At 52.9% G+C, this 110,882-nt stretch overlaps 4 protein-coding genes across 5 annotated transcripts; 3 read left to right on the top strand and 1 right to left on the bottom strand.

The window, feature by feature from the left end:
- The first annotated feature begins 20,182 nt into the window (after window positions 1–20,182).
- TMEM139 (transmembrane protein 139) lies at window positions 20,183–21,013 on the top strand. The gene is made up of 2 exons (XM_056123890.1): window positions 20,183–20,419; window positions 20,617–21,013. The coding sequence occupies exons 1-2, from the start codon at window positions 20,187–20,189 to the stop codon at window positions 21,011–21,013; spliced, it is 630 nt and encodes a 209-aa protein (XP_055979865.1). The 5' UTR covers window positions 20,183–20,186.
- Window positions 21,014–22,549: 1,536 nt separating this feature from the next.
- CASP2 (caspase 2) lies at window positions 22,550–38,692 on the top strand. Of its 2 annotated transcripts, XM_056123884.1 has the most exons (11): window positions 22,550–22,696; window positions 25,719–25,869; window positions 26,327–26,512; window positions 26,615–26,696; window positions 27,904–27,998; window positions 28,259–28,435; window positions 34,315–34,443; window positions 34,532–34,622; window positions 38,113–38,271; window positions 38,351–38,460; window positions 38,557–38,692. In XM_056123884.1, the coding sequence occupies exons 1-11, from the start codon at window positions 22,623–22,625 to the stop codon at window positions 38,686–38,688; spliced, it is 1,386 nt and encodes a 461-aa protein (XP_055979859.1). In that variant the 5' UTR covers window positions 22,550–22,622; the 3' UTR covers window positions 38,689–38,692. The 2 variants fall into 2 exon arrangements, with proteins under 2 accessions (XP_055979859.1, XP_055979860.1); XM_056123885.1 differs by lacking the exons at window positions 38,113–38,271; window positions 38,351–38,460; window positions 38,557–38,692 and adding an exon at window positions 34,737–34,801.
- Window positions 38,693–45,688: 6,996 nt separating this feature from the next.
- Window positions 45,689–84,568, top strand: CLCN1 (chloride voltage-gated channel 1). Its single transcript, XM_056123881.1, is given in 24 exon segments — window positions 45,689–45,868; window positions 47,841–47,964; window positions 50,129–50,260; window positions 50,649–50,777; window positions 52,178–52,311; window positions 53,617–53,694; window positions 54,722–54,800; window positions 63,333–63,458; window positions 63,765–63,849; window positions 64,069–64,170; window positions 64,436–64,520; window positions 64,744–64,893; window positions 72,373–72,442; window positions 72,654–72,764; window positions 75,309–75,522; window positions 75,769–75,902; window positions 78,667–78,893; window positions 79,387–79,498; window positions 79,780–79,859; window positions 80,223–80,261; window positions 83,787–83,891; window positions 83,986–84,072; window positions 84,214–84,437; window positions 84,439–84,568. Coding segments are annotated over 24 exon segments (2,937 nt in total).
- A 3,650-nt stretch (window positions 84,569–88,218) lies between these two features.
- On the bottom strand, window positions 88,219–95,792 carry FAM131B (family with sequence similarity 131 member B). The gene is made up of 7 exons (XM_056123887.1): window positions 95,612–95,792; window positions 92,824–92,933; window positions 91,965–92,000; window positions 91,579–91,672; window positions 91,071–91,268; window positions 89,080–89,223; window positions 88,219–88,733 (listed from the first exon to the last, which is right to left on the bottom strand). Exons 1-7 carry the CDS (start codon window positions 95,778–95,780, stop codon window positions 88,261–88,263), a joined length of 1,224 nt encoding a protein of 407 aa, XP_055979862.1. The 5' UTR covers window positions 95,781–95,792; the 3' UTR covers window positions 88,219–88,260.
- Window positions 95,793–110,882: the final 15,090 nt, after the last annotated feature.

Raw genomic sequence — 110,882 nt, 5'->3', positions numbered from 1 at the left:
TGCTGTCCATCAAGGAAAAGCAGCTCCCAAGACGGCCGCCCCCTCCGGATGCAGGTGGCCAGCCCACCGCCCCTGACCTGAGACTGAAAATCAGTCACAGCCCAGGTTTATTATCTGTGTCTCTCACCAACGGGCTAAAAATCCGAGATGCTCATAAGTCCCTCCTCAGGTTCAACCAAGCAAACCACAGAACTCAAAGTCTGTTTATATGCTAGATTAAAAAAAAAATTTATTGAATCACCACGAGATACAGTTACAAAGCTTTCATGATTGACTTTCAGTCATACAATGATCAAACACCCATCCTTCCACCAGTGCACACTTTCCACCACCAATGCCCCCAGTATCCCCCCTTCCCCCATCCCAACCATCCCCCTGCCTCTGTGGCGGTCGCCTTCCCTCTCTCTCTCTCCTTTTGGACACGCCATATTATTGACCTACGACAAAAGGATGGAACTTGGGAGCAGTCCAGTGAGAGAGATGGACGGGGCAGGGATGAAAAGGGCACAGAGCCTCCGTGCCTGTCCAGACAAGCCCTTCTCCCCAAATCACATGTTCACCAGCCCACAAGCTCTCCAAACCCCAGCCACTTGGATATTTATGGAGGCTTCGTTACTTAGGCATCATCAGTCATTGAGAGGCAAGTGACCTCTCAGAAGTCTGGGGATGGACCAGACAGTCGAACCTTTAATCACCTGGATGGTTTCCAGGCAACCAGCCATGATCATCCTTAGGAGTTTCCAGACGTCACCTCATTCACCTAAAGACACCTCTGTCATTCTTGACCTTAGGAAAGTATATGCCCCTGTGACCCAGGATCTCTGGATGAAAAAGAAAGGCGTTTGAGAAATATATATCTTGGTCATCTAAATGACAAAGGCCCTCCCGTTGATCGTCGATTTGCTCGAGCGGGCCCAGTAACGTCTCCATTGGAGACTTTGTTGTTACCGTGTCTGGCATATCGAATACTCTCGGTAGCTTGCAGGGCTCTCCGAGAGGGGCGGAGGAATCGAACTCGGGTCGGCCATGTTGGCCGCTTGTAAGGCGAACGCCCTACCCGCTGTGCTATCGCTCCATTTTTTCCTTATAAATCACAGCAATCACAGCATTGCATTAGCATTTGGACTTCTTTGAGCAAACCTTTTATTCAGAAGCGGAAAGCACACGTGGACACTGGTTGGAACACACACACACACACACACACACACACACACACACACACACACAGAGCAAAATGTCCAGTCTGAAGAACAATACGAGCAAATTAAAATACACTGTACCTTGTAAGGCGCCGTGTAATTCCATCAACGGCCAAGACCCAGAAACTATAAAACCCTCCTCCCGGAAGAGAACAGCACAGAGTCTCCTGCCTCCGCGCCTGGCTGTCCTCACTGGGGCTCCTTGGAGAAGGGTGGGTTGAGTTTCCCTCCCCACCCCAAGCAGAGCCCCAGCAGCTGAAGACCTTTGGTTCCAGTCACAGCCATGCTTAAGACCACTCTTCACATGTTCAGACAAGCCTCACGCATGAAGGAACTGGCAGAGGAACCCAGGTGTGTGGGACCCGGGGCATAGATCTCCAAGCCTGCTCAGATTGGGACTGGGGCCTCTTCCACCCAGATTCCTCATCTCCCTGTAGCTAGGCGTTACACCCAGCAACTGCTCCTGGCCCCGTGTAATCCCATCAACGGCCAAGACCCAGAGACTATAAAACCCTGCTCCCAGAAGCATCTTATCATCTAGTTCTTACTCTGGAGAACCTGGCAGGCTACCAAAAGTATCCTGCCCACACGGCAGAGTCTGGCAAACTCCCCATGGTGTACTCAGTATGCCAAAAACCAGTACCAATGATGGGTCTCATTCTCCTAACCCTGAAAGAGCCTCGAATGTGGCACTTTCTAAAATCTCAGGGCTAGGACGAAGGAGATGTTACTGGGGCCTGCTCAAGGCAATTGATGAACAACAGGATGACAGTGATACGGTGATACCCTGAATATTACTGTATCACTATCATCGCATTGTTCATCGATTTCCTCGAGCGGGTGCCAATAATGTCTCCATTTGTCCCAGCCCTGAGATTTTAGCAGCCACCCCTTTTTGTCCTTCACAATGCTGCCATATTGGAGTCTCTTTCAGGGTCAAGGAAATGAGACCCGTTGTTGTTACAGTTTTTGGCATATCGAATGTGCCACAGGTAGCTTGCCATATAATGCAGATAATATATGCAGTTAAATATATTCGGGTTCTACATATGAATACATTCAAGATCTCAGATCTTGAGAGCATGGTGAGTGGAACAACTTTTATGAGAAAAGCATCTTTATCTAAAGATGTGATTTGTGTGTGTGTGTGTGTGATATCACACAATTCAAATAACAGTTGGATCATGCTTGAGTAGATTATGCTATATCCTGGATGTCATGTTTCAGAATTTCAAAAACTGTATGGAAGAATTTTTTTAAAACTTAAAAAATGTTGGCTTTTCCACTCTGTATAAGCCCACATACTCGCTTGAATATGTATCATTCTCTCCCCTCACACTTCTCCAAGTGAATTTCTTTCAGTGAAATTCTTCTGCTTCACTGGAAGAAATAAAAACTGAAAAGTTTGAGCACATAATACTGACTGGAAACAAAGATGAAATTGTGCCATATTACCTTCATTAGTCTTCCTTGGGGGAGATGCTATGGTCCTTTGGAGCTACCCTTGGCTTGGTGTATGGTGCTCAAGGAATCATGCAATCCTGAAGCTCAAACCCAGACTCCCTATATGCAAAGCTTGTGATCTCACCCTCTGGGTCGTCTCCCCAGCTCCTCCATTACATCTTGATATATAAAACCATGTTGCAGAGAACATCTTTATATTAAGTCTGGGATACAGTATACCAAAACTGTTTCTATTTTTTTTTTTGTATAATTTATTTGTTTTTGTGCCACATTCAGCAGTTCTCAGGGATTACTCCTGACTCTTTGCTCAGGAATCATTACTGGCTGGGTTCAGGCGATCATATGGGATGCCAGAGAGCAAATCCAGGTTGACCATAGGCAAGGTAAGTGTCCCACCTGTTGTACTATTGCTTCAGCCATTGTTTCTATCATTTTTAAATGATCATCGATGCTGGCAAATAAGTAGACATATTAAAATACAATAAATTCCAGAATGTGTAGATTCCCATGGAGGTACCATTGCATAGTCTTCCCAGTGTTTACTAAGTATATCATCTGTTGAAATTAATCCCAAGCCTCACCCAGGCAAATGTGGAATAATCTCTTAGTGTAGAGACACATTGCCCAGTCTGCCAAGACTTCTTCAGAGACTCTGAAATCCTATTATCCTAATCCACCGGCATGATTTAATCTTCTCTAGAGGAATAAGGCAATGCCTAGACTAATCCTTGTAGACATGATCTAGGGCATCATTTCTGAACTTCTTCTGACAAAACAGAATCCAGCTCCAGTGTATTAGTCAGGGTTTAAACAGCAGAAGAACCCACAGGACATTTCTAGGGACCCCGAAGGAACTCTGTTGTCAGGAATTGGCTCACATGATTGTGGACGGAGGCTGAGAATCCCACCATCTGCTATCTGGAAATGGGAGTGGAAGAAAGCCAGAATTGTCCCTTCAATTAAAAGCGCGTCTGTGTGTGAGATCAGGAGAACATGGATTCCAGTTTGAGCAGAGAGAGCAAATTCCCCCTTCCCTGCCTTTTTGTTCTACTGAAACCCTCGGTAGATTCAGGGATGCCCACCTTCCGGGCCAAGGGCCATCGTCTTTACTCAGTCTACCAAACCAAATGCTAAGCTCTCCTGGAAACACACACATTCCCAGAAACAATATTTTATCAGCTACCTGATAAATAGTGGAGCGATAGCACAGAGGGTAGGGCATTTGCCTTGCACATGGCCAACCCAGGTTTGATTCCTCCATCCCTCTCAGAGAGCCCAGCAAGCTACCGGGAGTATTCTGCCACACGGCAGAGCCTGGCAAGCTCCCCGTGGCATATTCGTTATGCCAAAAACAGTAACAATGTCTCACAATGGAGACGTGACTGGTGCCCGCTCGAGCAAATCGATGAACAATGGGAGGACAGTCTTACTATGACAGTGCTAACTGATAAATACCTTAACTCAGTGTTTCTCAATCATTTCCCGACTCTGACCCCCTTCCAACCTTTGTTTCTTCCTGCCGATCCGCCACCTAATCTCAGAGCAGAGCCCTCCTTTTCAGCGATTTTCACCCCTGACAACTTTGGAATATCCTAGGGGCCCACAGGGGACCAGATGGCCCCCAGATGAGTATTGTGAAGCCTGGGATTCTGGGTTCCCAAGCAGCAAGACAGACAGAGACACAAACACGATAATGCAAAAGCAATGGGAGTTTTATTCCAGTATACTGGGGTCAACTATCTCACCCACAGGGTAGTCTCTTGATAGCGACCCCAACGTCAGACAGCAAGCAGTTTATATAGGGTTTGATGACATAAGCAGTACATGCCTGATTGTTTCAAAAAGAATCTTACTAGACTAAGGTGTTCTGGCAAATGTCTTGAGTAACAATGGTTAAGCAATAATTAAACAATAATTTCCAGTATCAGTACCAATTTTATGATTACATAGACTTCTCAGCAGAATCTCCTGCCCCCGTGCCAGGCTGTCTTTATCGGGGTCCCCTCAGAGGGGGTGGGTTGAGTTTCCCTCCCCACCCCAAGCAGAGGCCTGGCAGCCAAAACCCCCCAGAACTCAGCCACAGCCATGCTCAAGGCCACTCTCCACACACTCAGACAAGCCTCACCCATGAGGGAACCAACAGAGGAACCCAGGTATGCGGGACCTATGGCTTGATGTCTTCAAGCCTGCTTGGATCAGGACTGGGCCTCCTCCACCCAACTCCCCAGTTTTCCAGTAACTTGGCAGTCACACTCACAAACTTCCCCCAGCGCCATGTAATCTCATCAACGGCCAAGACCCAGAGACTATAAAACAAAGCTCCTGGAAGAGAGCGATGCAGTTTTTATCTCTCAGAGAGCTTGGCAAGCTACTGAGAGAGTATCCCGCCCACATGGCAGAGCCTGGCAAGCTCCCTGTAGCATATTCGATATGCCAAAAATAGTAACTATAATGGGCTTCATTCCCCTGACCCTGAAAGAGTCTTCAATATGGCAGCGCTGGGAAGGATGAATAAGGAGAGGCTGCTAAAATCTCAGAACTGGGACGAATGGAGACGTCACTGGCGCCCACTCGAGCAAATCTATGAACAATGGCATGACAGTGATCCAGTGATATATAGACTTCTTGTTCTTTTAGGGTTAACAAAAGCAAATTCTAGGGCATTGTGAGAATTGATTGATTGAGCCCACTTGCTCAGCCCAGGAACTTTCCCAGGTGGGTTCAGGTTGGCTAGTTATGCATTGTTTTATTGCTGGGAAAACTGAATCTGTTTCGGTTCCAGGAACTGAACCTGAGGCCTACCTGATTTTTCTCATTTCTGCCGCCTGTCATGACGTCAGTTTCACCCTTACATTCCCCTCTTTTCTTTTGCCTCCAAGAGGAATCATATTTTTGCATGCTTAACTCTTATATGGACTGTGGATTTCTGGCCAGTCCAGTGTATTGCTGCCTTAAACTACAAGCCATACTGTATTTTTTCTGCTCTTAACAAAAACCACTAGCTTGTTCAAGATGCAGGGGCCCATGTTAGCAAAAAAATTGCAGCTGTATTTTTTCTAAATAAAGGAACACTCTCTTCTTCAGATCTAAAGAAAGTTTCGTGGCTATTCTTCATGTCTCCTCTCCATTTCTGATCAATAGTTGTAACATCGTTCCAATTTTAGTATATGTGCTGGAGCGATAGCACAGTGGGTAGGGCGTTCGCCTTACAAGCGGCCAACATGGCCGACCCGAGTTCGATTCCTCCGCCCCTCTCGGAGAGCCCGGCAAGCTACCCAGAGTATTCGATATGCCAGACACAGTAACAACAAAGTCTCCAATGGAGACGTTACTGGGCCCGCTCGAGCAAATCGACGATCAACGGGAGGGCCTTTACCTTTACCTTTTAGTTGTAACATAATATAAAACTTGAAATTATAGCAATACTCAAAAGACAGGACTAAATCACTTTTTATGTACTAATTCAAATTCCAAGATTATCAAATAACACTGTGCTTCCAAAATACAACCTTCTTAGGTAAAATTCTTTGGAGGGGCTATTTTACCCCGTATAGCCCAAAACATATGAGATAATTAACAACAACCACTGTGTCTCTGTTATCCTGTTGTTCATCAATTTCCTCAAGCAGGCACCAGTAACGTCTCCTTCGTCCTAGCCCTGAGATTTTAGAAAGTGCCACATTCGAGGCTCTTTCAGGGTCAGGAGAATGAGACCCATCATTGGTACTGGTTTTTGGCATATTGAATACGCCACGGGGAGTTTGCCGGACTCTGCCGCGTGGGCAGGATACTTTTGGTAGCCTGCCAGGTTCTCCAGAGTAAGAACTAGATAATAAGATGTCAGGCGGCCGCATTTGCTTCTGGGAGCTGGGTTTTATAGTCTCTGGGTCTTGGTCGTTGATGGGATTACATGGCGCCGGAGGCAGTTGGTGGGTATAACACCTACATACTGGAAGGTGGGGGATCTGGGTGGAGGAGGCCCAGTCCCAATGTGAGCTTGGAGATCTATACCCTGAGTCCCACAACAAACAACAAAAAAGTGTCTTTTTCCCTCCCTTTTGGGGTCACACCCAGTGATACTCAGGAATTAACTCTGGTTGTGCATGGGGGACCATATGGGATGCCGGGGACCAAACTCAGGTGCATGCAAGGCAAATGCCCTACCCACTGTGCTATCACTCCAGCCTAATAACAAAGTTATTTTAGGCATGTGGTAAAAGAAAATGAAACAATAACCAAAAGCCAGCAAGGTATCAAGTGAAAAGAAAAACAAAACACCCAAACATGTGGCAAAAAGGAGATCCTTGTGTGCAGAGGGGTTTAGGGGACTGCCCATCCAACTATCTTTTTTGTGTCTGCTTCCAGAAACGTGCATGATCTTAAACACACAGATGTCAGGCATAATATAAAAGATCCGTCTATCACCAGTCTCCTCAATGGTAACATCCCCTATAACTGCAGTACAGTAGCACAACTGAAAAATTCAACCAGGATTTTCTCATTGATAGGATCTATGATCATCTACTAGAAATGATCTTTTCTAGTAGATCCGATCAATGATCAAAAATAGGTTTTCACCAATTTTACATGCATTCATGTATATGTGCATCTTTAACTCCATATGTTTGTCACATTCGGACTCATGTGACCACCCACCAGAGCCAAGATCTAGAAGCTTTCTAGCTAAGGGTCCCTTGGGCTACCCTTTGGTGGCTTCATCCTTCTCCCCATGCCCACGTTCCTAACCCCAGCCAGCCACCAGTCTGTCCTTAAGGTTTGTTGTTTCAAGAGGTGCTTCGAAAATGGGATCAGCAGCTGAGCAACCCACCAGGTAAGAATGGATCGTCAGATCTTCCTATTGCTGTCTTACGGCATGTGCCGGTCTCCTTGGTCTGGTAGGGAATATCTAAGTTGTTTCCAGTTATAAATCAGAGCCAGAAATGCTACAAATACTCATGAACCAGCTTTTGTAAGTGATGCTCAGGAATTAATCCTGGTTGTGCTTGCTAGGGGGACCATATGGGATGCCGGAGATCAAACCCAGGTCGGCTGCTAACTTTTCACTTCTCTGCAGTGGTGTCATGGCCAGTCACGTGGAAGGCACAAGGACAGTTTTAGAAGATCCATTTGACCCTTTCCCGGAGGGACCTGCCCCTCGAAGCAGGAGCAACCCTATTCCTCCACTTCTTTACCAGTATTTGGGGTTAGGACTGCTTTTTATTATACTTTTCCCAGCAGACGCGTAGTGATCTCAAAGTGATTGGCAACCGCATTCTCCTAAAAGCCAGGGATGCTGATCATGGTTTTTGTGCATTTATTTGCCATTTGCTTTGTGGAGTTTTCTTTATGGTGCCAGGGATAGACCTCAGGGAATCGTATTTGCAAGGCAAGTGCTCTTTCCAAGTGCTCCATCCCTGGCTCTTTAGTTGGCCATCTGCACATCTCCATCAGGGGAATATCCATAGGTGCTTTGCCCATTTTCTAGTTGGACTGATTATTTTAGAAGTTTCCATGTCATTTTAAATAATAGATTTTAAAAGAAAGTACAAACTATAAGAACATACCAATTCAATATGTTAAAATAACAGGGACGGGATTGGAGCGATAGCACAGCGGGTGGGGCATTTGCCTTGCACGCGGCCGACCCGGGTTCGATTCCCAGCATCCCATATGGTCCCCTGAGCACCACCAGGAGTTATTCCTGAGTGTTGAGCCAGGAGTGACCCCTGTGCATTGCCGGGTGTGACCCCAAAAGAAAAATATTAAAAAATAAAGTAATAAAATAAAATAACAGGGATTTGGGATTAGGTGATAATAAGGAATAAATGCTGATATAAAAGTGATGAAGGCAGGGTGGAGATGTGCCAAAAAAAAATACCTCATCAACTGAAACTACATTCTGAAATTTTTTTATGTTTGATTTGGGAAGGCGGGGGGCATACCCAGCAGTACTCAGGGCTGAGTCCTGGCTCTGTGCTCAGGGCTCACTCTTGAAGGGCTCAAGGATTACTTGGGGTGTCAGGGATTGAACTCTGGTTTGCCCTGTGAGAGGCAAATACCCTTCTCACTGTACTATCATTCCAGACCTACATTCTGCAATATTTAGGGTTGAAGTCACCTTTAAAAAGGGAGGTAGGAGGAGCTGGAGAGATAGCACAGCTGGTAGGGCGTTTGCCTTGTATGCGGCCGACCCGGGTTCGATTCCCAGCATCCCAGCTAGTACAAGCAGTTAGGCACCTGGATTCCAATGTGATTTCTGAATGCAGAGCTGAATGAGCCCTGGGCATCACTGGGTGTGACCCAAAAAGAAAAAAATAAAATAAAAAGGCAGGTGAGGTGGAAGACACATGAAATAAGAGCAGTAAAATGTTGATAACTAAGAATGGGATATAGTTCTGTGGCAGAGACCCACTCCCCACATATGAGGCGCTGGGCTTAATCCCCTGCTTTAAATAAATAAACACAAATGACGTGCTGTGCAGCTGGAGAGAGAGTACCGGGGTTATGCTACATGTCCTACATACGGTCCACCCCAATTTGATCCCTGGCATCCCATGGTACTCCTGAGAATAATGGGTGCAACCTTGGAGGCCCCCAAGAACTCCAAGGTGACCCAGTTAATTGAGACACTGCACAGTGGAAACTTCACTGTGACCTTGGACTTTGGCCAGGAGCCACCGGTCAGGAAGGGCTGAACATTGTCAGTGAGTCACACGAGCCTCTTCAGAACCAGTTGGGAGACCCCAAAATAAAACTTAAAAAAAAAACTTAAAAAAGGCCAGACTCATAGCAGCAGTGGAGATGGGCCCTCCCTGCCTGTCTCCCTGCCTGCTTGGGGTCCCTGCTGTCATGCCCAGGACCCGCGTCCAGGCGCCATCTCAGCGCAGCAACAGCCTTGATCCAGAGACTCCCAAATGAGTCTCAAAATGGATTAGCTCCCTACAGAAACATCTCTGGGCCCCAACCATTCACAATTTCGCCGCCGTGCGACCTTTCATGATATTCATAATAGGCCATAGAAAGTAAACTATCTAGTGTCTGCCCCTGGCAGGCAGGCTTGAATGGTGGTGGGAAAATTCCAGCAAACCACTATGCCCAAAAGTAGAGAGAGATTCTGGGGGAAATTGTCTGCCATAGAGGCAGGGGGAGGGTTGAGATGGGGGAGGGGAGATATTGGGGGTATTGGTGGTGAAAAATGTACACTTGATGGAGGGATGGGTGTTCGATCATTGTATGACTAAACTCAAACATCAAAGTTTTGTAACTGTATCTCATGATGATTCAATAAATAAATAAATAAATAAATAAAATAGGGCCAGATTGCTAGTACAAGCAGTTAGGCACCTGGATTCCGATGTCCGGCACCAGCTATGGCCCCCAAGCCCCACTAGGGGTCACTCTTGAGCACCAAATCCAGAACAGTCCCTTGAGCACCACCAAGTGTGGAGCAAAAATTCCCCAAGCCAAGCCAAGCCAAGCCAATGCATAGAGATGTTGATGATTATTGGAGCTGAACACGGGGCCCGGGGAGAGTTCACTGTTATTGCCCTTTTTTCCTCTTTCAGATGAACGAGGGCGTTTCCATAGCAGCAGAGAACTTTCCACACTGAAAAGAAAACGTAGTGAGCTTAAGTCTGTGATCTGAGGTTCTGCCCTGCGCCCACAGGCCAGACCTTTCACCTGCAGGGCACATCCGGGCTCCTGTAAACTGCATGCTCGTGGGGACACACAGCAGGCTTAACTTTCTGCCAGTGCTGTCTTGAAATTCTTCATTTTGAACCCCCCGCCCCCCGCATTTTTATTTTGCTCTGTTCCTGGGGCTGACCCCGTAAGCACATGATAGCGTGCAGAGTGAATGCTTATCAAGTGACCAGGACAGAGGAAAGAAAGTGAGTGAGAGAAGAAGAAAGAGTGATGGTCGCAGAGAGGGGACGGAGATAAGAGGGTCAAAGGCAAGGGGGTAAAATTACAAAACAACTCAGCCAAGTGCAGACGCTGGAGACAGAGATGGGGGCCAGCTGGTCGACCAGCACACAGCTGCTCGCTCCTCCCACATCTTTCATCCCGGCTGTAGAAGCCTTTCACCATCCCTTCAGGGGGCTGGAACCAGACCACCTCTCCTGCCAGACTCAAAGACAAGGGAGAGCGTGGGGGTGTGGGCGATGAGAGTAGGCTTCGAGGGACTCACAGAGAGGCAAAGACAACATCATTAAGTCAGTCTGCCTTCACTGTTTGCCGGTAAGCAATCAAAACGAGAACTTACAGTCCACTCCACATCTCACTGTGAGATGGATGGAGCCAGAGCCAAAACAAAGCCACTCGCGTCCATGATGCAATGCCAAGACCCACCCTTCTCGGCACAGGCTCAGCCCGGAACTCTACCTGTGGCTCAGAGTTGACTCATGGCCTTTGTCTCTGTGCTCTGATTCACGGTGAGTTGTTTATGTGCCTCTTTTCTCTTCTGGACGGCCACCTCTGAGAAAGTGAAATTCTGGTCAGTTCTGCGGTGCGTCCCTCCAAGTGTCCTGCATAGCTTAGAAACGTTTTGACACTAAGGCTGACAGCTCACTGCCACTCAAGGGTAAAGAAGCAGGTATACCTGCATAGGGAATGGGGTGTGTTTGGGGGGTGGAGGGGCGGATAACACACCTGATGGCGCTCAGAGCTACTTCCTGTTTGGAGCACCAGGTGTTTGGGCTCAAACCCAGGCTCCCTCATGTGAAGCAAACACTCAGGCTCTCTGAGCTATCTCTCAGTCCCCTGGGATGGGGAATTTTTACAACTTCTTTGAAAAACAATTGGGCAATATGGGTCACAAACTTCTCTTGTGGGAGTTTTTCTATGTATACGTGCAAGCCAAGTCATACACAGACACGAATTCCTTGCAAAGCCTTGGAAATCATTTAAATAATGTTCCACTAGAAGCCATTAAACAATTGATGCTCCCTCAAAAAAGCCCTTTTGTTTCTGTGTTTTAGAAAGAATGTCACAAATGCAAAGGAATCTAGCTAATAGTTGCCTGTGGGGTTGATTGGGAAGGATGTAATGCAACCTTCTAGGTGGCCCAGTTGATTGGGATTTGGGTCACACAGATAAACATCTTTATCAAAGCTTCTGAAATGACTTGCTTGAAAACTCCGTTTCATAATAAGTAAATTTCAGTTTTAAAAAGAGTTGAGGCAGGCGCCAGAGAAACAGTAGAGCAGGTAGGGCATTTGCCTTCCATCCAGCTGACCTGGATTCGATCCCCATCTCCCCAAGCCCTGCCAAGAGTGATCCCTGGGCACAGCGCAAAAAATAAGTCCTAAGCACTGCCAGGTGTGGCCCAAAAACAAAACCAGATTTTAAAAAGCGGAGCTGGAGAGATGCAGTGGCAGGTAAGATGCTTGCCTTGCATGTAGCTGGGTTTGAGCCTAGGATCACATATGATCCCTTTAGCACTGCCAGGAGTGATCCTGGAGCACAGAGTCAGCAGTAAACCCTGGACACTGCTGGCTGTGGCCCCAAAACCAGCCAAGAGTAAAGTCAACACAAACATATAAGCATTTCTTGCGCGCTCGCTCTCTCTCTCCTCTCTCTTCCTCTTCTCTCTCTTTCCTTCCCCTCCTCCTCCCAGTTTTTTCTTTTTTTTAATTTTTATTAGTGAGACACCATGAGGTACATTTGTAGACTTACAAATTTTTCTGCTTGGGTTTCAGTTATACAATGATCAAGTACTCATCCCTCCACCAGTGCCCAATTTCCACCACCACCAGTCCGAGAATCCCTCCCACTTCCTATCCCCCCCATCTCACCCTGCCTCTGTGGCAGGGCATTCCCTTTTGTTCTCTCTTATTGGGTGTTGTGATTTGCAAAAGAGGCATTGAGTGGCAATCATGTTTGGCCTATAGTCTACTTTCAGCATGCTTCTCCCATCCTGGGAGGATCCTCCCAACACCTTTTATTTGCTGTTCCCTTCTCTTTCTGAGCTCCCTTTTCCCCTAACAAGTGTGGTTGGCCTCCAGGTCATTGAGTAAAATTCCTGGTACTAATCTCTGTCATTCTTGGGTGTTAATTTCCTATTTTGTTACTTTATGCTCCCCAGATGAATGCAATCTTTCTGTGTCTATCTCGCTCTTTCTGACTCATTTCACTTAACATGATACTTTCCATGTAGCACCACTTGTAAGTAAATTTCATGATTTTAACCAGTTTCTTTAACCAGTCATCTGTTCTCGGGCACTCAGGTTTTTTCCAGATTCTGGCTATACAATACTCTCTTGACACTGTCTTTAATCATTGTCACTTGTCACTTGTCATCACGTTGATCATCGATTTGCTCAAACAGGTGCCAGTAACAACTCCATTCATCCCTGTCGCATGCTAGCGTAACCCAATGGCATATTGGGGGTTCTTTCAGGGTCAGGGGAATGAGGCCCATTTTTTATTGTTACTGTTTTTGGCATATTGAATACGCCACGGGTAGCTTGCCAGGCTCTGCAGTGCAGGTGGAATACTCTTGGTAGCTTTCTGGGCTCTCCAAGAGGGAGGGAGGCTTTTGGGGTGGCAAAAACCTTTAATCATTGCTTAATTCATATCTCAGAAGATTGATAAAATTTTGTTTGGGGCCAGAGAGATAGCACAGCAGGCAATGCACTTGTCTTGCATGCAGCTGCCTTGGGTTCAATTCCCAACACCACACGTGGTCTCTGCCAAGAGTGATCCCTGAGCACAGAGTAAGCCCTGATCACAGCCAATGTGGTCCAAACATCCCCCCCTCCCCAAGTGAAAGGTAATTTCATCTCATTATTTAACCTTTCCTAGGTAAAAAAAAAAAAAATCCTGTAGACTGAAATCCAGTGTTACCTTGCTGGGTGGATGGCCTTAGCAGGAAGTTATCTGCACTGGGCTACGCATCATCTAAATCTCAACCCTCCACAAGTGAAATCAAACCCCGTGAGAAGACAGTCCCCATCACATTCGGACCTGAAGTCTGGCTTTGCTCGAAGCTCGTGGGAAAGGGGCGGGGGCGGGAAGCTTGGACTTCTTTCGCCAATTTCCAAATTCTGACACACAGGAAGGTTAAATAATTTGCCCAAGGTTACACCGCCGGTAAGCGGCAGAGCCGACATGTGAAACCTGGTTTGGCCATTTCCGAAAGTATGTTTACCCGCAGCCTGTGCGCCTCCCTGTTTTCTCCTATTCAGGGACCTGTCTCCACTATCTGGGGACATTTCTAAATAAACACAATGCTGTTTTGTCACTAGGCAACACCATGCTCAATTTCTCAAATTCCATGAATAGCTTTGTTGTGGCTCCGAGCCAAAGATCTGATCCTGAGTGTCAGCCCGAATCTCTGTTCCCTCCGACGGTTCCCGGTGAACTTTGTACTATATTAAAACTAGTGGATGCGGGCGATAGCATGTATTTATCTTTATGTACTTAAGGATTTATGATTCTTCGGAGGCATTTTCATCACATAAAATCGATGTTAATGACCCACTTAGTGTTAAATCATTCATCCGCCTCCCTACACATTTGGAGCTGTGACACAGAGAAAAACATTCTCAACTGAGTTAAAAGGTCGAGCTGCAGTTGGAAATCTAACTAAGCAAATCGTGTGCTTGCCCTGAGCTGGCCTTGTCCTCTAAGACAATGAAAATCAGACTCATGCTACGTGACTGCTATACGTGGGAGAATAAAAATGTACCAGATTCTGGGCTTTAGCGATGGTTTAACTGGTAGGGTGCCTGGCCCGGGTTTGAGCCCTGACATCCCATATGGCCCCCTGAGAACCACCAGGAATGATCCTTGAGTGCAGAGCCAGGGGTAGCCTCTGAACATTGCCAAGTGTGGCCCAAAAACCAAACCAAAACAAAAGGACCCTAGTGTATACACACACACACACACACACACACACACACACACACACACACACTTCCTAGAGCCTTTAAAAAACAGCTGTTGTAATTAGTCTTAATTAGCTCATTAAAACAAAAAGTATCCTGGTATAGAACCTGAAATCATGATTTCCCCGTCAATATTACCTAATAGGTTGATTACCTTATTTTATCTTCTGATATTCTCTTGTGTTGCCTTTATTATCTGAAGATGACAAAGGCAACAAACCTTTTTTTCTTAGGTACCAAACAGCATGGAAAATAGCTTCTAACCACTGGAGAGGACCAACATAAGGGCCTCAGAGTGTCACAGGCACTTTCTTAAATTAGTACCAGGGCATCCAGAATGAGTGTTTTGAGTTGAAAGACCTTGTGGGTAGAAACCAGGATTCGGAAATGGAAGGGTGGATTCAACTCTTGGCCCCAAACTGAATTAGCTATATTATATATTTCCCGTGAACGTCTGACCTATCTTCGAAATGAACATAATAATGGTTAACTACTACTTATATTTTATTTTAAATTACTTAATTCGTGTAAAGCATTTAGCACAGTGAGCAGCATCTACAAAACACCCACTCAACTTGGCTCCGAGTGTGAAAATGACTCGATATCAGAAACACAAAATCACAGAAATACAGAGGCTCAGAGAAGCACCCAATGGTGAGAAGCAAGACCCTTCACCTCTCCTCCCCACTCTGCCCTCCCACTTCTGCTCACTGTCCACTGTCTGTCCCCCAGACGAGGTAGGAAAAGTGGGCACAAAGGGGTGATCCCACCTCCAGCAAGGAGTTTGAGAAAGGCAGGCAAACAGAAAGTGGAGTGACATCTGAGTTACGCTGTCATTCATATTTTGCTAAAACAGAAAAGTCTGAGAATCAGTGTGGCCACCTGTACTCAGGGTAATAAAAACTTCCACATTGCTGTCTTGGTAATAATGCCATCTACACCTTGATGGTGTTGGATGTGTCATAATCTTTGTCCACGAAGAACAAAAACACTAACATCTGTAATACTACTACAGTATGCCAGTAACAATGATATTACAGTAGTGTTACCTCGATAACAATATAAATATTTTTAAACAATCAACTTTGTGTTTTATTGAAAAAATAATATTGTTTCTTAGAATCCAGTTGGAGGAAATGACCAAAAAAAAAAAAAAAGAAAGAAAACTGTATCTAATATGTTCATTGTCACATTATTTTGCAATTTTCATGGAGGTATAATCCACTCTTTTAATGTTCAGCTCAGTGGGGTGGTTCTTAAGTATATTTTTCCAAAGTTGCATAACTATCACCACTACCTAGTTTTTGAAGGCTCAGTACTTCAAAAAGGGAAATTGACTCGCAGATACTACTTACTCCTCCATTCCCTTAGAAACCAGCAACCTACTTTCTCTTTCTTAAAGCATTATTTTTCATGGCAAAGTTTTTAAATACTCAATGATATTAAATAACTAATATAAAAGAATGCTAATCAGATGATAATATAGCATTCAATGAATTATTACGTGTCTCATCAAAATTACAGTAGAACTATGTCAAGAGGTAAACTAGGTTAGAGAAAATGGTTTTGGTTTTTTGGGTTTTTTTTTTTTTTTTTTTTTTTGCTTTTTGGGTCACACCGGCGATGCACAAGAGTTACTCCTGGTTCATGCACTCAGGAATTACTCCTGGTGGTGCTCGGGGGACCATATGGGATGCTGGGAATTGAACCTAGGTCAGCTGCATGCAAGGCAAACGCCCTACCCGCTGTGCTATTGCTCCAGCCCCTAGAGAAAATGTTTTAAATTTTTTAAAGATATAAAATGCTGGGCTGGAGTGATAAGACGGTGGCCAGGGAGTTTGCCTTGCACATAACCACCCCTGGTTCAAACCCCGGCACCCCATATAGTCCCCTGAGCACTGCCAAAAGTGTGATTTTTGAGCCAGGAATAAGCCCTGAGCATAGCCAGGTGTGGCCCCAAGCCCAAAGAACAACAACAAAAATATATACAAAATTTGTGAACCCAGCTGAAAGTCTCTTCTGGCTTCTGTGGGAACAAACTAAAGAAACATGTAGAAACTCAAAATGGTCATGTTAAGATGCTGAGACCCTAGGGTTTTTTGTTTTCGCTTTTTTTTCCCCCTTCAGCTTCTAAATATTTTGTGATCTTTTGCTTTAAGAAATGGAATTTTTTGTTTGTTTGCTTGTTTTTGTTTTTTGGGTCACACTGGCGATGCACAGGGGTTACTCCTGGCTCTGCATGAATGACCTGGCATTTACGGGGCCGGGGGGGTGGGGGGGACCATATGGGATGCTTGGAATTAAACCCGAGTTAGCCACATGCAAGGCAAATGCCCTACTCACTGTGTCTATCTGCCTTGCACAAGGTCAACTTGGTTTCAATTCCCAGCATCCCATATGGTCCCCCGAGCACTGCCAGGAGTCATCCCTGAGTGCAGAGCCAGGAGTAATCCCTGTGCATCTCCAGGTGTGACACCCCCCCCCCCCCCGCCAAAAAAAGGAAAAAAGTTTAAGAGAATCAGAGTAGAGAATGTATGGGAGGGTACAGCCGGTTAGCAGTCTGGCCTCTTGGAACTGGATCTAGTTCTGATAACAAATCTCACTTCTGCTCAGTCACCTAAGCTACAAGGCCTAAAACTCCAGGGGTCTTGCCTCTTCCAGAAGTTGGACCTTTTTTTCATGGTGCACAGGAAGGACCCCTTCCTCAGCCTAACCCCAACCTCAGTCAGGCCCACCACCTACTATCCACTTCTTTGAAATATAAACCAGTGGTTCCTGCCTCATACACCAACTCTAGGCCAATTTCCTTCTTCAGACCACTAGCTGTGGAGAAAAACCCTTAGGATCCCAGCCAGCCTTTCCCTGTGACAGAAGCCAGTGATTTTCAACTGCCAGGTGTGTCTGTCCACAGAGATTTCCTGTCAGCTTGCCAAAAAAGATACAGCGACAGAACACCTGGTCGGCCTGGGTCACCTAGTTAGACTATTGAACAATTCCTGTCAGAGTGGGGTTTTTAATTTCTGTCGTCGTGGTCTGCAAATCGTGTCTCCTAAATAGGAGTTTTCTGTTTTCCCATGTGTGAAAAGGGCAGAAAACTACTGAGCTAAAAACTAGGCCTCCTACTCTCTACCCCATTTCCTTCTTCTTATGGAGACACGCTCCTTTCTACCGTCACAGCCTTGAGTACTTCCCTGCCTATTTTCTGTCAGAGAGACAGACTAATTCCTCACACAGCACACCACCACACAGCAGACCACACTCCTCTTCCTCCCTCCCTCCCTCTGTCTCCCTCTCCCTCCTTCTCTTCCTCCCTCTTTCTCTCTCCCTCTTTTCTCTTCATCCCCTCTCCCTCCCTCCCTCCCTTTCTCTCTCTCTCTCTTTCTCTCTCTCTCTCTCTCTCTCTCTCTCTCTCACACACACACACACACAAACATACACACAGGAGCTGCAGCAAACCCAGGCATCCTCCCCCCCCCCACGCTGTCCCTGGGTGCGATCCCAGTCTTTGCTCTTCCTCTTCGTCTAATCACTGAGCCTCTGAAGGAACAAGCCCTCTCAGCCCTCTCTCGGTGCGGCTGCAGAGTCCTGTAACGCCCAGCTCTGCTCCATCCACACTGGTTGCCTGACGCAGACCTGAGGGCCAGGTCCTGCCTCTGTGGTGTGTAGTGAGACATGGCGAAGGGGCACCCTTCGAGGAAAAGCATGTCGCTCTGCTTAGCAAGCACTGTGTGAGTCCCAGGAATCCAGAGATGACAGAAAAGAGTCGCTGAAGTCGCTCACGGTGGGAGAAAGGTCTATACACGGAAGAGCATGATGGGCCGGGAAGGCAGCCGAGACTCCCCTATGGAGACAGACCCCAAAGTGGCATCGCCTCCAAGGGGCCTTTAGAAGAATTGAGAGAGATAACGGGTCTCGGAGCAGCCTCATTGCACCATCTGCCCAGTAAGCCAGAAACCCCAAGTTCCCAGAAGCCAGAAGCAGACCCTCCCGTGGTGACCAGGGAGAAGCCCAGCATGTGTGCAAAGCACTCGTGTGACCTGTAGAAGTGAAATAAACCCCGGGCATCTGCCGCCAGGCACCACACACAGACTCTGGAAATCTAGGGAAGCCGCTCAGGAGACTGAGACCTTGGGCGGAAGGAGGAAGGGAAGGAGATTGAACTCTGGGCCGAAGAACAGAGATCATGGGGCTGGACGCTCTCATTCAGGCTGGAGATAGGGGAGAGTGCAGTGAGCCAAATCCAGAAAAATCAAGGTGGGACAGGAAGTGGACAGCCTGGAGGGGTGAGGGGAGGAGGAAGTCTGGGCAAGAGAGGAGGGATTGGGGCAGGAGGGAGGAGGGGCCGGTGGACTCCTCCTCTTCCCCCTCCCGGTCCCCCCAGCCTTCTCTCAGGAGTCTGCCTGGACACCGGTGAGGGAGAGACGGCTGAGACAAGGCAGGGAGGATCACGGGATCAGAGGTGGGGTGCCAGGCTGCGTCTGACCCCGTGCTGAAGCCTGCGCCTCCTTGCGGAGCAGAACTCCAGCAAGGAACACCTGCCAGGCCACTTTGGGCAGGGGTGGGGGGGTGGCCCATGCTTGCTTGAGTGATGTCACAGAGTTACAGAGGAAAGAAAAGGCTTCTACCGCCAGCCTACCAGCCAGCCCCTTCGTGCGGGAAACATGAAATGTGAGTTCTAGTTAGGGCCAACGGAGGGCGGGGGACCGTTGGCCACATGGGGCGGAGGGAAGCCAGGAGTTATCTCCTCTCTGTGTCCTGCCCAGGTGTTTGTGTGACCTTCCCTTACAGGTGTGTTCCTGGGACTTGGGTGAGCACGGTCCTTTGTTGTATTTTGTTTGGGGGCCACACCCGGCTGTGCTCAGGGCTTTATTGCTGGCTCTGCATTCAGGGCTCATTCCTGGCAAGGCTCAGGGGGGATCATACGGGGTGTCGGGGATTGAACCCTGGTCGGTGACAGGCAATGCAAGTGCCCTCCAGTGTACTCTGCAGCCCCAATGGGCACGGTCTTCCTCCAACTCCACCCTGGACTCCTTGGAGAAAACGGGAGTATGGGGGTGGGAGAGGGGATGGAAGGTTCTATCTCCCTGCTTTTCTCTCCCAACAGGGTCAGACTGAGGCTCTGTCTCTGGCTGGAGAGGTAGGGATGGAAATCCAGTGGAAGCCATACTAGAGAGAGAGAGAGAGAGAAAGAGAGGAGAGCAGGGGATGCCCCCGCACCTGGATTCCAGAGAGGCAGGTGAGCCGAGGAGACAAGGCCGGCCAGAACTGGGTCCTGGAAGATGCAGAAACAGGGCTGGAGGGGAAAGAAATTCCAGGGAAGAGGGAACAGGGCTGGCAGGCGGCGCCACACCCCTGAGCCAGCCTGAGGGCTGGGACTCAGCAGCTTTCTCAGCGACTCTATCTATCTTGACCCCAGCGAGGAGGCCGCTGGGGACCCTGCCAGCAATGTGTCCCTTTATTTGAGACACTGGGGACCCTGCCAGCATTGTGTCCCTTCATTTGAGACCGAAGAACCTGAAACCCCAACAAAGGAGCCTGGCGAGGTTCCTCTGCAATCTGACCCAGTTGGGATGCCGAATGCTAACTTAGGCACGAGAGCTGTAGGTCTTTTTTTGCAGGCGCCCCGGGCGGGGCCATGGTGCCAAGCCAGTGGTGGGGGCGACTGCGGAAGCCGCTTCTCTACCTGTGCTGCGCCTCCGTCTCCCTGGGACTGGCCCTGCTGGGCATCCGGCCGGACATGGCCCACACTGCCCACTTCTTCCTCGCCCTGGGCGGCTGCTTCATGTTGGCCGGCCTCCTGGCTTGCTTCCTGGAATGGGGGCTCCGATCAACGCAGACCGAGAGTCCAGGGGACTCGAGCACTGCACGGTGAGTAAAGGGATGGCCAGGACTCAAGGGTGAGATGGGGACCCTCTCATCCCGGGAAGACAGTCTCAACTTTCTTGTCCCTGGGTGTCCCTGGCAGAGGAAGGGAAGAGCCAGGGAACCCTGGAGGGGGCTTTTGTAGTAGAGAGGAAAGAGGTTCTTCCGAGACACCCACCATGACCTGATTTCTCCTTCCACAGGGACAACGAAGTCTTTGAGGTGCCAACCTACGCCGAGGCCTCAGTGCTGGAATCCCAAACCCAGCCCCAACGATCAGATCCTCCACCCCCCTACTGCAGCGTTATTATCCCCCCAGGACCTGAGGAGGGAGGGTCCCGCCCTCCAGAGGGCCCTAGGAGAGCCCGGCTGCCAAGGCAAGTGGTGTCTGAGGGGTCTCTCACCCTGAGAGGCAGCGCCCGACAAGCGCCGGCCAGCATCAGGCTCCGAGTACCGCGTGCTCTGTCCACGGCTTCAGATATGCAGAACTTGGGAGTGATTCCCACAGTGGAGCCTCTTACCCCGCCTCCTGCTTACGATGTCAGCTTCGGGCAGTCCGATGATGATGTTTTCTATGAAAACAACTGGGCACCCCCTTAAATGACTTCCCGGGATGCCATCTCTCTGCACCAGACCACTTGTTCGTTTGGCCAACATTTCTCAGGACCACCTATGTGTCAGGACACGCTTCTACTGGGATATAGCGAGTGAATTCCAGAACTGTCATCTAAAAAAGGACTCCCTCCGCAATAAACACGTCCCAGTTGGGCTGTGAATGGCAAAATTTTGGATCGACAGTGACATTCAGTGACCTCCCCCCTATCTGATATTTCCAGGATTAAACTGAAGATGATGAGGTGGTACAAAGAAGCTGAACAAGAATAAAAAGAAATGACGTCTGAGGAACAGCTATGTTGCTTCTGTTCCAGGTACTTTGCCCCTTTGTACACCCAGCCTTGTGGGTACGATTAACCTCTTTTGAAACATGAGAACTTGGTGACTCAGTTTGATAGTCTGCTGAGGGCTACACTGCTAATTAGCATGAGAAGGACTTGAACACAACTGTTTCCATTCTAAAAACCCTTTAGTTTACAATGCCTTAAGGAGCCAGGCTATCCACACATCTCTCAATACCTGTCTTGGTACACATGATATGCAGGTGGAAGACTTAGTGTAGACGGTGGTCTTCAACCACAAGCCCACCCACCTGTCAGCAGGTTGTTGGGGGATTGGAAACCATAGGATTACTGCCTTGGTTATTATTGCCGGCCCCTGAACGGGCGTGCAGGACAGGTGCTGGTCTGTAAGGTGTGAAATGGCTGAAGATCGCTGGTGTAGACCAAATGGGAGACCAGTAGGCCTGCAAATAGGGTGGTCTGAGGGCAGCTGAGGGGGGTTGGGGGGACAGCCACCGACAGGGCCGATGGAGGGTCGACCCCTGCTATATATCAGGCAGTGCCCATGAGAGCAGTCCTCAGCCCCAGACCCTCCGTTTAGTGGGACGCAGGAGGAAGGACTTCCAACCTTGTGAATAAAACGTGAGCTTCTTGGCGTGGGGCGGTGGAGTATCCAGGGGACCGTCTACAATTCGTCTAGTACAAAGAACTGGAGCCACTTGCACGCTCTCTATTCGCTCCAGGCCCACCCTGGGGTTCCACTCCTGGTCCCACTTCCCAAGATGCTGCTGGGTTTCAGAACTGGGTGCTGGGGGGGGGGGTGCGTCCCACTGCCGAGCCGCTCTCTTTCCAGCACTGCACGCCCCCTTCCCCTCCCCTCCCGGGTGCCCCAGTTCCACGTCAATAACACCCGAACACGCGGCCACGCCCTCCCGGGTCAAGCTCTTCCTATTGGCGGAGGTGGGGACGAGTGGGCGGTGCCGGGGCGGGGAGCCGGGCTTTCCGCGGGAAACGACGACCAATCGGATTCCTCCGTCGGCGGGACCAATCGGATTCCTCCGTAGGCTCCCCCTCCCCACCACCACCTCCTCCCGCACTCCTCCGCCCCGTCCTCACCCCGCCTCTTCCCTTTCCGCTCCGCACGCTCTCTCACCCCATTGGACGGCGCGGCCCACCGCGAGGGCTCTGCGCCTGCGCGCGCCCAACGGGGGCGGGGCCTGCCTGCGCGGAGGCGGGGGCGCAGGCGCGCTGAGCGCCGCGCGGGGTTGGGTGGGCCGGTGGGCGGTGCGCGCTGAGCCCGGGAAAAGCGGGCCATGGCGTCGCGGCGCGCGGCCTCCCGGCCCGCCCTCCCGCCCCAGGGGCTGATGGCTGCGGACAGGGGGCGCAGGTGAGTGCGGGAGGGACCCCGGGTGTGTGTGTGTGTGTGTGTATGTGTGTGTCTGTCTGTCTGTCTGCAACCTCCCCCCGCCCCGGAAGCCCCCCGGGGCCCCTGCCGGGCCAGGCCCAGCGACGGGCCCCTCCTCTTCTTCCCTCTCTCCGGGCTCGCCCACCCCCGCCCCCTTGAGCGTCGCCGAGCCCCCCTTCCCCCCGCCACCGCAGACCTGGCGCTTCCGGCCGGGGTGCACGCGGTGCGGGTGGGAGCCCGCCGATCGCGCCCCGCGTTGCAGCGGCTGCAACGTGCACACGGTCCGAGCGATCGATCGACGCTGGTGCTTTGACACAGATCCCGGGGTGTGGGGGTGGAGGTGGTGGTGGTGGGAGGGGTCTCCTTGACTCATCGCACCGCCCAGCATAGCTTTGGCAAGCCTCCTGGGGCCGACCCCCGGAGCTGGGTGGAGAACTCGGGAGGCAGAAGCACGCCCCCCCACCTCGACTCCCCCAGGAACTCCCTCTGCGACTTTTCCCTGCGCCCCTTCCCAACCTGGTCCTACCGGTCCGGGTGATGCTGGGGGAGAGAGAATAGAAGGGCTGGGGAGGGGGGTGGGTGCGGGGCGTGCTTTGCTGGAATTGCACGCGGGAGCCTCGGTGCAGGCGTGTCGGGGGCGTCGTGCATGACGTATTTGCAGCTGCAACCGAGTTGTGTTCCTGCTTTGGGGGAAAAAAAAATTCACACCTGGAGCTCGGAAAAGCGCTCGGTCACCGGGCGTGCTTTTGTGGCTTGGGGAGTGTTGGAGGAGAGGGGAAGAAGCAGGGGCGAGGCTCTCTTTGGGACCGGAGTGCATGGGGCATCCAGTCCAGAGAGCTGGAGGAAGCCGCGTGGCAAAGCCGCCCGGCGTCATGGCAACCGAGGGAGGAGAAAGTTTTCAGGAGAAACTCGGCCTCGAAACCGGAGTAGAGACCTGCCCTTTCCTTGGCCCGGATCCTGCCGCCGGGCATTGTGCTGGTTTCCTCCCTTCCCGCAGCGGCTGTGGAGGTGGAGGCCGTGCCGAGTGGGACCTGCTGATGTGCATGGGGGACCCCGAGCCCCCTCTCGGGCACCCCCTGGCCCACTTTGGAAGTATTCCAAGTGGACACCCCAAGGGGGGTGGAGTGCATTTCTTTAGGTTTTTTTTTTTTGTCCTAGTCCTTATTGACTGGTTTGGGGTGAGAGGAAGGTTTAAAATAGAACAGAAAGGCTGGAGCTATAGCACAGAGGGTAGGGCGTTTGCCTAGCTCTCCGCGGACCCGGGTTCGATTCCCAACATCCCATATGGTCCCCCGAGCACCACCAGGAGTCATTCCTGAGTGCAGAGCCAGGTGTAACCCCTGTGCATCACCGGGTGTGACCAAGGGTAATTCCTGAGTGCAGAGCCAGGAGTAATCCCTGTGCATCACCGGGTGTGACCCAAAAAGAAAAGGAAAAATAGAGCAGAAGCACGAAGGTGAAATGGAATTTTTGTCTATTAGAGCCAAACTCCACCATCAAACCAAAGCTGGTTTGCTGTCAGGCCGGAGAATATTTTGCTGACCATTAAGTTTCCCTTTGTTTTGTGGCTCTCTTTTGAGCTCTTGCAGGATTCTTCTTTTGCCTCTTTTGGGGACCACACCTAAGGAGACTCAGGGCTTACTCTGGCGCTATGTTCACGGATCACTCCTTGCGGGGCTTAAGGGACCAAATGGGGGTGCTGGGTGCCGAACCTGAGTGAACCAAGTGCCTACTGTACTTTTCCCTCACACTACAAATCTCTGACCCACTGTTGAGCTGGCATATTTCTATAAATGTATGGTATTTCATTCATTCTGACCCCTGTATATACCCACTGTAACATCTTTGAAATCAGGATGTGTTTTTAAATATGTCGAATTAAAATTGGCTTTCAAATTATAAGCTTGATGAAGCGGTTACCCCTCTCTGACTGCCATTAGGACCTCAGTGTTGTCGGGTATTAAGTGGGGTGGGAAGCTCTGGATTTATATAAACCAGCACACAAATGATATGTATCAGGACTAGGATTCTTTCTCTTCATAAAAGTTGATCTCTGTTCAACTCATTGCAGAACTAAGGAATCCTTGAAATACAGGTAGCCCTTGTAAACTGAATTACCAAAGTAGTAGTTTAGGCTTTCTGTGCTCTAAGCAATTTCAGGTTATTTTATGTTCATCATTGATAGTCATTTCCTGTGACATCCTGTCTTAGGACAGAGGTCTCATCAGTTTCTCGTCGTGAGAACTTAAAATTTCTGAGCCACAGTTAAAATTTATAAAAGATTAGAGTGTTTCTGTTTCATTTATTTTCTACTTAAAATCTGCCAGTTGACTTACGTTTATATTTATTTTTTAAATTTTATCCCTTACACAGGATTATTTTAAAATTTAGTGTGTGTGTGTGTGTGTGTGTGTGTGTGTGTGTGTGTGTAGCGGGGAATCTGTCCCAAGACCACACACAGGTGGCTCTCCCACTGAACCCCAGAGTGTATACTGCTTTCAAAGCCCAGGTAAATAGTGTGAAATGTTTTCTGGACTAATTCTTCAATAGGTTTGCCAGAGGACTGTTTTCTATTCACAAACATACATCGACTTCGATGTATTACTTTTGTCATGAGACATCCTTTCCATAGTCAGACAACTCGTCTCAGAAGATGGTTGAAGTCGAACATTCTTCACAAAGAATTATGTGTCCGACTAGGATGATAGAGCACACACAGGAAGCCCAGCTTCGATCCCCAGCACCGCAGGGTCCCCCAGACACCAAACCCAGCGTGGTCACAGGGAACCACTGGGAATGGTCCCAGAACAACAGCCACAAAAGTGACCCATCATTCCCGCCCGCTCCGTTTGGCACTGACAGGTCCTCGCTTGATGTTTCCCAGGAGTGGGGACTTCCCAGGAGCAGGCCTTGGCTCTTTGGGCCAGCTCTTTGTCTTCTTCCTGCCGCTTTCCCGGCCAGGCCCTTCTCCTTGACGGCCTTTCCCCCTGCCCCCGCCCCACAGGACGCTGCGACCCTGCGGCATGCACCCTGACCATCAGGAGGCCCTCAAGAAGAATCGCGTGGTGCTGGCCAAGCAGCTGCTGCTGAGTGAGCTGTTAGAACACCTCCTCGAGAAGGACGTCATCACCCTGGAGATGAGGGAGCTCATTCAGGTATACCCGACGGGGAAGCCCAGGAACGGAGTTGGCCGTCGCGGTAGGAGTGGCAGGTGATGAGGCGGGCCCAGGAGAACGGAGCCTGGCTGGAGACATGAAAATGCCCTTCTCGGGGCTGGAGTGATAGCACAGAGGGTAGGGCGTTTGCCTTGCACGTGGCCCGACGCGGGTTCAATTCCCAGCATCCCATAAGGTCTCCTGAGCACGGGCCAGAGTGCATGAGTGCATGAGCCAGGAGGAACCCCTGTGCATCGCTGGGTGTGACCCAAAAAGCAAAACAAACAAACAAACAAACAAAAAACCCTTCTCCCTACCAGTCACCCCATCCCATCCCTTCACCGCATCTCATTTCCTTATCAGAGACAGATGGTGACATCCCAGGATAGGCAGCTGGAGCAACGGAATGATGGGCGGGCGGGCGACCGGGCACTCACACTCTGTTCCTGTCCCCTAGGCCAAAGCGGGCAGTTTCAGCCAGAATGTGGAACTCCTCAACCTGCTACCCAAGAGGGGTCCCCAGGCCTTTGAAGTCTTCTGCGGGGCCCTGCGGGAGACCAAGCAGAGCCACCTGGAGGAGCTGCTGCTCTCCACCCTGGCCGACCTCCCACACCTGCTCCCCCCGGTCCCGAGCCCCAGAAATGTATGTGGAGCTGGTGCACGGCGGGGACCGCTCGTTCCCCCCTTTCCCCTGGCCCGGGCCACCTCCCGGAAGCCAGGCCTCATGGGTGCTTGTTCCTTGCAGCTGAGCTGTGACTACGACCGGAACTTCCCCTTCCCCGTGTGCGAGTCCTGCTCCCCTAACAAACAGCTCCGCCTGTCTCCAGGTGAGAATGGATGGGCCAGTGGGGTCTCACACACTGACGACTTTTTTTTTTTTAATTGAATCACCATGAGATACAGTTACAAAGCTTTCATGTTTGAGTTTCAGTCATACAATGATCGACACCCATCCCTCCACCAATGCACATTTTCCACCACCAATGTCCCCGGTATCCCCCCCCCCCCCACACGCACACACACATCCCACCCCACCGCCTGCCTCTATGGCAGACAGTTTCCCCCATACTCTCAACTTTTGGTCATATTTGCAATATAGATACTGAGATTGCAAATTGCAAAAAAGATACTGAGTTTGGTCCTTCATCTACTTTCAGCACACATCTCCCATCCTGAAAGATCCCCCCAACCATCATTGACCTAGTGATCCCTTCTCTATTCCAGCTGCCTTCTCCCCCAGCTCATGAGACAGGCTTCTAACGATGGAGCAATATTCCTGGCCCTGTCTCTACTGTCCTTGGGTGTCAGTCTCATATTATGTTATTTTATATTCCACAAATGAGTGCAGTCCTTCTATGTCTGCCCCTCTCTTCCTGACTCATTTCACTCTCCATGTCTATCCACCTATAAGAAAATGTTATGACTTCATCTCTCCTAACAGCTGTATATTATTCCATTGTATAGATGTACCAAGTTTCCTTAACCAGACTGACTCCTTTCCATGACTTGGTCCTAGCACTAAACCTAGCAACCTTCATATTAGAAGTATTTCCCTTGTCCCATTATGTAGGGGGGATGTCGCACGCTAGGTAGTTGGGATGTCAGTCGGGCCCATTGCCTCCCCATCATCACACACGATGGTCTGATGGCAGTTAAACCTTGGAGCAACTTGCGCACTCAGGAAATTCCCTGCATGCCATTGGCCTGTCTCCTCTATAAATAAGAAAAGCCTCCACATTGCCAGCCTGTGGCTTGATTAGCGTAGTGAGCAGCTTAACGGTCCGCTAGTCAATCAGTGAGTTGAGCTTCTGGGTTTTCCGTGCAGTTATGTGCAGAGGATCAGTGGTGCGCAGAAGCGGAGAGATTCTCTTCTCTCGTGGGTTACTCGGATCACGGGAGTAAGGAAGACGAGTGTCTATGAAGACCCTCGTGACCCGCCAGCCAGCTCCCTTCAGGTCCCGTTGCAAGTGGTCCCTGAAGTGCTGGCAGCGTGCCACAGACTGGGTACCAGTTGGTGGGCTCTCTGTGCCACAGATGCTGTGGAACACTCCCTAGACAACGGAGACGGTCCGCCCAGCCTGCAGGTGAAGCCTTGCACTCCCGAGTTCTATCAGACGCACTGGCAGCTGGTGAGTCGTGCCGAGCAGCTGGGGAGGGGCTGGGGAGCGAGACTGTCCTGCGTGCTGGCACCGGGTTTGCCGCTGCGTTCTCCTTGCCGCCTTGTTCCTCAGAAAGTCAGCGCTGTCGGGATGGCTTCCCGACACTGCTCTGCCCCGTCCTGGCGGAGTGATGAGCGTGACGCGCGTTTCAGTATCTTGTATCGGGGGAGCTGGTCTCTGCCCGCCCGCCACCCCCCCCCCCTCGGCTCTAACTGGCCTCCCTCCCCCAGGCCTACAGGCTGCAGTCTCGGCCCCGGGGCTTGGCGCTGGTGCTGAGTAACGTGCACTTCACCGGGGAGAAAGATCTGGAATTCCGCTCCGGAGGGGATGTGGACCATAGCACCCTCGTCGCCCTCTTCAAGCTCCTGGGCTACAGCGTCCATGTCCTGCTTGACCAGACTGCACAGGTACCCGCGGCAGGAGCCACCCGCTGCCCCTCTTCCTGGCGGGTTCGGTCTTCTTGTAGTTCTTCCCCTGCTCAACTTCCTTTGCTCCTTCTGCCTCTCACCTTGCAGTCCGGGAAAGAAAACGAGAGCCAGTTCCGGGGCTTCGTTACTGATTCCTTAGGGTAGCTGTGTTCTCTCCGAGTACTAATACTCCAGGGTTGAGCTCTCACATTCACGTGTTCAGAAGCTTGGTGCTTGTCGCTCAGGAAGTGAGGTTGAGTGAGATTGAGCCAGGCAGCTGGAAAAGATGAAGGTGACCAGGCTGCATAAGATGCTGACTTATTGGTTGATACTTAGGGGCAGTTAGTATTCTACTTTGTTGTTTTTTTCTTTTTGGGTCATACTCAGCGATGCTTAGGGGTTGCTTCTGGCTCTGCACTCAGGAATTACTCCTGGAGGTGCCTTGGGGACCATATGGGATGCCGGGAATCGAACCCGGGTCGGCCACGTGCAAGGCAAATGCCCTACCGCTGTGCTATCACTCCAGCCCCAAGTTAGTATTCTAAAGATGATTTCGGCGGATGAAATCCTTGAAGTGGTCTGGGGTGCATCCAGCACACACTTTCAGACCCGAGTTCAAAGCCCTGAACTGCACTGCCCCTGAGCTCTCTGCCGGCTGTTGCCCCAGTGTGCCCTGGCACGACAGAGCCCAAGCACTGTGGCATCCTCTGCCCTAGCCTTGAGCAACTAGCAACCTTATTGGCAGATTGTCACCGGGAGTGGTCCCCAGGCTCCCCTGAGGGGTCCACTGGGAGGACCCCTAATCCCCCCCCCCAAAAAAAAACTCAAGTAAAGCTTTGCAAGAATTGTCCTTGTACATATAATTTTGTGACAGTTTAAGGAATGGACGTATGGGAAAGTGCAGCGGTAGGGTGTTTGCCTTGTGCACAGCCGGCCCGGCTGAGCCAGGTTTGATTCCTCCGCCCCTCTCAGAGAGCCTGGCAAACTACCGAGAGTATCTTGTCCACACGGCAAAGCCTGGCAAGTTACCCGTGACGTATTCCATATGCCAAACACAGTAACAACAAGTCTCACGATAGAGACGTTACTGGGTCTGCTCGAGCAAATCGATGAACAACGGGAGGACAGTGCTACAGTGCTTTCTTTTGGGTCACATCCGGCAATGTATAGGGGTTACTTCTGGCTCTGCACCCAGGAATTACCCCTGGCGGTGCTCGGGGAACCATATGGGTTGCTGGGAATCGAACCCGGGTCGGCCACATGCAAGGCAAACGCCCTACCCACTGTGCTATTGCTCCTGCCCCCAGAAGTGCCTTATTCTTCATCAAGGAAGACTGAGTGAACTAGCTTTATCATGGGTTATCCCTATCAGCCTCAGCTACTCAGTTGCACTTTGCATCACACTTGGGGTTTTGTTTGTTTATTTTTAATTTGGGGCCACACCCAGCTGCACTCAGGGCTTACTCCTGGCGCTGCTCTCAGGGATCCTTCCTGCTGGGGTTCAGGGGACCATATGGGGTACTGGGGATCAGGCTGGGTTGGCCACAGGCAAGGCAGTGCCTTCCCTGCTGTGCTGTCTCTGCAGGCCAGCACTTGAGTATTTCTGATAAGGAATTGATAACCGCCTACCGGTAAATTCATCCTGACTCTGAGTTGCCATTCCAGAATGGTAACTTATTTTTCCTAAACTTGCCTTTGGGGCCGTCGAGGTAAAACTGAGGTTCTTGGAGATGGACGTGAATCTGTTGAAGTAGGGGCTGGCTTTGTTTTGTCTTTGTTCTGCATGTCTGTTTCCTGGTTGAGCTTCTAATTGCAATAGAAATTATTGGACTAATTCCTGTTTGGTAAGGCCAGTTTCCTCAGTCTGTACCTCAGTGTTTTCCTTCTCAGGCTTTTTTTTTTTTTTTTTTTTTGGCCAGTTTCACATGAGAGCCCATGAGAAGAGGTAAACATACCTTTCTTCGAAGCAAGCAAATGGTAAAGGAAAGACAAATCCCAGTCCTTCCGTTTTCAAACAAAACTCCCTCTTCAATTTCCCCGCTGAGGAAAATGTATCCAGAAGCCACTTTGACTTCTTGGTGGTGGATACTGGGGTGCTGTTCTTATTCCGAAGATGACTTTACCAGATGAAACCCTTGAGGTGGCCTGGGGTGCATAGAGCATACATACACTCCAGACCTGAATTCAAACCCCTGTCCTACGCTCTGCGCCGCCCCTGAGCACGGCTGGAGGTGACCCTAGTGGCCCTGGCGTTGAACATCTATTCAAAGAACACATTCTCCTCAGCAGGCGATTCCTTCCGGCAGAGGGCATCCTGTTTGAAAACTCAGGGCGTGGGGTCGGTCTTCTCCTGCAGTTCGGGCCTCCCCCTTTTGGTTGGGCGTGTGTCTCCTCCTCCTTTGGGTCAGGCGTTCGTTGTGTCGTGGTCTCCCAAGTGTGGTGCTGTGAGTGGGCGAGGAGCCCGGTGGGTAAAACTCAACCCAGAGTCACCTGCACGGCCTACCCCCCCCGCACACCGTGTTGATGCTGAACTCGCTGCGGGTTCTAGAGCCTGTCAGCGTCTCACGTCTTCACGCTACGTTGGTCTGCGTTTGTCGTCGCTGTGGTTTGATTCTGAGCCCCTGATAGTGAGGGGCGGGAGGGTGGCTTCTCCCGTAGCAGTCAGCGGCGTGTCAAGTGTCCGCCCTTGACTGCCAGGGGCCTCACCTAGACGAGGGGGTCTTGGCCTCCCCCCAGAGAGGGAAGCTGGTCCCCTAAGCCCCTAAGGCCCACGCACAGTTGGAGACCGGCTTCCACAGTAGCCCAGAGAGACAGGCGTCACCTGGGCGGGTGTGCGAGGGAAGGTCCCTGGCGGCTGTGAACTTGAGCTGGCCCCCGAAAGGGTCACAGCCACTGAGGCGGAGGGGCTGCCTGCCCCCAGGATCCCAAACAGGTCCCAAACAGGTGGTGCTCACTGTGTGACGTTCGGGATGCAGTGGACCGACAACACGCGAGAGCACCAGGCAGTCTGTTGATGGGGCAGGGGCCACACACGGTGGCCTGCTGGGGCCCTTGTCACCCCATGTGTACCCGCCTAGAGCAGGGCACGGGGCCCTCACCGCCAGGGATTCTGGGCATAAAAGTGGTGCCTTTGCACCAGTCTCTCGGGAACGATGGGGCATTGGTGTCACGGCTGGGAAAGAGACCCATGGCAGGGAGGAAGAGTTGGGGGTTCAGGCCACATGGTGAGAGCCCTGACAGGCTGGCCGGCTAGAGGAAAGGCCTCTGTGGGAAACAGATCAGTGGCCAGATGGTATCCAGAGCTGGCCATGCGGGGGAGGGATGGAAAGTGGAGGCTAGCGCACCGCTGAGGTCGTCAGGCTCACGGGCGCGAGTTTGTCTGCGGAGGAGAAAATAGCGAGCAGCGAGAGGACAGCAAACCCCTGAGGAAGGGTGAGATGCGAGGACCTCTCCCCCCGCCGAGGTTCAGAGTGAGGAGTCAGAGCGACAACAGCCAGTTAAACTCTGTTCACGGTTCAAATCCAGCTGATTCTAGTGGCAATGGGCTCTGACGTGCTAGGCGTCTCCACAGACGCCGTCCTCCCGCTGGGGCCTTTCAGGATCTTCCATGCTTCTGTCATGTAATTATTTGGACAGTAAAGAAACAACTGAAAGGGGCTGGAGCAATAGCATAGCAGGTAGGGTGTTTGCCTTGTACGCGGCCGACCCGGGTTCGATTCCCAGCATCCCATATGGTCCCCTGAGTACCGCCAGGGATAATTCCTGAGTGCAGAACCAGGAGTCACCCCTGTGCATTGCCGGGTGTGACCCCCCCCCCAAAAAAAAAGAAAGAACCTTCTCTCCACTCCCCCATGTGTTCCCCGCCCCCAGCCTTTGGACTTTGGAGATTATTTCAACATCCAAAAGGTGGCATGTCAGCTAATCCTACCCCCCTCGACAGCCCATTTCTCTTCCTGGGCATCTCAGTGTCGATTTTCCTCTTTGTCCTCAAAGCCTTTTCCCATCGCATCATCACCATGAGGTGACTAGTTCTAGAATGGCAGTTCATCATTTAATAAGAACTGAGATACCGTTTTTTGACTGGTATATTGCCCTTTGTCTTGTGGCTTTGGTCTTTGGGTCGCCGACTGCTTTGAGACCCAGGGGGATCACAGCGCAGGTCATCCCTGGGAAATGCAGCCACACAGAAAACACAGCATCTTGTTCCGGAGGATTCACGGGTTACCCACCAGCTCCCAGCCAAAGGCTAGGGATTAGCTAGAATCTAGGGCTCCGATGGTATCAGAATCAGTACATAGATAAAGGTAAAAGTACATAGATAACTATCTTTTTTTTTCCTTAAACTTTTATTAGTGAAACACCATGAGGTACAGTCGTAGACTTACAAATTTTTGTGCTTGGGTTTCAGTTATACAATGATCGAGTACCCATCCCTCCACCAGTGACCATTTCCCACCACTACGGGTCCCAGTATCCCTCCCACCCCCCATCCCCCCAACCCACCCTGCCTCTGTGGCAGGCATTCCCTTTTGTTATCTCTCTGCTTTTGGGTGCTGTGGTCTGCAAAAGAGACATTGAGTGGCACTCTTGTTCGGACTATAGTCTACTCTCATCACGCATTTCCCATCCTGAGAGGAATCTCCCAACACCCTTTATTTGGTGCTCCCTTCTCTATCTAAGCTGCCTTTTCCCCTAGCGTGTGCGGCTGGCCTCCAAACCATGGAGTGAACCTCCTGGTACTTATCTCGGCCATTCTTGGGTGTTAGTCTCCTATTTTGTTACTTTATGTTCCTCAGATGAATGCAGTCTTTCTATGTCTGTCCCTCTCTTTCTGACTCATTTCACTTAGCATGATACTTTCCATGTAGTACCACTTGTATGTAAATTTCATGACTTCATCCTTTCTGACAGCTATATAGTATTCCATTGTGTAGATGTACCAAAGCTTCTTTAACCAGTCATCTGTTCTCGGGTACTCACAGATAACTATCTTACAGGGCATGACTTCTGGAAAAATTCTCTCTTAACTTCTTAACCCCTGGAACTGAATCTGGTTCAGTGTTAACTAAATTTGCTCTCCAACGTCTGTGCTCATACTTCAGGCTTTGTCAGCTTCCTCTTACCAACCTCGTAATCTTCCCCGAATTCCAAATGCTCATGTGCAGGTGCCGGGCCTTGTTCCCTGCTCTCCGTAGTCAGTATTAGTACCCGCTCCTTTTGTGGAGAAGCGTCTGTCACTGTCCGTTCTCTCTCATAGAACGGGCCTGAGAGCCTTGAGGGGCTGGCCACCGTTTCCGAGTCAGGGACCCTGGGGTCAGGCCTAGACGTCTCCGGCCTCTGAGCCCAGGCTGGAGTCAGGGCCCTCTCTGGAACCTTCCCTGTTATCAGCCCGTCCCTCAGCATGGTGATCGCTGTCTCTGGGCACCTCAGGTCACCCCAGACAAGCCCTGCTGGCCGGTCTCCTGTTAGACCTTTGTCCCTGCAGTTCCACTTGTAGGTCTGTGCCCCGAGGGGGCTTCTTGAATAAACAAGAAGAATAAACAATAAATAAACACTTTCTTGCCGAAAAGTGGGATCCTGTTGGTGGGTGGGAACTGGAGCGTTCGCTGGCCCATGGTCCGCTCCCGTTGGCCAAGGACATTCCTACATGGTTTCTTCACGTCGCTGCAAGCAAAGTTGGTGCCCTGTGGTTGTGGATTCTGTGTCCCAGTGTCGGGTATTTTTTTTTTTTTCGGTAGCTTCTCGAAGGGTGTTTCTCCACTCATTCCCCACCTTTCATCTCCTCGTGGCACTGGGGGAGGGTCTCACACGGGCTCACCCCCCAGAGGCTGGCGCTGAACCGGCGCAGCACACGCTGAGGGCGTCTGTCTCCCTCGCAGGAAATGCAGGAGAAGCTTCAGAGCTTTGCCCAGCTGCCCGCTCACCGCGTCACTGACTCCTGCATCGTGGCGCTCCTGTCCCACGGCGTGGAGGGCGGCGTCTACGGCGTGGACGGCAAACTGCTGCAGGTGCGCGGGCGGCCCCCCGGGAAGCAGGGCGGACAGGGGGCGACTCCCGTCCTCTCCCTGCTGACCGCCCCCGTCCCCGCCCCGGCAGCTGCACGAGGTGTTCCGGCTCTTCGACAACGCCAACTGCCCGAGCCTCCAGAACAAGCCGAAAATGTTCTTCGTCCAAGCCTGCCGCGGAGGTGAGTGTCCAGCCCCGGGGCCCCCCGGGGTGGTGGCGGCTCCCGGGCGGCCCCCCACCCCACCCCCACCCCACCCCCGCCGCCAGCTCTCACTGTCCTGTTTGCTCCTCTCAGGTGCTATGGACCCCCTTGGGCACCTCCTTCTGTTCACTGCCGCCACCGCCTCTCTTGCTCTGTAAGTGTCTCCCGATGCATGGGGGGTGCTGGCCCTTGGGCAGCGCTCGGCCCTCGGGGTGACCGGCTCTGCCCCGCCTGCCCGCCCGCCCCGTGCGCCTCCTCCGCCTGGCGCCTCCGCCTTCTCTCCGCAGCGCTCTCGCAGCCCTGAAGGATCTTTCTCGCTGGCTCCCTGTTCCTCGCCCGCTCGCCCTCTCCCCACCCCACCCCTTCTCCGTGTCTTGTCTCCGTTCCACTTTCTTCCTCCTCCGGCTTCTTTCCACCCGACTTCCGTTCTGGGCCTCCTTTCTTCTTTCCCCCGTATGAACCCGGCTGGCACCACCACACGGACACCCGGGTCTGGCCCGTGACTCCTCTCTCTCCCAAGCTGCTGCTGTCTGGCCTCTCAGATGCGCTGTGGGTCCCTTTAGGAGGCGGCCTCCCATGTCTGGGCCCAGACAGGTCCCCGCCCCCTGCCCCAGAGGAGAGCGAGAGAAGTTTGGGCTGCTCTCGGGAGACACAGCAGGTCTCTGGCCCTGGCAAGTCATGTCGGGTTAGAGAAGCTCCTTGATGTCCGTCCACTGGACCGTTCTTGATAGGAACACGTAGAAGACGGTCCAGCCTGTGTTCAGGCGTGGTCATGAGAGCAGACGTGCAGGGTGCTTGGTTTGTAGTCGAGCGCAGAGCACACCTGCAGATCAGGGGCTCGGCCTTGGCCTTAATGCCGCTTTGTAAACGTGCAGGTCCGTTTATTTTTGTTTGTAGTACGTTCAGCAAATCTAAGTGGCGAACGTTGCCGTTACGTTACCCTCCTGCTGCCGCCCCCAGATCTGATTTCTGAGGGTCTTACACACGAGTCCTTTTGCAGTCACAGAAGCACAGATCTCCTTGTCTCTAAGCAGCCCCGCGGGGCCTCGGGAAATTCCAGCCGCTTTACACGGAAGTCACTCGAGGGGGCGCTCAGAGGCCTGAGGCAGGCATGGGTCAGGGTAGGGGCCACAGAAAGGGACATGGAGAAGAGTGCTGGTTGGAAGGGCTGAGGGTGGCCCCATGCCAGAGCACCTGCACGTTCGGTAGTTGCACTGGACTGTCTTGGGGCAGTTTGGGCTGAAGGTTTTCTAGAGGGGTGGTTTGCTCCAGCTGAGGTTGGACCAGAGCGCTGAGATGTCCAGAGGTGTGTAGAGCAGGCGGGGCAGGAGGAGGAGGAGGAGGAGGAGGAGGATGCGGCAAGCACAACGGGATGAAAAACAGCAAGGCAGAGCACGGCACATGCCCGCGTCTCATCAGAAACTGCACCCCTTGGGGCCGGAGAAATAGGACGGAGGCTAAGGCAGGCGCCTGCCTTGCAGGTGGCCCTCCTGGGGTCAGTCCCCACCAGGAGTGATCCCTGAGCACCGCCAGGTGTGGTCCAAAAAAAACAGCAAAAGAAGCTGGATGACTTTGTGGGTGAGAGGTGACTGCCCACGTGAGGGAGATGCCGTTGATGATAAACCTGGAGTCACGGCTGAGATTTCAGACTTCGGGAAAGAATAGCCCAGAGCCAGCGGCACCCTCAGAAAGAAGCAGGTGATCTGTCGTTTCCAGAACCGTTGCCCTGACGGGAAGTCCAGTGAGAGCGGGAACTCCCCGTGCCGCGTCCCCAGGCCAGAGCACTGCCTGACACAAGGCAGCGCTTCACAAATAATGAATGGTGAAATTAATCTGCTTAGACCACGTTGCAGAAGGTCTTAAGACTGTTGTGAGAAGGACCAGTAACATTTATTGATTTACGGATTTGAGGCTTAAGCTCGAGAGCTGATTAAGACTTCGGCCTCACCCGGTTCCAGGAGAGGGCTTCCCTGATTTGCCTTAGCCGCCTCTTTTCTGGGGGGGGAGGGGAACCAATGCCCCCCCCCACCCCCACCCCAGTTGCTCCCGAGGCTGTCTTCACCCCTCCGGGTCATTCGAGCCCACCCTCTTCCTACTGGCATGGAACCCCCACTCCACAAACACTGCTTTAGAACAGGTGATCACAACGTGAGCTCATGCAGTGTCCAGTCTCGGTAGAGAAGGCCCTTTTCTTGAGTTCCCTGGCTCTTTTGTTTAGGCCCTCTGGGTCCTTCGAGGGGTAACCTATGGTCATTGTGAGCTCATTTGTCTTAGTTGCCATAATTGAAGACACACTGGATCGGCTGCCAGCCTGCAGTGAGCCCCAGGAGGGCGAGACTTCTCCCTGTGCCCGGGGCTTTTTAGATCAGGAGCTGTGCCTGGCATGGCATGGCCATGTATGGCCCCAGACAGTCGGGCATGGCACATGGCAGATGCTCAGGGGAATTTTACTAGATCGGTGACTCCGACTATTCCCCCCTTCCCCCCTCCCCCATACTTCTTTAAGCTCCACTTTTCTTTGTGGCCCTCTGGAACGTGGCCTGGAGCTAGAAGCACTGTAGTCAGTAACTCTCCTCCCTTCCTCCCAAACGATAAATTAAAATACACTGTGGAAGAAGGGCTGAACCAGTCATGTGCTTTAGGGCATTGTTGGGCAGCTGCTGGCAAAAGTGAAACCGAAGTGTTTTTTCTCAACGGTATAGGTGAAAAGAGCCAGATTCTCGCCCAGTTTTAAATGTGATTTTTTTGGGGTGGGGGGTCACACCCGGCGATGCACAGGGGTTACTCCTGGCTCTTCACTCAGGAATTACTCCTGGTGGTGCTCAGGAATCGAACCCGGGTCAGCCACGTGCAAGGCAAACGCCCTCCCCGCTGTGCTGCTGCTCCAGCCCCAAGTGCGCTTCTTTTAAGTTTCTCATAAATCTTGATTGTCCGCTATGATGAATCGGGAGTCTCATTATTTAGAAATGTAAAAACACCTTGGAAACAGTTGCTCCTGCTGAGTTGTTGTTGTTCTTCTTCTTAATACATTTGGAGTTTTGGTTTTTATAGAGCGTGCCTGTGTAATACTTAACGATCAGTTTGCTTTCCTCTCCATACTAAAACTCATGCATCCGTATTCGGTGATCATGGCAATTAAAACGCTGACTTTCAGGTGACTTGCTAATTGGACAGGGGAATCCCGGACGCCAGCGACGCTTGGTTCTGTTTCACGCGTTTCATTCCCGCTTCTCCCGTCTTCCCAGCACGGACAACGCACCAGCCTTTGCGCGCGTGCACGGGGCTTGTGCTGACGGCGGCCGTGCGCACGCGGCCGGAGAGAAGTGACCTTGGCTTCCCCACTGGCTTGGCTGCAGGCTGGATGTCCGTCCCCGTCCGGTGGGAGCTCTTCCCGGTGCGGGCCCACAACAGGGCCCCGCGGAGACGCGCGGGAGTGACGCCTCCGTCCCCTCTGCCTGCCTTTCCGCAGATGAGACCGACCGCGGGGTGGACCAGCAGGACGGCAAGAGCCGCGCGGTGCCCTCCGGGTGCGAGGAGGAGGAGGAAGGCGACCCGGGCAAGGAGGGCATGCTCAAGGTGCGGCTGCCCACGCGCTCCGACATGATCTGCGGCTACGCCTGCCTCAAAGGTACCGGGTGCCGGAGGCAGGGGGGGCAGGGGGCGTCCCGCCAGGCGCGTGACCACAGCCCGTCCCGTCCGGCCCACAGGCACCGCCGCTATGCGTAACACCAAGCGCGGCTCGTGGTACGTGGAGGCCCTGCGGCAGGTGTTCTCCGAGCGGGCCTGCGACATGCACGTGGCCGACATGCTGGTCCAGGTGAGTGCCTGCCCCTGCCCCTGCCCCACCCCCACCCCCAACACACAGCCGCCCATCCCTCCCTCTGACCCGGCACTTGGCGTCCGCCCCCTCCAGGTGAACGCGCTGATCAAGGAGCGCGAGGGCTACGCCCCGGGCACCGAGTTCCACCGGTGCAAGGAGATGTCCGAGTACTGCAGCACCCTGTGCCGCCACCTCTACCTGTTCCCAGGCCACCCCCCGACGTGAAGCGCCACCCGGCACCCACCCCGAAGCCCACGGACGCAGAGAGCCTTTCTCTGGGCGCTGCTGCTGGTTCCGGAATTGGTCTTCCCCGCCCGTGCGCGGGGACTGGGATGCGTGTATGTGTTGGGGGGACAGATGGCCCTTCCTGCGGGGCGCTGTGGTGGGGACTCGCCCCCCCACCCACTGTGCTGGGCCCCCCCCGGGGAGGAGCCTGGCGGAGGCGGGTCTGGCGTCTTTCTGCAGGTGACTCTGGTCGTTGCTGTAACACGCTAGGTCGGCTGTCCGGGGGCTCGGTGTCTCCCGGAAGGTGCCCTGTGTCGCGCGGCCCCAGGGCTTTGTTGCTGGGTGGGAATTGGATCACCCCCAGGGCTGCTGCATTCCCGCCCCTCGGCAGAGCCGAGGGTTTGCGTGTCCAGGTCTCTGCCCCATCAGATCCCCAAGGCCCGCGGATGGGCGCTGCAGTGACCCTTGCCCAGGGTGTGGGCTGGGCCAGATAAGAGAACGACTTTCCCATGTGAATCGGGGCCTTCTCTCCGTCCCTCCTGAGGGAAGTGTCTCTCGCTCTAAATGCTTCCTTCGTTTCTCCTCCCCACTCCCTCCCTATCTCCCGTCTCTTCCCTTCTTGCCATCTCCGCCGGTGCCGCTGCCGCTTCCTCGGTGCCAGGGCCCCCGCGTTCCTGTGCTCACTCCGTGTCTGGGGACACGGTGTCCGTGTGCGTTGATCGTTCCACCCGGCAGCCTGCTCAGTCTCCTGCGGGGTTTGACACCTGCCTGTTTCTCCAAGGCCGCTTTGTTTTTGTTATTTTTTTTTAATTCATGTTTTTTTTTTTTTTTCATTTTTTTTAAAAAACTTTTATTAAAACAAAAAAAAAGGCATGTACCTCATGAAACACCATGAGGTGCGATTGTAGACTTACAAATTTTTGTGCTTGGGTTTCAGTTATACAGTGATCAAGTACCCATCCCTCCACCAGTGCCCATTCTCCACAAAACTCCATTTTTGCCCCCTCCCGTCAACAGGTCTGGGCCTGGGGATTTTTCAACCAGAAACCTGGCCCTTTGGCGCCCTTCTGAAAAGCATCCTTGGGTCCCCGCTTCCACCCCACCTTGCCCGCTAGGCCCATGAAAAGTGCTCATTTTCCCCCAGGATGCTGCCCGGTGGGTTCTAGATGGTCTGAGTTTGTGTCCTGCACTGCACCCCTGCCCACCCTGGGCCTGGGTGCCACCTGTGTCGCCCAAGTCTCATGCAAATGTCCCCTCACGGCGGCTTTTCCAGGCCACTCGAGGAGGCTGGCTTCTGTGTTTCTGTATTACCGTGTCCCATGTATTGCCTCTGTGCGTTCACCACGGCTCAGATGCCCGCTGGCTTCCCTGCTCTGTTCCCTACTACGCACGAAACACCACGAGAGCCGGACTCTCCCGCCCACCAGCATGTCCCTAGGGCCTGGCACACAGTAGGGCTTCTGTCCTAGTGCCTGGCACACAGTAGGGCTTCCGTCCATGCCTTTTGGCCCACGCAAGAACTGGCAAATTTCCCTGCGGATGCCGACGCTGGTTCGTCCTCGCGCTGTGTGTCCCTGCGTGCCGTGTTTGATCCGCCGGTTCCCTGAGCTCCCAGGGACCTGTCACGTGCGAGGCGGCTCCTCCTGGCTCCCGCGGTGCCTGGCCTGGTGCTCGGCCCGTGGTCGTCGTCGTCGTTGTGGGCCAGGCGCTTGATCACTCCTCAGTCTGTGAGCCAAGGAGGGGTTGGGACAGGCGTCTCCAAACCCCGCGCTCGGATCAGTATCCTATTTGGGTGACAAAACCTTTCCACTTCCCACTGCCAGGATGCTGTATCGCCATCAGGTGCCAAATAAATGCTCCTATGAATTGCTGCTGTGTCAGGCGTCTCTGGGTCCCTTCCTTGTCACACTGCGGGCGGGCAGCACCAGGCTTTCTCAGCTGGGGAGGTGACAGGCGTCAGAGCGATCCGGCTGGAAAAGTGACGCTGTCAAGAAGTCCTTAGCCAGCGTGGTCCAGCAGGGATTTGGGGGGGGGGGGGGGCGCGCGCATAGGGGTGGAGGGGTGAGAGCCGGACACAAAAGTGTGTGTCCACAGGGCCAGGGGCTCCCCAGGAAGGTCTCACAGGAGATGGGGGTGCCGTGGGAGCAAGGGGAAGTGGAGGCGGGGAGGGGAGTGGGCTGAGAGCCACCTTCCGGCTGAGGTAGCCGGTGGCTGGCAGGGGGCTTTAGGGTCTGTGCTCTGTGGGGTCCCAGAGCAGGTGTCCGGGAGCTGGGGCCACGTCCTCCCACCCCGCCCTTGAGTACGGGTGTCAGGTTGGCTGTTAGCACTCCTCCCCCACCCCCGGCCTCCCTCTGCCAGGGGATTCTCTTCTAAAATTATCCCCCTCCCTGTGCTGGGGGGTGCCCTCCCCCCTTCCTGTTTTCTCTGGTTGGGGGGGGGGAGGAAAACAGGAAGGAATGGAAGCCCTCCCCCGCCCCCCCCCCTCCCACAGCAGAGCTCAGGGCAGGTGGCCACGGCTACTGCTGCCCAAGCATCTGGCTGGCCCAGGGTCCGTGCTACGACCTTACGCCGGCCTCCTCACCCTGGCTGGCCCCATAGACACCCTGCCTTTCTTTTCAGAAGAGGAAAGGACTCCGGGACTTGAGACTTGGGGTCTACAAAAGAAAACAAAAGTTTAAAAAAATGAAATTTAAAAAAAAATTTTTTTTAAGGATCGTTCTTTTTTTTTTTTTCTTTTTTGAGTTATACCCAGCAATGCACAGGGGTTATCCCTGGCTCTGTACTCAGGAACTACTCCTGGCGGTGCTCAGGGGACCACATGGGATGCTGGGAATCGAACTCAGGTCGGCCGCGTGCAAGGCAAAAGCCCCACCCGCTGTGCTATCTCTCCAGCCTCAGGAATGTTTGCTTTAAAGGCATGGACTGGACAGTTAGATTTTGAGCGGGGACGCAGCCTCTCTCACCCATGGCTGCGTCTCTTCTCCCTGCTCCCTTGGAAGGTCCCCAAGAGGCTTCAGTACTTGGCGGGTGCATCTTGAGGAGCGAGCCTATTAGAATTGCTTGGCAGCCACTCAGGTCACTCGGCAGGTCTCCCTGCAGGGTGTTCGACTTTGTTTTGGGGCCACACCTGTGTGGGCGTCCTCCCTGCTCTGCCTTCAGGGGACACTCCCGGTGCTGCGCAGGGGACCACAGGTGGTGCCCAGATGGAATCTGAGTCAACCGCATGCGAGGCCAGCATTGCCCTGACCGCTGGACTCCAGAGCCCCAGGATGTTCTCCTTGGCTACTGCAAGTTCAGGTTCAGGTGATAACTGGGCAAACAACCAGGGATTTCCAGGCAGCAGTTTACGCTCCCACCTGAATGAGGACATACAGGCTGAGATGCAATCCAAGATCTCAGCTTCAGAGTGTGCTATACCCAGTTTTCTCAGCAGCCCCAGAACTCAGGACTGACCACAGCCCTGGGATTGCTCTTCCCACAGTGCTCCTGCCTCTTCCTTTTGGCCCTAGGTTGGTTTTACGTTCTCCCACTCCGAGGCTGTAGACTTTTCCTGTTGAGCGTGGGCGACAGAGATCCAAAACTTGATTTCAGCTTCGTGAGGTCAACATGATGGGGAAACTGAATCGTGTTTGAAAAATTTGAAAAGGAAGGAAGAGGGGGCCATGGGAGGGACCTGGGGCCCCTTGAAGGATCCGGGAAGCGAGGTCCAGCAGAGCCCCAAGGAGAGTATCGTCCCGGAAGGATGGCCACAAGGAGAAGCTTCTTCCCGACAACCTAGAGCTGTCTCATTGACATTCGGGAAGGAGAACCATGGGACCAAGCCAGGCGGGCAGGCGTTGTGAGCAGACTTGTCACCTGGGGATGTCCTGTTAAGGAGATCCCTCTTTAAGAGGTGGGAGTTTGAAGACACAGGTGGAGGCCAGGAAGGTGTTGGTCCTCCCATTGATGTGGGAAGGGGCCCAGGAGACGGCTTGGTGGCACAAAGCAGTTGCCCAGCTAGCAGGTCAGAAGTGAAAACTGGTGGGAGGAGACCAGGGTCAGCCACGACCAGCCCGCCCGTTCCCGCCTGCATCCCAGGAGCCCTGTCTGCCCGCAGAGCCGTTTCTTCTGATGGGGTCTTACCCTTCTAGCATTGTGGTCCCCCAGAAGACGTGTTCAAACTCCTCACACTCATCTTGGCATCTGGTACGAATCTGATGGGCTGCGTGCAGATTTATGACCCTGTTTCCACATTTAGCGACCCAACAGAACTCCCCGGAAACCTGTCTGCCCTTCCCAATATCATCACCGGTTGGAGGGACTGCCTGGGGGGTGGTGGGTACACTCGACACTTTCTTGTGCTCTTGCAGGCAAGATAACCCAGATTTCAACTTTTCCTCGTTTCTGACACATTGAGGACAGTGACTCAAGTCCTCCCCCTCCGCCCAACACTAGCAGCCATGGATTTCTTTGAGTCTCCTTATTTTAGGATCTGGCTGGGGGGGTTCGAGCTATTCTCGGGGACTCGGTGTAGTGTGAGGGATTTCCCAGTCCCTCTGTTGGCTGACTTCCTCCGTAACCAGGGAGGAGGAGGAGTTGCGATCAGTGTTCGTGTCTTGGGATTATGAACTCCCAGTTCATCGCGGGCTACCTGGGGGGAACTAGATTCCACCCACAGATAAAACTCTTTTCTGTTTCTGAAGCCCTTCAAAGAACTTCCCCTTGGCACTCTGTTTTCTTGATGAGGAAAAACATTCCTTTCATCTCACCCCTAGCCCTTGGATCTCTTAGTTTCCCCTTACACAGAAGACGGGGATCACATAACCTGCAATCCTCAAAGCATCACACTCGAAATCTCTGTGGGTGCATTATAGGCCTCCAGGGCGATGAGATTTAGGCAAGGAAACCTGCTTTTCACTGTCTTGGTCCCGCCTTGGGGCGTTTCCATTCAGTTAGATCAAATTTCAGGTGTCACTTCCATCCGTACACAACAGTGGGAATGATTCAGAGGAGATGGACCTCCCTGGTCCCTGAGCAAGGCTGCCGCACTCATTCGGAAGCTTTACACACACACACACACACACACACACACACGATCCCTGAGCAAGGCTGCTGCACTCATTCAGAAGTATTCCATATTTCTATCACCAATTCAGCACACACACACACACACACACACACACACACACACACACACACACATGTGCCTGCACACACACGTACATACACACACACAGATACATATGCATATACACACACTCCCACACACACAGACACACACGTAGACGCGCACACACACAGACACACACATCCTGCCTTTCCCTCCTCATGTTCATTGCAGCCCATTCACACTGTCCAGGATCTGGAAGCAGCCTAAGTGTCAGGCGACAGAGGCGTGAATGAAGAAGTGATGGTATATATTCTTGAGGTGGAATGGCACGCGGCTCTAAGGAAAGAGGAAGTCTTGTCACTTCCAGCGGCAGCATGGATGGACCAGGGGAAAGTGAATGAAGTCAGAAAAATACACCCTATGATTTCATCCGAGGACCAGCCGTTGGAAAGGATACACTGACATGTAAAGGCTACAAAGTAGCCTTGTGGTGGTAGATCGTTACATATCCAGTTGAATTTCAGTGCTGGACATGTGAAACATAGTAACAGTTTTCAACCAAGGTTACTTTGTACAAAGAAGTTGGCCACCCCAAACTATTCTCAGAGGTTCAGAGCTGCTACTTGCAACTCTGCTCACTGTGTCAGTTGCTCCAGGCCTGCGGAGTGGTTCTGACCTGCCCAAATGGGCCTCCTGCAGGGCGGTGCTGACCAGCCCCAATGCACCTCGAGGGTTGTATTCCTTTCAGCCATGTCCCTGCCCTCCCTCGTTCTTTTCAAACGGAAATGCTGGAGCAGATGTTGAATATATGCTGGAGCTGTGACCTTGGACCACCCGGAACAGATGCCATCGGTGATGGATTCCCCACTCTCTGCTGCCTCATCCTTACACCTTGGTGACCCCCTGTAGGAAGGAGCTGAAACCGAAGGAAAGTCCTAAGATAGGTTGGTTTACACAACAGACGATGCCCGAGAGAACTGTCCGACCTTGGCCAACAAGCATTTATTGGCCTGAAAGGGGAAGAAGAGCAGAGAGGACTTCCTCGTCATTCTTCACAGGGGTCACTCTTGTAGGGGCAGTAGCCCTCTCCTTTTCACAGGCCGCCACCCACTTCCCCTTCTCCCCACCATCTCCCCTGCCCCGAGGGGCCCTTGGCTGTGGGAATGGACGTGCTGGCCCTCCTCCGAGTCCTGGCCGCATCGATCTGGGTGGGAACGGAAAAGCCCTTGGCCAGGTTTCCCACAAGGGCTCACACCCCGTGGGTGATAAAGGTGGCACCCAGGGGTGTCCCGGGAGCACCATTGGCCGCCAGCACAGTGGGTGGACTGGGTGAAGGGAGCGTCGCAGAGATGAGGACAGGACGGATGAGGACGGTGCCTTGGGCTGATCTGGAGTCGGGAACCCAGGAGCCGGAAGACGTGGCCGAGAGCCACCAGCCGCTGTGCCAGGTAAGACCCTGGGTTCCCAGGCCTTGGGGTCACCCCTCAGCAGCTCACTCCTCACCTCCCCACGCTTTTGGGGGGCAGCAGGGTCATGGCCAGCCTAGCTGGGCACTGTTGAGGGCTGTGAGGCATTTGCCCTCCCAGTGGGGCAGTATTTATAGAGGCACAGGTGGCCCGGGGCAGGGGTCAGGGAGTCCCTGGGTGGCCACGGAGGGGCCAGAGCAGCCAGCCCTGCCGAGGGAACCCCCGAGTCTGTCACCCCAGGTTCTCCCCACAACCCTCACCACCCCCCCGCGCCGCCCTCACACCTGCTTCGACCCCAAGCAGATCAGATGTGCCCGTGGGGGTCATGTGACGGACAGCCAGCTATAAATAGCTGGGGGTGGGCATGCTGCCCCAGACGCCTTGGGGACTGGCCACAGGAGAGGCTTAAGGAGCTGCCGCGGGGGGCGGCCGGGGGGGAGGGGGCATGGAGCGATCTGGGTCCCAGCTGCATGGGGAAGAGCAGAGCTGGTGGGGGAGCGCCCCTCAATACCAGTACCTGCCCTTTGAGCACTGCACCAGCTATGGACTGCCCTCGGAGAACGGAGGCCCCGAGCATAGGCTCCGGAGGGGGGCCGGCCCCCGCCCCAACACGCACCCCACACAGGTAACGGTTTCCTCGGCAGGAGAAGTGGGCGGTGAGATGGGGGAGGCGGTAGGTCCCGGGGAGACTCTGAGCCAGGCAACAGCCGGGGTCAGCGGGACCTTCCTTCCCTGCAAGTACTTGGGCACGGGGTGCCAGCAGGACGGTTGGCAAAGGCCAAGCCTGCACCCAGCTGCACTCTGAGAGACACTTCGTGGGCTTTGCATGTGCAACCGTTACTTCCGGACCCCCCAAGTGCTCTCGGGGGGTGGCCGGGCCACCAGGCACGCCAGCTTGTGCTTACATAAGCCAGTCTCTGTGTCCGGGGGTGGGTAGGAGCCCATGCAGCTGTGGGCAGTGGGCTTAGACGCTCACCCACACCCAGCATTCCCCCAACGCAGCCGAGATCCGAGAATGCCAGGTACGTGGGCAGAAGAAAGGATATGCCATGGGGGGGCGGACGGGCACCCCAGAGGCCCTGGAGAGTGGGCACGGGTTAGGTGTCCAGCCAGAGGCCAAGGAGGTTGAGGTGACAGGGTGAAGCCAGGCCAGGAGTGGGGCTGGGAGGGCCGTGGACTTCTCGGGAAGGGCGGTGGGAGACGTTCACTGGCCAGCACGTGGCTCTGTGAGGGCAGATGAACGACCCCCACGCAGAGCTGGGACTCACCCACAGTGGCTGAGGAACACCCACTGCTCCTCTGAGGAGTCTACATGGGGCTGGAGGCTTGAGGGTGGCTGGGGGGGTCACCCCAGCCACAGCAGGGACCAAGGAGACAGATTCTCAGAGGGTTCCTGTCCCAGTCCTGTGTCCCCACAGGTGGCTGTAAGGGTGGCCTGGGGAAGAACTGGAGCAGGGGGCCTGGCCTGCCTTAGAGCGCAGTGAGACACTCACTGGGCAGAAAGATGCCCTCGGGGCCCAGCGTCCACTGCAGCCAGGAGTCACGGTCATATGGGGTGGGATGACAACTTGGGGGAAAGGACAGTGAGGTCCCTCTGCGCTGACAGGAAGCCGGCCCTTGCCGCCGGAAGCTTTTCCTGTCGGAAAGGGCAAGTGAAGGCACCGGGCCCGAAGCATGGGTCCGGGTTTCACTGGGTGTCGATGGCAGAAAGAGTTTGGGTTTCGGCTTAACCCGCAGGATGGAAATTAGTCTGTGGATCCCTGGGCCCCCGACTCATACCCCAGACCCCCAACCAGCCACTACCTTGTCCCATCATCACCCGCAGCCCGCCTCCTCCTCCCCTCCCCCTCCCCTAGCCCTTGCCTCTCAGCCCTCCCTGCAGGGCATCCATGGGGGGTGGCGCCTTCCTCTCCTCTACCCGCCTGGACCCCCAGAGGAACTCATGAGAGTGTCCTCTGCCTGGAAATCCCCTGCCTTCGTCCCTCATCTAGTGGCAACCGGGGCTGGTCCAGGCATGGGGCAGAAACTCCACTGACTGCCAGAGGTGACAAGAGTGAAATCAAATCTCCTGGGGCCTGGCAGTCCCCGCCCCCACCTCCTGGACCCAGAGCAGTGGGCGGGCGTGGGGCTCCCCCACTTCCCCAGACACAGGTGCAGGCCATCCCATACTTCTACTCTGCATCCTCTCCGGAGCCCACGTCCGGTGAGCTTGCTCTGGACCAGATTGGGAGGCGCTCACCCCACAGTGGCCCAGGCAGCTAGGGCGGGACGGTGGGGCTTGTCTAAGTCTGAGGATTCCCCCTCCCTCCACCCTGGGTGGGATGGGCATATGCCCACCCTCCTCATCTGCCCCAGGGTCAGTGTGAGAAGTAGGACCCAGCGCAGAGGGGCCAGGGAAGCGCTGAGCTCAGCACCACCACCGGCCAAATGCCCTGCGGGTGCCCAGCCCTGGCACCAAGCATCTGGCTGACTCAGTGGGCAGCAGAAGGGCTACCCCAGGGGGCGTCCGTGCCCAGGGCAGCTGGTTCCTGTGTTCTGGGGCTTGGCTGCCTCCTTTGAATGCTTCCATGGCCCCGGCCTTCGCTCCCTGTGTGCAGATTTACGGGCACCACCGCAAAGAGCAGTTTCCAAGCAAGGAGCAGCCCCCCGAGGCGCCCACCAAGACGGGCTCCAGCTCCTCTGAGGATGGCCGGGAGGAGGAGCGTTACTCCAAGTGTCAAGGTGAGGGCAACTTCGCAGGGTCGGGGGAGGAGGTGTCGCAGTCATTGCAAAGCTCCCTCTAGCGCTCGGACAGGGAGCGCCCCCCGCAAACTGCCCCCCAAACACCCTGCCCCCAGCAACCCAGAGGAAACCAGGGTTTTTCGAAAGAAGTTCAAGGTTCCAGCAGGGAGCTGGATTGGGGGCTTCTGAAAGGGACAAAGAAAAAATCATTCCACGAGTGTAGACAAGCCCCTGTATACCATTGGTATTCAAACCTTTTTTTTTGGGGGGGGGCGCGCTGTTGGGTCCTGTGATGCTTGGGGGTTACTTTTTTTTTTCTTTTTGGATCGCACCCAGCGATGCACAGGGGTTACTCCTGGCTCTTCACTCAGGAATTACTCCTGGCGGTGCTCCGGGGACCATATGGGATGATGGGAATCGAACCTGGATCGGCCGCTTGCAAGGCAAACGCCCTACCCACTGTGCTATTGCTCCAGCCCCTGGGGGTTACTTTTTTTTTCTTTTTGGGTCACACTGGGCGATGCACAGGGGTTGCTCCTGGCTCTGCACTCAGGAATTACCTCTGGCGGTGCTCAGGGGAGACACTATGGGATGCTGGGAATCGAACCCGGATCGGCCGCTTGTAAGGCAAACGCCCTACCCGCTGTGCAATTGCTGCAGCCCCTTGGGGGTTACTCTTGCTCTATACTCAGAGGGTCGCTCCCAGCAGTGCTGGGGACCATCTGTGGTGCCCAGATTCTAACTCGAATCAGCCACATGCAAAGGAAGCGCCTTTGCCCGCTGTGCTCACTCTGCCGTATGGTCTTTCACCTTTTTTACACCCCTGGTGCAGTGCAAATAGGAGACACACTGCACAGACCGCTGAGGCAGGAATTGAAAAGAAATTACGGTCGTAGTTTTCATATTTGCTTTTAAAGTCTGATATTATGCAGTAAAAATAAAAAATTCCCATCGCTATTTAAATTTTAAATAACCAGAAACTGAGCGGTAAACAAAAATGCTAACTGCAGAAGGTCTTGGACTCATGAGAAAACAAATTTCTATTTTCTGGTTGTTTTTTTTTGGAGGGGCCACACCCAGCAATGCTCAGGGGCTACTCCTGGCTCTGCTCGAAGGAATCACTCCTGGTGGTGCTGGGGGGGACCATTTGGGATGCCGGGGATAGAACCTGGGTCGGCCACTTGCAAGGCAAATGCCTTTCCTGCTGTGCTATCACTCGAGCCCCACAACATTCTTTTTCTGTACTATTATTCTTTAGCTTTAAGCACCATAGTTTAAAATACTGTGTAGGGGCTGGAGCGATAGCACAGCGGGTAGGGCGTTTGCCTTACACACGGTCAACCCAGGTTCGAGTCCCAGCATCCCATATGGTCCCCTGAGCACAGCCAGGGGTAATTCCTGAGTGCAGAGCCAGGAGTAACCCCTGTGCATCGCTGGGTGTGACCCAAAAAGCAAAAAATAAATAAATACATAATGAATAAATAAAATACTGTTTAATGATAGAGTTCCCAGCACCACACCCTCCACCAGATACCCCCTCCCTGCCCTCCCACCCTGTGTCACCTCTGTCCTATGCCCCCTTTCTCTTCCCTGCAGTAAGCTTCCTGCTAAAGTTCACTTCTCCTTTTATTTTTTTTTCTTTTTGGGTCACACCCAGCAATGCACAGGGGTTACTCCTGGCTCTGCATTCAGGAATGACTCCTGGTGGTGCTCAGGAGACCACATGGGATGGTGGGAATCGAACCCGGGTTGGCCGCATGCAAGGCAAACGCCCTACCCACTGTGCTATCGCTCCAGCCCCCACTTCTCCATTTCTGATGGGAAAATCAATCTGTAACTTCAAGGGTGTTGGTGTGAAATCCGCCAATGCCCCTGTGGGGAGACTGCAGCACTGTGTCAGGAAGATGCTGTGTTGACATCTAGACAGCATGTGTCCAGCTGCTGTGACTTTTCTCTAGACCGTCAGGGAAAAAATTTTAAAAAAACCATAAAACCAAAAAAAAAAAAAAAAAAAAAAACCACCCAAAGTCTGCAGACCAGCACTGGGCTGCGGCCCAGGGTTTGCAAACCACTGCTCTGAAGACAGCCAGGGAACTCGGCCAGGGGCAGTGTGGGAAGCAGTGACTCTGCGTTCCCCATTGCGCTCACGTCCACCCCCTCCTAGACTGTATCCGCCGCCTGGGCCGCGCGGTGAGAAGACAGCTGGGGGAAGACTGGATCTTCCTGGTGCTGCTGGGCCTGCTCATGGCCCTGGTCAGCTGGTGCATGGACTACATCAGCGCCAAAGCCCTGCAGGGTAGGTGCAAAGGGCCGGTGGCCCCCGCCAGGCCCTGTCTGGGGAAGACTGGGTGTGCTGGGGAGCAGGGCCCTCACAGCCCACATCTGTCCCCATCCCTTTCTCCTGCCCCTCCAACTGCGAGCTCGGTGCCACCTTACTCCGCCTTGCTTTCCCAGCGTGAGCGTCCCAAGTCCTGGGTTCCAAGCCCCACAGCCCACCTGGGCCTCTTCTCCTCCTCTGCCGTGGGAGAGGGCCCTGGTGTGTCCCCCTCACACACAGGTCACAGGGGAACAGAGACTCAATGCCCGCCCCCGGGCCGGCCCCCCATGAGAATTGCTCCTTGCACGCACCCCTCACCCCGCACCCCAGCCCCTTGGAGTTGAGCCCCTGCCCGGTGTCTCTGCAGCCTACAAGTGGACCTACTACCGCATGCAGCCCAACCTCGCCCTGCAGTTCCTGGCCTGGGTCACCTTCCCACTGGTCCTCATCCTCTTCAGCGCCCTCTTCTGCCAGCTCATCTCCCCGCAAGCCGTCGGTGAGAAACACACCCGTCCGCTCCTTCCCTGGGGGGCCTGGCTGGCAGCATCCTGCAGCCACCCCCGCCCCCCTGCACACACAGACACGCACACATACACACTCACACATACTCACACTCACACACACTCACTCACACTCACATACTCACACACACACCCCACTCACACACTCACACACACTCACACTCACACACCCACTCACACACTCACTCTCACACACACACTCACACATACTCACACTCACACTCACACACACTCACACTCACATACTCACACACACCCACACACACTCACACACTCACACTCACACACACTCACACTCACTCTCACACACACCCACACTCACACACACAATCTCACACACACCCCCACTCACACACTCACACACACTCACACACACTCACACACCCACTCACACACACTCACTCTCACACCCACACACACTCACACACATACTCACACTCACTCACACTCACACACACTCACTCTCACACCCACACTCACACACACACTCACTCTCACACACACTCACACACTCACAATACTCATACTCACACTCACACTCACATACCCACACTCACACACTCACACACTCACACTCACATACTCACACACACTCACACTCACACACATTCACACACACACTCACCCACACACTCACACACACCCACACTCACCCACACTCACACACTCACACTCACACACTCACACTCACACACATATACATACATACACACACACAGGTGGCCTCACCCAGCCCTGCCACACCTCCACCTGCTTTCCACACCCCCTCCCACGCCCTCCCCACCGTGTCCTCATCTCCCTTCTCTTTATTTATTTTATTATTATTTTTTTAATTTCAAGTTTCACTTTGTTCATCTATATGTGCACTGTTGTTCCTCTACCTCCACTGTCCAAATCTGATTGCTCTCTTTCCCTGGGCTATCGAGAGCCAAAGACATCCAAACAGGAGAGCTTCTAGAAGGAACTAAGCTTATCTGGAGTGGGGGTGGGAGGCGGCCGAGGGAGAGCAGGTAGCGGGAAAGGAAACTCGGGTGGAGTGGGGCGGGGTTGGAATGCTGTTTGCCTAAAACCAGCACGAACGGCAGTATGAACCCCAGGAGCTTAAAACAGACCGAAAAGAAAAGGAAGTGGGGCCGGAGTGATAGCACAGCGGGTAGGGTGTTTGCCTTGCATGCGGCTGACCTGGGTTCGATCCCCGGCATCCCATATGGTCCCCCGAGCACCGCCAGGAGTGATTCCTGAGTGCAGAGCCAGGAGTAACCCCTGAGCATCGCCGGGTATGACCCAAAAAAGAAAAAAATAATAAATAAATTGGCTTCGTAACCGCTTTATCAAAGCGAACTCACCTCCCCTCTCGCCCCCGCCACCCTCCCAGGCTCGGGCATCCCGGAGATGAAGACCATCCTGCGCGGGGTGGTGCTGAAGGAGTACCTCACGCTCAAGGCCTTCGTGGCCAAGGTGGTGGCGCTGACGGCCGGACTGAGCAGCGGCATCCCCGTGGGCAAGGAGGTGGGTCCGCGGGGCTGAGGGCTGGGGGACACTGAGGCCCCGAGTTCTGGGCACGCACTGACCCAGGAGCCCCGGGGAGCGGGGTGTGGAGAGCAGAATGAGCAGAGCCCAGAGCAGACGCTCCCAGCCGGGGCTGCTGGGGACAGGACCCCCATGCCCGACCTGATGCTTGGAGGCAGCCCTGGCCTCTGCCCACGGGATGCCAACAGCGGCCCCGGGCTGGAACCAGCGGAAAGTGTCCAGACTTAGAGGAATGTCCTCTGGGAGGCCACGTGTCCCCCAGGGCGACTGGGAGATGGTGATTTAGCACAGCCCAGACCAGTTCCTTTGTGGGCATTGATAAGAAGCGGGGCTGTCCCCAAGGCTATACTCAAGAGGGTGGCATTCTGCTGCTTTGGGTGAGGGGAGTCTTGGGGGGTGGGGATCACTCCCACGAATGTGCCAGGATCCCGGAACTGGGATGATCAAACTCAGGACTCCCGGCGCAAAATCTGCACCCAGCCTGTAAAGCATCTTCTGCCCGCCCCACCCCTGCCTCTCGTTGTGTGTTATTTTTTGGCCACGCTGGCCGTGCGCAGGGCTTCCTCCTGGATCCGCACACAGGGCTCAGGGACCCTTCCGTGGTGCTGGGGATTGAACTGAACCCAGCTTGGCCGTGCTAGCGCTCTGGCCCCTCACACACGCACTCTGAGGCCAGCACTGTCATTTCGAAATGGAATCAGTAAGACCTGGCTTCTGCTCCAGAAACTTCTAGTGGCTTTCGGTCTACCTGGAGTCAAATCCAAACTGGCACCCGGGGGGCCTCCCGGGAGGCCAGACCCCCCACCTCCTCCCGATGCCCAGGAACCCGTCCTTGCAAACGGCCTCTCATGGGTTGGGCTGGCATCAGCCTCCGCCCTCCCCTGACCCCCAGACATGCTTGGACCCGCTCCAGGCTCCTGCATTTGCTGCTCCCTCTATGACGGGGAGTCTTCTTCCCCTGACGCCCACGTGGCTAGCTCTCTACGGGGGGTCCCTCAGCGCTGACCTGCAGGCCTACCCCTTCTCTAACCACGCCTCGACTCTCGTGTCATTTGCTCCACAGCCCTCAGCACCCAAATGACATAGAAGTGACACTTGGCGGGGGTTATCTCCCACCCTCCTCTCTGGGTGGGGATGAATAGAGAGGCGAGGTGGGAGGGATGCCCTCCTACTTCCGGGTGCATCCCAGCACCCAGTCCCGAGCCCGGGGCCCTAAATGTTTAGTCCAGACCACCCTGCCAGTCTCCCCATAACCTCACCCACCTCCTCCCTCCCGCCCGCCAGGGCCCCTTTGTCCACATCGCCAGCATCTGTGCAGCTGTGCTCAGCAAGTTCATGTCGGTGTTCTGCGGCGTCTATGAGGTAGGGAGGGTCAGTCATGTCGGGCGGTGGGGGGCAGCGGGTGGGGGTGGCCGGGGTGGCCGCGGGAAGGGGGGGGCTGCCTGTGCTCTGGGCTGGCCGCAATGCTGGCATGGGGCACCGTGCTGAGCCCTGTTCCCCCAGTCACACACGCTCCCACCACCACTCCGGCCACGGGGCCCTCTGCCCCTCATCCCTGCCGCCCGCCCGCACCTGCTGGTCCCCTGCCGTGTCCCGCCCGGCCCTCCCGTGTCCCCGCGCTTCTCTGTTGCAGACTGTGCCCGGGCAGCTTGACCTCCTGGTGCCGGCCTGCGCCGTGGGCGTGGGGTGCTGCTTTGCCGCTCCCATCGGAGGCAAGTCCCCTCCTCCCAGTGGGGTGCTGAGCCTGATGTGGAGGGGGGTGTGGGGGTGGGCTCACCGTGCTGTCTGCTTTGAGGGGGAGGGCGGGCAGCGCTGCAGGCGGGATGGGCGGGAGGGCATTCAGGGAGTGACCCCAGCACCCGACACCCCCAGGAGGGATCCCGTGTCTCCGGCCTGTCCCCTCCTGCTAGTGACACCTCTCGCCCGGAGCGAGTCCACTTCCGGCCTCTCGGTTGGGGGGCGGGTGACTGGCCTTTCTTGCTCTTGGGGGTTGACTGTTTCTTGGCTCGCTGGCCTGCCACGCGCTGGCCCCAACGACGGTTCTTTCCTTTCCCGGGCCTGGCCCTGCCCAGGAATGCTCAGGGAGGTCACTTCCTGTTTGCCGCTCACCGGGAGCTCTGCTGGGCGGGGAGTCTGGGCAGGACGGGAGGGGGCTGTGTGCCAGGCCTGGGACTTATGTCTCCCCTGCCTGATTCCCTCCCCTGCCCGCTCCTCTCTCTCCCTCCTTCTCCCTCCCTCCCTCTCCCTCTCCCTCCCTCTCTCTCCCTCTCTCTTTCTTCTCTCTCCTTCTCTCTCTCCCTCTCTTCTCTCTTTCTCTCTCTCCCTCTCTCTTTCTCTCTCTCTCCCTCTCTCTCTCCCCCCTCCCCCCTGCCCATCTCTCCCCCAGTAGCAGCCCTACTATTACACCGACACCCTGACGGTGGGCTGTGCGGTGGGCGTCGGCTGCTGTTTTGGGACACCGCTCGGAGGCAAGTGTACCCCCCCCCACCCGCATGGCTCGCTTGGCCGTGCTCCGGCTTTGGCCTGCCTCCCTGAGTTGCAAGCCTTACAGGTTCAAACAGGAGGAGGCAGAACAGCTGCTCTGAGCGGGCTGTGCGGGCAGTGTCCCGCACACGGGCTGAGCTATGGAGAGGCAACGTGCTGCGAGGCCCACGGTGGAGAGGCAACGTGCTGCGTCACACGGAGGTCTCAGGGGAGGCTGCCTGTCTATTGGGCGGGGAGGGAGAAAGAGAAGGATGCAACCTAGGGCCTCACACGTGCAGGGCACATACACCCTGCCCTCCCCCTCTCTGCATATATTGAGGGGAGGGGGCAGTAGAACCCAAGGGTACTGCTGGGTCCCCAAGGGTACCCAGGTGCCACTCCTGGCTCTGAGGCACAGGACCGTGTGGTTCAGGGACCCAGCCCCGGTCAGCCGCATGCCATGCAAGTGGCCAACTCGCTCAGTCTCTGGCCTCTGCATGTGCTTTTTGGCCCGGCAATGTCCGTGGAAGGCAGATTAACAGGAGCAGGGATTATTCGGGGTCACTGATTGGATTTGCTGATGATAAAAAAAAGAAAAAAAGCACCTCCTGTCTGCACTTGGAGAAGCCAAAGGCTGGGGCGATCCTGTTTCCTGAGCGCAGCCCCTGGGGAAGGTGCGTTTCCAGGTGCCTCATCACCAGGCGTCCCGTGGGGGATGCTTTGGCCCAGGGGTGCCTCAAGGCTCCGTGTGTGGAGTTCACGAGCGCTCACTCCAGCTCCAGAGCTGGTTCATCTCCGACTCCCCTGCACTTCCCCAAACCCTCCATCAACTCCAGTCCGGGGACTGGGGTCTTATCAGGGAAGTGGCACTCCATGGGGTGCTGCATGCATGCGACTTTGCACCCCATAACCTAAATTTGCTTTGCTAGCTCTGGTGTCTGACAAATCTAGAAGATCCAGAAAGTGTTTTTAGGCAGGTAGACACTGAGACTCCACCCCCCCCCCACACACACCCCTGCCCCTGATCAGTCAGGTTCTTTGAAAGTGGAGAGATGTTTACTTGCTAAGTGACCGTGTGTTCAGCCTGAAACTACCATTCCTGAGAGACCTGCAGACGGTTCTTGGTCCAAGGCAGAGTTCCAGGTGGGTAGAGCCCAAAGGGAAGAGGCAGAGGAAGCATTGTCTTGGCACGACCAAAGGGTCGGGAAAGGGTACTTGGATTCTGTGGCAAATAAGGTGTGCACTAGCGTGGGTTAAGCGTGGCTTCCTAGGGAAAGGAAAACAAGTAGCATTTTGATCACTTGTTCCCTCTGTTTTATTTTTCTTTTTGCTCTCTGGGCTACACCTGGTGATGTTTGTGGCAGGAGGTGGGGGTAGGGGGGCAGCTTCTGCCTCCAGGATGCTCTCGATAAGGCTAGGGGTCCAGACAGACCCGGGCACCGAACCCTGAGCTTCCATGGGCAAAGACCGCTCTCCCACACTCCAGCCGTCTTCAACTCCTCTCCTGTCAGGGCTTTTCTGGTGTTGTTTATTTGGGGCCATACCCGGCAGTGCTCAGGTTCCTGGCTCAGTGCTCAGGGATCACTCTTGACTCAGTGCTCAGGGATCACTCCTGGCTCAGTGCTCAGGGATCACTCCTGCCGCATGCAGGACAAACACCCAACTCACTCTACTGTCTTGTAAATTCTTAATTCCATCTGTGGTGCACCTCAGCGTATTGCTAAAATGACAATTTGGGGGAGGTGCATTCTGTTTATTTGTTCTGGGTGACCGGCGGGGGCTTACTTTGAAGGTGTAAACAGGCTCAGAGGGTATACAGTGTCTTAGTGCCCTGAGGAACAGGCAGAGGGAACTTCCTCCCAACTCCCTGGGGTTTCTCTGGAGTCCCTCGCTACTGAGAGTGTCTCACCCGCACGGCAAAGCCTGGCAAGCACCTCGTGACTTATTCGATATGCCAAGCCCAGTAACAACAAGTCTCACAATGGGAACGTTACTGGGCCCACTCAAGCAAATCACTGAACAATGGGAGTTCAGTGCTACAGTGCTACCCTACAAAGATACAGTATTTGAGCAGAGGTTTGAGTAGTCAGTGAGAACTTGCAGCGAGAAGAGTGAAGGCCAACCATTCCGGACAGACGAAGCCTCCAGGCAATCAAAACCTGGGGACTGATTTTTGCAAGGAAGAGGCTTTGCCCAGGATTGAAAGGAATAAAGGAAATGGGTCTGGACAGTTAGAGAGGGACTGAAATCACCAATGACCTAATAAACCACACACACACACACACACACACACACACACACACACACACACACACACACACCCCGTGACGGTTCTTTTCTCTAATCTACAATTTTCCCAAAGGTACCAGAAAGAGCTCTTATTTATGGCATTTATAGCTGCAACAAGAAGAAGAAAAGCGTCACCAGCGAAAGGGAGTTGACGGAGGATTTTGAACAAGGAAGCGGACATGGCTAGTTTCACGTGTTCTTTGTATCCCAAAGCAGATGTAGGCAGGATTAGACTAGCCCCTTGATGAACAAGATTAATCCAAGATGAACAAAAACACTATTGTCAGTATCCTGATACTGTTTAGCAGGAGAGAGGGGGGAAGGGAGAGAGAGAGACAGAGACAGAGACAGAGAGACAGAGGAGACAGAGAGAGAGAGAGAGAGAGAGAGAGAGAGAAAGAGAGAGAGAGAGAGAGAAACATGATTGAGGTGTCTAAGCCATAGAAAAGTCATAGGAAGTAATACTAGGGGGCCAGAGTGATAAGGTGGTGTTTGCCTTGCATGCAACCAACCCGAGTTCAATCCCTGAATCCCCAGATGGTTTGCTAGAGCCCACCAGGAGTGATTCTTAACTACAGAGCCAGGAGTAAGTCCTGAGCACCACTAGGTATGGCCCCAAAATAAAAGGAGGAAAAAAATTAAGAAAATAAAACTGATGTGGCTAATTTTAAGTGGGAGTGAAAGACTAAAGAAGAGAAATCTCATCTCACGAGGAAGCTGATAGCAAAGAAAATTGGGGAGATGGTAGGTTGAATAGGAAATACAGGTTTGGGAGATTGATCAAGCTCAGTTTTAAATGTGTTGAGGTTCTTGTGGATAAATAGGACACTGCATCTAAAGTGAAGGGAGGTGCCAGAAAAAAAAAAAAAGGTTTGGCAAGGGATCAGAAAGATAGCACAGTGGTAATGTCATAAGGTGTTTGCCTGCACACATCTGAACTGGGTTCAAACCCTGGTTCCACATACGGTACCCCAAGCTCTGCTGGGAGTAAGCCCTGAGCACTGCTGGGTGTGGCCCAGAAACAAAACAAACAAAAACCTTGGCTAGCCAGACGCATGTAAGAGGTGTTTAAAGATGGGGCATGAATGAGACTGACGGAAGCTTCTGGGTGGGGTGAAGAATCAGGAGCTGCAGGAGAGGACTAAGGGGGATCCCTGCCACCCGGGAGAGGGGATGCACACCCACCTCACTGGGAGCAGAGACTCCCCAAACCTGTCTTGCGCTTAGCACTTTGTTTCCTAATTTTAGCAGCACATTCTGTCCTTGGTGCAGGATCCTATTCAAATTGGTTCTCATTCCTGAGGATACAGTGACCGGCTGTTAGGGCAATGTCACCCGGCACCGTCGTGAGAAAGGAAATCTTGCTTGATTTTCAGAACTCGGTTATAAACTATTGCTGAGTTGGGAAGTTTGCACCCAGGCAAATCAGAGTGGTCTTTGGTTTTCTTCAGGTACTGCAAAGGGAGTCTTGCTGTTCTACTGGGTTAAGGAAGCCCGAACCCTACGTTCCACTGGGCCAAATCCTCCTTTTGGGCCAAGTGAGGCCTCTGCCTCCCGGATGTGATTTCAGGACCTGGGGTGCAAAGGGGCTTGGCAAAGCTCTGTGTGCCCCAGATTGCCCGATTCCTCACTGCATTCTCTGAAATTCCACCCATTCTATTCTCTTCCGTTCCTTCTTTCATCTCCCCTTTCCTTCCCTTACCTCCAGTTTCATCACCTTGACTCCCTTCTCCTCTCCTTCCCTTTCGCTCTCTTCTCCCCTCTGTCCTCCCTCCTTTTATTTTCATTTTTTTAAAAAAATATTTTTTAATGAATCATCATGGAATACAGTTACAAATGTACAAACTTCTGTGCTTACATTTCAGTTGTACAATGATCGAGTACCCATCCCTCCACCAGTGCCCATTCTCCACCACCAATGTTCCCAGCATCCCCCCCCCCATCCCACCCCCCGCCTCTATATCAGGCAAATTCCCTTTTTACTCTCTCTCTCTCTCTCTCTCTCTCTCTCTCTCTCTCTCTCTCTCTCTCTCTCTCTCTCTCTCTCCTTTAGGGTGTTATGGTGTGCAATGCAGGTGTTAAGTGGTCATCATGTTCGGTCTTAGCACAGCGGTAGGGCGTTTGCCTTGCACACAGCCAACATGGCTGACCCAAGTTCGATTCCTCCACACCTCTCGGAGAGCCTGGCAAGCTACCGAGAGTATCTCGCCCGCACGGCAGAGCCTGGCAAGCTACCCGTGATGTATTTGATATGCCAAACACAGTAACAACAAAGTCTCCACTGGAGACATTACTGGGCCCACTCGAGCAAAATCGATGAACAACGGGAGGACAGTGACAGTGACATGTTCGGTCTATAGTCTACTTCCAGTACACATCTCCCATCCCGAGTGGGTCCTCCAAGCATCCTCTACTTGGTGGTCCCGCCTCTATCTGAACTGCCTTTTCCCCCAGCATGTGAGGCTGGCTTCCAAGCTGTGGAGCAATCCTCCTGTTCCTTGTCTCTACTGTCTTTGGGTGTTAGCTTCCCGTTTTCTTACTTTATATTCCACAAATGAGTGCAGTCTTCCTATATCTGTCCCTCTCTTTCTGACTCATTTCACTTGGTATGGTACGCTCCATGTTAATCCACTTATATGCAAGTTTCATGACTTCATCTTTGCTAACAGCTGCATAGTATTCCATTGTGTAGATGTACCAAAGTTTCTTTAGCCAGTCATCTCCCTCCTTTTCTTTCCCATTCTCCCTCCCTCCCTTGTCTCCACCTTTCCCATCCCTCCCTGCCCTCCCCTCTCCATCTTCTCTTTTCCTCTCCCTCTCTCCCCTTCTCCTCTCCTCCCTTCTCTAAATCCTCCATAGAATAGCCATTGAGCCTAGCTTCTGTGCCGGGTACTGACTTAGGTGTTGGCTTCAAGGGAACTTCCAATCCTAGTGGGGGACAGAGATGTAAACGCATGATCAAATCTGGCAGTGGCCAGAGCTCTACAAATCCTAAATTCTGGGAGAGGCAGGGACTCTGCAGGGTGAGGGACTCCCCTTTGCGGGAATGACCACTTCCCCCAGAGTCAGGAGCGGAAAGGTAGGCATGTGAACTGTCCCTGGCGTCGCTTCAGGTGCTCTGAGGGCGGTGCAGGCTAGGACATGGGCTGCCCTAGCAGTGTCTCACAGTGATGCCTGTCACCCATGGGATGGGGGGTGCCCCCGGATTCAGAGATGGGCTTTGACTGTGACCCTGGGGCACAGAAGGCAGGGCTCTGCAGCTCGGACTAGAGAACAGGGAGGGGAACTCAGAGCTGCTGTTGAGTGGTGTGTGTGTGTGTGTGTGTGTGTGTGTGTGTGTGTGTGTGTATGGTGGTGGTGGGGAGAATGACTCCCCTGGGGCCTCCCTCTGCCCGTCTCTCTCATTCTGTGCTGTGTCCCCTGGGCTTCTCACTGTTCATAGCGTGGAAGCTTGCTAAGGTTTTGATAGCACTGTAGCACTGTCCTCCCGTTGTTCATTGATGGGCTTGAGCAGGCACCAGTAACGTCTCCATTGTGAGACTTGTTGTTACTGTTTTTGGCATATTGAATATGCCACGGGGAGCTTGCCAGGCTTGCTAGGGTTTTACAGACTGTTTTTTTATTACTACTATAGGGTGAGGGAGCTGGAGAGATAGTACAGAGGGAGGGCACTTGCTTTGCGTGCAGTTGAGTCAGGTTTGATCCCCTGGCATCCCATATCATGCTCTGAGCAGTGATCCCTGAGCACCACCAGGTGTAGCCCAGTTTCTGTCACCGTCACTGTCCTCCCATTGTTCATTGATTTGCTCGAGTGGACCCAGTAACCTCTCCATTTTGAGACTTGTTGTTACTGTGTTTGGCATATCGAATATGTCATGAGTAACTTGCCAGGATTTGCTGTGCAGGCGAGATACTTTCAGTAGCTTGACAGGCTCTCCGAGAGGGAAGGAGGAATCGAACCCGACTCAGCCGGGCCGGCAGCTTGCAAGGTAAACGTCCTACCTGCTGTGCTATTGCTCCAGCCCATATATATATATATGTATATATATAATATAAATATATAAAAATTATATATACAATCTATACTGTATATATTCATTCCTCTTGGAGATCCCGGCAAGCTACTGAGAATATCTCGCCTGCACGGCAAAGCCTGGCAAGCTACCTGTGACGTATTCGATATGCCAAAGACAGTAACAACAAGTCTCACAATGGAGATGTTACTTGGTCTACTCAAGCAAATCGATGAACAATGGGAAGACAGTGCATTGTATATATCATAAATACATTGAAATTATATACAAAATTTTAGTATCACATAGATAAAATCTTAGCACAGTCATTTGCATTACAGTTAACGATAGGATTTCATGCCGAAAATCTTCCAGTACAGAGTGTCTGCTTCCCTCCATCATCATCCGAGTGTCCCTCCCACCTCCCCCCCGCCCCCATTCCCCATCTCCTCACAACCCCCTTCACTGCCATGGTAAGCTTCCTTCTGTCCTCAGATTTCACTGCCCGTGTTTGCCCTCAATCTTGACTTTGCATGCAATCAAGGCCCGTTCCTTTATTCCGAACCCAGGAGTGCCCCATAGTCTGGGGGCTGAGACCCACCCAGTGGGTGGCTGCAACTCTGGATAGCGGCCAGTCTTCCCTGCACTGTTTCCCCCTAGGGATGGGGCATGTAGCTCTGATCTGGGATAGTTTATAAATTAGGCCCAGGAAGGGATGGACAACTGCAAAAACAGAACCAGTATCAGAGGCTGTAATTCAAGTCATGGAAAAGTGTTCTCTGTCTTCAAGTACCCGCTTAGACATACTACGCTGAACCTCAGTGACCACATAACTGATGCTTGGGAAGTGAAACTGTAGGCAGGAGAGATTCTGTCTGGTCCAGAGTTTTCTTCCCATTTCCTGGGTGTGCCTTCGCGCCCTGTGTCCACACGCGCCTCCTCATTTTCCGCTCTCGCGCCTGCTCTCAGCAAGTCGACTACTCAAGCCTGAGCTTGTCTTTCCCTCACTTCCCACCTTCTCATCCATCGTTGTTTCAAGCCCCTTAACTTCCCCTTTGTCTTCCTCCTTTGAAACGTCAGCTTTTTCCATGTGAGTGTTATTGCTGTTGGTATTGTTTGGTTTGGTTTGGTTTGGTTTGGTTTGGGGGGTCACACAGAGCAAGACTCAAGACTTAATCCTGGCTCTGTGCTCAATGGTCACTCCTGGCAGGCTGTGGGGGGGGGGGGGACCCTATGGGATGCCAGGAATCAAACTCTGGTCAGCAGCATGCAAGGCAAACGCCTCTCCCTGCTGTGCTATCACTCCAGTCCCCACTGTGAAATTTTATTTATTTATTTAATTTTTGCTTTTTGGGTCACACTCGGCAACGCACAGGGGTTACTTCTGGCTCATGCACTCAAGAATTACCCCTGGCGGTGCCCGGGGTAACATATGGGATGCTGGTAATTGAACCTGGGTCGGCCACGTGCAAGGCAAACGCCCTACCCGCTGTGCTATCACTCCAGCCCCCCACTGTGAAATTTGTACCGCCAATCCCACGACACCCCCGCCCCGCCCCCCCGCCATGTCATTATTTGGGATATGAGCATTGTAGACTCTTCCAGAGTCCTCACCTGTTTGTTTTTCAGATGCCTTTCTCATAATGATGCCTTGGGATACCAGGGACATGGGGGGGGGGGGGGCGCAGATGAGGTGAGGGGTCTGCTAGGGAGACTGCGTCTGAGCCCACTCAGTTACTCTACGGTCGTGCTCTGGATGCTTCCTCCCTAGCCATTTTCATAACGTTCAGGCCCCGCGGTGAATCCCTCGCCCACCTGTTCTTTAAAGGATGCAGAGGGCAGGACCATCTGGTCCTTGGGCTTGGTGGGCATCGAGGCATTGCCCATTTCCCATCCTCTCCAGACCTTGCATCCGCTAGCACCAGCAGCAGAGCCAGAGGTTTGCCAGCGCCAGTTCAGAGCCCAGAGCCCAGATAGATGCCCATCTGCAGGCCATGTCCATGCAGGCAGGGAAAAGCACCGGATTGGGCTGGACCTCCTGCAACACATCTTTGCTTTTTCTCTGTGGCTTCACCAGTGTGGTTCCCGTTCAGCAAAATCTCCCCTCACGGTTGCTGTCAGACCCCCCCAGGTGTCTGCCACCCATGCCTCCCTCCCCCCAGGCCACCCCTGGGATCTTCCAGTACCTGCCTCTGATCCCCCCTCCCGCTCTGCACCCCCCATCCCGTCCCCCAGGAGTGCTCTTCAGCATCGAGGTCACCTCCACCTACTTTGCGGTGCGCAACTACTGGCGTGGCTTCTTCGCGGCCACATTCAGTGCCTTTGTGTTCCGGGTACTGGCTGTGTGGAACAAGGATGCAGGTAATAACGGAGAACCCCAGGAGGCTGGAGGGAAGGAGGGGGGGTGGCGGCCCAGGGTGGGGGAGGGGAAGGTCTCCCTTCAGAAGGACAGAAGAAGCAGGTGGCATCATTTGGGTCAGGGAGCCAGGCCCAGGGATGCAGGAGCCAACCTGGTTGGTGGGGGGTGAGGGGGCAGGTAGTGGTCACCCCCCCAGACAAAAAAGAAGCTGAAGGAAAGACCCAGGACTGGGAGCAAAGGAGGACCGAGCCCTCAGGCTGACCTCTGGTGGCCGTCATACCTCGCACCATGGCCTTTCTGTCCCCTAGTCACCATCACCGCTCTCTTCAGAACCAACTTCCGGATGGATTTCACCTTTGACCTGAAGGAACTCCCAGCCTTCGCCTTCATCGGGTCAGGGGGGTCACCTGCTCTGGGAGTGGTGAGGCAGGGGGGGATGAGGTGGCCTTTGACCGGGGGCAAGGGGTCTCCCGTCCGGCAGGGAAGGGGATGGTGTGGGTGTAGGTGGGGTCACGTCAGGGGGAGGCGGGTGGGAGGGGAGGGTGGACACCCGCTGTTTGTCTCCCTGCAGCGGGCGGCCAGCTCTCACTTCTGCATAACTTGCGTCCTCAGGATCTGCTGCGGGCTGCTGGGAGCCGTGTTCGTGTACCTGCACCGCCAGGTCACGCTGGGCGTCCGCAAGCACAAGGCCCTCAGCCAGTTCCTGGCTAAGCAGTGAGTCACTGCTCTCTGTCCCTGCCCACCCACTTTCTGCTCTCTGCCCTGGAACCTTCTAGAAGGCAATCGGTGTGAGGCCATTAGGCAGCCTGTGATAAATGCGAAGGCGGCCCCGATGGTTTCCTCTTGAACGGTGACTGTTCAGGGGTGTGGGCGAGCTGCCCTTTGTTTAGAGAATGGAGCCCACAGCGGCTGGCCCACTGCGCTTGACTCACTCGAGGGGGAGAGGATTCATGCAAGTTGTTTTTTTTTTTTGTTTCAGTCGCCTGCTGTACCCCGCAGTCATCACCTTTGTCATCGCCTCCTTCACCTTCCCGCCGGGAGTGGGCCAGTTCATGGCTGGAGAGGTCAGCGGGCAGGGGAGCAGAGGGTGGGGTTGGGGGGCCGGTTCTGGAGCACAGGGCCAGGGCCAGGAAACCGGGAAACAGCACAGCTGTCCCTAACAGATGACCCTCCCCAGAAACAAGGCAGACCCTTGACTAGTGAGACTGAGGGATCAGTTCTCAAGGAGAAGAGGAGGTGCCAGGGGTCCCTGCAGCACTTGCCCATGGTGCGTTCTGTCCTCCACAGCTGATGCCTCGGGAAGCCATCAGCACTCTGTTTGACAACAACACCTGGGTGCGACACATAGGTGACCCGGAGAGCCTGGGCCGGTCAGCTGTGTGGCTCCACCCACAGGTCAATGTGGTCATCATCATCTTCCTCTTCTTTATCATGAAGGTACCTCTCACCTCCCTGCGGCCCTCTCTAAGCTCCCAGCTGCGTTCAAGTTGGCCACAGGCCTGGAATCGGGGAGGAAGCTGGTCTTCCATGGTCAGTGGCAGCTGGTCTTTGTCCAACCCCCAAAGCTAGGGGCCCTTGGTGGAAGCCGGTGGTTCATCCGTCAGAGTAAACCCGTATCTGGGTCAGTTGCTCCTTTCACGTCAACTGAGTGATGTTGCCATTGTTATTCTAACCAATAAGCCAGTGGCTCCACTGGATAAATTATTAAGACACCCCAGCGGCCAAGTAAACAAGGACAAGACTGAGTTCCTCAACCCAGATAGCATGGAAGAACCTCAGATAAATGAGCCCAATCCCCCACCTTCCGAGAGAATTACTTCATTCTCCATGTATCTGATTATCCATTTTTAGATGATTTGCAGATTCGTTTCCCCAACAGCCTAGTGGGGAATCTCTTTTCTAGAACTGCAAAAGAGATGAAATATTTAAATCAATTTTATTAGTGATGATAAATAATTTTCATAAATGTTGTTATTCTGTTTAGATGGTGAGGTGAGGGTGGATCTTGGCATTCTGAAGGCGTTTTCTTCTAACTTTAATTAGGAAACAAAAGCTCATCTCCACAACTCTCTCTCTCTTACCCACCCATTAAGGATCTTATATATTTATAGACTTCTCAAATGCTGCCTTCTTTGTAGAAGATATTTTTATTTCCACACCTACTTGTGACATCTCTTACCATAGCTGATGGCCTTGGTTATTTTTCCTTTTTGATGCTTGCTTTACGAACAGTATAAAAGTAGACAAATAGTTCGATAACCCTAAATAATCCAGCACTGTCCCTGGTATATTAGCGCTTGCAAAGTCTGTCCATTCTGGCCTTTCATGCTTTTGAATCCCTTGCTATGAACTTACTCATGACACTTCATGAATCTATATTTCCCCAGGATATGAGTCACTAAGTTATATTTGTCTTGTAACAGCGATAGCGAGTTCATTTATTTAATAAATGCTATGGCATACCTGCCAGATGCCAAATACAGAACACCTAATTGTTAATCTTTGGCAGCTCTGACGCTTATCATTGAAAAGTCATTTTCCATGCCCCTCTTTGTCACACTGATGGAATGTATTTACCTATGATGAGAGAAGCCAGGAGCTCAGCACCCCAGGTTCGATGCTGCATTTTACCTTACCAGATTTGCTGTGGGTTCTGGAAACTATGCTTGTGTAAGCTCTATTCCACTCTACTCTGGAAGGGCGCCATGGGTCGAAAGCTTCCTTGTTTTGTATCCACCTTTGGGAATCATTGTTTAAGTCTTCAAAGTATTTGATATTGGCCGGCCTCATTGGTGAAAGAGGAGTGCATCTGACTCCAAAGTAGTTGATATTTTTGTCATAATGAAGTGCTAAGAATTTGATTTTGGGGCGTTCAATATAGAGCTCATCTCCTCTATTACATAAATTCAACCTCTTCTAATTTCACAGGCTGGAGCGATAGCACAGCAGGTAGGGTGTTTGCCTTACATGCGGCCGACCCAGTGGACCTGGGTTCGATTCCTCCACCCTTCTCAGAGAGCCCGGCAAGCTACTGAGAGTATCTCACCCGCATGGCAAAGCCTGGCAAGCTACCCGTGACGTATTCGATATGCCAAACATCTCACAATGGAGATGTTACTGGGCCCGCTCGAGCAAATCAATGAACAACGGGAGGACAGTGCAGTGCTATAATTTCACAAATTCAGCCTCATAAATCCAACCTTGACTAATTCTGCAGCAAACCCACCTGCAGAAACCAAGTCCAACTTCTGATGGCATTTCAGAAGGTCATGTTCAATAATGATAATGGTATTGTTCTAAGATGACACTAAATTATATGGTGACTTCCAAAAGCTTAAGTATTTTTAGAAAAAAACAAAATATTTTTATTCTGTACATTTTTCAACATTTTCCCATCTCATACCTTAACTCACTCATGTCCCCAAGTATGTATCTGCATTCCACTTGATGCATAAAGTTTATTCTAAGATGCATAAAGTTGGGATTATACATGAAGATTCAACTATATGTCACTGTCATTTATCTTTCTCTAAATTATATCCTTGGTGGCATTTAAATAATAAGTGCCATAGGAACAGATGCTAACACTCTTTCTGTGCTCTCTGGTAAATCCAAGAGTTTTCAGACACACTAGAATGTTATGGGTTTATAGTCATAAAACCATTCAGTGTTGTGACTCTATAATCTGACCTACACTATCACAGCCTCTATCCTTTCACTATCACTGGACTTGTAATCATACCCTTATTTTTTCCCCTAAGTGTGGGTGATAGGTTGCACAGCTTAATTAACCTGTGAAAGTGAGACTGCAGATGTAACCCAGTGGTAGAGCACCTACCTTGGTTGGGTGAGGCCTCTGGGTTGAATCCACAGATGCCACAAAGAATGAACAAGTGAAAGTTGCTAGGGCTCTCCCCCTCCAACCCGGTTTGACTTACTGTCTAGCCAATGTATCAATACTAGTGTGGGCAGAGAAAATTTTCAGTTCAGGCGCAGAAACAGTCCAGAGAGACAGTCCAGAGGTTAAGGCTCTTGCCTCCCATGTGGCAAATCCTGGTTTGGTTCTCTGGGCACAGAACCACAAATTCTGAGTAAAACTAGGTATAACCCTAACTTCTTCCCCCACCCCCACCTCCGCCTCCAAAATAAGTGATGACCCAGTTCAGCTCCTATAACATTGACAAAGGATGTTTCCAATATGCTCACCTTGGAACGTGCAAAAGATTAGCTCTTTGTAAATCACGAACTTGGAAAATAAATTTACTTCCCACTACTCAGACCCCCTAAAAAAAACAATTAAAAAATCCCCCCTTCCATCCCCTTTATTGCTGAGAAATTTGGGGGTTGCTCCATTCCTAGCTGTGTTGGCTGCCAGGGCTGTGTTGGCAGGGTGCCCACTGAAGTTGGCACCCCCTTAGTTGTGGTTCTTGGGGTTTCAGTCTGAGTCAAAGCACACAGGTGTGACTGTGGTGTGCTCTGATGTCGCCGCCCTGCTTACACACCTGCTCGCCAGAGGTTGCATTTTCTGACCGTGATGCTGACCCATCTTTTTAGTGGAGATGCTTGCTTGGGGGTCCACCCAGGTAATGTTTAGACTCAGCTTGTTCTGCTGCCCCTGGATACTGATTTTGGTGTCAGGGCTCACAGACAGCAGAGCCCAAGGCCAAGAGCTGTGAGAATCGCACGCGACACATCTGGAACACCAGGGACTTGGCACAGCAGGCGAAGGCCCTGCACTATTCCTCTGGGCCCTCATCTCCCATGAAGTAAGCCAAACGTTATTGACTAAGATCTTTGCCGCGTGGCTGGAGGCTCCGTCAGATTCTTTTTGCATAATCTTACTGCTCCTTTGAGTGAAGTAGAGCTGGTGATAAAGGGTCTCTGCTTTCCCAGTTCCCTGACTCTGGGTGTTAAGAATCTTTGAAACCACTTCCTTTGCTTCCAGATCACTCCTCTCAAGCGTTCATAGCTCAAAAACTTGTGGATCTCCTCTGTCATCTTTTGTGTTAAAGGGATAGAAAACTTCAGCTCCCTCGAATCCTAATACCATTCTTGTCTTGGATGAGAATCTAAAGTGCATCCTTTGAGACGATGGATCTCCAGGTCAAACATTATCTGTACTATCTGTGCTTTTAGAACTCCAGAACTTCTGGATTTGATGTACTTATGCCAAAGATATGGCACCTAACAGCTCAATAAGTCTCAAACTAGGATATGTCTGAATTGCCTCAGAAACATGAAGTAGGCCGAGAGGAATAGCTCAGTGGCTTGGAACGCTTGTGTCACAAGCAGTTGGTCATGAGTTTAGTCCCCGGTACAGTCACATGAGTTGAGCATGACCCTGGCAGCTCCACTGTCTGTGGTCTCCACCACTGCAGTGACTTTCAGCTGTACCAGGTATGTCGCAAGAAAAGAGCCCTAACCGTCCCCCCCCATCCCACCCCATTAGGCATCACGGCTAAAAGAGAGTGCCAGCCGAAGTACAGCCCCTGGCAAAGCTCTAAAACCAAAATGTGGGGTCCTCCACTGGAGTTTCCCCAGAAAGTCTGGGTGCAAGCATCACAACTCAGACAAGTGAAAACCTCAGTGAACACCCCGCCAGCCCTGAAGGGAGCACTGAAAGCCAACGTGCAAGCCCCCTCATGCACCATAGCTAAAATGTAGCAACACCACACAGGCCTGTGTGCGACCCTAGTCATTGCCCATACCATCAGCAGCAACCGGGGGAAAGAGGAGGAGGAAGAGGAAGGGGAAGTCCAAGGACCACAAACACGGACTATTCGGCCAGACGTGGTCACCTCCGGAGGTGGCTTAAACAAGGGTCCAGGAGCGTGTTACTCTTGGGTATGTAGCAGAAAATAGTGTTGAGAAGTGTTTTTTCCGCGTCATAAGTGTTCAGGGGATCCTGGACCCAATTCCATTGTCTATACAAACAAGCAATTCCCAGAACCCTGTCAGGTGTCCAGTATTTCAGCTGACACTGTCCACCTGGAGGTGGCATCCCGTTGCACGGGTTAAAGGCTCAATCTCCCCAGACAACCATCCGCTCTGGATGCTGGTTGCCAGTCCAGGCTATGACCTGTGATCCTTGACCTGTGACCCATGCTGTGGACTGGAGATTCTGAGCTTGTGCCTCAGAGACTTCAGCCATTAGTCACCAGCCCAGACCGTTTGCTGATTTCTGGCCAAACTTCTAGCCCCAAACCAGCTCTCAGTAGATCCTCCTGAGTTGTTTTTATATGTGGTGGGGGTCCTCCCAAGCTCTGCTTAGGAGCTCCAGGGGTCCCATGAGTGGTTCTTGATCACCCAGGCCAGGGGATCCTTGTAAGGGCCTGACGACATGATGTCACTTAGGCCCTTCAGTGCCGGGCATGCTCTGACCACCCCAGCAGTGCTGGGGGGGTTCCATGGCTTCACCCAGCAGTGCTCAGGGGACCCTGTGGTGGTGGGAATCAAACCCCTGCCAGGGACATGCTAAGTGCGTTTTCTGGGCTATCTCCCGGTCCCTCTCTCAGCTTTTTAAAACAATTTTTTCAGCCACCCCCCTCTCTGGGCATCGTGATGACTGGGAGTCATGCACACTTGGTTGTGGAGCCTGCATTCACTGGATCGCAGGTGCCAGACGTCCCAAATGTCAGTGCTGCCAGAGGTCCCACCCAGAAAGTGGGCAGGAGTTCATGACAGCCTCACTCTTGCAAGGCAGGTGCTGGGCCATCCCCAGGCAGCCCGTGCCACTCAGCCATTTCTGGGAACCCCACTCCACTTCCCTCGCCAGATTTTATTCATTTGCTAGCACAGCTCATTTTGGAACTCAAGAAAAACGTTTCCTCACAAGATGACCAATGTATTGGCTGTATGTGTTACTCGGGCAGATGCAGATGATGCCGACCTCAAGGGACAGAGACGACACGAAAACTGAATGCCCTCTCTAGGGATGACACTGGCCCCCAAATCTCTACATCCTCACCAACCCAGAAGCTCTCTGCAGGCCATCCTTGGGGTCTTCCTGGAATCTTCATTAATTAGGCATGACTGATTAATTCATTGGCATTCAACCCCCAGTCCCTCCCTGCTCCCTAGAGGTCTGGGGCTTGGACTGAAAGTTCCAATGCTCTAGTCATAGAACTGATTCTCAAGGAGGGAGGCCTCCATCCTTAGGTGTTCCCCAAAACCTATCCGCCAAACCCAAAGAACCCTCTATCACTCTCAAAACTAATGACGAGCTGTGGTGTGGGGGAGCCAAGAATTGTGATTAAAGACCAAATAAGTATGAAAAATATATTTAGTTCATTGGAATAGGAAAAATAGATTATAAATGGCAGTATTACAGCATGAATACTACTTAACCAATCTCTCTTCTTTCTTTCCTCCTCCCATTTTCCCCTTGCTTCTCTCTTTCCTTTATCCATCCCTTCTTTCGTTCATCCTTCCTTTCTTTCCTTCCTCCGTCCCACCTGCATTGACTGAGCACTGTCTCCATGCAGAGAGGAAGCAGTGATAACAAGACACACTCCTGTTATATACTGAGACAATTTTCAGTTTTTATCAGATCTGTTTCTACATTTGCCTTTTCATATCTCAGCTGTTTTAAACATCCTATTCTGGCGTGAAACGTTTCTCAGAACTGGGATGAGACTTTTTCAGGGCCTTTGTCACTGTGTTCTAATGATCAGATCGGGCTTGAGGAAATTCTCTTGATGGCTCAGGAAATTGAGAAATTTGATGCAAGAGCTGTGGTTTTTCAATTGTAATCATTTGACCCTAACAATCTATTCTGATTTTCATTTATGACCATCTTTCACCAAATTAGGTCACTTATCCTTTCCTAAGATAAACTGACTTATTTGGGATGTGATACAAAACTGCTTAATTTACAAATTATGTCTCATTTTCTGGTTTCTTTTTACAGATATTTCAAAAATTCTACCATTACTCCCTTTCCCACTCTATTTCTCAATATTGTGTTATTCTTTGCCACAGAATATATACATTGCTTTTGCTAAAATGTTCCCAATTTCTGTTGGAAACTGACCAAAAAGCTGTAGACATCTTTTCAATTATGTTGGCTGAATTCTCTGATTTTCTCTATGTGCCCTCCAGTATGACCAGGACAGATAGGATTTTTTCTTTTTTGGATCCTTTATTTAAGGCGAGTTGACGTCAAAGGAAGTCTCTCGGGCAGGACAGCCTGCACTCGGGGTTCCTGGTGAGATTCTCTAAGTAGCTTTGTAAATGATCGTGTTAGTCACACAGCAAGCCAGTCACCGGGACTATAAAGTGTCTGCCACTTAGAAGTGGGACTCTTATTCAGAAATATAATCTGCAGGAAAATGTATTCTTCTGCCTCCAGAGTTTCAGGCTGCTTGAGATGGACTATTTGAGCTAAGAGAGACCGCCTTGATTTCTACTTTTTTTTTTTTTTGCTTTTTTTTGGGTAAGGGTCACATCCGGCATTGCACAGGGATTACTCCTGGCTCATGCACTCAGAAATTACTCCTGGCGGTGCTTGGGGGACCATATCAGATACTGGGAATTGAACCCGGGTCGGCTGTGTGCAAACGCCCTACCCACTGTGCTATAGCTCCAGCCCCCCCCATCCCCCCCGCCCTGATTTTTAGCCCTCTCAGAAGAGCGATCGGGTCCTCTGGGCCACCCTTTCTTGTTCTAGATGTCCTATTAGTGAATAGATCCCCAAGTAAGTGACTTTATGATTGTCCTCTTTGGTGATCATTGAGACCCCTGAGTCTTTTGGATAAGGGGCCAGGGTGACAGCAGTGTGGCTTCCGGGAGGATTAGTAATCCCGGGTTTCTGGGACTCTTGAAGGATAAAGGAGAAGTATGTGGGAAGGAGTATGAGTGTGTATGTGCAGATGGGGCGGAGTCAAGAGGGTGTGCTGACGCCTCTTTTTACCCCAGTTCTGGATGTCCATCGTGGCCACCACTATGCCTATCCCCTGCGGGGGCTTCATGCCTGTGTTTGTATTAGGTAAGTCCCCACATTTGGGTGGGAAATCTGGGACCTCAGGGACAGTTGCCATCAAGGGTTCTGGGGAAAGAAGGGAAGGCCTGCCATGTTGGGGGTGGGGGGGAGGACCTTGACCCTGATCTTCGCTGCCCAAGAGCACTTGACTCTGCTAACACAAAGGATAAAGATCTTAGATCCCACGCCGTCTGTCCTTTCTGTCTCCTTGCTCTAGGAGCTGCTTTTGGGAGGCTGGTAGGAGAGATCATGGCGATGATATTCCCTGATGGTATCTTATTTGACGGCATCCTCTACAAGATCCTCCCTGGGGGCTACGCAGTCATTGGTGAGCCACGACCTCTTCTGTAATCCAACAGAGGGTACCTCAAAACCCCGTGCTCAGATACTTCCATGGCGTCTTTATTTCAGACGCTATTTAAATTTAATCCTGTTTAATTCAACTCGCATTCAAGCAGCCAACCCTCGGCTCTGCCTCTCATTCAGTTTCACTGAATTTCTTCAGCCTGAGCCTCTTCATGTAGTAAAGGAATTATAAAGGATTAAATGAGATAATCAGGATAAAAACTTCCAGAATTGTGTCTGCATAGTTGGTCAGGGGTTTTTGCTTGCTTCCGAAGAACCATGGAAGCAACAGTGCAAGTGACTGGTTTGGATGATCCCAACCTACAGCTTACTAATATCTCTGGGGACTTTAGAACACATGACTAAGCTGAAACAAACAAAAATACATAATTGTGAACTTCCTTTGCCGCATGTCACCTGAATGATCCTGAGCAAGCAGTTGCCTTTCTGAGACTTTCTTTCCTTATTCTAGAATGACTTCTGAGCTATTTAATAGTTCTAACATTTCAGGGGAAGTCTATAATTTTTTTTTCATTAAACCTACTCTTCCATTCTAACAGAATCATGTTTAACAGTGACCAAATGCAATACCCCAAACTATTATGCCACCTCTCTTCTTCCCTTCTCCATTGAAACCCTGTAATATGGAAAATCATGCCTCCCTTAGGTACCCACACACTGACCAGCATTAGAGTGCATGCCGTGACCATCCTCCCTCACACAGTTCTCTCTAAAAGACTCTTTCACCAGGAAGAACCATCTGCCCTTATTTACCATCCTTGTGCCTCTCAGGTTTATGCTCCCAAGCTTCCTGAAGGGCAATTCCCAGTATACCTCTCTCCCGAGAGAATCTGTATTCTAAAACATGAACATGAACACCAGACAGTAGGCTAGTTCCCCACCCCCAAATTTCCTTTTGGTGACTTACTTGCTCCATATTTAGTTATTTGCTTTTGACACTTGACAATGCTCAGGAATTAGTCCTGGGGGTGCTCGGGGGACCGTATGGGATGCTGGGAATCAAACCTGGGTCGGCTGCGTGCAAGGCAAGCGCCCTACCCGCTGTACTGTCACTCCGGCCCCTACTTGTTCCATTTTCAAGAATGCCTTCTTCAGTACTGTTTCTCATTGGATAATTCCCTCCACAGTTAAATAAGATAAGTACTGATGTTTAGTGCATTCTTTGGGCTACTGAGACATGATAAACAAAAATAAGTTAAAAGAATTTCATCTTCCAAGACTATATAGAACCAAGTGTTTTTAAATATCTGATTGACCTTTTTTACCTTGCACATGCATGACATTCCAGAAGAATTAAGTTTCACTCAGACATTCGAGAAATAACGGAACTGGGACCACACACATGAAGCTTGTGGCTTTTAGTGCCCACTGGGATTCTTGGATCACTGTCACTGTCACTGAACTCCCATTGTTCATTGATTTGCTCGAGCGGGCCCAGTAATGTCTCCATTGGAGACTTTTGTTGTGACTGTGTTTGGCATATTGAATACATCACGGATAGTTTGCCAGGCTCTGCAGTGCGGGTGAGATACTCTCGGTAGCTTGCTGGGCTCTCCGAGAGGGTCGGCCATGTTGGCTGTGTGCAAGGCAAACACCCTACCACTGTGCTATCGCTCCAGCCCTGGGATTCTTGGATATTCATTTATAAATTATTGGAATAAAAACCTGGTATCGAAAATAAAATTCCAGGACTCGGTTTTAGCATGCTCAATTTGAGCCAAACTTTCAAAAGTAATAAATAAATAAGACATGACTATAAAATAAGATTATTTTATAAATTAAAATATTGGCATACTCCAAGCTCTACAGCTTACTGAAGGTTATCTAATAATGTCAAACAATGATTTTCTTTTTTTAATTAATTAATTTTTTACAATTGAATCACTGTGAGATGCATGTTATAAAGTTGTTCATGATTGGGTTTCAGTCATACAATGTTCCAACACTTGTCCCTTCACAGGTGTACATTTCCCACCACCAATGTCTCCAGTTTCCCTCCTGTCAACCCCCTCCCCCACAACCTGCAAGCACTTGTCTCTCTCTCTCTCTTGCTCTCTCTCTCTCTTATTATGGGCATTATGGTTTGCGATGCAGGTACTGAAAGGTTATCATGTATATCCCTTTACATAGTTTCAGCACTCAGTTCTTATGCAGAATGATCATTTCCATCTATCATTGCCACAGTGATCCCTTCCCTCTCCTAACTGCACACCCTCTGACCCACCTGTGGCCAACTTCTAACAGTGATCAATTCCTCCCAGCCCTGGTTTCTACTGTCCTCGGATATTAGTCTCCTATTACGTATTTTTATATCCCACAAATGAGTGCAATCATTCTGTGCCAAACAATGATTTTCTAAGAGTCCAATATTCTAGCCCCCAGTCTAGATAAACAGTGGTGGGTTGGCGCTGATCAGTTCGGTTCCCCATGTGTCATCATCCTGGGCGGGTCTCCACACCAAGGGTCGATCTAATATGCACAGCTTCCTTCCTGTGTCTCATTCCAGGAGCAGCCGCGCTCACGGGCGCCGTGTCCCACACAGTGTCCACGGCTGTGATTTGCTTCGAGTTGACGGGTCAGATTGCACACATCCTACCCATGATGGTGGCTGTGATCTTGGCCAACATGGTGGCCCAGAGCCTGCAGCCCTCCCTCTATGACAGTATCATCCAGGTCAAGAAGCTTCCCTACTTGCCTGACCTTGGTTGGAACCAGCTCAGGTCAGGGGCACCAGCTGGAATCAGTTCAGATTGGATGGGGCGGGGGTGAAAGGGAGATGGAGGTTAGGGTCTGGGTTAGGAGCTACGGCCACTCACTGATGGCTGCACTCCCCCATGTGCTTCATGAATCCTTGCGTGATCCGATGCATGGCAAACGTTATGGGGAGCCGTGGACAGGAGGGCGAAAGGGCTGGACTTATGGTGGGAACTAACCCCTACTCCCCACCTTGCTTTCTTCCTTCGTAGCAAATTTACAATCTTTGTTGAAGACATCATGGTTCGTGATGTGAAGTTTGTGTCAGCTACTTGCACGTATGGAGAGTTGAAAACTCTGCTCCAGACCACCACGGTCAAGACTTTACCCTTGGTTGATTCCAAAGGTCAGTGGGATAAAGTCAACTCATCCCAGGAGTCAGGATTCCATGCAAGTAGAGGATGACCTGAGGTGTGGGCTTGTCTTTTGGGGCACACTATCAGTAACAAGTGGCTGAGCTCAGGGTCCATAGGGGGCATGTTCCTCCCCCAGGAAGGGAAAATACAACCATGACATATGCACAAGAAGACAATTGGAAACCCAAGTCTGGATACTACTCCTACTCATTAATCCCTACAGTTGTGTTTTTTTTGTTGTTGTTATTTTTTTTTTTTTTTGCTTTTTGGGTCACACCCAGCAATGCTCAGGGGTTACTCCTGGCTTTGCACTCAGAAATTACTCCTGGCGGTGCTTGGGGGGCCATATGGGATGCCGGGGATCAAACCTGGATAGGCTGCATGCAAGGCAAACGCCTGACCCGCTGTGCTATCACTCCGCCCCCCTACAGTTGTGTTTTGTAGGATCCCTGGAACACTGAATTTAGGCTACTTTGGCCCTAGGGGAAATACAGGATGAGGTAACTGCAAGCTCCTGGTCACAATATTTTACTCAACCAATCAATACTTCTTCCTGTTTCATGTGGTTTCTCTTGAAAGACCCATTATTTAATATACACTGTTGAGTCATCAACATTGAACTTGCTGGTGCCTGAGTGAAACGTGCCTATTTCCTCACCTCATGGAGTCTTGTACTCGAAAATATCAGATAGAATTTCAGCACTTCACTTGCGGGTAATTTTAGACAGTAAAATTGCCACTGTGAAACAAAACACCCCCTTCCCCCCTAAAAATGGTAGGGTCCAGAGAGACAGTTTAAAAAGGACTGAGCACATGATTTGCACACAAGAGGCCCTTGTTTCAATCCCTGGCACCTCGTGGTTCTCCAGGCACCTCTGGGAGCAATCCCCAAGAACAGGCAGAAGTAACCGCCCAAACACTTGGGTATGCTTGGATATGCTCCAGCCCCACCTAAACTCTATAACAAACAAGAGATGGTGCCAAGTAGACCAGGAGAAGAGCGTCTGTTGACTGTGAGAACAAACACTAGATGAGATGACAAAGTCCTTTGGTTCAACCTCAGTTGCACGGAGCCACTGAAATGCCTCAAGGCTCTGTCCAGTCTTAGCCCTCGAGAGCACTTCCTTAATTTCAGAAACCCACAAGGTTCTAGCCAGGAGGCAGATTCACAAATAGTCAATCAGTGAAAAAGGAGGTGTGGCTGTCAATCTTCTTGTTTGGTTTTGGATCACACCTGACAATGTCTAGGGGTTACTCCTGGTTCTGAACTCAGGAATTACTCCTGGCGGTGCTCGGTTGGGGTGGGGTTGCTGGGGATAGAACCTGGATTGGCCGAGTACAAGGCAAATACCCTACTAGCTGTACTATGGCTCTGGCCCCAATGTTGCTATCAATCTTACCTGTTTCCACTATGCCAAATCATACCTGTTCTGGACCCAACCAGAGGAGATGAAACTGTCCCGCAAGGAGGGTCAGGCTTAGTACAATAGTCACAATAGTCCCTCCAGCATCTTTCTGCCATCAGACTTTCTCCTTGGTTCTTAGGGAGAAGAATCCTCCTCCTTACTTGCCAACCTTATCCCTAGTCCAGCTTAGTGCTCCTTGTGGGTTGTTTCTGTGTCCATTTTTTTTCTTTTTGGGTAACACCTGGCTATGCACAGGGGTTACTCCTGGCTCATGCACTCAGGAATTACTCCTGGTGGTGCTCGGGGGACCATATGGAATGCTAGGAATCAAATCTCAGTCAGTCGCGTGCAAGGCAGATGCCCTACTTGTACTATTGCTCCAGCCCCTCTGTGTCCATTCTGACAAGGTTGGCAGCATTCCTTGAGGATAGAGATCATAACTTATCTCTAACTTCCTCCTTATAGGTAATAACTAGGTTAAATAAATCCTTGCATCATGCTTCAATCAAAGTCATAAAGAAAACCAGGCAGGGTCATTTGAAGCTGTAAAGTGTTTCATTCTGATCTCAGATCATTAGAGTATCCAAATCTTTCAAGCTATATTGGTTCTTATAGTTTCTCCACTCCAACCAAATACCTTTAAGTAACCTAAGTTCCTCTCCATGGAACAGCTGCAGACAATGACAGATAGGGTGTTTATAATCATGGCAAATTCTGAAGGGCAAGAATATCTAGAGAAATGGCTACAGTTTTATGGCCTTCGAGCTTAATTAAAATGTTCATGACAGAGCAGTATTGCAATAAACACGTTAAAGACCTGCCCAGGAAAAGCAGAGACTAAAGATACAAGGACCCAGTTGCTTAAGTGATTCCACATGAGACATCTGGTAGACCTCTTTTGACGAGCACTTGTCGTTCAGCAGTGTGACGACCTCTTCAGGATACTCTTTTGGGACTGGGCTGATGAGCCCATTTTAATACCAAGTTCACCTCTTTGCAAACAGGCTATATTAGGATACATCCAAAGAAGTGCCAATTAGCACCAATTAGTGTCATATCACTCCGGTCTCTTCAGTGCTAAGTGAGTGAAATGAAAGGGATTGAGTGAGGGGGAGAGAGAGAGAGAGAGAGAGAGAGAGAGAGAGAGAGAGAGAGAGAGAGAGAGAGAGAGAGAGAGAGATTTAGCATGAAGGAACAGAGGGGGAGAAAAAGAAACAAAAGGAGGGGTGTGTGGGAGGAGACCTCTGGCTCCTGGTTCTGCTTGGGGCCTACTGAGTGTAGCAACCAGATGGCCATGGAGGGCAGCGCTCAGGTCCGATCCTCAGGTCAGAGCCCTGCTCGCCTCCAGATTCCATGACCCTGCTGGGCTCAGTGGAGCGCTCGGAGCTGCAGGCCTTACTGCAGCAGCACCTGGCCCCGGAGCGGAGGCTGCGGGCCGCCCAGGACCTGGCCCAGAAGCTGTCCCAGCTGCCTTATGACGGGAAGTCGCCCCCCGGCCTCTGGCCCCTGGGCCGCCCCGAGTCCTTCGCCTTCGTGGATGAGGATGAAGAGGAGGACCTCTCTGGAAAGCCGCAGGTGACCGAGCTGAGGAAGGGCCCCCGGGGGAGCAGTGCAGGTGAGAGGTGAAGGGAAAGAGGGTAAAAAGTGGGATGGGAAGGGCTGGAGTGATAGCACAGCGGGTAGGGCATTTGCCTTGCATGCGGCCGTCCCGGGTTCGATCCCTAGCATCCCATAGGGTCCCCCAAGACTGGCAGGAGTAATTCCTGAGTGCAGAGCCAGGAGTAACCCCTGAGCATTGCTGGGTGTGACCCAAAAAGCAAAAAAAAAAAAAAAGTGGGATGGGAGTAACCATTGTTGCAAAACCCAGAGAAAGAGAAGCACTGGGTCTCCAGTGCCCAAGCAGCCTATGCCCAGGGTCCAGGGATGGGGAGGGGGTGCTGTGCTCCCCACGAGGCTGACAGGGCAGGTGACCAGTGTGAGGAGAGCCGAGTGTGAGGGTTTGTAGAGGGGGGGGTTGCCCTCTCCCCCCGGACTGAGTCTGCTCTTCCCTCCTCTCTCCTCCTTACAGACGCCTCCTCTCTCACCGCCTCACCCCTTTCCTCCTGCTCCACCAGCCCCGGAAAAGCCCAACGGGCCACTGCCTGGCCCCCAACAGCAGCCAGAGGCACCAGAGCCTGCAGGTGAAGACTGCCCCCCCCTTCGCACCCCAACTCACCCTGGGGCTTTTCTCCAGCCTCCCCCTCACCTAAGGGACCCCTGTGAGGAGGGTCCCTGAGGGGCCAGCAGAGGCCCTTCTTGTTCCTGTAATCTCCGTGCTACTATTCTTCAAATTGGGGCAGGGGCTGAGTTAGGAGGTGGGGCATCAGGGAAGGTTCGGGAACCCGAGTGGGTGCGTTTCTGCCCACCCCCCACCCATGGGCAGGGCTGGCTCTCCATTCCCGCCTGCTCACCATCCTCCCAGGCCAAAGGCGCTCTGTCTTTCGGAGTCTGCTGCGTTGCTTGCTGGGCAGAAGTCATCCCCCAAAGAAGAAACCAACTCAGGTGAGAGAGATGTCGGAGAGTGTGTCTTTACCACATTAATTCCTTCCATAGCAACCGGGACTCACACTTGGCTGTGACTTAATACAAACTGCAGACCCTCTGCCCACATATTGAGGAATGAGAAAGCCGCATTTCCACCCCCCCCAACATACACACACACACACACACACACACACACACACACACACACACACTCCCACGTCCTGAGATAGGGAGGGCAGAGAGCCTGCCCAGAGGAGTTTTGCCAGTGGAAAGGGATGATGAGTTGAATTCACGAAGACACTACCCGGGGGTGGCGACTTGTAGATGCCCACAGGAAAAGGAGAAGAGGAAAAAACTCACACCCGTGTCTCTCTTCTCTAGGACTCCCCCAACTTAGTGGACACCATGTCCCCTGAAGAGGTAAGAGAAAGGAACGGCTCGTGGGTGGAGGGTTCTGCCCGGTGAAGATCTTGCTTCCTTTCCACCTTCTTTATATAGAATGAGAGTCTGGGCGGGAGAGCCCTTAGGGTGGGTGGGAATGAGGTCTGATTCTGGGGGGCGTGGGCAGCCTGGTGGTGTTCTCAGAGGGGCCCTGTCCTTGAGGAGGATGTCACAGACCTGAGTTTTAGCCTTTAGACATTGGGAATGTTCTAGATCAGGCTGAAGTTAGGCAGAAAGAATATTACAGATAGGGGCTGGAACGACAGTCCAGTGAGTAGAACACTTGCCTTGCCTGCAGCCGACCTGGGTTCAATCCTCAGCATCCCAGATGGTCTCCCAAGCCCTCCAGGAGTGATTCCTGAGCACAGAGCCAGGAGTAACCCCTGAGCATCACCAGGTGTGACCTCTTCCAAAAATACTGCAAATAAAACACCCCTGGGTGGCCAGCAGCTGTTCACCCGCCACGGAAGAATAGGCTTACCTGGGAATGCTAGAAATGCTAAAATGCTAAATGCTCAAGGTTAGTGGTGACCAGGGTGCCTGTCTAGGACACACATGTTCCCCATTCTAGAAGAGATGTCTCTCAGGGCCAAGAGAGAAGCACGCAGCTCACATAATGACTTGGCCCCCAGGACAAGAAGCTGGACGTGGGGTGTGATTAGGCGCAGGTGCAAGCAACGCTGATGGGAACATACCCCAGGGGCCGTGAGGAACAGCATCAAGCCCATTAGCCACCATTCTACTGAGTCCTGGAGGATGCAGGCTGCCCAAGAAGGCAGGCGAGAGAGCCGTAATAGGAAGGCACTGACGAAAGCCCGAGCGGGTAGCATTTTAAAATAAGCATCTTTACTGGACACCCAGAATAGCCACGCGCTGAAGATGCACGTTAAAGGGCCACAGGGGTACAGGAGGGGGGGATGAGGGACCAAAGCGAAAGATGTCCGCCTCTTCTGGATCTCCCCAAAGGATCCTGGGAAAAGTCACAGGAGATCATAGACGAAAATGAAAAGCTTCCTGCTTCCCACAGACAGGAACCAGGTCCTGACTGACTGCAGCTAGGGAGCTCTTGCTAAGATGCTACATAAGACTTTCTTTTTTAATTCGTGGAAGCAAAAGAAGAAAGAAAAAAAAAAAAGACAGCTAGTTGATCAGGGAGGTTATTTAATGACCATGAAAAGGAAGGGCAGTGCAGTATTAAAAGCTCATGGGTTTTTCTTTGTTGTTGTTGTTTTTGTTTTTTTGTTTTGTTTTGTTTTGTTTTGTTTTTGACTTTTTGGGCCACACTCAGCAATACTCGGGGTTACTCTTGGCTCTGCACTTCTGCACTCAGAAATTACAGAAATTACTCCTGGTATTGCTCCAGGGTCGCTATGGGATGCTAGGGATCGAACCTGGGTGGGTTGGTGCAAGGCAAACACCCTCTTTGCTGCACTACGGCTCAGGCACCAGCTCATGCATCCTTAGCTCACATCTTTCTCAGTGAAGATTGTTGGAAGCCAGGAACCCCCACTGAGCAACCTGCAGAGATGTTTGGGGGGGGGGGATGGCTGCAAAGGAGTCACAGTGCAGGATATTTCGAACACGGTTTTCTGACTGCAAATGATGCCCTTGCCAGCAGCAAGAGGGAAAGATCCCTGTGGCAGGTGGCAGCACGTTCCTGCTGAGATGCTTGGATTCTCATGGGTTATTTACAGAGTAAGCTCTGGGCTGGGACTGGGGCTGAGATTTTTAAGTACCGGAACACATCAGATCCAGGAGTGGTGGCCCTCCCCCACTGGGAGCAAAGCTGGGGTGTCTGAAATCTTCTCGAGCCTGGGGACAGAAGCTCAGCCCTGCCTCTGTGTGACCTGTGAAATGGAGATGATGTTTGGCTGTTGAGGAGGATTCCATGAATGGAGACATGTGGAACAATTAGCATCGTGCCTGGCCCCCAGAAACTGCTCGTGCACCGGTGCTGGAAATGGTTTTGTGTTCGCTGCCCTTGCTCCATAAGGGTCACCAGGAATGATCACCAAAGGGTCCAGTAAGCCAGGAGGGTCCAGTCCAAGTCTCGCCTGGAACAAGGGCCAAGGCATAAGTCATCTGAAAAACATACCTGCTAAGTGTGGGCTGGGACTGACTCTCCTGTGTTGTGTGAGCGATTTTGTTTTGTTTTGTCTTTTGGGGGAAGATGAGCGTGTTAGGAGGTGACCATAGGGCAGAGAAACTGGGGACGGGTGGGTGGAGACTGGGCACATCGGTGCTTTAGGAAAAAGGTTTGAGGTCGGAGCAACACTACAGTTGGGAGGGCGCTGGCTCTGATTCCCACTCCCATTCCTAAATGCAGCCTACCCGGAGTGATTCCTGAGTGCGGAGCCAGGAGTGGCCCCAAAGAAACAAAACCAAAAAAGAATAAGGGCACGGTTTGGGGGATAGCCTGAGAAGATTTGCAGGGCATAGATTGTGACAGTGGAAAGGAAATTGAGTAAGTACAGCATGAGAGGGTGCTGACTGGGATGAGGCCTCAGCACTTTGAGGATTTGTTCCTGAAAGCCAGTGCCACGCGGGGTGATGTGGAATCTGGGGGAACTTTAGCCTGTAGGAACAAAGTCAAGAGGAGCATTGGTCTGTGTGTCTTCATGAAACGAAACACACCGAAGACAAAAGCAAATAACTTCCCTCACCTCAATCTCAACTGACCTAGTACAGCTTAGCCAGTCCATCCAATACCCACAATCTCTCTCTCCCTCTCTTTCTCTCCCTCCCTCTCTGTCTCTGTCTCTCTCTCTCTTTCTCTTTCTCTCTCTCTTTCTCCACACCTGGCAATGCTTAGGGGCACAGTCCTGACTCTGCACTCAAGCAGGCTTAGGGGACCATATGTGATGCTTGGACTTGAACCCAGATTAACTGCATGCAAGACAAGAACCCTAACCACTGTGCTGTCTTTCTGGCCCCTACCCATTGTGCTGCTGTCTCTCTTCAGCTCTACTCACTGTGCTATCTCTCTGGCTCCTACCCACTGTGCTGTCTCTCCAGCCCTACCCACTGTGCTATCTCTCTGGTCCTACCCACTGAGCTATATCTCTGGCCTCTCCCTTCTGTGATCTCTCTCTGGCCCTACCCACTGTGCTATCTCTCTGGCCCCTACCCACGGTACTATCTCTCTGCCTGGATGCTGTTCCTTCTCAAGTCACAGCAGCTGATGTTCAGTGACACGCTTCCAAGGGTCCGTGTCCAGTGCACTGATGCTGACCGGACAGTGACCAGGAGTCTCTCCACGGGGGCAAAGAGACCACAAACCACAATGAAAATGGAAAGGGGACCAGGAGCCAATGCTCTGTGGTCCCGAGTGGGGCAGGTGTGTGTGGTGGGGAGCTGGGGAGATGAAAACCGAGGAGGCAGGAGCCAGAAGGCAGCTCGAGAGGGCCCCGGGGTGTGTGAGACGCCAGAGCAGCCCAAGGGGGTGTGTCGGGTGAATCCTGGAGTGAGGCCGGTGGCTGACCCTTGGGGGTGACCATCCTCCAGATCGAGGCCTGGGAGCAGGAGCAGCTACGCCAGCCCGTGTGCTTCGACTGCTGCTGCATCGACCAGTCGCCCTTCCAGCTGGTGGAACAGACATCCCTGCACAAGGTCTGCCCAGGCGTGCGGGCCAAATGGGGGGGGGGGGGCAAGGGGGTGGTAAGTGGGGGGCTGGCCCAGCACTCATCCCACCCTCTCCCCCCAGACGCACACGCTCTTCTCGCTCCTGGGCCTCCACCTGGCCTACGTGACCAGCATGGGGAAGCTCAGGGGCGTGCTGGCCTTGGACGAGGTAATGCCCTGGGGCAGGCGGGGGCACCCTAGAGATGGTGGAGGGGAGTCAGGGGGAGCATGGGAGGAAGGGTGGGCTCTTTCCTACACTCTCACTCTCTCTCCCTCCCTCTCTCTCTCCCTTCCCCCCCCCATCCCCCAGCTCCAGAAGGCTATCGAGGGCCACACCAAGTCGGGGCTGCAGCTCCGCCCGCCGCTGGCCAGCTTCCGGAACACAACGACTCGAAGAAGCTCCAGGGGTCTGCCCCCAACGGGAGAGCCCTGGAGTCTTCCAGGGGACAGGGTGGGAGCGGGGGTTGAGGCTCCTGCCGCCCCCGAGACAGAGACAGAGACTCCGGCCCCCGCCTCTCCCCCCGCGCCCCCCCCTCCCCGAGCTGGAGGAGCTGGAGCTGGTGGGGGACCCGGGGGCTGCCCCCGAGGACGACCTGGCTGACATCCTGCAGGGCCCCAGCCTGCGCTCCACGGAGGAGGAGGACGAGGACGAGGTGATGCTGTGACAGCCGGAAGGGGCAGCTTGGGGACCCCCCGGGATTGAGGACACCAGGGACAGTGGAGTCACATCCAGCCGTACGGGGCTTCTGAGCCCAGAGAAAAGCCCCCAGAGCGTCCACAGGCACTCCTGAGCTTTGGGGTCACACTGGCTCCCCCACCCTTTTCCCCAGTTTCCGGTGATCCTGTCCTTCGGCCTCCAGGGCAGTGAGTAGAAGCCTCACAAGGGTTTCACCTGGGTGAGGAGCTGGGGTCACTGGAGGCCTCCCTGGGGAGGGGGCAGACAGCCCCAGTGTGAGCCCCGAGATGGTCCACACCCCTTCTCCCCACCTCCCACTTCTCTACACCCTGATCCCCAAATTCTGCCTCCAGGTTATGCCTGACCCCCAACTCTCTCTGCCCAGGGCGGGGGCGGGGTGGGCCAGCTGTCACTCATTCTTCATCCCCCAGGGAGCTGGGCATGAGGAAAGACTCTGGGGGTACAGACCCCTCCTCCTGGGAGCCTCTGCCCTCCCTCCGGCTGCTACTCCCAAGAACCAGGCTTCCGGCAGGCAGGTTCCACACTCACTCGGGGGCCTGTACCCCCAAGTCTTTCCTTATGCCCAGCTCCCTGCAGGATGCAGAATGAGTGACAGCTGGCCCGCCCCTACCCCTGCCCTGGGCACAGAGAGCCAGTGTCAGGAGGAACCGGGAGGCAGGCTCCACACTCCTGAGTTTCTGGGGCATCTCTGGGACCTGGTGGGGGGTAGCTATGTCCAGGTAGCTGGCCTCCCCGCAGCCTCCCCCGCAGGGGCAAGTGAAGTCCCCGAACCCCCCCAGGCCAGCAGCACGGGGCCTGGCCTCTCGAGCCTTCTGAGAAGTAGCCTTTGCTCCTGCATCCTTAGCTTTTCTCCTTCCCCGCAGGCCTGGTCCATGCACGCCCCACCCCCTTCCCCATGACAGTCGCGCCGTCCCTGCACTCCGTCCCCAAAGAAGACACTCATAGTCCGAAGATGCCACCACACGGTTTAGTGCCACTGATCATCTGTCCCCCTCACCGCGGCAGGTCCCCCTCCCTGGGCCTAGAGAGAGAGAGAGGCTGAGGCCTGGGGCCGGGGGCTGGCAGGGGTATGGGAGCCTGTGCCCATGTGTATATAATCTATAATATTTATATATTTGTATATAATTCTCTCTGTGATATATGTCATAGAATCTCTCTCGGGCCTAGGGTGGGTGTGCCATGTTAAGAAAGCATGCTGAGACCGGCCGGAAGTCGGGGGGCTCCCGACCTGGAAGGGGGCGGGGGTGGGGATGCCAGGGTGGAGGGGGCAGGAGAAGGGGAGAAACTCCAGCACCCCCGGAGGAGTGGAAGGAAGGAAGGAGGTGGGGAAGGGCAGTGGAGGGGAGGAATGGCAGATTTGCATTTTTCTTTTAATAAAGTGACTTGAAAATGAAAGCGCACCCCCCCCACCCCACCCGAAGGAAACCGTTGGAGCGAGAGCATTTCGTTCACAGGGACAGAAACCAGCGGAGCTCTGTGACTGCTGTGAAAACATGCGGCACAGCCTGAGACCCCCAAAGGAAAAGTGACGCCCCCCCACCCTCACTTCTTTCTCCACATGCCCCTCCCCCGGGAATAGGCTGTAAGCAAACCCCATGCAGCCCGCCCCTCAGCACCAGGGGCTGTGCCTGCCTGCTGGAAGGTTCTAGGAGGGGCCCAGGTCAGACCCTGCGAGTCCCCACCTGGCCTCTGCTCGGTGCATCCTGGGCTCCCCAGATTGATTCCTCCAAGGTGACCATTGTCTTCCTGCAGGGCTCGGTGGGGGAGGGGCACACCTGGCTTCCCTAACTCCAGGGCCGGAAGTGGCTGGGGATGAGTGAACCTCCTCACAGACAGAAGCCCAGCAGGGCGTGTGGTGTGGGACCCAGGGCACCAAGGGGATGACACTCAGGCAAAAGGGGAGGCTCAGAGAGACCAGCGTCAACGGTCACCAGGCACAGAGACAGGGTGGCCCCCCAGGGAGGGCAGAGAGAGCGAGCATGCAGCCGGACAGTTTCCCAGTGCCCCCACCCCTGGGGTCAGGCCTACAGGGTCAGGGCGTGTGACTGAGTGCGAGACAGCCTTGCTCTGGGCAGTCTGAGGGCGGCTGAGGGACTTCAGCGCTGCTCTCCGTGCTCCCGTTCAGGAAACAGCTGGCACCCAGCCCCGGGAGCGTTTCAGAGCGTGTGAGTAGGAAAGTGTGATCTAGAATGTGTGTGTGTGTGTGTGTGTGTGTGTGTACACATGTGCATGTGCTCACAGGTGTGCACATGTGCGTATGTGGGCATGCATGAGTGTGCGTGTGCAAATGTGTATACGTGTGTGTGCATGTGTGTGCGAGTGTGTGTACACGTGCTTATGTGTGTGTGTGTATGTCTGCGTGTGTGTGTGTGTGTGTGTGTGTGTGTGTGTGTGTGTGTAGAGGGGCAGGCATACAGAGGAACAGAACAGTTCTACTCACACAACCTCCTCGATCTATAAATTCCAGTCCAGAGCTTGGGACTGGAGGGGCTGGTCTGTGGATGGGGGGTGGGGGGGACAGCCCCCTCTTCTCTGCAGAGGATGGAGGATTGGAGGGGCAGGGGGGCTTAGGGCCTTACTCAGGCTCAGGAAGTTAGGGGGCAGCAGGTGATCCCACACAACCCTTGGCCTCTCTCTGTCTCCTGCCCAAGAGGCAGGACTGGGGGTGGGGGGGGCGGGCAGAGTGCTACTGGCCAAGCCCGTGGCCATCACAGCGGAGAGGGATGGGGTGGGGGTGGGGGGAGTTGAGGCCTCGTGCTGCAAGAATGGAAACAAGATTGGGGGGAGAGCAAGCAGTGTTAGGAGCTAGTGTTGGACGGGCCGGCCCCGGAAGGAAGTCCCCTCGGCTGCCCCACAGAAGGTAGGTCTGGACGGGCACCTCCTAGGAGGAGCTGAAGAAGGGCAAAGGGAGAGAGACACCCACCCCGCCAGGGCCTGGCAGCACCCCACTCAACCCTGAGTCCCCAAGAAGGTATAAAAATGTAGAAAAGGCAAAGAGAAAAGTGTAAACAGCTCCAGAGAGTCGGGGCGAGGGTCTGGAGGGAGAGGCCGCCTTTGTTCTCCTGCACCCGGTCAGGACCCCTGCCTTCTGCATTCTCTCTCCCTCTCACCCCTTCCCCCTGCCGACCCCCAGGGCTGGGACCCCCAGAGCAGGGGAGGGAAGAAGGCGGAGAGAGGAAGCGAGAGCTGCAGCCTCCGGCCCCCCGCTGGCCGCTTTCCCCAGATCCTCGGATGCCAGCGTGAGTGGCCTTGTTGGTTCTCGTTCTCGGTGGGGACGCCGGTCTCGGTGGGGGGCCCACGTGGGCAGCATCCTCGAGGCCACATCACAGCTTCCATGGCTCAGGTCTCACCAGCATAGGCGGCCCCCTGCCCCGCAAGGCTTGTGGCCTCTCCAGGGCGCCCCGTCCGTCCAGATCTCCCCCCTTCCCCCCCCCGGCCCCAAGGTTCTTCCCGTGGGAAGGAGCCGCTGGGCCCCAGAGTCAGGCAAAGCGAGTGGCATGGAGGAAGGAGGCGTTTGCCAGGCTCCTGGAGACAGTCGCCGATGGAGGGCTGTGATCCACACCGGACCCTGAGCCTGCAACCAGGGCCAAGTTCACGGGGCCCCTGCTGGCGGGCCAGGCCAGGGCTCACTCCCCTCTGTGGAAAGAGGCTGGGGTGGCCTCAGTTGTTGGCCTCGCCTTCCTCCTCGTCGAAGGACTGCACCCCTGAGGACGTGACGTCGGACACCTTCCGGCTAAGTGCCGTGGAAACCTCGGGCTCTTCTCGGGGCGAGAGCGACTCCAGGTCCCGGCACCCCGCGTCCTCCTCCTCCTCGGGCGCCAGCGGCCTCTTCTCTTCCTCATCCTGGCCCCTTGCCAGGTCCACCGCGCCCACCCCCGGCACCCAGTCAGTGTCCCCCCCAAGGAAAGGTGGGGGCTCCTGAGTCGAGTATCCCAGAGGCGGTTGGGAAGGCGCCATCTCGTGCAAGCTGGGTTGGGAGTCGTCAAAGGCAGGACCAAGGTAGGACCCAGTGGCTGGAGAGGCAATGAGGGACTGGTCACTGGCTTCCCAGGCGTCTGACGACCCCAGGCAGTACATGCCCTGGGACACGTAGGAGTGCGGCCATCCATCCAGGGGACCTTGAGCGAGGGCCTCTGGGGAGAGAAATGTGGGGGGGGGGGGTCACAACTCAAGGATAGGATGGAAAGGAGGAAAGGGTGTCAAGAGAGACAGTCTGGGGACACAGGTGGATGGTGGGGAGTGGGGTCGGCAGGGAGTGGAGATGCTCAGGGTGGGGGCAGGAGGACCTTAGGCTGTGGGGGTTGGGTTCTGGAGGACCTTAGCCTGCGGGGGTTGGGTTCTGGAGGACCTTAGGCTGTGGGCGTTGGGTTTTAGAAGACCTTAAGCAGTGGGGGTTGGCTTCTGGAGGACCTTAGGCTGTGGGGATTGGGTTCTGGAGGACCTTAGGCTGCAGGGGTTGGGTTCTGGAACCATCCTCACCCTGACTCTCCAGCAGCTCCTGGTAGTTGTCACTGTAGTTGCAACCCAGAGGCTCCTGGGCGGAATTGACACTCAGGTCCTCACCGTCCATGGATGACCAGGCCATGAGGGTGGCCTCGGAGATGGCAAATTGCTCCATGACGCCTGGGAGAAGGAACGGAGTCACGAGCAGGGACCTCGGCGACCCCCCAGTCACACCCAGATGGGCCAGGGGAACCCCGGCACACACAGGAGACAAGGGGGCGAGCCACGGGGCCACGTTCAAGGTGCGTGGAGAAAAAAATATCCAAAACAAGGGATGGATTTAGCAACATTCGGCCAATAGAGGAAACAGAACCACCTCAACACACACCCCATTTGGAAGCTAGTCAGGAGGCGCTTTCATTGGTGTTGATTTGGGTCCACTCCCAGCTGTGACCAGGGCTTGCTCCTGGCCTTGCACTCAGGAATTACTCCTGCTGGGACTCAGGGCACCTTATGGGATGCCAGGGATTGAACCTGGGTCGACTACGTGCAAACTCCCCACTATGCTATCACTCCAGCCCTTTCGTGAGGTCCTTTCTAGTCTTTGACCCACACAGGAAGTCTTTACAACAGTATTTTACACTTCAGCACACGTCCATTTGGACAGGCCACACACATGTCAAGTTCTCAGCAGCCCACCGGGGGCCAGCAACGATTGTGCTAGGCTCCCCCACACACACACACACTCTCTAGAAGCCCCCAAAGAAGGCTAAAACAGAGAGGAACTTTGCAGGAGTCCAGAGTTAGGATTCCAAGGTATCCCAGTTGTGGGGAATCTTCTGGGGAGACAGCCTATGTCATTCAAACCAGGGAGTCATAGAATTAGCTTTCAAATGGGCTTGGGCTTAGCAGTGTTCCCTAGCCAAGGAGAGAGAAATCTAGATGGACTGAGAATTCCCAAAGAAGCACCGAGGGGCGTGGTTCGGGCTGGTTCACCCAGAGTGGAAGGGGGAAGGCAGGAGACCAGGGGAAGAAGGATGGCCGACTCAGGCAGGGGGTGGGGGGGGACTCCACTCTCCTCAGCACTGCCAGGAAAGTGACCATCACCCTGGCAGCTGCCCTGTGACCTTCCATCTTTCTTACATGTTAAGCTCCACCAGGTGTATTTTTCCCACAGTCCACATCCTTAACACCCCCCTCTCTGTCATCCTTACCAGGGGCCCCATCTGGGTCACACTGCCCTCTCCACACCCCCGTCCCTTCCTCTTCTGGAAGCTCACCACTGGGGTGGGCCTGCAGGTAGGACGGAAGATGCCCTGGCCTTGCCTCTCTCTCCTCATGACCACTAAAAGCCCTCTGCAGCCAGAGGCCACTGTCCCCTTGGCCTGGACGCAGACAGCACAGCATGGACCTTCGTCATCTGCGGGAGACAAAGTCTTGGGAACAGGCTTTCCCTCACCTCACGGAACTCCACTTTGTTTGGCTGATCGGTGTGGGGTCCATGCCTGGCGGTGCTCAGGGTTAGGGATCACTCCCGGTGGTGCTCGGGGGAGCCTCGGGCATCCCAGGAATCAAACTCGGGTCAGCTTGCAAGGCAAGCACCCCTGACCTGCCGTGTATTATCCCTCCCCCTCCTCCTCCTCTTTTCTGTTTTTTTTTTCCTTCTTTTTGGGTCACACCCAGCAACGCACAGGGGTTACTCCTAGTTCTGCACTCAGGAATTACCCCTGACCATATGGGATGCTGGGAATCGAACCCGGCTCGGCCGCGTGCAAGGCAAACGCCCTACCCGCTGTGCTATTGCTCCAGCCCCTCTTTTCTGTTTTTTTTTTTTCCCCTTTGAGATCAATTTTCTGTTTAATGTCAGAGGAGATTGACCAGAATAAACAAAGTCCCCGAAATCAGAGCCGCTTGGGGAAACCGGTCATCACCTGGGTCTACCTCACACGGACCCAGGACTGTGTTGGAGGTTCCATTTCTGGGCCACCCACGAACGTGTCCCCTGAAGGGCTGTGGGGGACGAGTACCTGCGAGGAAGCGCGCCTCCTTCTCGCCGTCGCTGAGGTCGGAGTAGGCGTCGGTGTCCCGGCGCACGGCTTCGTGGCTGTGCTGCGGCTGGATAGCCGGTGCCTTGCCCCAGCCCTGCCACTCGATCATGTGGGCCACCCGGCCTTGGCCCATAGCCGTGGGCTTTGTCACGTGGTCCTTCATGCTTCGCGAAATCCCTGAGGCACCAGACATGACCCATAGGCTCCAGAAGGTAATAAAGCATGGAGCCCACCCCACCCCCCATCCATCCCACCCCCCACATCCATCCCTGGTCTCCTCTCACAGGGCCTGGAATCCCAAGGAGGAGAGACAATCCCAGAGGGGCTGCCTGGAGGAGGAGGAGAGAGGCTGGCAGAAAAAGCCAGTAGGTAGAGAGGAGGAGGTGCGGGTCTTCTCCAGGCCTTAAGAAAGAGGAGACTTGAGCCCATCCCCACCCCCAGACTTCTAGGATTCCCCCCTGCAGGGCCCCCTGGGCAGGGATCTCACCTGAGAATGAAGACTTGGCCAGGGCCCCTATGCCGTAGGCATTTGAGTTGCGCTTGAGCTTCGGGAGAATGGAAGTGGTGTCCTCCATGGAGAGCTGGAGCGGGGGCAGGGGGGGAGAGGAAGAGGGTCAGGGAGCACTCTGTGCGGAAGAGGGTCCCAGTTCCAGGGAGAAGGAAGGGGCGCTCCGGCAGGTGAGATGGAAGAGCATGGTCCCCAGGAATCCAGATTCCTTGAAAGCTTGTGTAGGGAGTGAATGGGGGGAACGTGGGGGCTCCCCATGGGGGCTGGTGCCTGGGCATAGCATGCGAGGCAGAGGGCCTGGGAAGAACATGAGAGAGAGGACAGGGGCGAGGGGGTCTGCAGGGCTGCGGGGAGGCCACACTCACATTGATACCATCCCAGGAGAAGTCGGTTCTGGTTTGCTGTGAAGAGAGAACAGAACAGCTGAGTCCCGGGCACTCCCATAAATACAGGTACCTCCCCTTCCCCAACACCCCCTCACCCCGATTCCTCCTCAGACTTGCAATAGAGAGGCGAGGGCTGCCGTGTGTGTGTGTGTGTGTGTGTGTGTGTGTGTGTGTGTGTGTGTGTGTTAGACTCTGTCTTTATTTATTTTTAATTTTTATTAGTGAGATGCCATGAGGTACAGTTGTAGACTTACAAATTTTTGTGCTTGGGTTTCAGTTATACAATGATCGAGTACCCATCCCTCCACCAGTGCCCATTTTCCACCACCACAGGTCCCAGTATCCCTCCCACCCCCCATCCACCCCATCCCACCCTGCCTCTGTGGCAGGGCACTCCCTTTTGTTCTGTCTCTCTCCTTTTGGGTTCTGTGGTTTGCAAGAGAGGCATTGAGTGGTAATCATGTTTGGTCTATAGTCTACTTTCAGCATGCTTCTCCCATCCTTGGAGGATCCTCCCAACACCCTTTATTTGGTGCTCCCTTCTCTATCTGAGCTCCCTTTTCCCCTAGCATGTGTGGCTGGCCTCCAAGCCATGGAGCAAAATTCCTGGTACTAATCTCGGCCATTCTTGGGTATTAGTCTCCTATTCTGTTACTTTATGTTCCCCAGATGAATGCAATCTTTCTATGTCTATCCGAGGGCCGCCTTCTAAAGGCAGAGAAAGCTGGGCGCTAGGATGGAGGGACTGGGGGGTGCTCTTGGAATTTGGGGAGATCATTCAAGGCTCTGTTCAGGCTGGCTCTGGGGGGGTTGTCTGCTGGGGGGGGGGTTGTCTCACCTCGGTGGACGTCCGGTGCAGGCTGCTGCCATGCAGGGAACTGGTGCTATCCATGTTGATCTGCTCCACATCCTTCAGTCCCTTCCAGTCCACCGCAATCACTTCGTTCCCTGGAGAGGCAGAGGGTGAGCAGGGCTGGGTTGGTACCTCCTGGTGCCCCTCTCTGCAAGCCCTACACTTGGGCCAGAGCAATAGGGTAGCCGTGGGGCATTAACCTTGCATGCTGCCAACCCCGGCTCCATCCCCGGCACCCCAAAGTATCACCCAAGCTCGGCCAGGAGTAATTTCTGAGTACCGAACCAGAAGTAACACCTGAGCATCCGTGGGTATCTCCCAAATGAAAAAAAAAAAATCCCTGCCCTGGTGTCTTTACACATTAGGCACAAGCAGAGTTCAGTTCTTCCAGAATCTTCCCTACTCTCCAGCGACCACTCCTCAGTGGATGGCCCACTTCTGGTGAGCCCCCTCTCCGCAACCTTCAGTAAGGGAAATTATAAGGCTGAGCCAAAATACTGCATTTCTGCTCAGCTCAGAGAGCACACTCAGGAAAGTGCTAGAAGCCCTTCTTGCTTGTTTATATGCAGGAGCAAAGTGGTTAGGTTTTGCAGGACAACGACTCTGCCTCTGCTTCTGAGACATCTCCCAGGGCTTCCGTGCAGGGCTAGTACCTAGCCGTGCTTCTCATCTTCGATGTTTCTGCAAACATGGAACTTCTAGGGTTGGGGGCGAGGGGAGCTTTCTGGGTTGCTGGGGTGTCTGGGAGGTGGCAGCAATGTATTCTGCCCAGAGAGCCCAACATGTGCTACCCTCAGGGAAGGTCGCTTGGAGGACCAGAGGCAGGGGTATGATGATCTGCCCCTCAAAAACAGCGAGAATAGAGAAAGAAAGGAAAAGGGACTTGGAATCCTTCGGTCACTGGGAATTAAGTGCAAATTAAGTCCAAAGCAGGAGGCAGAACCGGAGGAGAGTCAGAGGGACTTTAAAATCAGCCGGGAAGGAGGAAGAATTTAAGTCAGAGAGCAGACAAAAGACTAGAGAAGGAGGTGGGCAGAGTTTGGGGGCTGACTCAACTGGAAACTGGGCCTCAGCGGAAGAATGGCAAACGGTTAAGTGAGGGGGCTTCAGCGAATGCTGCCCACAGGAAGACACCGGTGGTGGAGAGAGTACAGTGAGGAGGGGCTTCTCCTCACATGGGCAAACCTCAGACCCGGGTTCAATCTCCAGCAGCCTGTATGGCCCCACTGAACCCTGCCAGGAGTGATCCCTGAGCACCACGGGGTGTGGCCCAAAAACAAACAGACAAACAACAACAGAAACACCAAGGAAGACATGAGTCAGGCCTAGCTGGGTGGCGGTGGTGAGGGATGAAGCCCTGGACCATCTGACCTATGATGCTCTCCGCACCAGCTCTGGGTCGAGGGGCGAGCTGAGAGGGTCCCCAGGCACCAAGAGGCGCTTGGCAGACAACTGGGCTGGAGCCCCGAGGGGGCGTGGATGGTGGTGAGGGGTCGTAGGGAGGTAGGAGTGCTGCATATTAGGCTGCAGATGGGTCTCCCTGGGGGGAGGGCCAAAGGGCGGAGGCAAGAGGGTCAGACCAGGCCCCCGGAGGGGGGAAGAAGGGAGGAGACGGTCCTCCGGATGGAGAACCCCGAGCGCGCGGTGCACCGGCACGGGGCAGGCCCAGAACAATCTCGGGGTGGCGGTGGGGAGGGCAGAGTGGGAGCGAGGGGAGGGAGGGGGTGGCCTTTGTAAAAGAGGGAGAGCTGAGTCAGAGCCGTGGGGGGCAGGGAGGGGGAGGCAGGGAGAACCCTAAGAAAAGGGGGAGGAGGGGGGTAGCCATGGAAATCAAGCGGGTCTCGGAGAAATCGGGCGGCCGGCCGGCGGGGCGAGAGAGTTTGTTCGTAATAATAATAATACGACTTATTCTCTCAGCCTGAGGTCACTGGGGCGTGTGGGCGGGAGAAATCGGGAGTTCCAATGGGGGGGCGGGGGGAAGAGGGGGTGGGAGATGGGGCGAGGCTGGACGAATAGGTGGGAGCGGGGAGGGGGGTGCGGGTCCCTGGGGTGACGGGCTGGGGAGGGGGGTGGGGGAAGGGGCGGTAGCTCGCTCAGGCTGGGAGGGGGGGGTGGAAAGGCGACTTCCGAAACGTCCCGTCCATCCCCCCCATCCCAGGTAAATAAAGGGGCGGCCCCGCCCCGCGGCCCCCGCCGACAGGTGCGGCCAGGTGGCCGCACCCTCACCCCTCACGCCTCGCGCGCGCCCCAAGCCGGGTCTGGCCCCGCTCCCCAACCCCCCTGGGACGTGCACCCCACTGCCTCCCCGAGGCCCCGGCGTAGCCCGCCCCCGCCCCGAAGGGGAAAATGCACGTGAACAAAGCGACCCGGGGTGGTGGGGGGAGGCTGGAGCCACGGGAAACGGCAGCGGAGATGCCAAGCGATGGGGCCGGTGCGGCCGCGGGCAGACTGGGGGAAGGGGAGGGGTGGCACGAGACACTAGGGGTTCTGGGCAAGGGGTGGGGAGGGGGAGATGCCCCAGAAACGGACGCGGGTAAGGGGCAGCGGGGGACCGGCCTGCAGGTGCGGGCAGCGGGAGGGAGGCAGGGAGGAAGGGAAGGAGGAGGATGGAGAGGGACCGCGCCCCGGGGGGCACGGCGGGCGGGCGGGCGGGCGAGCGAGCGAGGGGCGCCGGGGAGCCGGAGGGAGCAGCGGCGGGGAGAGCGGGGAGCAGCGGGGCGCGCGGGGTGGGGGAGGGGGCCGGCCGAGCCCCCCGCGCCGCCGCGGTACCCACCCACGGTCCGGGAGCCGATGCAGCCCATGGCTCCGGGGCCTCGCGGCCGGGCCCTCACCGGGTCGGGGCGGGCGCCGGGGGGAGCGCCGGGAGCCGCGCCGCCGCCCCAGCCGCTCTGCAGCGCCGCGGCCGTCTCCGCGCCGCCCCGCATCCCCCCGCCCCGCTCCATCCCTCCCGCCGCCGCCGCCGCCGCTGCCGCCGCCGCCGCCGCCGCCGCCGCCCGGCTCCCCCGCCCCGGCTGGGCCCGCGACGGCGGGGAGGGGGCGGCCCCGGGATTGGCTGCGCGCGGCGCCTCCCCCGCCCCGGCCCCCCGAGCCCGCCGCGCGCGCCCCGCGCCCCGCGCGATGCTCCCCGGGGGGCCGGCCGGCGGCGGGGCGGGGCGGGCCGGGCCGGGCGGGACGGTGGGGGTGGGTGCTGGTCACCGCGTCCCGCCTTCCATCCTCTAGTGGGGGGTAGGCCACGACGATCTGGCCCGTCGGGGTCCCTCTCGCGGCCCTTTAGGGATGGATGCTTGGGATGCGCGGGTGGGGGACGCGGGGGAGAGTGGGGTGGGGGCGCGCGGGGGGCCCCCGGGGGTCGGTGGGGGCCGGCGCTTGTGTGTTCCTGGGACGCCCGCAGCGGGGACCGGTCTCCGGCGCGAAACCGATCGCACGGGGTTTCGGGGCGCGCATCTGCACCCACACGGAGCACCGAGTGTGCGTGCGGGCGCGGCGCGGGGTCCCGCCGGCTACCCCGCGCTCGGCCGAGACTCGGGGACGCCACCCGACCCGGGCGGAGGGTCTAGCTCCGAGCCCACCAGAGGCGGCGGCGGGGATGGGTATACCAGGCGCGTCCCGGCGGTGCCGACTGAGATGCGCGAACCCCGCGCTGGCTGGGAGACGTGAGTTGAGAATCCCGAGTTCACTTTTGTGCGCCTGGATGTCGCCGGGCCGGGAGGAGAGCCAGCGGGGAGGGGTCAGACTAGCTCTCCGCGAAATCTCAGGAGTAACCCTTCCATTTGTCCATTTCCAAGGTCTAAAAATACAGGAGGTTGGCAGAGTGCCCCAACACGGCGCTGGCACTTCCTAGCGCGTCCCCTTCGGGGACGCATACCCAAGGTGAAATGACGTTTCTGGCCCTTCCGTGCTTCTCCGAGCATCTTGGCTCCATGCAAGGCAAGCTCCAAGCTCCCGGGAGCACCTAGGGACTCAGGGACCATGGACAGAACCCAGACTCCCTGGGGGCCCTCCCTGGAAGCCAGAACTTCCAGCCAGTGATCTCCCACTAAAATGTAACTGAGATCCCGGCATGTACCTTTCCGTACCGAAATGTAATTGAAACACCCCCACCCGCAGGCACGTCAGTTCTGCCTGCAGAAAGCAGACTCTGGAATACTGGAGGTGATGTACTGTGTCTTAATCACCCACCAAAATCACAGCTGTTCTAATCCAACCACCATTGTTGCCTATTTTTCAACAACCTCCTTTGGGCTCGTCCCTGCTGTGAAATTATAAACGCCTTGTACCTGCCTCTACATTTTCCTTCTTGCTTCCATCAAGCAGCAAAGCGATCACCATGCCACATTTTTCTAATGACTGTATTTTGGTTTCCTTGGTAATCCTCTGTATTTTGCTGTATGCATTTAGTATTATTCTGAGAGAAACCACTGATTTTCCAGATTGCCAGGGAGTCTAAAGCACGGATATGTCTAAGAACCCCTGGTCCCTTCAGATTTGGTGGTGGTGGTGGTGGTGGCTATTCTAATCCCGCAGGAATAAAAATTTGTTCAATGCATCCATTGAAATGACCAAGCAAGGCACTCAACATTCCGCTTTGAAACCTGTGTCCCGGAGAACAAAGCTATGTCTGTGGCATCCGCTGAGCTAGTAAGGCTGCAGGGAAGCTTTCTGCCTGCACCCGGCAGATGTTCTGAGGAAAACAGCAGCTCTGTCTGGGGCTTCTTTGATTTTAACGGTAGATCCCAGATGACCGTGTTGGCCACCAACTGGGCGAGGAGAACAAAGCACGAAGAAGGAAGGCCAAGGATCCTGAGCATCAATTCCCAAGGCAACCTCAAGGGTAGTTGCCAAGTTGTGGGAGAGAGATTTGGTACCCGTGAAGGAAGGTAACAGAAGGGAAAAAGGAGCAGACGGCAGCTGGTGGTGGCACGCTTGGTGTCAGGAAGATGAGGGACTCCAGTCTGATGTGTCTCTTTCCTCCGAGAAGTAGGAGGCAAGATTATCTACGGAGAGTCTGGGAAGGGGAGAGAGAGCAGAAATCAGCAGTAAACCACATCCCAACATCACTTTCCAGCGGATGAGAACTCCCAACAGCCCCTATGAGAAGATGGCCCGTGGAGCCCAGCAGGGTTAGTGGGTGATTAACTGCCTCTTCCTCGCGGTTGCCCTGTGGAAAATGGACAGATGGAGACAGGACCGCACCCGAGCCCCTCAGATGGCATGTGTGTTTCGGATGTTTCCTTTATGTGACCCCCCTTATTGTATTAATAAATGAGGGGAGGGAGTCCCTTGGTTCAGGAAAGGGTATCATATGACACGCTCATCAGACATTTCATGGACATACCTTTCTCCTTCTTGCCCTTCTTTTTCTTTTCTTTTTCCTTCCTTTTGGTTTTCAGGCCATACCCAGCTGTGCTCAAGGTTTACACCTGGTTCTGTGCTCCTTGCCAGCTGTGCATCTATATACTCCTGGCTCTGTGTTCAGAGATCACTCCTGGCGGGGCTCAGGAACCCTTATGTAGTGCTGGGGGACTGAACCCAGGTCGGCCCTTCAAAGTCATTGCTTAGGATCCAAATCTGTCTCCAGGAACCAGGGAGGCACGTCAGGGGGTCCTCCAACTCACCCAGCTTTGGGGCAGCTCCTAGTGGCTTCCAGGAAGGCCTCTTAGCTGAAGGCACCGGAAGTGAACCTGCTATTCCAGAAGAGCCCTGGAGAGGGGCCTGGAGTGGACGTTGGGTGCAGACAGCAGGACATAGCAGGCGACTGTAGCCGCAGGGCAATCTGAGAAGGTCCTGATGGTCTGTGCTCTTTCAAACGAGAGGGGTCAGGGCGGAAGAGATGATGAATGGGGTTAGTAAAGCACCTGCCTGGCACACAGTCGTCCAGGGTTCTGTCCCCAACACTGCATATAGTCCCCCAAGCACTGCCGAGAGTGATCCCTGACCTCAGAGCCAGAGAAAGTCCTGGGCACCACCAGGTGTGCACCCCCCCCCCCCAAACAAATGAATGATGATCATTTCTTCAATGCTCTGTGAATGGGAAGACGGAGCCTATCGTGGGTTTAGATTACTGACCCCCAGGGACAGGCTGAGTGCTAAATCAATCCCAGGCTAGTTCGCTCAGGGGGTCTGCGGAGTTCTCCACCCCACCCCCAACAGCCCCAACCTTCAGGGTTCTTAGAGTCATCCACACAGGAGGTTCTGTTAGTTTTTATCAACCTGGTGGGGCTAGCCAAGCCCAGGGGTTGTGCTCAGAAGTGAGCCCACGCAGTGCTCGGAACTGTATGTATGCTGTACTGGGAATTGAACCAATGTTGGCTGCACGTAAGGCAAGTGCCTTACCCCTGTACTGTCCCTCCAGCCCAGCACATGAGGTTCCAGACATGGCACTGTGTCAGAGCAAGGGTGCTGTGGAAGGATGGACTTCTACTGCAGCTGCAGGTACAAGGAGGCCAAGTTCCTTAGCGGAAGTTGCTGTTTTTAGTGTTGGTGCTAGGGACTAAGGGTCTCATTGGAACAGCCTCGAGCAGGAGTGAGGAAGGCCCAACCCACAGGACATACAAGGCCTAAACAAATCATGTGGTCTGGCCCCGGTACATGACGGGACAGACACGTGTTTTCAACAGCTGCCTGTATCACATGTTTTATAAATGATGTTACAAATATCCAAATGGCCTCTGGCAGATAAAGGTCCCCTACCCTTGCCTAAGGGATTGGACGTGAAAGAGATCAAGCTTCTACACCGACATTGGCCGTTGCCTATTTGACTTCAGAGGAGGTTGGAAACCTTTGCAAAATATTAGGGCCCAAAGGTGAGCTCATTCCAATGTCGCACTGCGAGAACCAAAGCTTCCCTCTACACAGGCAAGTTCACCTCGCGGAGGCCACATTCCACACCAGCCCACAAGTCCCACCTGCAGGAGACAGCACCTCTCCCCTGCTGACCTCAAGAGTCAGCCTTGAGGTTATCCAGGGCCACTCACGCAGGCTTGGCTTTGAGAAGAAGCCCGGTGGCAGGGCCTTAAAGAATCCAGCTGTAGACTTGGGGGCTCCATCTGAACACTGCTGAGAAAGGCCAGGCTCTGTCCAGGGTGCTCCTAGGTGCCTCTTGGGGGAGGGGAGGGTTTCTCATTGTTTTACTGCCCCTTCCAGGTTCCGACCCAAAGCATATCAGGGCACCAGGTCTGGGTCACTGCAGCTCAGGCAAGATGCCAGGGCTAAGAAGGGAGGCCCAGGATACCCAGGGCACTGTGAGTCAGAGGTTAAGTCACTGTCAATGTCACTGTCATTCTGTTGTTCATCGATTTGCTCAAGCAGGCCCAGTAACATCTCCATTGTGAGACTTGTTACTGTGTTTGGCATATGGAATACGTCATGGGGAGCTTGCCAGGCTTTGCCATGCGAGCAAGATACTCTCGGTAGCTTGCCGGGCTTTCTGAGAGGGGCGGAGGAATCGAACCCGGGTGGGGCCAGTCGGCTGCGTGCAAGGCAAACACCCTACCCGCTGTGCTATCACTCCAGCCAGGTCTGGGTCACTGCAGCTCGGGCGTGATGCCAGGGCTAAGGAGGGAAGCCCAGGAGACTCTGGGCACCGTGAGTCAGAGTCCAAGTAAGCAATAAAAAAACAGACTTCACCAATCCCAGTGGGCCAAGCCCAGGGGAACTTGTGAAGGTCAAGTGAATGCTCTGAACCAAGAAGCCCGAAGCACCAGCAGGGAAAGGCGCTTGCTGGACAACCCCAATGGGCCCAACTCAGCCTCAATGACCCTCCCTGTCCATATAATTATCCACCTCCCTCCGGGCCACATGGACTCAGAAGGCTAGTCCTGAGCGTCACAGACACGGCCCTGGATGGCTTGGACAAACTCATCCAAGTAGCCCACACGAAGATGTGTCTCTCAGTTCCCTTTCCTCCCCTCCTGGGACCCCTTAGGTCCCATCATTATATCCTCTTCCCCCACCCCCACCCCACCCCCGGTCCTAGTCCTTAAGCACAGTCTGCTGGGGGATCCTTCATGACCCCCCATCTGTCTCCGGGGGACAGCTCACAGTCCACCTCTGGGATTCCTAAATATCTCTCCGCCCCTCCCTCGTTCTGAACGCCCCAACCCTAGGCCTTCCTTATCTTGCAAATGCTTTTATAACGAGGATCAGGTTTGGCTGTAAAAATCTAACTGCCTGGAACCTTTGATCCTTTTCTTCACCAGGTCTTGATCTTAACTGGTGCGTTTTATGTATCATGGAGCAGGGCAGGTCCGAGTTCTCCCCACCACCCAGAGGCCAGCACAGGCATTCTCCTGACAGGGACCAGCTCTGGGCACCCGGGGCATTAAGTACCGATTATTAGAACCAGATGCATCTCAGAAATCTTATGTATGTTCAGATACAAGACATATTGATCTCCGTTTTTGTTTTGTTTTTTGTTCTGTTTGATTGGGGCCCCACCCAGTGGTGTTCAGATTTATTCCTGGCTCTTGGCTCAGGGATCACTCCTGGCAGTGATCAGAGGTTCATATGTGCAGTTCTGGGAATCGAATCAGGGTCGGCCACATTGTAAAAAAGTGCCTTAACTCGTGTACTATCTCTCCAGTTCTTCAGTCTTTTTTATTCCTTTTAAACAACTCATACATCTCTTAACTGAGATCAAAACCCAGGTACTCTATTGGTCTTTTTTTTTTTTTTTGCCTTTTGGGTCACACCTGGCGATGCACAGGGGTTACTCCTGGCTCATGCACTCAGGAATTACTCCTGGTGGTGCTCGGGGGACCATATGGGATGCTGGGAATCGAACCTGGATAGGCCACGTGCAAGGTAAATGCCTTACCTGCTGTGCTATCGATCCAGCCCCTCTACTGACCTTAAGCACTCTTTTCCTTCTCTTAGATGCTTCTCTCAAATCTATGTTAAATTAGACTCAGATTAACTGCTTTTACATAAAACAAAATAAAAAGAACATCATCCTAAGAGGGTAGATTTCATGTTAAGTGGTCTTACAACAAGATACACGTTTTCTTTGTCTTTGAAAACCAATAAACACCAACAAAAATTAGTTTATTTGGCAGCTCTCCCAGGTAACATTTTTTTTTAAATGTTAACTGTTGGGTATTGCTGTATTTTCTTTTCAATTTTTTTTTACATTTTTTATGAAGCACTGTGACTTACAAAATTATTCAGAGTTGAATTTCAGGCATACAGTGTTCCAGCACCAATCCCACCACCAGTGTCACCTCCCCTCCACCAGTGTCCCCAAGTTCCCTCCTACTCCGCCTTTTAAGTAAAAGAACAGGAATCTTTCTAATTTGGGCCTTCCAGAGCTAAATACTCTTTTTCCTTTGTGTTGAAGATGGGTGTGTAATCTTGTGCGTATGTTCAGGTCATTGTTTGGTTCAAGGTTTTCCTTATGTCGATCCGATGAGCAGGCTGTACTCTCTCTCCTGGGTGGGATGAGGGTGAGTACCACTTGAGCCTATTTGATCACTGACTCCATCATCAACAGCTTCAGCATCACCATCATGGTCCTGCCTGGGGCAGTGGACCCACTCAAATGGGAAATGCCAAGGGAGACTTTGACCTCTGCGAGGTCTTTCTTACAAATCAGGTATGATGGCTTTAGAGGAAAAAATATTTCAACACAGACAAGGAAAAAGAGGAAAATCAAAGTGAACACCCTATGTGTGACCCTATTAACTCTTTGGACACGTTTCTTTAGTCTTCCTGAAGACCCGTTTGCAGCATTCGAGGGGCAGTCATGAAGGGCGGGAGCTCTCATTCTCATTCTCATTCCTGACAGGAGCTGGGGGTGGGGGGCTGTCCAGGAAGGGCAGGATGCATTCCATGCATCCAAAAAGTGGGAGCTGGAATGTGCCATTAGAGGCTTCCCTGTATTGTTCTACGTTTCCTTCGCGACCAGCGTTCTAGAAAGAGTTGCCAACATTCATCTTCATTCCCCATCTCCTCTGAGTCCTCACCCGGCTCCCATCAGTCACCTTTTCTGAAAGGGCGCCCTGAGACGGTTCCCAGCGCCTTGATGTCAGCGCATTTTGTCCTACTCATACGTGACATACCAGGAGCATTCCACATGGTTCACCAGTTCCTTATGCCCAAACTTCCTTCCCTCCACGATTTTCCTCCTGCTCTCCTAACTGTTCCTTCCGGGCCTGCTTTGTGAGTCGATTCCATTCCATCATTCATTCATTCATTCATTCATTCCAGGTATGGGGCTCCCACACAGTCTGAACGCTATTCTAGTTGCTAGGGGTCAAAATGAATGCATGACAGGGTTTACTATCTGGGGCGAAGTGGAGAGGAGAGAGGAGACAGTAAAGAATAAAGATATTCAGGAAGTCACAGAAGTATTTTTCAATACTAATTTTTTATTTTATTGAATCACTGTGAAATAGAGCATTACAAAGCTGTTCATGATTGGGTTTCAGTCATACAATGTTCTAACATCCATCCCTCCACCAGTATAATTTCCCTCCCACTGGTTTCCCTCCTCCCCTCCAAATACCAACCCCACCCCAGCCTGCCTCTATGACAGGCACCTCTCTTCTCTCTCTCTCTCTCTCTTTCTCTTTCTCTCCCTCTCTCTCTCTATCATTTTAGGCATTGTGGTTTGCAATACAGATGCTAAAAGATTATCATGTAATCCCTTTACCTGCTTTCAACACTCAGTTCTTGTCGAGTGATTATTTCCAACTAATGTTGTCATAATGGACCCTCCTCTATCTTAACTACCTTCCCCATGCCCTTGTGGTAATTACAGAAATTATTTTGACTACTGAAATTAAGATTTCAATGATAGATTTATGGTGGCAGATGTTATGAAGAAATATGAAGGGAGAATCATAAAGTGAGTTAGTTTATATGATTTTATTGATTTTGTTGAGTTTTATTTATTAGTTTACTGGTTTGGATTTTTTGGATGTCACTTAACAGTGCTCAGGGCTTCTCTTGACTTGGTGTAAGGGGCTCAGGGTACCCATAAGCAGTACCATGGACCCATCTCGTTGGCTGCATGCAAGACAAATGCCCTACCTGTGGTCCTATCTCTCAACCTATCTCTCTGTGGATTTTTATTTCTATTGATGTATTGGTTTGGGAGTCACACCTTTCAATACTCAGGAGTAACTTCTGGCTCTGCACCCAGGAATTATTTCTGGTAGTGCTGGGGATCCGTATGAAATGCCGGAGATCAAACCTGACCATGTGCCAGGCTAGTACCCTACCCACTGTACTATTGCTCCAGCCCGATTTTTGTATTTTTATGCATTTTTCAAGGGGGAGTCATTAGGGGCAGCTTCATTGAGAAGGTGGCATGGGTGTAAGGATGCAAAAAGATTTGCAGCTGTCTGGGAAGAGACTTCCAGGAAGAAGAGGTAGCAAGTACCAGGGTTTAAGTTGGGAAGTGCCCAGTCTTGGGAATGACAGCTGGAGACCAGAGTGGCTGTGTCGTGACTGGATGGTATTTATTGCTCTCCACACAGAAAGTCACACACTCAAAGAGAAACTTTTCACCAAGGACTATTGTATCTCAAGAAGCACCAATCTTGGTGCTTTCCAAACTCTTGGGCCTAACCTCATGCATGAGTGAAGTCCCACAGAACCCAGGTAATGCAGAACTTTGTAACCTCGAACTCTGGGCTCAATGGGACCCGGAAGCAGAGATCCTCTGCCTGCTTCCCCCAGTCTCTGGTGACCCAGGGGCCACACACATAAGCCACCTCCTGCTGGCACCAGATATTCTCCTCATCGGCCACCCTCCAGAACTCACAGAAGCTTCTCCCAGAAGGGAGCATAAAATGAGGCCCCCATAACCATGCTACTGGACTCCTCACAGGGTTGTTTTCCCTAGGGCACCCCAGAGGGGGATGGGTGAGAGTCCTCCCCCCCCCCCCCCCAAAGGGACCCAGTCCCGGCAGCTGACCTCCACTACCCAACCACCGCCACACTCCAGGCCACTTTCCACATGCTCCCCCTGAGCCTCACATATGAGTGAACATATTCCTGGACACATCATAAGTCACTCCTTACTCATTTTCCATAATTACCACACCATATTTGATGGGGTTCAGACATTAGGCAAAAAATAATAATATATAATATTTATATTATTATATAGTATAATAATTTTATAATATATAAAATATATTATGTTTTTATATTAAAAAATATAAGCCTCTCGGAGAGCTTGGCAAGCTACCAGGAGTATCTGGCCTGCACGGCAGGGCCTGGCAAGCACCCCATGGTGTATTCGGTATGCTAAAAACAGTAATAATAATATCTCTCATTCCCCTGACCCTGAAAGAGCCTCTGATAATGTTGGGAAAGACAAGTAAGAAGAGGCTGCTAAAATCTCAGGGCTGAGACGAATGGAGATGTTACTGGCGTCCACTCAAGTAAATCAAGAAACAATGGGATGACAGTGATACAATGATACAGTGATAGCAATCTTGGAGAAATGGGAGCCTCTAGCTAAAATACAAAAACAAAAAAAATATTGAAAAGACAAAACACATCTCCTTAACTGTGAAATATGAGGTCCTTTGGTGGGATGAAGGACACTGAGTAAGAGTTCTGGTACTTGTTTTAGACCTTTTATCACTGTCACAAACAAACACTGTTCATCGATTTGCTCGAAAGGGCACAGTAACGTCTCCATTTTTTTTTTGAGACTTGTTGTTACTGTGTTTGGCATATTGAATATGTCACAGGTAGCTTGCCAGGCTTTGCCGTGCGGGCAAGATACTCTCGGTAGCTTGCCGGGGCCTCCGAGAGGGGCGGAGGAATCGAACCCGGCTCGGCCGGGCTGACTGCGTGCAAGGCAAATGCCCTACTGATGTGCTATCGCGCTAGCCCAGACCTTTTATCACATCCATTTAATTGATAGATTCCTTCCTGTATCCTTTTTTTGGGGGATTGGGGGAGGTGAGGGACACACAACCAGCTGTGTTCAGGGATCACTCCCAGGGAGGCTTCAAGGACCAGAGATGGTGCAGGGAATTGAACCCAGGTCAATCAGGCAATCACATTACCCATTGGACCATCTCTCCGATCCCTGGCTTATTTGATGTACTTAGTAAACTCAGATCCCTAAAGTTATCAGCTCAGGGGTCTTGGAACAGAATCTTGAAAGAAGATCACATGTCGGGCCATTTTACACGAGTAAATTGACAGAGCTAGAGGGTTTCCCAGTTTAGGTATTGGTGGGTCCAAGAAGATGACTGTAAAAGTGGAGCACATGTTTGCATGCTAAGGCCTGGGATTGGACACCTGGCACAACACTGCTGGCACTGACCTCAGAGCACTGAGCTGTGAGTATCCTCTGAGGTCTCTAGGGTATGGCCTCAAAACCAAACAAAAAAGCAAAGTGACGGTGGTAATACCAAGGCCTATGGGCCAGATTTCCAAGTTTTCCTTACAATTCAAGCAGAATTAATCCTAAGAGATAAGCACCAGAGAGGATTTGGATGGTCTCTGAACTCTGTTTTAAAAAAATTGGCTTTCGAGGCTGGAGCGATAGCACAGCGGGTAGGGCATTTGCCTTGCACGCAGCCAACCCAGGTTCGAATCCCAGCATCCCATATGGTCCCCTGAGCACCGCCAGGGGTAATTCCTGAGTGCAGAGCCAGGAGTAACCCCTGGGCATCGCCGGGGGTGACCCAAAAAGCAAAAAAAAAAAAATTGGCTTTCATGGACTTGGAGCCAGTAGGGTATTTGCCTTTCATGTGGCCAACTCGGGTTCGATTCCTGGCATCCCATATGTTACGTCGAGCACTGTCAGGAGTGGTTGCTGAGTGGATGTAGGGATAAGCTCTGAGCATCACCAGGTGTGGCCCCAAAATAAAACAAACTAAAAAGAACTTTGGCTTTCATTCAGAGTGAAATGAGAAAGGAGGGTTTTGATCAAGGAAGAGATAGAATCTGAAATGAGACGAAAAGATTAATCAGCTGCTATAGTAAAGGTAAATTATAGGTAGGCAAAAGACCCCAGTAAGTCAGCAGAGATGTTGGAGAAGGTAGTGGTTGAGTGTGAAAAATGATCAGATTCTGGAAATGTTTTGATGAGAAAGCCAGCAAGATCTGATGGTTTTGGACTACCAAAGAAAGAGATGCCAAAGTATTTAGGCTGAGCTGAAGAACAGAGTTTCTTTGAGTTGAAACAAAGATTATGCCTCGAACAAGTTTTGGGATCAAGGAGTAAGAATTAAGCTTTGATGAAAGTAGACTATAGACCAAACATGATTGCCACCCATTGCCTCTTTTGCAAACCACAACACCCAATAGGAGAGAGAGAACAAAAGGGAATGCCCTGCCACAGAGGCTGGGTGGGACGGGGGGGGGGGGGGGGGGGGGAGGGATACTGGGATCCGTGCTGGTGGGAAATGGGCACTGGTGGAGGGATGGGTATTTGATTGTTGTATAATCGAAACCCAAGCACAAAAATTTGTAAGTCCACAACTGTACCTCATGGTGTCTCACTAATAAAAATTAAAAAAAAAAATAAAGAGCAGTCTAAAGGAAAAAAAAAGAATTAAGCTTTGAGCATGTTTAAGTTGAAATGCCTATGAGATAACAGGAGATCTATGAGACAATTAAGAGTTTGGATATAAATGTTCAATTACATTGAAGGTACAGTATAGCAATGTAACTTTGGGGATCCCTGGCAGAAAATGGCCTTGGAACTATTCAATCAATAATAAAATCTAGAGAAGGGGCTGGAGCATTAGTACAGCAGGTAGGGCATTTGCCTTGCATGTGGTCAGCCTGGGTTTGATCCCCGGCATCTCATATGGTGCCCAGAGCACCACTGGGGTAATTCCTGAGTACAGAGCCAAGAGTACCCCCTGAGTATCACTGTGTGTGACTGAAATAAACCAAATAAAGTATAAAGAAGAACTACAAGAGCTCAGTCCTGGGACACCTCAACACTGAGAAGGTGAACAGACAAACTCAAGTCGAACAAGGAGACCGAAGGATGAATCCTTGATACCGGAAGGAGAATAGGAAAATATGGCGTGCTGAAAGAGAAGTAACAAGTATGCCCCAAAGCAGAGAGTCAACGCCCAAATCCAATGTTGCTGATATGACAAGAAAAGTGGGAACTGAGAGTCATCCAGACTCTCACAAGATGAAGGTCACTGCTGGTGAAATGGTGGGGACAATAGATGGCTGGAGCAAATCAAGGGCAAATTAGCAATGACACACTAAAGACAGGAAAAAGAGCATTAAAATGGAGGGAAATAGAGGGGTAGCTGACAGGGAGAAATGTTTTTTTTTTTCCAAGTTGGGACAAAACATAGCATTATTTGATCACGAAGGATCTAAACCAGAGGGACAAACAATTTGAAAGAATGCATGACTTGCATTAAGTGCTGGTGTAACATCCTGGCCTGGGGGTGTGGGAACATAATCTGATGCAAGAGTGGAGAGGATAGCTTGGAGTAAGACACTGCATGACAGTGAGTGGGGGAAGGCAGAGAAAAGGAATGCAGGCTTACGTGGGAGGGTGGATGTGGCAGATACCTGGGCGGTCTTTTCAATCTTCCCAGTTTTCTCCATGCTACTGGAAGCAAGATCATCAGCTGCAGGTGGGGGAAAGGAGGGAGAAATTAAAGAGAGAAAAGGCCCAGATGTCTTGCAGAAGAATGGGAGAATGAATAAGGAAAGGGAATAAAGGAAGTGCTACTTTACCCGGAAGTAGCACCTGGAGCAGGTGATCACCCAGGGGTCAAAAAAAAAAAAGTTTCTTCAACCTCCCCGGGCTTCTTCAATGCATGCAGCTGTAGAGTGGGTTGAGTTGGGTTGAAACCAGATTTGCATTTTTCTCGGTGATTATCAGAATGAGAGAGAAGCACAGAGAAATGGAGATAAACAGCAAAATGCGACACTCATCATTGCCCAAGGACTTTATTTTATTTATCTATTTTTAGATTTTTGGCAGTTGCGCCACCACATAAATGACAAAATTACAAATATATTTATGATTAAGTTTCAGGTGTATATTGTTCCAATACCAGCCCCTTCACCAGTCCCTCCCTGGGACTATGTCCCCAGAGTCCAAAAGTAGAAAGAAGAAAAGACATCTGCATTTCTACATTCATTGTAGCATTATGTACCATAGCCCAAATGTGGGAACACCCCATATGTCCATGAACAGATAACTGAATAAAGAAACTATGGTACATGTACACAATGGAAAATTACGCAGCCTTGAAAAAGATAAAGTCATGCAATTTGCTGCAATTTGGAAGGATCTGGAGTGTATCTTGTTGAGTGAAATAAGTTAGAGGGAGAATAGCAGACTCAGAAAGGCCAAGAACTTTAAATAGGTTAAGAAGGGCATGACAGGGTAGATAGAGTGGAAGTTGACATATGCATCCCAGATGGGAGAATGGATGAATTAAGGGTGAGAATCAAAGCAAAGGAGTAGGTGAGCTGGAAAGAAAAGGAGCTGACAGGACAGAAGTTTGCTTAAAACAGAATGTGAAGCGGTGGTACAAAATCTATCTAGAGTCAGACTGCCCAATGCCCCTAGGAATGTGTGACCATGAGCGCCTGAACTGGAGCTCATCCCAACTGAGATGCAGACACCCCCCCAATTTCCCCAGTCCTAGTGCAAGCAAAAGAGAATAAAAATATTTAACTCATAGCTTAAAATATCGATTACATGCTGCAACAACAATGTTTTAGATATACTGGGTAGAAGTAAATTATTAACATGATTGTTCTCTGTTTCTCTTTTCATTTTTAAACATTCCATCACATTAAGATCGGTCACTAACGGTTTAGGACGATTGCCAGGGAGGATGGTGGATGAGGGAGACCAGAGTCACGGGAGGAGAGAAGTTCAAGGCTGGAGGAGGAAGTTATTGCCACGGTACTGAAATCACAAAAGATTAACAGCAAGTCACTGGGGGAGCGTGCCAGCGAGCTAGGAGATAACAGGAAATGAGACTCAAAGTCCCATCTAGATGACTATGCAGGTCAGTGGTTTATTTCGGGGACTGCGACTCAAAGTTGGGGCACTTTAGAAAGGACAGAGGGGGAACTCTTGGATACTTCAACCAGCAGTAGACGGGAGGGAGGCCGGGTCCACATCTAGGGCTAGTGTGGAAGAGGCTGTATGGGGACACTAACTGCCCACCTCGAGGGTCACAGTGCTGATGTGGCCTCAGAGGGGATCCAGGCTAGAGCAAGCAGAGGGGGCGTACGTGGGAAGAAGGATGCTCGGACTGTGGACTGTGAGCTCCAGAGGGCACCCTGCACAGGCCTCGGGGGAATAAGGCAGAGGGTGAGCTGGAAATACAAATCTTCTGGAGACAGAAAGGGGCACAGTGGCTTAATGCAACAAACTCTGGTGGCCTCAAGGAAAGGAAAGTGGAAGCCTGGTGGTGAGTACAAGAGGATGAGGAGGAGCGTGCCTATCCTTTCTTCTCTCTGCAGGAGGGGACATGGGGGGCCTGGAGGGAGGAGGGGCTTCCGGACAGAGTTCTGCCTCCTTCCACCTGTCCCCCGAACCCTGTAATCCATCACGGTTCATCCTGGGGCCTCTCAACTTCCCACGCGAATACTCCGATTTTTCCAGCCAATAACAGCTGCAAATTACTACTTGGAGGCAGATGATTCATAATTGTGGATCTTCAGCCGGGTTCTCTTCTGCTTTGCCCTGCAGATCTCCTGCCATGTAGAAGGAAATGCATGATCTCACCAGAGACCTGCCCCTTAGCATCCCTCTGGGGAGAGGGCGCTCCAGGCAGATGTCAGCCACTGGGCGGGCTCCCCTGCACCTCTCTCTCTGCCCTCCCACACCCCGAACACAAACCATTGCTAGGATCTGGGGCTGATTTCCTGTTCCAAGAAGCCCTGTACCCTGTAATCTCTCCACGACTTCCTTCTCCATAACCCTCCCCCCCCCACCAGAGCATCGACTCCTCCTCCTCCTCTTCCTCCTCCTCTTCCTCCTCCTCCTCCTCTCCTCCTCTCCTCCTCTCCTCCTCCTTCTCTCCTCCTCCTCCTCCTCCTCCTCCTTTTCTCCTCCTCCTCCTCTTCTT

Source organism: Sorex fumeus, unplaced genomic scaffold (assembly GCF_029834395.1).
Source record: "Sorex fumeus unplaced genomic scaffold, SorFum_2.1 ptg000048l, whole genome shotgun sequence".
NCBI lineage: Eukaryota > Metazoa > Chordata > Mammalia > Eulipotyphla > Soricidae > Sorex > Sorex fumeus.
This window is presented reverse-complemented; position numbering and strand designations above follow the sequence as displayed.

Coding starts and splice junctions, on each gene's coding strand:
- CASP2 (XM_056123884.1), top strand. CDS start 22,623: ATGGCGTCGCGGCGCGCGGCCTCCCGGCCCGCCCTCCCGCCCCAGGGG. Junction 34,444..34,531: donor TGGACGGCAAACTGCTGCAG/GTGCGCGGGCGG, acceptor CCGCCCCGGCAG/CTGCACGAGGTGTTCCGGCT. Junction 38,461..38,556: donor TGGCCGACATGCTGGTCCAG/GTGAGTGCCTGC, acceptor CGCCCCCTCCAG/GTGAACGCGCTGATCAAGGA.
- TMEM139 (XM_056123890.1), top strand. CDS start 20,187: ATGGTGCCAAGCCAGTGGTGGGGGCGACTGCGGAAGCCGCTTCTCTAC. Junction 20,420..20,616: donor GGGGACTCGAGCACTGCACG/GTGAGTAAAGGG, acceptor CTCCTTCCACAG/GGACAACGAAGTCTTTGAGG.
- FAM131B (XM_056123887.1), bottom strand. CDS start 95,780: ATGGAGCGGGGCGGGGGGATGCGGGGCGGCGCGGAGACGGCCGCGGCG. Junction 91,673..91,964: donor TCTCCTGGGATGGTATCAAT/GTGAGTGTGGCC, acceptor CCCCCGCTCCAG/CTCTCCATGGAGGACACCAC. Junction 91,269..91,578: donor GGCCAAGTCTTCATTCTCAG/GTGAGATCCCTG, acceptor CTGGTGCCTCAG/GGATTTCGCGAAGCATGAAG.